Genomic DNA, 144,179 nt, shown 5'->3' with positions numbered 1-144,179 from the left:
TCAGTTCAAAGTGCATAAAGAAGAGAGAAGACTTTCATGTAGCCCACCAGAGAGGGATTTTCAGAGCATGAAACAGAGTACGTGTTGCATATCTGCCAGAGGGAAGGAGGAGGGCTAAGCATACTATCTCAGCAGGATTTGCATTATAAGCCTATACCTGATTGACTTTTCTTGCAGTCTTTTTTCCACCCGGCCCTCAGGAGCACCGTTGGAAGAGCAATACTGAAGCATTGCTCTGGAGAAAGCTAGTCAGAGCAGTGCAAAACACGGGAAGTGAGCTAAGCATTTATGGCTAACCCACAAGAGTACCCAAGACCAGGTGGTCAGCACTCAGATCCAACCCCAAACCTTGTCTGTAGCACTGGAGATGCATGAAGTAGCTCCAGAAGACCTCTTCCACCTTAGTGTGGTGGTACATGCACAATTACCATCAGCTTCATCTAATAAGCTACATTGCAGTGATGAAAGTGTCATCATTCCCATGATTACCTAATGGAGCACACAGTAAGATTGTACTGTCTCTGAACAAGCCAGTCAGGAAAATGCAAGGATAAAAAGTTCAATTTACACAAAAGCTTGTGATGATTAGCAAAAGGAGAAAGGAAAAATGACAGTTTAATGAGATTTTAGCAGCAATTCTGTGTGTCTCTGCATCTACCAGAATTTTTTTAAGCAGAAGATTTATATGTGTATATATATATACACATATATATATACACACACACACTTGTCTGGTCTGTCAACTGTGCTATCAAGATTAATAAGAAATTGCTAGAGTTTAAATGATCTGTGAATTACAAAATAGGTTGTTTATTCATCACAGTAGACACTTTGTGTTACAAAGTTGTGATTTTTTTAATGAGGTGAAGACTAAGGTAATGGGGGGGAAGGACAGTAGTTAGACCAACTCCTGGAAATCAATTCTGCACTCCAAGCTGTTACTAGTTAGCTCATTTTCTATGCCACATGCTCCACATCTTCTGCAGTCAGAGTTAACAAAAAGAAAAAAAAATTCTCGCATCCTCTTGTACAAAGACTCCTCACAGTACTTCTAGTTCAAACTGGTCAGCTTAGATTTGAATGCCTGGAACATGCTCGGATGACAGAGACCACCCACACTGATTTTAGCTCAGAACTGAGACCTTACAGCAGCATAAACATTCAACCAAAATCAATATTCTTTTTCAGTGCTTTATACTTAATCAATGGGTTAACACTTGTTTCCTCACCCTATAAATAAAGAGCAGTCATACTAAGTTGTACCATTATGGTCACAGCACTATATGTAAAACCAGTGGTTCAAAGCAGACTTCAGATTTGGCAGGAGCAGACTTCAAATTTGGACCTATATTGGGAATACACATTACAAAAAATAATATGGAATGGTCTCCAGCTTTGAGAGTTAACATTAGAGGTTTTATAATAAATTGGTGAAGTGAACAATGACAAAGTACTAGGGTTTTAAGAAGTCAAAAATATCAAACTGATGAATTATGTGGTTGCTACTGCATATCATCTTTCACTCAATGCTACAGAAAACTAGAAAATGTTTTTTAGAAAAAGCTCTGAGCGAACTCAGGCTATGCCAAAACTCATGCAAGTTTAATTTCTCTATCACACCAATTGTTAAGTTACAAGTAAGAAACAGAATTAGTAGGCAGAGATAAGTATTGGTCACTGGAAAAGAGTCACTATTTCTCTGCAAAAGCTGAACTCTCGTGCTGACTTTCCCTCACTCATGCAGGGAGAAGGAAAATTTTCCAAGACTCTGGTTCTCTCTTTTGTGCTTCTCTGCCCTGCCATTCCTGAGCTCAGGACAGGTTGAGATGCAGCACAGGATGAAGAAACTCCTGTTTTTTCTGTGCCTGTGGCTTCTGCTGCTTTGGTGTCACACACAGATGTTCAGCAGGAGCTGGAGTGGGTACAGAAAGATGAGGGGGGACTTAAGGAAGCATGGGGACTGTATGGCCTCTTACCAGTCCTAACCAAGGTTTCTTCCCCACATGAGCCATTGCAGGCCAAAAGGCAGCTCCCAACCCCATTTCCACACGTGGCAGACAGCACTCGTGGCATGAAGCCTGAGGCAGCCCAGCCTCCTTGGTTCCTGCAAACCACACCTGATTCAGAAGAGTCACCCTGCTGATAGGCCCACCAAATTTCACAGAGGGCCCTTTAAATAACACTTACAGAAGGTCAATCTATGCCTACTACAAAGACAACGGCAAGATCCAAAGCAGCACTCAAACACATTTCCCATGAAACCATCCTTGCTTTTCATTCCTTTTGTCCATTTGGTAAATGGGAATCAAAGCAGAAGCTGAAATTAATAGTGAGTGTCACCTCACCCATAAAGGGTAGATCCACGGCACACAGACTTCAAGACAAAGATTCAGCTTCTTCATAGTATATATAACCTATGCCATCAACACCTGAAATGGAAATTTCCCACAACCAATTATAATTTTAATAACTGTGTTTTAGACCCAATTACTTGTTTTGCACATACACACTCTGTAATTTCTGTGGAGACAAACACACAGAAGTAGCAATCATCTGCATACACTGCAACTGTGTGCTAATGAGCTGCTTCATATTTACAGGCTTTCACTACCCAATCCAAAATGGCAAATATTTAAGAACCTACTTCACCAGAAAGTCAGTACTTCAAAAAGACTGTAATTTTTATCCTGGAGTACCACATATGGACACATTAACAATATCAAGTGAGTGGAAGAAAAACTGATCAATACTTTACCAGCTGAACTTCCACAGATACAGACATCACAAGTATAACCTGTCAAATGCAAGAAGCCTTACCGTAAGGATATTTTGTGTCTAGCCTATTTGCTCCTGTTCTTGTCCAGGGCAGTACATCATCACTGCAACCATTAGGCATCCCATTGTAGCCAATTCCAACGATCTTGTTTTCTGAATTTACAATGCAGGCACCAACCTAAATAAAATCACACTTATATAGTATCAACAGCATACAAAACCATGTGTCAACAATAAAGATGAGACATGATTAGTCAGTCCTACAATTTTCATTTAACACATACAAGTTTCACTTAATATATAAGTTACACCATCTAATGAGCAGGGTTACAACTGTACCTAGATGTAACTCTGCTACCCCTTTGGTCATGCTGCTTCCATCCCAGCCTGCCAGCACTGTTCCTTGTCTGCTTATGAAATGAGCCTAGTTCAGGGATGTCCTGGGATGACTTTATGATGCTCATATCCCCAGTTGTCTGTGCTGGATATTGAGTTCTGAAGCTTTAAGAGTGGTTCCAGCAGTGAAGGGGGAGAGAAGAGGTGCAGAGTTTGTCATCAGAGACTACACTTGCTCCCTCACATCCTCCACACAGACTGTGCTGTCTGCAGTGGAAAGCAGGAGAGAGCTCTCCTTTGCTTTTGGTTGGTTTTCTGGCTAGCTGAGGCAGAGAAGCTCCCTGGACTGTGGTTTTTCTCCTTTGTCTTGGAATTGTTTGAACCTGCTCTGGACTGAAAACCCGGAGGAGCACCAGGAGCTCACACCTGTGTCCCAGCAGGTCTGGGCTGGGCCATGGCATTTCTCAGCTCTGGAGGGACTGAGAACAGCCTGAGTGAGCCAGGCTGCAACCCACAGAAGGGATTCTGCTGGATTTGTCATCTCTTCTGAGCAGCAAGAAGTTTTGCTGTTTAGTATTGTTCATTTTTGTGCTGAAAAGTGCTTTGCCTGTTAAATAAACAGCTTTTTTTCCACTTCTCTCCGAGGAAATATTTTCCTGAACCAGTTAGGGAAGGGACTGCTTGAATCTGTTTCCTAGAGTGACCTCCATTCAGAGGTTTCCTCCCAAATCTGCCCTAAACCAGGACAAGGGAGCAGAAACAGCGCTGAATGAACCCTAGTAAACCTGTAAGTTCAGCTCCCAAAACTAGCTTTCCCAGCAGCAGTATGAGCAACATGAACAAAAGAAAAGTTCTGGAAGATGTAACAGGAGTGCGAGTGTTGGCTTATGCAGGCCTCACAAGCCTTTGTGGCTTGTTGCAAACATGCTCTAAAATTCCAAATCTTTTAACTCCTGCCCTTCATTGCTTCAACTCAAGTCTACAAAGGGACTCTTATTAAAGAATGATGATGTGTCCCATTTTTTATGTTTTCTGCCCATATTATTTGTTGAAATTGCAATAGTACTAATTTCAATTCACACACGGTGTTTATCAATCAGCCCTTGGGTAACAAAACTTTAGCTCCAAGTGAATAACCTTCAGAGAGCTAAGTGCCCTGATGTACAGAAGGAAGTGAACAGACTGTTTTTCTGGAATTTCCTTCCCGATTTTTCTCACACAAAGGAAGTCTAACAGGATGATTGGGTTCTGCAGAATAGCATGTTTCAGGAGCTGTATCAATCGCCTGAAATCAATATTGAACACTACTGAACAGAGGCACATGAAACATGTGAAAAATGGGAACAGACAGTGAAGCATAGGGAACAGAGGATCCTGAGGGAGGAACAAACTAGAAGAAAGCTCCAGTCAACCCAATAACAAACACTCTTACAGGTGAGGAAAAGAAACTTGTAACTTTTTAAGACACAACACTTTACAACCTAAAACTTCCAGCAGTTTTATCCTCCTCTAAAAGTGACCATATTTACAGGAAAAAGGAGACAAAACGCATGTGTTATTTTAACTTCCAGATGAAAAGAAGATTTGTAAAACTCCAAGCTACAAAGGTACACAGAATTATACATATGAGGTCAAGCCCAGTAAGAGAATTTTTGTAACAGAAGGTGCTGACTACGTTAAAAACTGAATACCTATACAGTGAAATAACTTTTATTAAGAAATCCCTGAAACTGTTATGAGTACATCTGATACGATAAGCAATACAGATTAGGTTATTTTATTATTTTATGTTGCCTTCTTACCTGAGAGCTTGGATCTTTGCTTCTTTGTGCTGACAGAAAAGCTACTGCCATAAAATATTCAGGCCACTCCAAATAATCCTCTCTTTTTTTGCAGGATGCTTCACTGCTGAAACTATATTGTATAGAAAAAAACAGCTATCAGCAAATCACAGACCTAGAGTTACTATAAATTGTATTATTTTAATGTGCACTTTTTAAAGTTTAAAGTAACCAGAATCAGAATGTGGTAAAGACCACACATTCACTAATATTTTGATAGTAAAACCATCAGTGTTAAGTGCTTTCCAGGAACTTATACATGCAACATTTCCTTTCAAGGAAAAGGCATCCAAGCAAGGTTGCATATTTCATTTTTAGATAAGAAGGCTGAGATATTCAGAGCACTGAGCAATTCAAAGACAGAGCAATTTATCCTTTATAGATAACACCTTGTATATTTCTAAGGTTCAGGCGTATCATGTACTGCCATTCTTCTCACCCAAACAACATAATCTTTTTTATGATGACTGTGATAACTGCCAGCCTCTAATCTAAGTTATTTTGTACTTCTGCCTACGACAAGTGCTCTGTAGCTTCCTATTTGGTAACTTCCTCTGCAGGCATTAATTTCTGACCATACAGTTATCACCATAAGTTTACCTCTTGTTACAACATTTACCACCAAAGATCTGAGGCCATTCCAAGAGTTTCCTGCTAATTTTCTCTTGAGATTATGTCTTATGAAAGCCTTCTGCAAACTGACAGGAGATGGGCTCAAGAACTTTTCCTTTAAATAGAATATATGAAAGTGCCACAAAAGGTTGCTTTTTTCCCTGCCCTGAAGGGTATTTTTGGGGGAAGGAGGAAGGAAAACAGGGTGATCATTTTTTCTTCCCCGCTTATGGGTGAAAGCCTGCTCTAACCGTGTAAGGCACAACAGGGGAATTTCTGTGCTTTTCAGCTCAAAGAAAAGAAAGGCAGACATCTCTCTCTCCACACATATATTTAAGCTTTGAAAATTTCAAACAAAAGATCAAATTGAAAGAAACTTCCCCAAACTCTCTCACCTATCATTGCTACAACTTGAAAACCAAATCAATGGAACATCTCAAACATAATGATTAGTCTATCAAAATGCAAGGGGCACAGTACTTTTCTGCTTGGGCTCCTCTTACCAAAGACAACAGCTTAAGACCAAGACACCCTTCTTGTGATGTACAGCCATGCAGCAAAATATATCACAGGTAACTGCAGGCAGCAAGACATCTCCTAGCAACACTAGCACCAGCACTTTCAGAAGACAAACATTAGAAGGCAAGTGTTTAGTTAATAATTTTTTTTTATAACTAAAACAATGTATTAGAGGCTTGCAGTTAGCTTGTCATAAAGAGGTTACACTGTTCAAGTGAAAACAATGCCAGCACATGATAAAACTGTGCTTTAGAAACCTACAAGGTGCTATTTACCAAAGATAAATTGCTGGTTTTGAATAGAGTGTATGTGGCTCATTACACGTAAGCAATTTTGGCGTGTTCCTCAAAAGAATGAGGATCATCTTTAAGGCTACCTTCTCAAAGTAAGGAGGGAGGAACACACGGTGTTGATGTGAACCCACACACCTCTCTCACACTTTGACAAATAGTGCCCAGAACTGCCAATTGTCAAAGCAAACACACAAATCAAGTATGTGATTGTAAGAATGCCCAAACTGACTTGAATCACTGTAAATAAAGGGTTCGGGCTGTATCCTTCCGAGAAGGAAAAGTGCTCAGAGAAAGGAGAGATTAAAGACATGCCCTCATACCACTCTGCCAAACTGAACTTTTGACAGGTTAACTGAAACATCAAGAAAACGTTTCAGCTATATGATTATTTAAAATATCTTGAAAAAAAGGGATTTGCAGAATATAAAACACAATTGGACTTTAAATGATCATTCCTGGCTAAGTGACATTCACAGAGATGCCTTTGGAGAGGGACGAAACACAATGAAGAACTACACTGAATAAAACATTCTGGGAAAAGGTCTCCAGAAAGACAGTATTACTCTGAACTAAGAGGTTGTGAGACCTCCTTTTGTTAAATTATTCCCTAGCAACTCTACTTATTCAAAACATAACAAAAGCTAGTATTTACTTTCCTAATAAATACAGAACTGTATGTAAGTGGAGGTCCCTCAGAGTACCAACTTCATAGGGAAAGGAGCACATCTAAAAAATAAGCAGGCTTACATCAAAGAGAACATAAAAACCCCCCAAAGCCCTTGCTCAATTACTTCTACTTAACATCACCGTGTTTGGCAAGATAATTCCCTCAACTCAGTGCACAAGAACTCAAGAGTGTGAAATGGGTATAAACCACTTAATTTCTGATTGAGCAGAAGCCAAGGCCTTGGCTAGCAGTCAAGCACACACATGAAAATTAGTTTATGGATTTGGGGCAGCTGATAATCGTCTTTATGCTCATTTGCAAGTTCTAGAATTGCATGAATGAAAGCTACTCTAGAAAATACTATAGTTGGCTGTAAAACAGGCAATCAAGGCTTACCCTTAGGATAACCCGTAAGAACTTCTGAACAAACGTAAAAGAAATTGAAAGCCATGAAGAATACTGCTAAGAACAATGGAGGAAAGAAAAACCTAAATTTTAGAATAATTAGTAGTCTACAGAAAATTTTGTAAAGGTTATTTCAAGGGAAAATAGAGAAAAAGATTCTATAACTAGAGAACACTGCCTCCCTTTTCACTTCTTTTTCATCCATCTAGGCTTCAAGTAAGCTGTAACACCATCTGGAAAAGGAACAAATGTAATTCATCTACTTTAAAAAATGATCCACCATAACAAAAATTCCCTTTGAGAATCCTAAAACAGAATTTATCACCTCAAATTTTTTTATATGACAATTGTGAGTCAGCTTTACAACAATATAGTATAATTGGAGGACTGGATCGACCTCCCTCTTTAAATTTTTCCTCTACTTCCTCATCTTTGATGTCATGTGCATTACGTTACAACTCTATTTGAGTAGTATTATGCCCCAGTATCATGTATACTACTGAAGACCAACTATCAATACCTTGGCATTGAAATTACAGGTTAAAAAATGAAGTGTGTATTAAAAATAACAAATAAACATCTTCAGCTAAACTCTTGTTCCTCAAAAGCCATACAGGATACGGGGCTCTTAGTGACCTTCAACACAAGCTTTGTCTTTAAATCTCGTATGTTATGATCACTATTAGATTAACTTAATGTGGGATTTCCTTTACTTGAGGCTTCTCATCCTTCCCCTCATACAGGGACTAAGACAGTACCTATTCCGGGAGGTAGCAAGAGAGGGAAGGTTTTGAAAGAGAAAAACTTAATCTTTCTTATAGAAAAACAATACTCGGTGCATTGCAAATTAATTATATTCACAATTTTCTTGGGAGATAACCCATCAAACCTGTAAAGATAAACACTGCGTATCAATAGCGAGACTCAATTAAGCAGTACAAGAACACTGAAAGTACTCCATTTTTACAGTCACTTCTGACTAATTAATTGCATATTACTCACGCCGGTCCTCATTTCCGGGAATAATGAACACAAGACACCCTGCCTACTCTTTTTCCCTATCCCAGCGATTAAGAAACCCAAGTAAAAGAGGCCATGCCCTCACCACAGGGCCTTTAGGGGCTTCAGGAAACACCTTCCTAGCGGGACCGGTTTCTCCCGGCACGGCGCTGCCCGGGGGAGCCCCCGGCTGCGCGCACCTTCCTCCCCTCCCTGTCCCTCCGTCCTGCCCCGGAGCATTCCACCTTTCCTTTCCCTCCCTCCCGTCCCGGAGGATTCCAGCTTCCCGCCCTCCCGTCCCGGAGGATTCCAGCTTCCCGCCCTCAGAGGCCGGCGCGGCCGCACCACCCAGGGCTTCAGCCGCGGGCGGGAGCGGCCCGGCCCGGCCCGGCCGCAGAAAGTTGAGTCAGCCGGCATGTGAGGGGAGCACAGTGGCGGTGGGAGAGGGAGCCGCGGGATGAGGGGCAGGAAGAGCTTGGGGAGGCTCCCGCTCGGGGAGCCCAGCATTCGCGTACCCGTTCGGCCGGTGGCCGGGCTGGGGGCCGCTCATCCCGTCCGCGGCCGCGCTGCTCCCGCCGCTCGGCGCCCGCTCTCACGGCGCGGGCGGGCGGGGCCGGGGCCGGGGGCGGGCCGGGGCTGCCGAGCCTGGCTTCGGATGCTCCCGCTGCACCCCGGGCCGCTGCGAGCCTCCGCGGCGCTAGTAGCCAGTCTCTTGAACGTCTGTTCAATTTTCTGACAGATGTTGCTTCTAATGTTACGCTTTGACACAAGCATGCGGGTTTTCGCCCTGCCCACGCTCTCGAGGTAAATGCTGTTTATGAAAGCTTGACATTAACATATTAAAACGTCGAAAAATCGGAGGTTTTTTATTTGTTCTCTGGATATAAAATTGATGTGCACATTGAGTTATGGTTTATTAATACCTCCAGCTGCTGATAGGTCATCTCCCAGGGCGCACAGGTTGCTGAAGATATATATAAAACCCATTACAGTGGAAAACAAGAGGTGTGATAATAAATATGAAATGTTGGTACGGTGTGTTTGTGTTCCTTGTGAGAGAAGCTGCCTACCTTGGCTGGCTGGCTGCCACTAGGGCATGCCTTTGCAGAAGCATTCTAATGGGAGCAAGGTACACATGTTCGCTCCACGGGGCTGCGAGGCATCAAGTGAAGGCTGCCCAAACCCAGCCGAACGTGACCAATTCGGTTCCCACTGGAGGCAGTGACAGGGGCAGCGAACTCGGCGATGGACAAAAGGAACACTCATGCCTTTGGGAGCATCCCCAAGGGGGCACAAGCCGTGGGTTCGCACAGCCTGTGAGCTGCACCACTGATCTGAGTATGGTCTACTGACATGGCTGAGAGAATGGTTTCCTGCAGCCTGGTCAAAAATCTTCCTCTTCATCCAGGAAGATGCTTCAGGTTGGAAAACAAGACATTTTTGGGAAACTGGGTACACAGCAGTCCTATTTCAGGAGCTGTCTTTTTATCTCCCCCTTACTGACTATAAGCATAGCAAATTGCACAAGTGGGTACCTTACTATACCAACATGAGTCCAAGGTGGTTGAGCAAAGGAACCTGCCATGCTCATAGTTATTCTTGAAGCTATGCCAAATCAGAGAGATCCTGCAGTGATCAACACAGAGGAGCATACTGCTAATATGTTTTCGTTTTAAGATTGCTATATCAGTTACCATTTTTTTTAGACAACTGACAAACTATCAAATATTAAAATGTTACTTAATTTCACAGATATTCACATTCAGTTGTAACCAGAAAACTTGGCAAAAGCAACCTGTTATACTTCAACTGACAAGTTTTCCAGCCCTCGGAGTGGGAAAACATATAGCTATTTCAGTTTGCAAGACTTCTATTGGCATAATCTCATATGGACAACAAATGTTCATGTACGGTTTGTTAATGAATGAAAAGGAACTATTTAAGTGCAAGAAAAAAATTTAATGAAAGTAGCATCACTCAGGAAAGCGTGAGCCTGAAGATGAAATGCCTGACTATGGTTGATCATGAAGAGCGTTAAAGAGCACTCAATTAATATGGAAGAAAAAAATATCATAATTCAGTATACAAAAAGTTCTCTACTGTATATCTGTTCCTGCACTCTTGAGTATGAATTAAAATTGTAGCTCTATAATTATCAATGCCAAATTTGTTATTTTTCATAATTAGGATTCTGAGGATAAACCGTAACATCAACTAACTACTACTACTACTACTTACAATACAGCAGTGATATATGGCCTGAGGAGGAAGACTTCTGGTGGAATTTTAGTTAGTAGACTCCTATAATGTTGCTAAGTGACACATCTTCTGGAAACTTGGCTACATTTTTATTACCCCTAGGTTTTTTCAAGGAGTTATATTGAAAAACTCTCATGTGGCCAAGTCATGACTGTTCTTCTGTCAATGTACTATTGTACCTGACATAACAGCCTCTTTCTTTAAGCACACATGGGAAGAAGGGTACACCTGGACCAGGTATGATTTAGGCCAGGATCCTGTGTTCTAAACACGGGGCTGTGCTGAGGATAGGTAACCTGACTTACTACAGGTGTGGGGCAAAGTCATGCTGCCTGGCAGGTTCCATAAGACTTTTCTGGCAGTTGCCTGCTTTGCAAAAGCAGCAGCCCTGGATCAGCTGTCTGAATCCTCCTCTCCATTAACTCTGAGATCCAGAAGCTTATTTGCACCTTTTATCTGCCTCAAAACTGTTCAGATCTCTGTGACAGAACTAGAGGGCTCTAACTCAAAGCCCCTGTTAAGACAGACATGCATTCCAATAGGTCAAATTTCTTTTAAATTTATGTCTGAACTCTAGTCCCATCCTTGCATGTCCCTCTCTTGTTCCATAGAAGGAGGATGTATGTCAAAAAGCTCCAAGTATCTCAGGTAATCTTTCATGAGTTATTTTTGTTTGTGTGTCATTTCCTAACAAGGTCTCGAGTGTGGATTATCATGACTTTGCAGGATAGATGTCAATAAACAATCTAAACTGATTACAAATACTTTAGATGCTCTTATTAACGAAAAGTGATACAAGTTTGAAAGACATGTTAAATATATAACCATCTGTCAAGTTGCTTATATTTTTAGCTTACTTCTTATGTAACATTCACATCTACCTTTTGTCAATTTTGATAAAAGCAAACTAAGTCGAGTTTGGGGAACCCGCAGTTTACAGACCTCCCTCCCCACTTTCTTGCTGCTTGCCAACAGACTCTTCTAACTTTTCTGGCAAGCAAGATCTCTCCCCAAATTACCATATGTATAAGTTGTTGCTCAGGGAGTAATGTTTGCTATTTGGCAGAATATGGAGCATGCAATTTGGTAGTCCACCCTGAAATCAACCACAAAACTTACGGGAAAAATAAAAATAAATTGCTAACGAGCTGTTCTCTTTTTTTCTAATAGAATGATTTTTTCAAGAACTAATTACTAGTTTGAGGAGAAAGACAAACAAATATTACAGTATGTCTTTATATCTTCTCTGTCTTAGAAGTAATTGCTCATGGAGAGAATAATTTTCATGGCTAGTGAACATTATTTTTTAGGCAAGACTCATCTTCTAAATATTTTTCCAAATAGGAATTTCTACCTGAGTTAAACTTTTCAATCCATACTCACTTACTGTCTGAAGAACACATTAAACACAAATGCAGCTGCTGGTATATGCTGCAGTTCTGAATTTCTACAGATAATCTAATAAAGAATATGAAGTTCTGGCTTCCTCACTGCTCAAACAACATTTGTTGCAATGCCAGGCTTTGGACTGTGAACAAAGTCCTATTTTGGAACCCCCTTGCTGGAAGACCTAAACAGGGTTAGCTGCAGAAGCTTGTTAGTAAACCAGTCCATTAACAGACAGCAATAAACTGTTAGATTTTTATATTGTAGCATTTTCTCTAAGGAGCATAAGTATGTCAGAATTACTATAGGATATTTTACCTTTAGCATGTAACTCTTTATACTATGCAATTTTGGAAGTACTTATTAATAAAGATTGTAAGACAGGCAACTTATTACCAGCCTTTGATTAAAACCAAATAGGATGGTATCATGGTAATTATGGTGCAGATGGAAGTTGCAAGTTTAGTATTTTCAAACTCAGGTGCCAAAATTCAGGACATTGAAATCTGTGTTTAGATACTTACCTTTTTACAGATTTATAAGCATTGAATGCCAGAGATGCTTGTGCATGGTGAGTATCTGTCAGAATCAGTCAAGCCAGTATTAAGGTATTTCTATGCATTTCATATCCTAATAGGAAATCCTTACTCTTGTCTATTCATAGATTTTGATGGCTTGTTTATTAGGCTAACTTTCTATAGCATCTGTTCCTTGAAAACTGGAGTCTGGTGCTAGATTTAAGTTTTCTTCCTGTCCAAGTGAGATACTCTTTTGAGTATCACATTCTTAGTCTTCCAGAGAAAATTCTGCAAAATTTTCTAAATCTGGAATTCTTGCACTTTATGCTGTCTGGTGTCAGAAATAAGTATACAAATTATACTCTTTAAACAGTCTTCTGATCAATTTTTAAAAGTACACAACTTTTCATGTCACATTTTATGGACGTATGGCGATCTCCTAATTTTAATTGTTTTCCTGTTTTATTCACACTTTTGGTTCTATTTATAGGTAAATATTGTCTTTACAGTACTTTGATCACCTTATCTTTTCTTTGGTGTCTGAATATTCTCCAGATAGATTTGCTTTCTGTATGCTGTGTATTATTTGCTGTTATTTTCTCTGTTTTTTTCCTTAGGTTTGTATCTGTCTCTGACCAGTCCTCTATTTTTGAAACTCCTTCTCCATTCATACCCACCCTTGCATCCAAATTCTGCTTTTTATGCCATCTCATATGGAATTTCATACCGAATCCAAAACACAGCACTGTACCAGCTACTAAGAAAAAATGTAATTTTATACCAGCTACTAAGAAAAAATGTAACTTTATACCAGCTAAAACCAGGACAGCAGGACAAAGATGGGTGCTAGAAAAATGGAAGATCTTGAATGTGATCTTTTTTCCTATCTCCATCCACAACTGGAAATCACAGATAATCTTGCTAAGTTGTCCTTTGGAAAGTAAAATGAGACACAAAGTCTCAGACTGTAAGTCTTCTGACAATCCTAGTGATTCCTTCCAAAACATGAATTACCTTATTTGCCCACTCATACTAGTCACAATCACAGATATTCTCTAGTTAGAAGTGAGAAATTAAGTATAAAATTTCACTTTCTTGGCATGCTGCTTCTGGACTCAGCAGCTGCCTACATATTTCACAGCTTTCTATTTCTTCTGTTACCTTCCAATTATTTTTCAAGGCTATTTTTAATATCTAAGAAGATTATTTTCTATTTCCATCCCTTCCGATTTGGCAAGATTTTCCTTTGATGATGTAGTAGCTTTTCACACTACATCCATGAATTTTCCCCAAGTCCCCAGATCTCTTGCAGTGCATCAGCTTGCAAAAACTCCCACTGGAAAATAACATTATCTGTAATCATTACATCAGACACATTCTAAGACAGAAATTTTTACCCTTCCATACAAATGATACTGAATACATGTATCCCTTCATATTTGGGCAAACTAGTTTGCTGTTAGTAATCTTTTCTTCTCTTGATACAAATTCCACTTATCTTTTTTCCTCAGTGGAACTTCTGTCCAACCTTCTTAGTTCTGTTTTTTGTTTATGATAAGCTTTAGATTTCAGCTATAGAGAATTTTCCTATTTGTATGTATAATTTCCTGTCATTTACCTTAACTGTAACATTAGATTTCATTTTTACAGTGTGTTAATCTTCATATAAGAGCTGCTATACAGAATCATTTTCTTGCATCTTTATATGGGATTTATCATGGAAGGTTTTAAACATGGGAGGTTTTAAGTAAATGTGCTAAATCCATTCTGTGATAAGAGATGAATTATCCTTTCAGCTAACCTGTGGATTGGGGCGGGGGAAGACAGCATCTCAGGATTCTCAAGTACACTGGCTAATTAAACTAAGTTAAAAAAATAAAATGAACCGTTGCACTCCTTCTGGGTTTGTCCTGTGTCTCACCTCAGCATGATGAAATCCCTTCAACCTACTTGCCTTTCAAATTGCCAATACACACAATTTCCCCAAATGAGCATCAAAGGCATTTTCCTTCCTCAGTGGGAGGACAACTGCTCTGTCCCTGGGACATAACACCGAGAGAACTGTGAGACACAAGGCACGACACCTTCATTTTGTAACATCCTGAGTGTTAGCTTGGCATCAGGGCAGAGGGAGCTCAGGTGCCGCTATCATTACATGTGACTACTTCTCTTCTCTTCTACATTCTGAATGTTTTCTAACCTCATTGAACTAATTACACAAGAGCAGCTAACAGCCACACTGCTCTAACTTATCAATAATGAAAAGGGAGCTGGATCTGTCAGGAAATATGTTTGACATGCTAACTTGGAAGAACAGGAACTCGGTGCTCCCTCTGTAGACATGAGGGGAAATAGAACCATTAGTAAACCTAATTTATTTCATAAGCAGAGTTGACAGCATGATTCCTTTTCAATATTTCCTGGCACTTTCCTATTATGAGATTCTGCTTTTAGTTGTCCACATCAGACAAACATGATTTGTTCAGACTGAAATAGCCCAAGCTGAGCATTTGCTACTACTAAGATTATTTTTTTATCTTTCAGTTTGTATCCATACTTTTTATGCTATTGCAACTTTAAAACCATTATAAATAAAAACATATTCACATTAGGAAGACATTGACTCAGATGGCAAAGACAGTATATAGTAAATGAGGAGTTTTAGCGTGGAGCCACAGCAGCTCTGCGCAATACAAAAGAGATGATTAGGTAAAGAAGGCAAAGAGCAGGATGTGATTTTTGAAGTAGGGATCATTAAGGAATTCAAAAGTGGATGGGCTATGGACTGTGAAAAGGAAAGACAGACATTAGTTAAGATTTATCCAATTCTTATTTCTCAGAAAACAACAGAATGTTTTTAGGGTTCAAAGTACGGAAGAAAAACTGTCTTTTGAAGCCAGCCTTCACAGCAGCCTAGGGAGATAAAAAAATTAGATAACAGATGTGCTTCAGTTTTTCAAAACTGAGGAAGCAAAAGGGAACTGATATGCATTATTCCTCCTTTATAGGAAAGTAAACTAAAAAACTCCCTGTTATTTCAACAAAAACTTCAATAGGTTCTATAGGGATACTAAGAAGGAGAACTCCAAATCACTCTGCTGGTAGGTATGTCCTCCGGGGTGAGCATTTTTCTGCAGAAGATGAATGTCCTTAACAGACAAAAATAAGAAACAGGCCAAAAATCCAAATAATTTTATGAACTTTGTGAAAACTGGCTATTTTTGTTAGGACAAAAAAAAAGTTATTTTAGAATAAAAATATTTTTTATGCCAAGTCTGTTAAATTGATTTCAGCGGTCTTTTAAAGGATTAGGGAACAGAGGATTCTTGTTGGAAGGTATTACATGGGTCCATTTCTTTGTGCATTTTCTGTTAGAAAATTCTTCAGTGTTTTGAACAGTGCTTCAGCTGATCTGCAATACAAGAACCTGAAATCAGCTAGCACACTGGGATCAATATTGAGCAATATTTTGTCTCTGAAAGAAATTCACTGTGACAGAGAAGAGTAAGAGCAGTATGAGGAAACAGAGACTCTGACTAAAAAGCCGGATACAGAAATTTCCTACAAAGCAGTACAAATTAGTTGATGTCACCAGAGCAAGAAAACCATAGTGACAGAATAAAATGTTATCCAGGTTCCAGAATACTTCATTATCACCACTCTAGGTCAATAAGCTTCATAAGCTATATCCATCAAATTTGATAGCAGTATATATACTCACAGCTGAAGCTAGAAGGTGCAGGGCTTTAATGGACTAACGATGTACATTAAGACACCTGAGTTCAAAGTCAGTTTATGACAGGAACAAAATGAGTTTGTTGGTGTCAGCCTGCACTCTAGTGGACAATTGCACATAAACCCACTCCTGAGAAGAATACCAAGAATTAGATTTGCTGGCCAACACATGTGGTGAAATTCATATTCCCTGTACATTATTAAAAACATTTTTTGTGCTATTCTGAAACACTGCAAGATGAGACATTTCCATCAGCGTCTCTTTAATACTGTGTTCAGTATTCTTGGTACCAGGATTTGAAAGAATACAACAGAAGGTGAAACACTACAATGGAAGGCAGCAAAGGCAATAAGATGCTTCCATGTTAAGGGGAAAATGCAGATATGAGGACATACTGCCATAGCAGACATATATAATGTTTATGAAGAGGTAAAATATTTATCTTTATTTATATATTTTATAATAAAATACACAGAGCAACAAAACAATTGACACGTGCAATAATTATAAAAATATTTTATTGATACATAATTATATAATTATAATTATAATACAGGTAATAAAAACATGTAAATTCAGGTCTGAAAGACATCTTAGAGGCAAGACCTAAACAGAACTGAAAAAAAAAGTTATGCTGTTACATGAATAATAAGAATAGCAAGGTAAGAGAATATTAAGGGGACTTAATACTAGTATGAGGGACTCAAACTCCCATGATTCAAGATACAAAACAAATTGCCTTAAGCATGGGCAGAAACTATACCCACAGATGTTTCATTTCATTAGTGTATTCCATACAATGTTTACACATACTTCAGTGGGCAGGCAGTAGAATGCTGGAGCCTCAGATTTGTGTAGTCTGTGGTATTTCCTATTTGAAGAAATTAGCTGCAAAATGTTGTCTGGAACTCTAACCCCATTTCAGGTCATTGCACTTCATATTGTTTAACTTCTTACCAGTCAAGCGAACAATACTGATACTCAAGCATTTACAATTACAGTCATATGCCAACTACAGAGCCAAAGTAAAAAAAATAAATATTGAATTATCCTGTCTTTTCAAAATTTTATCTAAATATAGAATTGTTTGTTATCACTAGCTTAAAATTTACCATTACATATTATATATATATATATATATATATATATATATATAATATTAACATAAATATATATTAAGACAGTTTTTTACAGTCTTGTGATCTGTCCTAGTCCAAGCTGACCTTTTCCTTATTTTTCATTATGTCATCTATTTCATTCATTTTCTGGAATGTTTGAACACTTCCACAGTTTACAAGCCTACATTTCAAGACCAAGATAAATTGAAAATTATTTTTTTTTTTAATCCAAATAAAGTTCACCTTATGATGTGGTTACTGTTTAGCCTGATTAGAATGTTATATTTCTAGATTCTTCAAAATTAGAAAGCAGTCTTTGTTGCTCTTGTAATGAGAGAGCAGTCTCTCTGACTGTATTCTAATTCCAAATTTAGGAAATAATCAATTCTGTAAAAAAATAACATTGCCCTCAATTTTGTGAAGAAATGTACCTCCAGAAAAACTTTAAATTGCATTTTATCAAACATAATTTCCTGTGTCCCCTCAGTTACTATTATACTATTTGTTTATCAAAACCCTTACTTCCAGGTGCTTTCATAATTACTACTTCTGATGATTTTATTCCCAGTCTTCTGATAGTTCATGGGTTTCAAAAGGTTGAGCCAATAAATGTTAGTATGAAAATATGAGTTATCATTTACAAAACCACCACCTTTTTACTAGCTTTTGTAGATAAAAAAGTGAATTTTAACTATTTAAAAGTGAACAAAGTGAACATGAAAGTCTCTAAAATCACAAAGCAAACAAAATCAAATTGTAATCTCTTGGGGAAAGGAGATGAACTCATAAATCCTGTTTATGCAAAGACAACAGTATGCTTCTATGAGTAAAATCTTACTCCAAAACTATGTTTTAATGGAATAGCTTGACAAGAATAATTTCATTGGAAAAAAAATTAGAAATGTTAAATAGGATCCAAATTTGTCAAGCATAACACAGAGGAATGAAACAGCGAATGCCCATATACCTTTCAAAGAATTTGAATTATGCACTTAAATTCAGACTTGTGTCATGAACTAAGTTAATTACCACAAAAAAATAGTAGCTTTTGCAGCCAATAAGACATTGGATTGAGTTTGTCAATTTTTCTCAGCTGACAAATGAAAGGTGATAGCTACTGAAATGAGCTGTGAATTATGTGAGGAGTACTACAGTCTCTATGAGCTACTGTTTTTATTCTCAAAGCATGAAGCTAAAAAAAAATATTAATAAAACCATTTATATCTAGCTAGTTTTGGTGCATCAGGTAGCCAGAAAATAAAGGTTTCTTGAGAGAAGTTGTCTTTGTTTACACTTGGCATCAAACACAGCTTTCTAAAGATGTTTTTCTGCTCTATTCTCCTGGTAATTCAACAGCAGTAGGACCAAGAAAACCTTGTCAGAAGTACCAGCTGCTTGCACAGAATTTCTGTTGCACTCATGACCACACACTGGCAAATACTAATGCACAGAACAAAAATAAGAAGATAGCTATAGCTCAAAATGGATAGTGCAGGAAGTGGGATATAGCAAGTGTACTGATAGAGGAGAAATCCCAACCATACAATAGTGGTGCCTCACTGCTAGAGAATAAATAAATAAAACCCAGTATTTACGCTATGCAAGATCTTAATCTTTGTTTGTGATCTTACAGAAGAGCTTAAAATCCTTTCCTTTCTGCAGAGAAGAGATCTGTGCATACTAAAGGAGGAACATACTGTAACCATGACTATATATTCCAAGGATATAAACCACTGAATGACAGCTCAGGATCAGCCAAAGCTGATCAAAGCCTCAGGAGTTTTATCTCCCCAAATTCTCTGGGAGCCCACTGTGACAAGCTTATCTCTTTGATCCAAAATTTAGAATATGTCAAAACAGGTTAATCCTACATGTTTATTTTCACATTTGACACTATTTTTAAAAATTAAAATGGTAGGCAGGACCCAAGCTTTCAACTTTCAATTTTCTCTCTGGTTTCTCACTTTCAGTTGGAAAGTGCCATGGCACAGAGCAAAATTCTGAGTTTTGGATTTCACCTTTTGGCTGAAGTATTATCATCTTTTCCTAGGGTCTTTTAAAGGTTTCTGAATTGGTTTGCAGAGAAATATGAGTGTTTAAAAACCCTTAAAACAAGTCTTAAAACCTGCCATGGAAAGGAAGTGAGAAGGACCCTTGCCTGTTATTGTTTTTGCACCTCATTATTTTGAAAAGTTGTTGTTTTTTTAATGCTGTAATTGAACTGCCTTTGCCATGGTACAGATATGATACAGATTTCCCAGGCCAGGCAATCAGTGCCCTGTACCCAAAGGTATGGTGCATCCAGACAAGCAGGTCATCACCCCCAGCAATGGATCTTCTTATGAGCCTGCCTGGCAGCTGAGTTACCCAAGATTGTTACTCCCTTACATGAGGCTGCTGAGAGGGGAGCCCTGCACTTTCCTTCTGCTCAGTCTCGTAATCATGCACTGCAATCTCACAGTCACTCCTGCACAGAGGCCTCAATACTGCGCCGTTCCCTTTGGTTCTGCTGGCCCTGTGTGTGCCTGACTTGTGACACATCTGGGTCACTGAACGCGTACCATGAAGAGTTGTCCCTGGTGCTTTAGCAGAGAAGCTCAAGGCATATCTATAACCCGACTGTGCACAGGACCACTTTCATTACAACTGTCATTCCAGATGTGATGCCAGTAGAGTGCCACAAAAATACAGATGTTCACAAAAATTGATAGTGCTATGAGGGAGGGAAGAACAGGGAGGCTGCATTTAGTAAATATCCATAGGGCTAGGGGAAAAAAAGCAAGGGCAAGTAAGCACACAGAAAGTCCTAGAACAGCACATATTCCCCTGTATCTCCCCACATTTTTATTTCTTTGTTCTTTACAGACCCAGCTCTGAGGAAAGGAGCCCTGCCAGGAATCTCTTTCAAAAACCTCTAGACAAGATTATGGTCAAGGAACAGCTATGGACTTACATCCAGGCACTTCTTCCCTACAGCTCTGTTGTAATTCAAAAAAAGAGAAATGAAGTAAGAAAGAGGAAGTTTGTCAAAATGAAGAGAAGTCTCATAGTCTCAACCCTGTACAGGCACCAAGAAACCCATTTAAAGATACTGTAGTTGAAGTACATACCTTCTCTTAAGAAAGACTTCAGAAAAGGCAAAGGAAGCTGGTGTAACTAATCAGCTGGTAAGGCTGTTTCAAAGATAGAAAAATCTATCTTTGAAAATGCTGAAGTCATGTTCAAATGACACAAGAAGAAAGAGTTACAAACTCTGCAAGGTTAAATGTGAAAACATAATATGACAGACCAAAAAGCATCTGAAGAATATCTAGCAAAGGAATCAAAACTAATAATCTTTTTCATTACAAAACACATCAGGAGCAAGAGGTTTGCCAGAATCTGTAATGCTAGTTTGTTTTCAGGGCATAAAAGAGTACTCAGAGAAGTCAAGGTCATTGCAGAGAAGCTAAGTGAAACCTTTGCATTGGTGATTGCTGTGGAAGGAACTGGCAAGACTCCAAAATCAGTACCCTTCTTGGCGAGGAACTCATCTGAAGAGCAGTCTGAAATTGAAGAGATTATGGAATAAATAGATAAAGTGAAAATCACCAGGAATATATAGTATACACTCCAAGTTTCTAAAGGAACTCAAGGACAAAAGAGCTGAATTACTCACTGCAGGGTTCAACCTATTGCTTAAAATTGCTTTGCTTCTGGAAGGCAGAAGATGTGAAATCAATTTTTTAAAGAAGTTCTAGGGAAAATCTGGAAATAGCAGGAATCTAAGTCTGATGTCTACAGGACAAATAACTAGAAACTTTGATAAGAAACAGAATCAGGAGACACCTGGATAGATCTGATTTATTTGGGAAGAGTTAACATTCTGTTGAGGAAGACACTGCTTTACAATTCTGATAGATTTTCAAGGGAGCCAAAATGATGTGGATTATATAGGCATGATGATATGGATACAGCCTACTTCAATTTCCAGAAGACATGAGTTCAGGTTAGAATTAGGGTTTTCTAAAGCCAAATGTCTAGAAGGGTGGTAAGATTGAAGGTAGAAAAAGAAGACCACCATGACAGGAATTGGGAGGTGCTGGTTTATAGGGAGCATATCATGTGAGGGAATCCTAAGCAAGTTCAGCCTGGTTTGACATAGGCCTTGGGGGAAGACTAAGGAAAAATTGTTCCAAAGAGCATGATTCTTGTTCTCAAATAAAGGAAAAGACCCAGAAAAGCAAAGGCCTCTTACTGATAAAATAAGAAACTATTCAGTGTGTTGTTATTTTCAGTGCTTTCAGATGTAGCTCAGTAAATACGATCTTGTCAATACACATAAAAGGCCATACACTCCACAGTGACCTGATAGTGTTGGGTTTCAGGAGATGTCTGGGCTTGTCTTGACACAGGCCAATTTTAATTTGGGGTTTTCTTTTGTGTGTGTGTGTGTGTGTGTGTGTGTGTGTGTGTGAGAGAGAGAGAGAGAGAGAGAATCATCTAGTGGTCAAGAGGGTGTTGTTTACCTGGGTTGATCACAATCTGTGTATAGTTTATATGGTAAAAGCATAACTATCCCATTGTAACAGTGGCTTTTTACATTAAAAGGAGATATGGGGAAAATTTCACACTTGAGAATCACCCAATCATCCAATGAGAAGGATGCAGACTACTGTTAAGAAAACCCAAGCAGATCCCAAATCAGAGGGGAAAGAGACTGCTACAGTGAATATTGAAGTCTTTCCATCAAAGGACTCAGGAGGCCAATGACACATCCATTTCTGAAGCAATCTTTAAATGAAGATGGAAGCTGTTAACTTTAGGACCCATTGGGACATCCAGAAGGTGAGTACAGCTCCACATAAAGCAGGAAAAACAAAGTTTATAGGAACAATTTTAGCTGTATTGTTAATGTATCTTTTTTTGCATTAATGGGGTAAATTGTACCATTCGATTATTAAAACATTAACAGGATTAACACTACATTTGTACCTCCTCTTTTAAAGCACGATCCCTTTAGCCCATAGGACTTGAAAGTAACATGAATCCAGCATCAGATTAGGGCAAGTCATAAGGTCTAGGGTTAAGGTTTGAAAATCTAGAAAACTTACAGAGGGTGATGAAGTTGGGGGTAGAAAAGGGACTCCAAGGAAATGCAGGACAGGTGTCCAGGAGATTACCCAGGAGAACATTATTCAAGGGACCTTAAGCATGCTAGGAGGCTTCAGCCTAAGCTCAGTATTAGCCTTTGACAAAATTCAGAAAAGGTGGTTGAGAAGAGTGTGCTTCTTGATTCAATATGGAAGAAAATGTCTGGGAAAAAGAAGACCTATCACAAGTTATGCTATATATGTATGCATCTCAGAAGCAATATCTGCTGTATTTCTCTTTGTAGATTAATGGATTGTATAATCATTTAGGTAAGAAAAGACCTTTAAGATCATCAAGCCCAGCGATTAACCACTTCCAGGTCCAATTTCTGAACCTGGCTAGGCTATGATTAAAGTTTGTTTTAATACAATCCTGACAGGGATGGGGGTACAGTAAGAACTAGAACCCCTGGGAGCAGAGGGCAGGCCTTAAGAAGTTCCTTAGGGACAACATTAGGCTAAAGGACCCTGCATCTATCTAAACAACAACAGTTTAAAAAAGGAGGCTCCCTGCATGGATAAGTAGTGGGTTAAAATACAAAAGTGAAAGCATCAGAGTAAATGGTCAGTATTATTAGTAAAAGAGGTCAAAAGTGGAGTTTCACAGTGGTTTGTCTGAGATATATTTTCCAGTGTAATAATAAATTATTTTGAAATGAGAGCCAATAATGAGATGCCAGTGTGTGTGCTTGTGATACCATAAAATTTATACTTAGTGGGATAAAGGTTTGCTGTGAAGAACTGCTGCAGTCTCAGAGACCAGTGAAGTCCCTAAAAATACAATACAAGCTATGTCTCCTCTTTGAAGGGAGTGAAAGAGAATATGCCAGGAGGGATATCTGCTGGTCCAAGATTACACAGAGGGAGATGCCAGCTGCATCACTTCACTACTTGGCCCCCACTAACAACTCCATCTGGTAATGGCTCAAGGGGCTTTGGGCTTGCATAGTCCAAGAGATCAGTTGTCATGATGGACAGTACCCAGGGGCCAGAAACCCTCCAGAAGCAATGTTAGGATGTGTCAGTCAGTGTAGTAACAGCATTAAGTCACATGAATGGCTGCAGAAGCAGACCTCTAAGACTCTACCAACTTGTGCAGCTGGCTGTAGTGCTCACATTTGTGGGAGTCACATTTATGAGTCACAAACTCAGGCTTTGGTTTTCAGATTTCAGGATGCCAACAATGAAGATGCTTACATTTTCCTCTTTGTTTTTGTCATTATTTAGAATCTGTATCCACTAACAAGTCACAAAGAATAGAATTGCAAAGTGTGCAAGGAAAATTTTTTGTTGCTAACAAAGTTCTATATTACCTTTAACATGCCCACATCTTCAGTGAAGTCAAAAAGAACATATGGCAAAAGTTTCAAATCAGACTTCTTTTCACTATGAATCCCTGTGGAATTCACTGGGGTTTCAGTGCCAAGATCTTTTAAAGGAATTCCAGTTTTAAATATATAACAGACTAATAGGTTATTAGTAATTCTTCCATCAAATTTAATGGGTGCCTTTTAGATTTCATGTGTTTGTGACATTTTTGCAGACTCATATTTCTTTTGCTGTTTTTACATTGCAACAGAGGCATACCCCAGGGTACTCTTTGAAACAGTCAACGATGTTATAACTTGACTGGCAGATTTTTGTGCACAAAATACATGATTCAGGACATTTTAAAGTATTTCTTGATAGCATCTACTTTGTTCTCTATTAGGCTGTAGCTCATTTCTGTTATGTGAAAACATATTTTTGCACTGGGTACAGTACCAAACACTTTGCTTTATGTACTGTCTGTAAAATGTCAAATATTGCTTATGGCAGGCAATATGACAGGTATCGAAAAATACAAGAGGAACATTTCTATTTTGGTAAATTGCCCAGATCTTCCATACAAATAGAATATTAAGTATTTTGGTGTGAAGATTACCAAAATAGAAATCATGCATAACAAACTACCTTAGTTTCTTTGGGAAAATGGCAACAAAAGTAGACAAAAGTAAAGAAGCATATATTATTCACTTGGATTCCAAGGAGGCTTTTAATCCAGTACCAAATATATTGTTAATGAATAGTGTAAGAAGGTAAGGAAGTAATTCTCAACTGGACAACAAACTGGCTTGCTTTCAAAGTCAAGGAATGGCCATAAATGTGAAAAGAAGATGACAAATGCAGAGAGCTTAGCATCAGATCCACATCTTCATCACACTAAAGAACTTGACAACTGACAGAGCTTCAAGGTGCTCAATTTGATGTGTGAGGAATACAGGTAACTGCTGATCATGAACAGAAACAGGGACAATATAGTTCAAATTCAGTGGGGGAACAAAGGTGTATATGCTATAAAAGTGAAAATTTATGATGTATAAAAGTAAGTATGTTAAAAACAAGAATACTTTTAAAATAACTGAGATTATACCCTAAATTAGGGCTGTACTGAGCATGTTGAAGGCCTTGTGGTATTCAATAAAAAGCTTACAACATCAGGTAACTAGATAAATTATTATATTAAATTCTGTTCAAACTATTTGGTAAAAATGTAAAATACCATTAGTCATTGAATATCTGGCAGCAGCTAGAAAGGACAAAAACTATGTACAGAAGATGGAGAATGTTAAATACAGACTGACAGGACAAAGGAGCATGGCAAGAATTGAAAGCTACAGTATCAGTTTGAATCTGTTTCAGGAAGACAAAGATTAATACTTCTTTCCATCAGTTTACTTGTTTGTCTATGCAGTGAACTGGTAATTATGCCAGCAGACACATCAGTGACTGATAGAATTGCAAAATGAATTTTACTCTAGACAATTTTCCAGCTACTGCCAAAAAATCAGAAAGAGTAACAGAGGTAGACCCCTTGTTGGAACACTGCTTTGTTATTTCTGAGAATAAAGAGTAATTTAGTGCACTGTATTCCTAAAGCGTATGTATTAAGCACTAAGTGATGTTCTTTGTTGCTATACTCTCTAGCCAGTCCACTATATGCTAAACTTATTACTGGTATATATGACCTTGCACTTTGAGTGCTGCAGTGTGAATTCTCCCCTCACCCCCAAAGTGTATACTCAAGAACAGTGAGTGGAAGCAGAGCTATTGCTACCAAATCCTTGATTTACATAAATCACATGGGGATTTTGTCTCCCAAAACCTGCCTTCTCAGTTTCCAAATGCAGAAGGAATCAGAGAAGATGGTCATAAACTAAACCACATGGAGTTCCACCTCAACATGGGGAAGAACTTCATTACATTGAGAGTAGCAGAGCACTGCCCATGGGGTTGTGGAGTCTCCTTCTCTGGACAGGTTCAACCCACCTGGTTACATTCCTGTATAACCTTCTCTAGGTGACCCTGCCTTGGCAGTGGGCTCAGACCAGATGATCTCCAGAGGTCACTTCCAACCCAAACGATTCTGTGATTCTGTAAAGATAAGGCAACAGCAAGTGCAAAGTACGCTTCACATATAACCATACTCACTAGAATCAAGATAACTTATTCTTTTGACAACAACTCCTAAATAAACATTTGACTGAAGCTGATACAAAGAAATAAATTATGCTACTTGAAGAGCTCACTAAGAGCACTAAGTCTAGTCTGAACAGAAAAAGCAGTAAGTGGCCAACTCAGTCCATAATTATGGATAGTTTGGGATCCTTACATCTTTTCATCTAGAACTAATGCTTGCTCTCAGGTAGATCTCTTTGTCGAACTGCACTAGATAATGATCTTGCTTTGTTATTCTAACTTCAGTTATCTAGATTACAGCAAAGCAGAGTGAAACCTGCTCCTTTCCACATGCCCTAGCCTGTTTCTCATCTTCTGAAACTCAGAGTCAGTTCCAATCACATAAAACTCATTCTGCACTCTTCATACTGCTTTTTCATTGATTTGTAATCTGAAGATCTTAGATCCCTGTATTCTGCAGGCTCAGGCAAAGCTAACTGAAAACTAGAGGATGAAGAATGTCAGGTTATGGCTTGAAAGAGATGCTTCATTGCCAGCCTCTATCAAAATAACATCTGCCTGTATGACAGACAAAATTCTGGAGGGAGAGGTGTAGGAGGAAGAAACAAAAATAGAACCAATTCTTGCAGAAAGAAAAGACAATCACACCTGGTCACCACCTTCTGCTTCATCTGCAAGACCAGCTACACCACAAAACAGACCCTTCCTCAATGATGCAAACCAAGACGATGCATGTGTATTTTCCCAGTATTTTTAGGGCAGAGGTTAAATATACCATACCTCATTATTGAAAGAATTCAAATACCAAGATAATAAATGTGGCATAAGAAAGTGAATAGAATAGAATAGAATAGAATAGAATAGAATAGAATAGAATAGAATAGAATAGAATAGAATAGAATAGATCTTTTTTTCACAGTAAGTTCTAACCTTCACCACATACAGCAATGTCTTGCTACTGATGTCAGATACCTATGGAGAAAATTGGATTGAAAGCAGTGATTGTGGGGGATCCTGCCTGACAGGTTTTTTGGCTGGAGATCAAGGTACTGAGAAGAAAATAAACATTCTCCTTGTCCCATCTGAATCCTTTGCACAGCAAGGGCATGAACTAATCTCTGCCATGCTGACCCATTCTGTGTTGGCCTTTTTTAGCTCCTCTATGTTGTTAAACCTATCTAAGTGGATATGGACAGCACTCATGGTTTTCTTTTATGATTCTTTTGAGTTAGCCTGTGGCTGTTCTTGCTTAATTCCTAACACATCTTAGATATTTTCATCATCTTACTAGGTGATGGTAATATAAAGGCGCTGTCAAATGTTCTGATGAATCTTAGATCTATACTTAATATCTAATATTTTTGTAAGGAATTTTTCCTCAAAGACTTTCAGATATCCACCTCTGGTAGGCTTCCAGACTTTGTATCCTCACATTAAGATGCAAACTATCCCTACTATCCCTCCTTAAAGCAATCTCCTAACACTTCTTTCCATAATATTGTCAGCTTCTAACTTTTGAATGCTCATTTTGTAATACTAATAACCTTTTTGTAGAATATGCAAAATAGAGCAATCAGCAGTTAGCACTGCAGATGCATCAATGGTATTATTCCCACTCTTGGTGAGTACAATGATGAATACAAATAGGCCCAATGCATTTGAGAATAGTTTCTTGGGATTCTGTTCTGGAAAAGTTTCCATTTAATTGTTTGTTTTACAAAGCTTTCAAGACATCCAGAGATTTTCTGTAAGTCTTTCTAATAAGTTAGAAGAAATATAATAATATATTTAATGGGCATGTACTGAATGAAGTTATGAAAATGAAATTAGGGTGGAAGCAGATATGGAAGCAATCTCACCACTGTACTATAGAAAAAAAGGACTTACTGTGAGTTCTTTGCTTTATGTTATTATATTGAAAAGAATTAATATATTATGTGTTCTTACTGGTAGCTCATTTTTAAGTAAATGGTCATCAGCTATGGTCTATGTGGTGGTCTTACATTATTTATTAGCTCCTGCTGTATGTCATCCCAATATAAGCCTTAATCAATAAATCACCAATATCTCACTTCTTTATTCTACAGGATCTAAATAATGTAGTTTTAAAAAGAAATTATGGTATGATATGATATGATATGATATGATATGATATTAATGTGCAGCCTTTCCAAACCCATAATAAGTAAAACTATTTCTAATCAGTAAAGATGTGCATATCACTGGGGAGCTGTGACTAGTTCCATATACAGAATAAGGAATTTAAACAGCATAAGATAAAATGGCAGAAGTGGTTTATGCATTCAAACTTTGCAGCCTTAGAGCTTCAAAGATGAATAGAACTAGGTTCCATTTGTAGGCAAAGGTTTTGTTTTATTTTATTGGGAATTATGCCTATGGGTCATGAGAATAGAGAATGTTCAAGATCTCAAATTTTAGAAGAGAAGAGAAATGGTGTAAGTTAAGTCTCTCTGAGGTGTAAGTTGATTCTCTTTGAATTCCTGCAGTAATTTTAAAAGCATAGAATTATGGAATGTGTTACTATCACAAAGTATCTTCTGCTTCTTGAATTTGTAAGATTTGAAGTGACTGAAATGAATGGTAAAACTTAATAAAAACAGTATTTTTTTCAACGAACTGCTTCCTTCAGGAAAGTGAGATGGTTAATGGCACAACAATAAATGCTGAAGATACAGCTTGACATACTTTCTCTAGTGGGAGTCATGTTGGGCTTGTAGTAGGCCTTAGGCTGAATATTTAAGTACAGCCATACTTCAGCCACAGGCTTGAATGGAAGTTCAGTTCACGTAGGAATTTAACTTTATTTCAAACCATGAGGAAAAAAAAACCCAACCTTTTTAAACCTTCTTACTATTACACCTAAACTTATTTAAAGGTGTCTTTTGAGAAGAAAAACTAACCCATTAATCTGAATGACAATTATTACTGTACTCAAAATGAAACCACTTAAAGTATCTGGGTGTTCTTATGGAAAAGTTTAAAACTATTATACTTCAAATTAAATTTGAAGGTATTGCATATCGAGTTGCCTTCTTTTCTCCCATTGATTTTAATTACTAGTACATTTGCATGAAAATAGGATCTTTATTTCTTGAAAGCTCATCAGCTCCTGCTGCTCATTCTTCATTGTAGATATCACATGCTAAGGGTTAGATCTTCAGGTGAAGTAGAAGCAAGAGCAGATGTGCTTAGAAGAAAGGAAGTTTTTTATGCAAATACTATTTTTAATAAAACAGAAGAGGATAAAAAGTGAAAATATATGCTGTGAAGCAAAATTCCACTATCACTTCCAAGATATACAGATATCCCTCCAAACAGAAGTAATTTTAAATTTTAAAGCTGAAAATAAAACATGAAAATACAATATGAAACCCTAACAATCACTTCACCATTGCTTACTTGAATTTCCCTTCTTTACGTTCATGCCCTTATTGTACAACAAGGAAACATGAGACCCAGGAAGTCAAGTTCATTTAAACCCTCAAAGTAAGATTTTTTTTCTATAAAAAGCTTCTAGTTTTTCATGGTCCTTTCTGAAACAAATGGCTGGTTTCTACCTTCATATTGTAAAAACCAACAGTCAAATGCTAATCTGAAGAAACTGTGAGCAGCCAATACTGAATGAACACAAACTATGAAGTACTTATTGGCTTCTCCATGTGCAGATCCAGTTGTAGCACAGTGGTGAAACTCTGTGGGAGGGAGTTTGCACCACCACACACCTGTGCTTTCAAAGAAAACTAAAGGTATTTAACACCATATTTAATATAAGACCCCTGCTTCTACATCTTGATAATGTAGCTTGATTCCAGATACCAACAAAACTGAGTATGTGTAAAGAGTAATAAGACTCAGAGCTGTATTTGCACTACAGGAAAAGCCATCAAAGGCTCACACACTGGTCTGCTTTAAAAGTGTTATTGTGCTCTACTAAATTTTATTGAATATTAACTGGTCTTCAGATAGCTCTGGCTATTGAGATAATAAATGTGGTAGTTATGTTTGACAACGATTACAACTGCCTGCAGCCTATCAGGGAAGTGCCCTGAAGTTCATCACAGTCCAGGCATCAGACTAATGATAACAGTAAATGAGCTGTTACTCATCAGGTATTCCAAAGCTGTGCACAAAAATTTGGCTGTGCAAATATTTTGGAATGACACAAGGGCACTAATGATTGTTACAGTCAGATCCCCAGTCTGCGTAGGGTAAATTATGGGCAGTAAATTATATGCTTCTCTGATAAGAGAAGGAAGGGGAAAGGGAAAGGGAAAGGGAAAGGGAAAGGGAAAGGGAAAGGGAAAGGGGAAGGGGAAGGGGAAGGGGAAGGGGAAGGGGAAGGGGAAGGGAAAGGGAAAGGGAAAGGGAAAGGGAAAGGGAAAGGGAAAGGGAAAGGGAAAGGGAAAGGGAAAGGGAAAGGGAAAGGGAAAGGGAGAGAGGGAAAGGGAGAGAGGGAAAGGGAGAGAGGGAAAGGGGAAGGGAGAAAGAGGAAGGGGTTGGGTTTATAACATGAGCTCTGCTAAGAAAAACACAGCTCTGTCAAAGCTCTGGAAGTGGTATTTGGCCTCATTTCTTCTGGCACACAGGCAGAGGTAAGGCCTAGAGAGTATTTTACCTGCAGCCAGGAAATACTGACAGTGCACTCAGATACTTGGATTCAACTCTGCGAAACAAATGAACTGCTACTAATAAAAACAAAGCACAGAGTCCCTTTTACATTGTTTTATCCTGTTTAAAAGACAAACATTTGCACGCTGCAAGCCTCAAATGGATAAATGCTACCATGAGAACTTATAAGCCATCTGCTAGCTTCCTAATGAAGCCAGTAACTATTATTGTTTACAGTTGAACACCGGGGGTCATGTGTATTTGCTGTAATGAAAGAATCAATGCATCACTGCAGATGCTAAAAGAGAACTTTTTTTTTCCAGACGGCTAATTATAAATACAATAAAGTAGCAAATTAAAAAAAAATCTGTTCATTTCCATAGAGAAATAGTGCTTGGCACACCAATTACAAAACACAGCACTGCTCTGTTTTCTCGTAGTCTCCATTTGACAGGCTCAGCATACAGAAACAGAATCACAAAAAGTTACTCTTCAATACTTAACAAATAGCCAATCGCCAAGGGGTTCTTAGCCCTTAATTCTCTAATCTTTACAAACGTCCTACATTGTTTAATTGTATTGTTTATCTGAATGTAATGATGAAGTGAATTATATCTGCATTCGCAGATATCTCTCTGTTGCTGTTTCAGTGTTTTTCTTGCTCAAAGAAGACACATGATATATGAAAACTTGGCTGAGCTATTAAAAACATCCTGAAGTTTCTTGGATTTTTAAAATGCTTGTTGAAGAGAAATTTATGCACGGCAGTAATACAATTAATTACTGGCTTATGATTTCATTGCCAAAAATAATACACTTATAAAATATGACAAACTAATATTAATTCCAAACATTTAGCAAAACCAAAAAATGACAAACCACTGGACCTCTGTACATGACAGAATTCTACATTTCACTGAGAAGAAGCCATTAATTTTGAAATTGTATTAGTGGCCTTTATTTTCTTTAAAAATATTATCTTAATTTCAGGAAATTTCCTAAAGCCTGTGAATCCAGAGACCTTACTTGCCTTGCTGAGTCAAAAACTGCAAGTGACTCCTCATTACCCTCTGATACCATCTGGGCCATGACACAGCCTTCTTGCAGCTGGAACTCTCCTCATACCACTTGCAACTTACAAGGAGCTATGTATCTATCATAGGGGTAAAATGCAGTATAACCTATTGGCTAGATGGGATACAATAAACAGGAAACCTGCATTACAAATCAGTAAACCCGTAGGAAGGAAAGGGAACAAACAATATTCCACTTTTACAATAATAAATACTTGTAGCAGGTGGTACTCAAGGCAGAAATAAAGCAAGCTGTCAGCAGGAGAATACTGCTTCTTTTAAAATTTTGTCTTCATCTTGTGGCAATGGCCTGGGAAAGCTAACACCAGTAGAGCAGAGTGGGAAGAGTTCATTAGTGAGGTCAGAGAGTGCAGAGGAGCACTGCTATATAGGAAGATCTATTAAGTCTGACACTTGGGTACACTGCTGCATCCTGAAAATCCTGCATATCACCTGCTCCCCGCTCCCATCCTCACATGCCTGCTTGGTTGGATGTCCCTGACTGTGAGGTGCAGGGGCTGGGAACCCCAAGGAGAGAGCCCAGTACAACCCCTTGTGAGGTTCCCTCCTTGTCCAATGGTCACACCCTGTGCCCAGCAAATGTGGGCAAACCTGTTGTGCGAACTGCCACGTGTTTTCCTGAGGCATGCATATACCACCAGCAAGCAGCCTGAGATGCTGGGTTAAGAAAAGGTGGAGGGGGCCTCCTTAGCATCCAAAGCTTTGCTTTGCTTTGCATCACCTTATTTTGCCTTGCCTTACTTTGCCTTGCTTTGCCAAGATTTGCTTTGCTTTGGCAGACCTCGCTGAACCCTCTCAGACAAAACCAGAAAAAAGAGCCGAGTGACTGGAGCAGAGAAGAGGATGAAGAGTAATTGTCAGCTGGGATCAGTCAATTTTCTCCCTAGTAGCTGGTACAGTGTTGTGTTTTGGTTTAGGATGAGAATAATGTTGGTAACACACTGCTGTTTTAGTTGTTGCTGAGCAGTGTTTACAGTAAGCCATGGAATTTTCAGCTTCTCACCACACCCCACCTGAGTAGGCTGGGGACAAGAAGCCAGGAGGGGACACAGCTGGGACAGCTGACCCTAACTGGCCAAAGGAATATTTCATACCATGTGGCATCATGCTTAGTATATAAACTAGGTGAAAGCTGGACAGGGGCCACTGCTCAGAGCTGTCTGCATATTGATCAAGATGAGGTGAACAATTGTACTGTTAATAATTTGGTTTTTATATTATTATTATTATTATTATTATTATTATTATTATTATCCCTCCTTTTTGTGTCCTATTGAACTGTCCTCATCTCAACCCATTAATTTTATTTCCCCCCTCCACCCCCATTTCTCTCTCCCATCTCCATAGCAGGAGGCTGGTGAGAAAGTGTCTGTATGGTGTTTGGTTGCCTGCTTGGTTAAACCACAATGCCCCACCCAACATGGGGCACAAAGGGTTGATGTAACAGGAGATCAGACCAAAATCTGTTAAAACAAATTTGCTATAAGCATTTATGAAATTGTTTAACAGTTGCTGAAATAGTTGTTATTTCCTATCAGAGCTGTTGCACTTGTTCTCAGGGTTGTGTTATGTAACACTTTATTTGCTGTGTATGTTCTCTGTTGTGCTGTTTATCCAGGCCCTCTGGGGCCTGGATTAAGGGTATAATTTTGTCCTACTTTGTAACACTGTCTCATGATAGGATAAAATTACTGGCCATGAAACTAACATGGTATTTGAATTCAGTATTACTGTCAGCTCAGTACTTTGGGAGCCATCTCAGAACTATTAATTATTAATAATTACACTCTTTACCGCTTCAGCTCAGAGAGCTAATCTGTGGGGAACATAAGGGAGGACACTTTCCCCTGCTCTTCCACCTTCCCTTTCTCCTTCACCTTCTCCTTCTCTAGGCTAGTTAAAACAGCTCTTGAAAATTTTTTGTATCTTCAGGAAGTTCAAACCAGCACGTTCCTGTTGATATGTCTCCTACTCTTGAATATGTTTCAGGTCATGTTTAAATAACTATTTAAGAATACCACCCAGAGATCTCCCCCAAGGCTGAAGTGGCAGGGTATGGGGGATAGTAAGAGCAAGTACCTCAGACAGTGTAAACCTGCAATGTTTCACAACTTCACTTCTGAACAAGCGGAGAATACTGAATAATTAGTAAAATATTTGGAACAATTACACCATCACCCTGACCATTCTAGAGAGACAAAAATCACTGCAACATGCTGGGGACTGGCCCAGGCCAACCAAGCCCTACTCAACACTACTCAGCATCCACAAGGGGAAAAGAAAGTGTCTGGATCTGATGAGAAAAAAACAGGTATTGCAGCTACTCCAAAACCTGCAACATGCACTACAGCTACTCCAAGCTCCCCAACAGGCACATGGCTACTCCAACCCCAGTGACTGGGACAGCTACTCCAACCTCCATGACAAGCACTCCAGCTGAACTAGAGAAGTATACTTGCCAGTATCAGTGGCCCAATACACAAGAATAAATGTTGGAAGCAGAAGTCAACTCATCTAAAAAGGGAAGAAACTCTTCCCGTACTAAGGGAAGAAGTGACAAGGCAGACTACTCCAGAGCAGGGCCATCAGGAGAATATGAGAAAGAAGATGCAGGATTCATATAGGAGAGGGTAGCCTATCCGGAGTGAGATGCAAGATATGTGTAAAGATTTCAGCCATCATCCAGCTGAGCACATTGTCACCCAGCTTTGTTGCTGGGATAATCCTGTAGCTAGAGGGTAGGAAATCCAAACAGCTGGGATCCTTTTCTAGGGAAAAGGGCATTGACAATGCAGTAGGAAAATAGACACACATACTCAGCTTCAGGAGCTGACACTTTTCAGGCCCTAGGGAAATGCATCCCTTCAAGAAAGCTGTTATATATCACCCAGGCAAATGGAGAAAGGCATGTGTGGAAGTTTATATGGAGCTCAACACCACTGTATGCCAACTCATTGTCTGTAATGACAGAGAGGAACAGGCTGTCCTGCTCTGGCAATGAAGAAAGTATCTCTACCTCATTACGAACCTATGCCTCAGCTGTGGAGAAACTGCCCAAAAAACTGTCCTGTGAGTTCCAGCAATTCATATATTCTACTCCCTTATGAACCAGTATCTCAGCTATGAGGACTCTGCTCAAGAGAGAGGACAGAGTGACTACACACCACGGGTCACCCTGTGGTTTTATCTGCATGAATTCAGAAAGGACAGAAGGAAAACCAACCTCAACCCTAGAGGGACAGGTATGTGAGTTGCAAGATGCTCAGTGTATAAACTAGGGGAAAAGCTGGCCAGGGGCTGCTGCTTGGGCACTGGCCAGAATTCTGTCAGTGGGTGGTGAGCAATTGCATTCTGCACCACTTGTTTTGTATATTCCAATTCTATTATTATTATTATTACTATTATCACCATCATAATCATCATTACCATCGTCACAACCATCACCATCATCATTATCCCTTTCTTTTCTGTTCCAGTAAATTGTTTTTACCTCAGTCCATGAATTTCACCTTTTTTTCCCCCAGTTCTCTTCCTCATTCCAGTGGCAGGGGAACAGTGAGCAAACAGCTGTGTAGTGCTCAGCAGCCTGCCAGATTAAACCACAATAATAATTTCATTTCAGTTTCTACTCTGACAACGTTTCCATCTTTGTGAACTTCAGTGAATAATTTATATGTCTTAAGTCTCTATTTCATAACATGTAGATAATACTTCTGTGCACCATAGGCAAATGTCTACGAACATACTTGCTTCCCAAATTACAGGAGAGTTAGTTGCAAGAATTAATTTGTTAATGTTTGCAAAGCTCTCTGAAGTCAGAAAGTATTCTATAAATGCTAATTATTAAATCAAAGGTTTCTCTGACTTTATTACCAAACTACCAATAAAATAAGTTACATAGCTGTTGCAGGTTGGAAAAGGCACTTTTACTGTCTAAAAGATATAAAGGTTTTAATTAGCAAATATTTTGAAAGCACTTTGCTGAGGAAAAAAATGCTAACTTAATACAGATTTTCTCTAATGTAAATAGCTACAAAACATGAACTCCTGGATGCTACTGTAACTTCTGCATATATTATCTCAAGTTTTGTCCCATGGCAATGATATTTTTATTTGAGGCACAATTTTTGTAATATTTATGAAAAAAATCGTGCTTATGTTTGTCAAATAAATGTTTGGATGCAGCAAGAGATTAAAGGTATCATTCTTAGATGAGAACAGCAAAACCTAATGCATTGTCAAATTATACATATAGACACCATTATTTTTGCTATTTAACTTAAAATTGTATTTTGCTAAGTTTCCAAGCTTCTGCTGATTTACAAAGCTCAACTCTTCCAAACAATGTACTGTACCTGCTTGTATGCGACCTGTTATCTACACGTGATCTTAAAATCTAAGCAGGCAAACAGGTTTTAAACTTTTCTGTGTAGCAGTTAGAAAGACTGAATTCTTAAAGTGCCTCAAGCCTTCTGAAACAGTGTATATCTCTAGCTCTGTTTGATGCTGCCAGGAGAAACCTTTTGCTTACCTATTGTGATGCTTGTTTCCCCTCTGGATGTAATAATATAAACTTGGGAATAATAGTAGTAGTAATAGTAATAATAATAATAATAGTAATAATAATAATAATAATAATAATAATAATAATAATAATAATAATAATAATAATAATAATAATAATAATAATAATTTTGTTTACTGAGTTTAATAATTAATGCATTAACAAAATTGGTTCTGACTCATCCCCTTCCTATATACATTTTTGGCATGCACTTTCTTCCAAACTATATTACTGTTACTGTTACTATTACTATTTCAAAATTATCAGATAGTGATCAGTATTTTCTCAAGTACCTGGACTAGTGGCTTGAAAAGAAATTTGAAAGTAGATCACAATATGCTTATTCCCTATTGTAATATCTGCCTGTGCTTTGCTGAAAGAGAAGTGTGACAAAATTCTCCCTGCTTGGAGCTCTGCTGATTGTGGGAGGATAAGGATGCCACTGAGTGAAGCAATGCAGCCTGACTGCTGGAGCCTGTTTCTACAGTCCAGGAGACAAAAATCCTCCTGCGCTTCCCAGTGCTCTCGGCAGGAAGGAGAGGTCCAGGTGTTGCTACTACTGAAATCAAGCGTCTGCAGCTTTCCAATGCCACAGACTGGTGGCTCCAAAACACCCAAATACCCCTGGGGAAAGTGTTCATTAATTTGAGCCATAAATCACAACTTCATATGGCAGAAAAACATCCAGAAAATTATATGCTACAGTAAAGGGTTATGTCCATTTCTGTGCTCTTACTATACCTCTTCCAGGCAGATAGGGAGTCAGAGCAGGAATGTCAAACCATTATCTTGCATCGATTTGTCAAGCTGTCCCTGAAGGAAAGGTGACTGAAATTTTCTGGAAAGGAGGCAGGGTTCAGGGCTGGGGACAGAAAGGGCAGTCTAGGAATAGATGGGAAATGAAAAGTGCTCAGGAGATTTGTCAAAATGTTAAAGGAGCCCTCAGCAAAAGAAACTCAAGATTACTGAATTTCTCTAAACCCAGGGTTTTTTGATTGTGCTTTTTTGGGTTGCAAATTTACTTTATAAACCAAAAACTATTATATCTTTACAAAACAATTCTGGACTACCTAATAAAAAGTCCAAATTATTCTGCAGTTAGTCAAAAATTACACATTGTGAAATAAATTGTCAATGACATCAAGCAAGACCACTAGGGCTGAAGTAAGGTCTTAATAGAAGTTTTGTTGTTATCACTATAACTACTAGCCCTTTAAAAGATAGAAAGTTGTGGGGCTCTCCTGGAGAATGCTTATGGATTTTAAGATTAATGGATTATACTAAAGATTAATTAAATTATACTAAAAATTGTGAGAAAAGATAAATAATCCCTTTAAAAATTATTTTAATGCTACATTAATTAAATCAAAATGGACACAAGTAAAATAAAGGTATATACAAACCCTTGCTTGGAAAACCTTAAAATGTGTATCAGCTTCCTCGGAATAATTCCAACAGCATCAGAGCTCAAAAATACAGGTCTACTTTGAGTCCTGCATTTAGACTTTGTGTTGCTTAGTTTTTCACATTCTGGTATCACAAGAGGTATTGTTCCATTCATGGATAGCAACAAGAGAATTAGACATAATGCTGAGAAAAAAAAGGCAGACATGGTCAAGAAATACTTTTGTCTTGTAGCTGGTCAAAAAGCACATTAAATATTAATAAATGATGCTAATAAAATACTTCCTGATCTGACAAAAATTATGAAAAAGCAGGAGATGGCAGTGGAATGGGCCAAAAAATTAGGGATTCACAAGGGGAAAAAAAAAAGTGTTATCTAGGGATGAAGTATGCAGGTTATCAGTAGAGGAGGGTGCCCTTAGTCCTGGGAATATGTCTCAGAAGAAGAGCTTCAGTCACAGCAGCAATTCTTGGACACAAGTTGATCCGAGTGAGGTGGTGTAACAGAAAGAGTTAGGGCAGAATAAAATGGAAAGTGTAGCAGAGGTGGATAGATGCTTCCTATCTCTATATCTGGTATTAGTGTGCCTACTGATGGGGAGGTAGTTCTGACATTTCAAAGAGAAAAGAGCTCCTTGAACTGGAGTGGAGTCAGAAGAGAAAAACTGAAATTGTTACGTGACTGGGAAGTTTGCTTTACAGGGAAAAATTACCAAAGAAGAGATTAAGAAGATATTTGATCATATTATGTACACTTGTAAAATAGAAATATTCATTTCCACTTTTTCAGGATGAGATTTAAACATATTTGATTAAATACAAGAGTGAAGAATTCTGTGATGGAAAAGGTAAAACTGTGCTTAATTCTGGTATATGTAAATTAAAATCTATGGAGGTTTTAGGATGTAAAAGTCCCCTGCTTGACTTGTTTCAATTAAAAATTCAACAGTTACTAACATTCAGCTCTTTGGGTTTCCTGAAATCATTTGAAGGGAACCTTCCTACTTGGTTTGGTACTCCATGACCCTGGCTTAGTTTAGCAATGTAGTTTTCTTCCTACTGGCTACATGTTTGCTTTCAACAAAGTCTGCTCCCAGGACTTGTCCCAGAGCAATTTGCTTATATATGTACACATTAAAAATATGAATAAGCCTAACTACACATTGAGATAATCTCAGATTTCAGAAATAATGTGTAACAATCCAAATAGATTATATCCCAGTGTAGGTCATGAAAAGCAAGGCTTTCCAGAGGTAAAGATTCCTGTTGTACCCTGGAATTGACATTGTTCGCCCTGTGCCCAGGCTGGATGTCATTTGTAATACGGGATAAGGTGAAGAACTGAAACCACTGGACAAGCAGGACTTCACTTGGTGCTGCAGAAATATCAACTGTCAGGTACAGCAGCAGAGAAAACAAAGTTTTGATGTGTTTATTATCCTTTGTCTCTCATCCATCATTCCTTGGTTTTGGTTTTATTTTCTTTTGCTATTTCTTAGCTTTCTGCAGGTCCTTCAGTTCAGTATCTGACATGGTTTCCAAAAATATGGCACGACAAAACATCATAATTATTATGCCATGATGGTTTTGTCTATTTAAACATACTAAACCTCTGTTAATAAGTAAAAGGTTACAAAAAAGAATTTTAGCTCTGCAGTCTGCTTTTTAAAATTTTACTTTGATTTGGAAAAGTCATGGTTCACTGCAAGCTCATGAGAGTGAGTTTAATGGATCAGAATATATTATTTAAAATAAGACTGCTAGAGAAGTACATTGCACAGATGTGGAATACTGTGAATGTGTTAGTGTAAACTCTGCTGCAATAAAATGCAGATTTTAAAAAAAAATTACTATCTTTTCTTTCTTGCCTTACAGGATTATAAGCAGGAGCAGCACTGCAAGTTCACTACAGTGGAAAGGTTTTATCTGTTTTCAGTTTTTCTTCATTTATATTGATATATCAAAAAAGAACTCTTAAAGATAAATACATAAAAGCATTACACTTTCACGTGGTATTATGGACACAAAATGTGCATATATGTGCTTTTGAGATTTTTATGCTATTTTTGGAAGGTTTTTTTTGTTTTGTTTTTGGAAACATGATTTAAGGATTTACTTCATTCAAGAAAATATCTTTTCATAAACAGCTATCTAGCTTCTCCTCCCTTGCCTCCTCTTCGCAAAATGAAACAAAAGCTTGTTAGATTGTCCGTGATCTATGAAAACCACTTAAAATTTTAAAAATCTGGTTTTAACTGGACAGATCTTTGTTTTCTCTTAACAGCATCTTGACACCTGTGATTAGTGATGTTACATGCAGCCTGAGAACAGCTCATTCCCTGAAAACAGTGTAGAAGGCAAACCAGTTGGAAGGGTGTCAACAGCCCTCAGTCTCCAGTTGTTGAGTCACAGAATAAGCTGAGTTGGAAGGGACTCACAAGGATCATTGACTCCAGCTGCTGGCCCTGCACAGGACAACCCCAAGAATCACACCATGCATCTGGGTGTGTTGTACAAATGCTTCTTGAACTCTGTGGAACCACAGAGCCTTCTTCCAGCTCTCACTGATAGAGTGGCTATTGGTGAAGTTCTGAGGCCACTGCGTGCAGTGATTCCCCTTCACTCAGAGCCCTTCCTGAGCAGAACCCAGGCTAAGCACTCCTGTTGGGCTTTATTTTTCTGACAGAGTGGAATGGTTTAAATGGCAACTCCGGCCACTGACTCGAACAGCAGGTGTCACTGTTGGCAGCATGGTCCTTTGCCACCTGTGCACAGCACCAGATAGAGACTGCAGTCACTTAGGAGACCCTTCCAAGAAGTGGGGGTGTGGAGATCCTCCAGGGAAAGGAGCATCAAGGTTGGTTTAGGTATGGCAGCACACATTGGGGGGCACAGTGACCATCAGTGATATATCAAAAATCACCATGAATCCTGGTTTAATATAGGGGGTGAAACTAGATGGAAGCTGTACCTTGTTCTGTATATTGAAGATATGCTCCACTTTGTTTCCTAGGGGTGGAACACCTATTTCTGAAATCTAAAAGAAATGCCCAAACTTACTGTTTCTGTGTTCCTGGAGTGGGAAACATGCTGCTGCATGAGAGTATTGTGCTTCTTTCACATTTATGTTTGGGAAAAAAGGTGTCCATGTTAAGTGATCAGAGAGTTTCTGAATCAGTATTTGAAAACACCATTTTTCTTCTTTGTATTAACCCCCTCACACTTCAATTTGTTTCAATTACTGAACATGGCATATTGAGTTGTACAATCATGCATTAATGCTTCTGCAGAAGAACCAAGGTCTTTTATGAGTGATGATGTCCACAACACCACTGACAGCTGCAGAGACCACAATCTTGAGACAGTTTATCACTTGTTTTGATTGTCTAGTGAGACTAAAGGCAAAGTACCACTCATTCCAAACATCTAGTCACTTGTCAGGGCACCTCTGGCCTACAGTTCAAGAAGCCAGTTTGCAGTTCAGCAGTTTCTTTGGTTTGGTATGTTTGATTTATAAGGCATTTTTTGTACCCTTTAAAGATGTGGAGAAATGAGCAAATGTGAATCTCATGAAATTCAGAAAAAAAAAATGCAAGGTCCTGTAGCAGAGGAAGAATAACCTCATGCACTAGTCCACACTCCAGGCCAAGGTGATCCTTGTCCTCTACTCAGCACCGGTCACATCTGGCATGCTGGGTACAATTATGGACTTCCCTGTGCAAGAGTCCAGCAAAGCACCACACAAGGATGATTAAGGGACTGGAGTACCTCACTCATGAGTAAAGACTGAGCAAGTGGGACTCTTGAGCCTGGTGAAGAGAAGGCTCAGTTGTATCTATGAACGTACAGAAATGCCTGAAAAGAGGATGTAAAGAAGATTGGAGCCAGGCTCTTTTCAGTGGTGCTCAGTGACAGGATTAGAGAAAATGGGCACAAACTGAGACAACGAGTTTCCCTCTGAACAACATAAAACACCTTTTTCCTGAGAGGGTGACCAAGCAGTGGAGCAGGTTGACCTGAGAGGCTGGGGAATCTCCATCCTTGGAGATACTAAAAAGAATATCTGGACATGATCCTGGGCAACTGTCTCTAGATGGCCCTTTGTAATCCTGAACAGGATGACCTACAGCTGACACCCTTCCAACCTCCACCATCCCGTAATCCTGTGATTCTTTTGGTACAAGTATCAACTGCATATCCTTTTGCTTTCACCTTTACAGAACAGCTCTGACATTTCATACTCTAAGGTTTATGTGTTATTTAATACTTAAATTTTGCAGACTTTGCCAAGATTCAATTTTTTTAAATTCTTGCTCAGTGTAATCTTTTTATGGTGGTGGAACTATTTCTTTATCAGTGTGTTTCATTTATGAACACAGAAGTACTACAATTTATGCTTTTGTTATGTTTTTTCAAAAAGAAATTCAAAGGAGAGAACTGTTGAAATATTGTCATGTGTCTTATATGGGGACACAAGCATTTCATAATACATACTTGACCATAAGGAATTGATAACTTTTATACATATTTTACTCGGGAATAAGATACCAAAAAAAGGGATTTTTGCATTAATTATGTTTCCTTGTGATAATAAATCTTATCCCAAGCATTTCTGAGACCATATATTGAAATAAGAAAAGTGACACAATTCAGTTCGCTAAGTCCAGTTCAAGAGCTGAAAGCACCCAACATTCCCATCTATTCTATTTCATATAGGTATTTTTTACTCCATCACATCACTTAACATGGTTATTTTTTTTATATTCACTGAAAAGTGGACGTAATAATAACATGCTGTGTTCTTCAAATTGTTTCAATCCTCCAAAAAGTGCAAACATTGGGATTCTGGGCTTTGGATAACCAGACTAATGGAAATTGCCATATTATGATTCATATAACTCAGCAACATCTCTAGCAGTCTAGAAGTGCTAAATCTATTGATGGATCAGTTCCATCTTTGCTATAAATTTGAACAGATTGATTTTATTTTTGCAGCATGGTTTTTTTAGTCTCACTTAGCACTAAGATAGGATTGAGGTTCCTTTGTTGTTGGCTAAGCCAGACATCAAAATACTTTGGATTCATGCAAAGAAACTGTATTTTTGAAGGGAAAGAAGAGAGGAAAAGTGGGTAAAGGGGAAAAGAAGTATCTTTTTAATATTAGAGTTTGGCAAGTCCGTACTTCTTTGCATTTAAAATACAATTTTTCATTTGTTAGAAGAAAGGTTCCTTAAGCCTCTTCATCAGTCAGAGAACCATTTTTTTCTCTTGTAATGTAAATGCTAAATACTCAATCTAGTCTACTTCACTCACTACACAGTGTTCCTAAAGGTACATGGAGAATACAGACAAGAAACTTACTTCAGGATGCTATTGCCAAAACATAACTTTTCCTGTTTCATCTGTTTCCCTCCTTAGATACAACACAACAAACATACACTAAGTACTTTCTTCTGGCTGAGGGGGAAACACTTAACTCCTTGCAACAGTAGACAGGGACTGTTAAAAGCATTAGCTCTGTAAACCTACAAACTTGAATAGTAGTTCATAAAACATCTTAAATACTTCAAGAAATTAACTGCTGCTCACCACCAAAGGAGCTGTTATTGAGAAATTCCTCCATTCTTCCCTTCATGCCAATGAGCAGTAACCCTCTGCTGCTGGCCAGCTTCTTTCTTACATGCAGCCAAAAGAGAAGACCAGCCTCTTGGGAACCTTATTGGCTACATGCTTTGTGGTTTTCCAAAGCCATTAGGCAGCAGCAAATAGACAGTGTAATTCCATAGATATGACAAAATGTAGGAGTCCTAAATGTGAGTACAAGTATCAGAAACACACAAAAGATACAGTGAGACTGTTACTATGGGAGATTTAATATCAAGACTGCATTAAGAATTTTTTGGGAATATGCAACAGACACTAATTTGGACCTCATCAGTCTGAGGGGTTTTGGAACAACCAAAATTCTCCATCTTCTTTTTCCTTTGTCCACAGAAATTTCAGCAGTATGAATCAGACTTAACAGAATTGAATGCTAAGTCAGTTAAATGAGTGGCTTGGGGTGAGTTTAAGAAGATTTTACCATGAAAACATTGCTCACATTTCCATAGCTGACTTTGGGGCAAAGCTCATATCACATCATTTCCATTCTAAACTTTTCATTTTCTAAACTCTAAACTTTTAATCAGAGTAACACTAATTTAAAATCATTCTCTGTGCTTACTTTCAGATTTATAGTATGTCTTGACTCAAAACATGTAATTGCTCAGTACTTTTTCCTATGCATGCCTGAAAGCAAAAAAAGAGGCTAAAATTCTGGGGGAAAAAAAAACAAAACAGCAAAAGCTAGTATATATTAATTTGAAGCAGAACCTGGTATAGTCTTTTTTCCACTGATACTCTGGGAAGTCTTTGTAGAACTGTCTAAGCAGCAAGCTGTTCAATTGGAAATAAGTGGAGAGAGCAGGCTTTGGAATAACAAGAAAAGCTGGATGAGCATAAATATTATCTGGCTCCATCTATTCTGCAGAGCTTAATCATAAATTCAACCACAAACAGTATTATTCAAAGATCTTTTACTCTCAGATGTATACATGCATCAGAAGCTGACAACAGTAAAAGCAGCACTCCTCCTCCTTTTCTCCCTCATGCATGTACCCAGTTTTTCTTTGCAGGACTTTTAAAATTATTTTTAAAACTAAAAATCTCACTGCATATGGGAGAATTTTTTGGTGTGCACTTTTTCATATGAAAACATAGCTGTCAGATAAAATTTACTGTTGCTAAATAAACAAATATTTATAATGCTGAAAATACTGATTACTTTTTAGAGTTCTACAGTAGCTACATGTGACAGAAGTCAAACTCATTGTACATATTTGATGGTTTAAGGTTTTTTTTTTTTAAAAAAACCCAATGTAACCAATGTATATTGTCAAATATTTTTTGTCAGATGCTTCTAGAAATTAATTATTTTACTATACTTCATAGTTCATTCTGTACTCAAATTCTGTGTGCAAGCAGTGAAACCTGAGCTATGGAAATTTGCAGGGAGACTGCTGCAGCTCCTACTTCAGAGTCATTTGTGGACAGTACAAGTTAGAGATGTAACAGCAGCACATTTCACCAGGGATGACACTCCAGTGGATCATCAAATTAAGTGAGTCTCCTATTAGGTAAGGACAAGGTACAAACACAGGTTTTTTGATCACAGTCAGTCCCAGGAACAGACTTACTATGAAAGAAGATGTAAGCAGAGAGTATCAGGAGATTAACTACATTAGCAAAGACAGGAGTGTGTATGTTTCTTGCTATGTGATAGGATACAAGCATTGGCCTTTGAAGGCCTCCTTGCTGGATGCAGCCATTTCCATACTTGTGTTCTGAATTTTCACATAGACTTTTTTTCTTCAAGCTGACACAAAACAGTTGTGGTTCTAATTCCCTTTAGCTCAGTTCTTTAACTGTGCATTACTTACCATGGGAATTTCTTCAGGCCAGTTAAACATGCATATTCAAAGCAAAAGATAGGAATGATTAGCTCCTTTGCATTGATTACCTCTTGTTATTTATCATACTTTCTGACAGATACTTAAATCATGCCCTAGCTACATTGTTCCATGCTTTTGGACACCTCCCTCATATGAAGCTTCCTGTGTTTTGAATAAAGCATGCTTACATCTTCTGAACTATGCTGTCTTATGCAATTAAGCCAAACAATCTGTGGTATGCTGTCAGCTGACAATGTCAGCACAACATGCTAGGCAGGTTATCAGTTGAAATGTAGGAGATAAACTGGAAAAAATACCTTCAAAAAGCTGTATGTTCTCACTGGCAATATTAAAGGTCTGTTTACAGAAATATCACCTACTTTTTGTCCATCTGACTTCAAATACTGTCATGCCTACATAGTCCTAAACTGGCATTCTGGACTGTAGACTCTAAGAAATGATGGAAACACAGTGAAGTACTCAAACAATGGAAAATATAGGGAGGAAGGGGAGAGCCTAACACCATGCAGAAGTTTATATTTCAGCATAAGCATATTGGTATATAGACATACAAGCATATATATAAAAACTAAACTATTAAGCAATTACTTCCGTGCACTTATTTCCAAAATTTAAGAACTACAATTTCCATTTATTCACGCAAATTAAAATTTTTATGTCTTCTGATGAGAATTATTACATTGGTAAAGATGGTTATAACTCAGATCCACATCCATGTGGATCTCATCTGACCAATAATCAAAGATGTGGGTCTGGCTGCCTTGGTGGTGACAGAGAGTAGCAACTGCATCTTCCCTCAGATGCCATGACTACCTTCAGAGGAAGTATTGACACAAATGATGTTCCAGTTTTGTCTTGGTATTACAGATTTTCTAATTTTATTCTTTGTTCTGTATGAATTATTTAGGGACTAGGAGTACAGGAGTGCTGCTGTATAACAGGCCTGCTTTTTCAAGATGAAAAAGGCTATATTTTTATAAAAGCTCCTGGTTAATGCCGAAGATAAGTAACTGGCAGCTGGTTTCAGAAAGAAAGGTATATCCTCTACTTTTAAATTATTATCAACTTATATAACAAAATGCCTTATTGATAATGCAAACTGAACTTAAACTGAAAAGAAAAAAATCAGTATATTCTGTCCCACAACTGCCATATGTAATTTCTCATTGTAGGGCAACACCTATAAACAAATTATAAAATTGAGAAGACTGCCTAAAAGGATATAAACTAAATGCTTAGTAAACGTGGGGGATTAATTTACTGATGGACAAGAAAGCTGGCCCTTACAAACCAATCAGTGCATTGAAACAATATTCTCAATAAAAATAAATGCATCTGTCTCTTTAATTGGCAAAGATCCTGCTGCATTCTCTATGTGGCTCGACCCTTATGGATATCCAGAAGTTAGGACTGCTCAGGTTTTCTCCATTGTTAACTACCAGGACCTTACTTCATGTAGGCAGTTTCACTGCATATTACCTTAATACAACAGATATCAAAATCTTTGAGAGTCTGGAGGAGGGAGGCATATGGGTCATTTGGAGACAAGGCTGCAGAATAAAATAAGTAGAATGACTAAAATAATACAGATCTTATCTGTACCAGACTGTCAATTAGCTAAATTAAAATAACATCTTGCTGGTACACTTCTCTATTTAGAAGCAGACCCAACAGTAGGATTTAGATAGCTGTAAATTAGTTACTTCAAAGCTTGTCAGATATGTGGTCTCTGAAGTGGAATCCAAAAACTTGTTATGCTCAGAACAAGTCCAGCATTTAATAAATGTAAATTTCCCCAGAAGAACTGAATACTAGAAAGTTAGAATGGAGAAGATAAGCAGACATTAAAAAAAAAAACACAACCCACCCAAAAAAAAACCCCAAACAAAAAAAAAAAATCCAAAACAAACAAAAAGACCCCAAAACAAACAAACAAAAAACCCCACCAAAACCAGCTCTGGGTTCAAGAATTCCTCTCCCAGGAAAAACTTTTTACTTAAAGCCAGTAACTTTAAATGAAAAGAAATAAAACATTCCAGGAAACAGGGACTTGAGTTACCTAGGAATCCTAGCTGCTAAACTAGAGAGTCATATTCCCCCATTGACGCTCTACTTCTGGTGCCAGATCTTGGGAATCAGATACACATGAAAATTAATAGAGCTCATTAAGTTACCTTCTATCAGCTGAACCATGGTAACCAGCCTGGGGTACTCTTCTCCTATGGCAAATGAAAGATAAACAGTAAGTAACTCACACCTGGTGTCTATACCTAATGCGACTTAGCTGCTTGCTTTAAAGGCCACAACAGTCTAGGGCATGCATGGCACATGCATATTCTTCACTGGTGGATCTGTTAAGAAATCCCCAAACCAACAAACACACAAAAAACAAAACTAAAGACACTAAGTTTAGATACTTCCATGGTTAAAGAGGGGTTCCCATTTGTATTTAAATTTTGAACTCAAGTATTTTAAATATCAAGGTCTTTTTTAGAAACCCTTGAACCTTACTGAACTTTATCCAGAGTTCACAAAGCTGTGAAGGGAAGTTAGCGGGACCCGAACGGCTGGGAAAGGAACTCGACATCGCCTCGACTCAGGGCGTGGAGGCAGTGGCAAAGCTGCATTTTCCCAGAGCACGTTCTCCGCGCTCCCAGGGCCGGGACATGCCCCGCGACACCCGATGCAGGGCCGCGCCAAGTTCGCAGACAAAGAACGGGACGCGCCGGTGTCCGTCGTGCCGGGTCGCTGCTGTCCCCCGCGGGGCTCCGGGCCCCGCCGGGCTGCGGGGACGCGGGCGGAGCGTCCGTCCCCCGTGGGGGGGTGTCTCCTGCCCCCCACGCCGGCCGAGCCCCCGGGCAAAGCTCGGTGGAAGCAGGCAGGCCCCTCTGGCAGCCTTTCCCCCGCTCCTGCCCGCCGTCCTGCCCCACGCGCTGCCCCGCCGGACGCTTCCCTGCTGGATCCGCGGCCGGGGCCTGCCCGGCCCAGCCCGGCGGGCAGCGCGGCCAGGGTTAACCCTGAGGAATGCGGCGGGAGGAATGTGCATGCAGATGAGATGGATGCTAATCTCATGCTAATGAGCGGCGGCCGCGGCCGCCCGGGGCTCAGCCGGGCTCCCCGCGCCCAGACGGCAGCTGGGCTCCGCCGGCAGCCCTGACCCGCCGCGGTGCGGGCGAGGCGACCGCCCGGGCATGGTGGACTGAGACCCGGCCGCGGCAGAGGGCTTCCCTGGGCTCCCGCGAGCCCCCTTCCCCGGCCCGGGTCGGGGCTTTTCCCGCTTCCCGTCTTTCTTTCTGTCCCTATGGAGCAGCTACCCCCGCCGCCTGACCATGCCTAGGAAAGCGGGGAATGGGCAGCTTCCCTTACCCGATGGCTGGGAGGAGGCGAGGGATTACGACGGCAAAGTCTTCTACATCGATCACAACACCAAGCAAACCAGCTGGATCGACCCCCGGGACAGGTGGTGCGCGGGCAGGGAGGCTGCGAGGCCCGGGCGGGCGGGGGGCTCGGGGCAGCCCCGGCGCGGAGGGACGGGCGGGGGCTGTGCCGGAGGATCCCCTCTCGGGACGGGGAGCGGGGCACAGGAGAAGCCCCTGCTTGCAGCCGGGCACGCCGGCACGGGTACAGGCTTGTTTCTAAGCCTGTGGCGTGAGTTGGTGTTGGGGCGGGGAGGTAGGGAGAGCCTGTAGAGTTCCTCCCGCAGCTGCCGGGAGTTGCTGGCGTTTGGGGAGTTCCCGACAGGTACCAAAGTTTGCGAGTCCCTCCCGAACCGGGGGCGCTGGCTCCTCGCCCTCCCTCTCTCCTGGGCGCTGCGGAGTGGGGCCACCTCCCCCTTCCAGGCTGGCGGAGCATCCCGGGCCCCCCGTGAGGCCCCGCTCCCCCCGGAGCGGTGCGCGGCTGCCGGGGAAGGGAGCCGGGGCTGCCGGAGGCCTCGTGTGCTCGCTAGGCCTCAGCGAGCCCAAATCCGCTCAGCCCCCGCCACCCGCAGCCCGGCGTGCTTGCTGCCCCTCCCGGGCTGAGCTGTGTCAAAGTCCCTGGAAGTGCTTCAGCCAGTGGAGCACCCTGCGCCAAGGCTGCCCGTCCCGCAGTCCCCAGGGCAGCTCTGCCGGCTGGATGGGGGTGTGCTGGTGGCTCCCTGCGTCGGCTTCAAGGACTCTCTTAAGAGCTGGGCAAGATACCTCGTGCAAAACGTATCTATTGTCCGAAGTGGTGCTGAAAAGTAATTAAACCCCGAAACCTCGTGCATATTATGAGATACGATATTGAAATTGAAAACAGTGTAGTCTTATTAGTAAACAAAAAGCAAACCCAAAGTTTTAAAAGACATTATAAATTTATGAAACAAGCAGCCCTGAATTATAAATGAAGGCCTTGGTTTATATTTCTCAGGTGAACTTAGAAAAGGTGGTCGTGTTGAAGCTTGCTGGCTGCAAGTTGCAGAGGGAAGTTTTGGGTAGTATGGTGTGCTGTAAGGCCTACTGCTCAGTCTTACTTGCTATAACAGCAAATTCCAGTAGTGGCAAACTTCATGCTTAAATTCCTCTGCACTTCACAACATGTTAATTGCCTTGTAAATATTAGTGAGGTGATAAGGTATACAGGACAATGTTATTCATTATACCTGGCATTCTTGGGTGATTTTAATGCAGGCATTATAAAACTTCTTTCTCTGGAAATAGTGGATATGAAGTTTTGTTTAGTTTTAGCCCTTAAATGTGTGTTTTTAAGGCAGAATGGAAGACAGTATGATTGAAGTAAAGCAAAATGTGATATGGAATGTATGTGTAATAATGCCTCAATGAGTGCACTACCAGTTTAATTTACTACAGTCTGTAGTCCTGAAAAGTTCAAGACTATTCATATTTGATGGTAAAATTTGAGTCTTCACTCTCATTAACAGGGTAGACAGTGACATAACACTTGTGTGTTTGCCATCCTATAAGGATAGGATAAGTATTGTTTCATTAATACCTTACAGGTGAAAGGGCAACCAAGTCCTGAGACTTTACTTCCTTAGTTCTCATTGCAGATTATAAAGACCTTTTTCAGAAGAGTAGTGTTTGAAATAATTGTTAACCTGTGTCAGTCATGCAAAACAAACAAAAAGGGATTTTGCCCTAGGTACTTAAGAGAATCCATGCTTTAGTGTACATGGCACAGCTGTGAAGCTGATTTGCCTGCACAGAAGAGAGACTGACAAGCCCATTTGATGTGCAACTCATGGTATTTGTATTTACTATATATGTTTGCAGTCTGTATTTATATTGGTGACCTATTTTGGAAAAACTAATAAGAAATTTATTAAAGCCTTGTGATGATTTTGCTTTAGATTTAGTTTTATCTTCCATGTGTTTAGAGAATATATGTTTGGAAACCATACAGGCCGTTATTTGGGCTTGCTGTCAGAGAAGTTGAAAACTGATTTTCCAAGTTTGTCAATATGATACAATCTGGATTAATGTTAAATTATTGAAATGAAGGTAATGGATTCTAAAGAATGACTGAAAACTTTCTGCGTTTTTTTTTTTCCCCAGCTAATTTCTCTCATAGAGATCATAACGTTTCCATTATGTACCTGTGGAATATTATAGTACACAGGCTTCTAAAATGTTTCATTGGTAAAGCAAGTGTAAAATAGATAAGTTTTTACTGACAATATTCCTTCTGCTGTTTTTACACTGCATTCCCTGGATGGTTACACAGAAAAGTTATGCTTGATATTCTAAAATATTTTTTATCCTCTTTGATTTAGCAGGTACAGATACTGAAGACTAGTGCCATCAGACATTAGCCATATGTTTGGAAATTGCTAAGCGTATTTGAGCACAGTTGGGAACTTCTGTGTTACTGGTTTAAAATATTCACATCTAGAAATAAGAGGGCAGTTGAAAATGTTGTATTTGAAAGCTTCTTGGAAAATTTTGTTTGTGGTTTTTGTGTTTTTTGAGATTTTTTTTCTCATGTTCTTTTCAAGAATATGTATTTGTTACTGCTTAGGTGATGCAGGTCTGTTAATACAATTGTAGCCTTGTGTACAGCTGTGGAAAAAAAATTTACATCAGCTTCAAGCTTGGGACTCAGTTTTCTGTTTTGCTCACTTTATGAATCTGAAAATAATCCCACTGATGTTAGAGAATCTCACACTTTTAAGGGCAATAGTGACTTAGCTTGTGTTTCAGGAGTGTTGTGGAAGCTCAGAGATTTTTAATATTTTCCACTGTTCACCAGTGATTTTTCTCTCCAAATACTTACTATCCTGTGCTGATTTGTTTTGAAGGCTGATTGCCCAAAAGAGAGGGCACTTTAAGATCTATAATTCAGATAGACAGAGAGACTTAAAGGGAAAAATGTGAGAGTTGCAGCAACATTTTCACTCACTAAATATATAGATGTGATTTCTTTGTTCATGACTCCCTCAAGCTACAGCAAGCTGAGAACTTGCTGGTCATGACAGTTCTTCTGGAACTGGCTTATTGTAAGAAGGGAAATAGCCCAAAGTTTCAAATTTATCCTACTGCTACTTGATGAAAATATTAAAAGACAACTATTGGTTGAAGAGGATGAAGCAGAGGAAAAGGGGAGAAGGGGTTAGAGGAATACATAGTTTTTGTGTTGTTGTTGTTGTTTTTGTTTTTGTGTATGTGTGTGGGTGGGGGTTTATTGGTTTTATTTGTTTGGGTTTTTTTTTAAGTTCCCTTGAAGCTCTTTCAAGTTCTTGGAATACTGAGTTGTTGTAAAGTATTGCTTTGGGGCTTTTTCTCCTGATAATTAATAGAGGCTTGGGGTGGGACAGGAATTTGAAAAGGAAAATTTTTCTTTTTCTTTCTGTCGTTCAACACATTTTAAGTAAGCCTCATGTTTGTTATATTCCTTAGTAGAACCAACCCAGTAATGCACCAAGGAGGAGTGAAATGGGAGTTGGGAATCTCAGTAACCTGAATTTTTCAGCAGTTGGATGATGCTTGGTTTTCTTACCATGAATTCAGAGCTTATCATATCTTGGTTTCTACATAATAAATAGTCTAATACACACTGATGATCACCATTGACTCAAAACAGATGGGTTTTTTTATAGCTTACCTAAAATGAGTTCTGCATCACAAATTCTGAAGCTGTAAGTGATCTTCATTTAAATCTTTATCTGCTCTCCTGTCCCAGTCCTGTCAGTGGTAAGGAATGAGATGCTATGAAAACAAAACTATCCTTTCTGCTCCAACTTTGCTTTTCACTGAGGACTAAAATCTTCTAAAATACATTTTTAATTTGAAATAGTTTATACTATACTTCTGCTAAATTGTTTCAAGAGTACTTGTTAACTTTATAACTAAGAAAGTGCTTGGGAAGCATTGGATGTGCCAAAAACCAGAGAACTTTACAAGTTAAGAGATTGTGAAAGAGTTTGCTTTGTGAATAAGGAATGCAGTTTTCCTTGCTGCTTTCATCTTTTGGGGAGGTGAAGAACTACAGTTTTTAGCATGGGATTCTGTAACTTGTACTAGATTTGTCTGATTGAGAAGATTTCCTAGGTTTCAACAATTAAATGTTGTTTGCCCTTTTTCCGTAGAAAAGAAGGGCAGTTTATTCCTTACCTTCTCACTGGAACTTGCCTTCTCTTGTCTTGTGAGCAGCAGATTCTGTGAGAACTGAAGATACTGAAGTTGTTTAAGCTGGGGAACTTTCATCCTGTCTCTTTCCTGGACATTGCTGTAGCTCAGGGGTGCATGGTAAAAGACTTTCAGTCACAGCAGAAATAGTAGTCATATAAGACACTGGGCTCATTAAAGGTAGCAAATAAGAGGCAAGCAGAAATGAAATAGCCTGGTGAGAGCATCATCAGAGACTCAAAAATACATCTGGATTGATTCTTTCATGTGTGTAAGAAAGCTGTGCTGTGACAGATGAATAAAACAGTGTTAGTTATTACAGTTTGAAAGGGATTGATCTTAATTCTGTTTTAAGTGCTAACCTCAACACTGATGATTTACCACTACAGCAACTACATGATAAAGGCCTTTCTTTAGGCTGCTGCTTGCTAAGAATAAATTTAATGGCAAACCATCACTGGTTTCTCACATCATTTCTCATTCCCTTTCTATCTTTCCTTCCCTTGTATGATAGTAACTGGGGAAGGCTTTTATGTTTTTGATGGTGTGGAGCTGCAAAATAATTGTTCCAATATACTTTATGACATTTGAGTCTTAATAAGGAAGAGTCAACTTGCTCTTTTGAAAAATCAGTAGAGAATCCTTTGATGGCACTCCAAGGTGTACAGCTTGCAATAATCCTGTATTGAGATAGGGCAACCATTTTTTCCCCCAAATATCTTTTTCTTCCCTGTTTCATCCTATAGTATCATTTGCTGGTTTTTATCCCAGTTCCACCTAATTTATTCCTGCCTCCTTGTCTGCTCAGGAATGTGCTCCCTGTGAAACTATCTCATTCTGGTTTCAGTGACAGGTTGAGGACTGTTTTTACTTAATTAATATATATTTATTCAAAATAAAACCCATGATGCAGGTACTGAACATGCAATGAGAGACTAGTTGTGTCTGAAGTTCTGACATCTTCATTTGTTTATCCAGTGTAAAGTAGAATTCTAGTATTTCAGTGCTACTATAGCTGTGATAGCATCAGACAGTGTTAAAATACAAAGTGATTGTGTATGTGAGTTTTTTAACCAGTCTGTCATTTGCATGGGGCTGTGTGTTGTTGATTTTAGCATTAGTGAAAATGGCTGTGGTAACTCTGAGATAAAGCTTTTATTCTTTATTTCTCTGGAAGTGATAGAGCTGCACTGTGTCTTTCATCTCAGAGCATGTGAAGTTAACGAGTCAGGAAATGCTGCAGAGTATTTGCTTATGTGTGCAAAGTATGTACTGCTGGTCACAGCCAGGAACTGTGACCTGGTATGCGAAGTGGGACAAGTGCTATAGCCTGTGATTTATGCAGACCTGTGTCTGTAGTACCTGCCTACTAGAGCTGTTTTGATCAAAACCTATCTTAACTTACCAAATAGTGTTATAGTAGTTGTCATGCACAACGGTAGAATTAATGAGAAGTTGTACACGTGAAGGAAAATGGTGAGAGTCAATATATAGATCAAATATGAAAAATTATTTATCACATTGGAGAACTGTACAGATTGCATTAGGAGTTCTTGATTTTTTTTCTAGTTAAATAACCAGTCTTTTCCTGTTTGGTTAAAATATTGTGGTTTGAACATGATACTAAGGCTATTCTAATAAGATTAGAGGATTTATCTACTTCCACATACTAATGTTTGTAACATCAAGAGATAAGTTGAATTTTGTGAAAAGGGTTTTGGTTTGGTTTCTTGCTACCTTCTTCTTTTATGCTATAAAAGTGTTATAGTTATCTGTGATTTAACAATTTATATACTACACAGGTGATGGAAAACTGGACTAGTATTCCTGGAAGTAATGGAAAAGATTGAAAATGGACAAATATTTACATACAGTAATATTTCCATGGTGATACACCTTCAGAAAGGCATGAATAGAAATGATGCTGAGATTCCACAGCTGTTATGCTGTTGTGTTTAAGTTCTTATGAATTTAAGCAACCTGGAAGGGAAGTAGAAAAGTATTCCAGAAGGATAATGCAGCCTACTGCCAGTCCAGACTGCATAGTTCTGCTTGCATGTCCTCCTTCTGCCACCAATACTGAGCCCGGGAGATGATTTGGCTAAAATGAACCTCATTGTTTTTAGGGCTGTTTTCCAGCAGAATCAGCGTGTTGTGTTGCTGACTGGGTACTAATACTAGTGAGAGCCAGGAGGCAAGTCCAGAGCTGGGAGCAGAAGGGGAGAATGGTGCTGTAGAAATCAAGATGAAGATCAGTCCTAGTTGTTATGGAACTATTATCTTGCGTGTCCATTTCTGTTGTTGGGTGTCTCCATTGTTTTCTTGTGCGTGTCTTTTTGTTCATTTTTGTTGGGTGAGCCATTAGTAAAACTGTCACAGATGTCCTGATTGTAAATATGTTTTCTGTCACTGAGAAACCTTTATGATGCAGAATTTTTTACTGACTTTTTAAATGTTTGTTGCTGTGAAGCTTGTGTTGAAGAGAAATGTTGTCATTGCATGCTTGCAGAATGAGAAGCTGTTTTCTGGGAATGTGCTGCTGTTGGCCGTATGCTTATCAATAGCTAATTTCTACTACTTATGAAAGTAGATAAGAAATTCTTTGACTTTGTTGCATTTTGTTCCTAATTATTCATAAAATGTGTTTTATGCTCAGGTGTAAAGTGTCTCACCAGAACGATAGTGTAATTCAAGATTTTTAACGTCTTGTTGTGTGAAGCCAACTCAAGCGATTTGTCTTCATGCATTTGAGGTTGTCATCTGTATGGACAGCTGGACTTGTGTTTCATTTGGAAGGAGCAGCTAGTGGCTGAAAAGGGGAGTTATACAGTAGTTACAGTTTTCCTTTTGTGTTTCTTCAGTAATTTGAAGGTATTTGCATTGTGGATGTAGGTTTTGGGCCTTTTAAATAGCACACGTGGGGTATTGATGAGTACTATTGCTCTTCCCAGTGACTTTTTCCGTGCAAAACTGTTAATGATGCTGTAGTTCCTACCTGATGAAGTCAATCTGACTCTTGTTTATAAAAGAGCTTCTTGAGGGAGAGATTCATTTCTGCCTTTGTTTAAGCATACTTTTTAAAAGCTAATTTGCCTTTGGAATTGTTTTGTTGGTTAGGACTTGTGGCCTAGAAGCAGTCTGTCTGTGGACTGAAATAATCAGTTGCATCTTACAGAACAAGATCAGATACTGTCCTTTGAACTTGGATACTGTTTGTACTTGAAGAAAGAGCAACTTTGTCTCATCAATTCTGAATACGTATTGTATTCAAAGTAATTGTGTGGGTATGTAAAGACATCTTATCTTGTGACAGCAAACTTTAACTTCTGTATACTCTTGTTGTGTGCAATACAGTATTTCAAGTTGGACCTGCTTTGATATGTGCTATTTTTCTCAATTAGTGAAATAAAACTTCAATATTTATTTGAAAAATAAAAAGAACAACCTACTGCAATGCCTTCCATAATATGCTGATTGATCTGGTAATTATGCTTTAAGTGTCTAGAAATACCAGTATTTTTTGACTTTTGGTACAGGGGGAAAGATTTAGGAGAATCTGTATTTTAACTAAACCCTGTGAGGACACGTTTTTTATATTAGCAACTTTGTCCTGTTGTTAATGAAGGAATAGTACTTTGCACACCTGTTGTTTCTTTTAAAAGTACTTTCAAGTGCTAAACCGTAGTCTTGTCCAGATAAGCTTATTTTAAGGTTTACGGATCTGACCAGTGAAGAATTCTTACCATGATTCAATGCCTGGCCCATCACTTGTAAGAGCTTACCTCCCTCAGAGATAGGAATGTCTGCTTGGGAATGGGGCTGTTTTTAATCATATGGCAGATGAACTTTTGATAGTCTGCAAATTGTGTACAAGCACATCCTGCCATATGGCAGAAAATATGCCCAATGCATGATGAATGTCACCTGCCTTTTAGCTAAGTGGCAGGCTTATGTCTTAGTAGCATCTTGTCAAGATGGGTTTGACCAAAGCACAGGTGTCCCCTGTCGTGTAGCTGGATGGCAGTGTTTTTATTGGGATCACACTATGGAGGAACAATTCTGGTCTCTTCTGCCTGTCACTCACTAGGACACTTCTGGGAAGCATATTTGCTACGTTGTTCTCTTAGTGCTCCAAAAGAGGACGTATGACCCACTTTAGCTAAAAACGTGGGCATTTTAACTTTACTTGTTGTCCATGATGGACTGCAGAAAATTGTCAGGGAAAGACATTTATTTATTCTTGATGGAGAAACAATGGGATGGGATTTTTTTCCTTTGTCTAGTACTGTCAATGATTAAACTGCAGTGTAGCCCAGAAATGTCTGTCTCCTGATCTATAGGGAGTATTCAAAGCCTAGTCCCTTCATTCTTTAACGTACATTTTCTTGATTATGCAAAAAATGTCTATATAGATTGAAACTTTTTGCATCTTCACCAATGTTAACAAAATATCTCTGTGAAAACTCTTAATTCCTCTTAGAAGTAACCCTGAACAAACCAGTTAAAAACCAGTTTGTGTCAGAGATGTGATTCAGATTTCTGTGGTAGATTTTTGAAAGGCTGTTATTAGCCAAATAACTGTATTTTTAAAATGCTGTTATTTAGCAAGTGATTACAGTGTCATCACGTGGTTTGATTCATGTTCCTGAAGCATTCTGACTGTAGCCTGACTCTTGTACAGCCTGAGCAAGGGGTTGCTGGTTTTGGCTTCTGTTCTGCGAAGTATACAGTGGAGACCGGTTGTCAGAGGAGAAAGATTTGTAGTGCAGGAAGGCTGAAACAGCTGCAAGATGAACTAGAGAAGGAATCTTTGGATGTTCTTAGTTTTAGGAAAGCAGTGGGAAAAGTAGGACATGAAGAGATGTGTAATGGACTTTGCTTATGTGAAATAGTCTGTGGTCACTACTGCTTATGAAGCTTCTTTGACTTAGATTTAGTTTTTGGTGGGTTTGTAAGAGATGCTAGTGATACAAAATTTCCTTGTGAGCTAAGTGACATTTTTGTTTCATAGATTGTCTACCAGTCAAGTGTACTTCTGTTGTCATATGTGTATTGTTACTTGGGATGTGATTTAAATTTTAAGACATTTTGTCTGTCCTGGGTTGCACCATGAATACCAGTTTGAGGTATTTCTGTATATATTGTTTCTTGTAGCGTACGAAATAATCTACTTTTATTTTTCAATTATTTTTGATGGGAGAGAGCGAAAATACTCTTTTCTGAGAAACTCAGGAGACTTCAGAAGTTTGGGAGCTCAAATTTCATATAGGAAGCATTTTCTCAGTAGAAATGTATTAATACGTTACTTGTGTTCTTAATTTGTTGTTAATACTGTTACAAAGTCAGGGTCTGCCTAAGGGCTCTATGAGTGGCTCTAAGCCCACTGTCCATCCTAATCTGTTCCCCCTATTCCCAAAACCTATACAATATATATTCAGTGTAGTTACATGTTACAGAGAAGAAAAATCAGGTCTTTTTCAGTTCATTCTGTTAGTGCTGTCTTAATGTGTCCTCATCTTGTACAGTAATTTGCAATAAATTCTAAGTTATGACCTTGAACATGTTATTTGTGACTGTATTTTTTCTGAGGTTTGTTTTAGTTACATTCCCAGTAATGGAAAATTTTTATTGTGTGCAGGATCTGACCCAAATGGTATTTCGGGTCTTCTGTTGCTTGAGACTTCTAGTATGATGTGCAAAGACTTGCATGTAGCCCAACCCCCCCCCCCCCCCCCCCCCATTTAGTTTGGATGGAAGTGTACAGTGGAAATGAGTTCTAGTTTGGAATAGTATGGACTTCTCTCAGAAAGACTTACAAAATAAGTTATTCTATGAGTTTAAAGCACAAAACTATTTAGTATTACATTCCAGAATTAATGGTGACAAACTGACAAAACTGGCATTGGAATGTCCATACAGTTGGAATAAGATGAAGAATGTGGGCTAGTCCTCAGATGATGGGACCTCTGAGCATCTGACTTGCATTTCACCAATTTCACCCTTCTCAAGTAAATTACAGTGTTCCCTTTAATTTATGGACTAATTAATTAATTTGTTTGAAATGTAGACATGTGCAGAAACTCCAGAAATCAGTGTCTTTTCTTCTGAGTTTTCAAGTCTTAGTGTTGCTGGTCAGTAGGAGTTTTGTCAAAGTTTTTCATATTTCCCACATTTTTTTCCAGTTTGCAGCTATGTTTTATGTAGAAGTGGCAGCATAAAAGTGGTTTTAGTGGGCTACAGCATGAGGAAGGATCATTTGGAATGGCAGTATAAAATATTTAAAATATATTTGGCTTAAGCATTGAGGAGTAAATGGGCATACATAAAAGAATGCAATTCAAGGCAGCAATCTGACAAGGAATTGAGACATGACCTCTTTCTGTCATGTTGTGAGTATTGCAGTGTTTGAAATGAACTGCTAACACATTTACGGTCATTCTAATGAGTAGTAGAATGCTCTGGGTGTGAATAATCATGTGAAGCCTCTACAGGACATTCCTGAAATAGTGTTTAAATGACTAGAGATATTATGGGATGCAGGAAAGTACACAAATACCATAAGCCTTTTAGTCAGGCTAGCCTGGTCAGTAGTTTACTACTGCAGCAAATAAGGCTGACTATGCAGGATTATTTAGTACACAGTAAACAATGTTCTGTTCAAGTTCCTGAAGTCTGCATATTCTTTTCTGTTTCTTTTTTGGTTTTGTTTTTTTGTCTCTGTTATCGATAATCCCTAGGCTCACATTTTATATCTACTCTTGGAGAGAAAGTTAGTGAACTGAAGTTTGAAGTTTGCTAAGGGGTTGTTAGTAAAGCAGCTGTAAACTAAATTAATGATGCTGTGGTTGAGAAGGTGAATGAATTGCTGATAGTAAAAGAAATTATTATGGTGTTATGGATTTTGGTTTTTCATGCTTACTTTTGTTCTTGTTTGCTTATGTGGTTGTTGTTCTGGCTTGCTTGCTAGCATGACTTACAATGATGCAAAATGAGCCACAGGCTTCTGTGCTGTAGCAGGTTGCTGATTTGTATTCAGGACCTAGCTGGCCTGTTGGCTCATACATAAAAGACATCAAAACTTTATTTTTCTAGGCAAAATTTTGGCAAGAAAATGTACAAATGTAGAACAGTTAGAGATTTTTAATGCAATCTTTTGAGAATAAACTCTCATAAATAGCCATTTTGTAATACTGTATTTGAAGTTTTTAAAAATGGCTGGTATTAGAACTTTGGATGCCCTCTTTTAACCACACCCATCTGAGATTTGCAGAAATGTTTAAAACCGATGTTGCACTGATGACAAACACAGTAACATTCAGATACCATGAAAGGTTCCATGTGGCCTTTATGATGGTGATGTCCTGGTGGGTATTTTGATCATGTAATTACTTAGTACTTAACTTTACAAGTATCCAATCATCTCATATTTAAAAAATTTTGATGGGAAAGAAGCTTAAAGTGTCCTGACTAAAGAATGGCTGTATCTAAACAGAAGTATGAGCACATACCCTGGAAATCTAGTCCCATGGTCACCTGAACTGTAGTCCTGACCTTAAGAGGTCATAGGTCTCTTTTGGACCAGCTGACCCAGAAGTCAACATTAAGAGATGGGAGCTGTACTTCAGCAAGTTTCTCTTTGTTACAGTGTCCAGCGGCCCAGGAGGTTGGAAATACTCTGAAACCACACTTTTCCCAGTTGAGATGTACCCAAATAGCATGAAGTCTTTATTTCTCCTTGGAATATCTCCTTTGGCTGTGAATCAGCCTGACATCACTTGATGATGAAGGATAAAAGGAGTATTGGGATGTTAAAATCTTTCAAGTGCCCATTCCTATACTGTGTGATGTTTTGTCTTTTCTAGAATGTTTACACTGAAGTCATAGAATTCTAAGCTAATCAAGGAGCATAAATAAGCTTCCTGCTGCTGTGTACAAATTCATCAAGGTCCAGGTGAGGCCATTTAGGGACAAATTTTCTCCTCTAGTCTTGAGACCTTTAGATCTGCTGTAGAAATATCCTAAGAACATACCAAGTAATAGAAATCAGATATTAAGTTGGAAGGCAGGAGAGTGGGCAGGGAGTCTATATGATGAAAAACAGTCTTTATTTTTAATTATTTTTTAAATAAATAGCAAGCACAAAATTTTACAAAATCCATGTTTACTGTTGTATTTCAGAGAAACATTAGTGCATTACTATATTTCAGTTCTACCTTTTTGCTTGAGATGTTTGATTTTCATGTGGAAACATTTATACATTTCTTTCAGAAATAAAATGGTTCATGGGGCAGTATTTGGCTGATACTTGTCAGTTTGTGTGGTCTGATGAATTTGTGTGAGAGAACTGAGACTAGCAGACTCTGAAGTTTTGAGTTTGTGAATAAAATTTCGTGCTTGTAAAGGCTGAAGGTATTTCCCTTTCCATGTGTTGCTTCTGTTTGACACCCCCCTTCAGTCATACTGCAGATCTGTGCAAATTTGTTGTGCATCAGAGTAGAAGGGTTTAAAAGTGGAAAGAGCAGAGATGAAAAAGATTCCATTAAAAATCAAAGCACAGCAACAAAAAAGTTGCTAGTACTTCTGCCTCAATGAAAATTAACCTTTTTTTGTAAAAGTTGTTATTATTTTGAAAAGTTTGATCATCTGAACACAATCCCTGTAAATTATGGAGACTAAGGATAAATTGAATGTATACCACGTGAGTACTGACTTTGGTCTTCCCTACAAATGTTAAAGTAACAGCAGGCAACTGATGATTTTTTTTTTATAGGAACCATAGTTTTGAACATGGAAATAGAATTAATACTGTTCATTATATTGAAACTGATGGGCCAATATATAATCTGCATCCCAGAAGAGCTTTAAAAATTTTTGCAAATGGAATTGCAATTATTTACTGCATCAGGAAAAAAATGGCAGTGTAGCCTGGGATTTGTGGGCAAACACTAGAATAAATTGCCCTGAATGCTTGTGGACATGACTCAGAGCACTCTGGTCTGGTTTTATAATTTTCCTGCATTGGGCAGTATGTTGGACCAGACAACCTCCAGATGTTCCTTTCTTTCATTTTTTACTAGGCCTATGTGGGTAAATGCAGCTTTATTAGTGTTAGCTCATCTAATTAACTAGACATCATATTTTGGAAAAAGATACTGGTTTTGGCAAGGTGAAGTGTTGTTGTAATCTGTTTAAATGCAAGCAAAGTACTTTTTACTCTACCCAACATGAAGTCCTTAATCCCAAACATCAGTGCCTTTAAATGACAAATTACATGATCAAACAGCTGTGGGACAAGGAGACTAAAATGTGCTGTGTTGGAATGGGAATTATGGAGGTGGTTGGAGGTTTTAAGTGCTGTTTAGCAGAGTAATGGAAGTAACTCAACCACTGTTCACTTCAGTAGTGTCTAAAAAGATTTAAAACTTCAATTTACTGTAGCTATGAATTCTGCAACCAAAAAATAGAGAAATTAAATTTCTTTGTCACTTTAAAAACCAACATCTGCTCTGTTTGATATCAGTGTAGGTCTTAACACCCTGGACTTACCATGTACTTATAATAATTTGAATTTTGGAATTTGGTGAGGACAATATGTGTTACATCTAATGATTGGCTTATTAAAGATGCCTTTGTGTGGGGTACATAATTTGCAGCATAATGTTAAAGTTACTACTAAATGTACTAGAAACATCTTGTTACAATTTTTTTCCTCCTTCCTTCAAATTTGACTTTGGAAGAGACAGCATTTTAAAGTTTGTTCCAGAAGGAACTTTGAGGGTTGGATGATTGAAAACAACTCTCCTGAATGGCACCTTGCTGTACTTCATAACAGCTTTTATTCACCAGTGTGATTGTTTTTTAAATTACTACCTGTGGATGAATACTTGAAAGAATTGGTCTTCTGGCTACATATTTGGTTTGATTGAGGGCTATCTTGAAGTTGCCTTTAAATTACCTGGGGTTCTTGATGATCCTAGCATTTTCTAATCCTTTTTGTACTACATGGTTTGTTTTGTTTCTTAAATTCTTGCAATTTTAGGAAGAATAGTAATTCTATCTTTAATTTACTTTTTGTTTTTAAGAAAAATGCCATTTCAAGCTAAGATGCACAGAAATGCTTCTTTAGCAAATGATAGTTGCTACTTATTTTGCATCATTCTTTCAATGGAAGTTGTAAATTATGTAATGAATAATTATTATACTAATAGCTTCTGATGGACTGGAAACTGTTTAATTTGTAGGAGATACATTTGTTTTAGGGATAGCTGCAAGTGATATCCATAACAGTGGTGTACAAAAGCAAAACCGATTTAATAATATATTGGCAATGTCAATAATGTGGTAGTGTGCTATAGGGACATTTAACTGAACTGTCAGTAATAAGTCAGGCCGAAGAATAATAAGTTACAGTTTTGATAGGTCTATACAGAAATTTCCTTCTTCTGTTTTGGTGAAAAATTTGTGTCAGAGGCTCTTTTGGGAGTGTAAAAACAGGGAATATTTCATTGCTTGTTAGCCTGTGTAATGGTCAGGAATGTAAAAAAGTCAGATTCCAATCCCTTTGCTGACTTGGAATGGCTTGGTGCTATTGAAAAGCCACCTTCCCTGAATGAATGAAGTGGAAGAGGTACCTGAGCATCCCAGTTCTGTTTCCTGAGCTGCCATAACCCAAGGCAACAGGAAAATCCAGTTCTCAGTTTTGAAAATGGATCCATTTGAAAAACTTGAGGGTCGAAAAGCAGACAAATAAATAAAAAGAAACTATGCTGTCGAAATTCCTGTGGAATGTAATCATTGTCCTCTAGATAGCATTGGGAGGTGTGTCTCTCACTAGAAACATTTAACCAATCAAGGACTGTCTCTGATCTATGCAAATTCCTCTCAGATTTTTATCAACTGCAGTTCCCAGCTTCAGCTGCCACATTCTGAGTGCCCTCTGTTCCTAGTATTTGATCTTTTCTCTTTACATTCAGAAAACAGCTTGAGTGAATAAGCAGAAGATAGGAGTGTGATAAAAAGAGTGGGTCTTAGCCTGTTTGAATAAAACAGGAGTGGTCTCCATCTGGGTGAATAGTATGGAATAAATAAAAGGTAGGTAAGGGTGATGGTAGCGGGAGAATTCAGCATTTTTCAATGCTCTGAAATCCACAATACATTTTTGCTTGTTGGCAGCTTAAGAACACTGCTAAGGTTGGTAGTGACTGGCAGAAGGAGCATGATTTACACTGTATGGTTCTTGTTAGTTCTGCTTTTTGGGCCACAACAGCAAAACAGAAGGAAACAAAGACATAAAGGTCAGGGCTGAGGTATTTAAGTCTTTGTATTGTCTTAGTGGGGAGCTTGCAGGCTACAAACATCTCCCCTAACCTCAGCTGAGGGATTTCTCTGACCCCTCTCTACCTCATTCTGCACCTAGTGACTGCAAATCATACTCTGCAAAAAGTACTCTGTCCCACTTTGCTCCTCTGACAGATGGACTCTGCAGCCTTTCTGCCTAATGTGTGTATCACAGGAGCAGTATGCCACATGAATCTTCTTGCCTGTCCCTCTTGTCCCTGTGGTTACCCATTCTACAACACGCTCTCAGTTACAGCCATTCTTAAGTATTTGGGCCATTTATAAAGGACTTTGGTTATACCTTAAGCATAGGAAATATCAGTGCAGTAAAGGCCCTTTGGACATCAATTAAGCTTCCTAGTCAGGTTTGTGAAAGGAAGAGCTTTTGTCTTCCCAAAGCCCAGTGAAAGCATCAAAAAATGCCGTAGCCTGCTTTTTTCAGCTGGCACAGTGGATTGCCTTGCTCCATCAACCAGACTAATTCTTTGGCTGCCAGTGAGGGTCACCAAGCACCGCTGCTTCCTTGTGTATCTCCCAGCAGCTGGCTTTAGAGGGACAACAGGAAGAATAATCCAGGCATGGAAAAACAAGGAGATAAGGCTAGTTACTTTGCAAACTCTATTTGTGTCTATTGCACAAGGCCATGCATTTCTTCTGCAGATTCTTGTCCAAGAATATTGGCTTCATTATCAGAAGTTACATATGGTGGTGGTTGAGTTTGGGTGGGCTTTTGTTGTATTTATGAGGATTCCAAAGAAAAGATGTCTGCTGGTATGAATGGATTATTGACAGCAGCAATCACTCCGACACAATGTCTTGTACGTGCAGATGCAGAAATGCTAATAATTACTGATATACTGTAATGTTAAAAAATGATCAGTTCTGTTTCTCCCCTGGTACCTGGAGACTGCTCTACAGTTTGCTCTACATTTGGTAGAGGTCTCTAGTTTTTGCTGTTTATGTAAACCAGACCACAGACCTTGTTACAATCGGTTTATTGCAAATGCAAATGGTAGAAGTACAATGACTTTAATACAGAGAAAGCAGTATGGTGAAGGAGAGAAAATATCATGGGCAAAATGAAATCTTTTTCTGTATCTGTGGCATGAAACAGTGAAGCCAGCAAAAAATACAGGACTTGAACTCTTTCACCTTGTATCTTCAGGGGGAAAAAAACTGATGTAACACTGGAATTAGGTTGGGAGAGAATGAATTACCATGTACTGAAAAAGTCAATGAAGACCTATGCAGATTGTGTTTAAGAAGGAATGCAAATGCTTTATTTTATTACAAGCCCTGCTTTGCTTCCTTACTGTTTTTACCTACAAAAGTTCGGTTCTTCATAGCATGGCACAGAAAGAGATGCTTGTTATACTGACAGCTCAAAGCCTGATTTGATCAACTCGTAAGTGGGTTAAAAGTATTTTGAACCAAATTTAAAAGAATGGGGTTTTCTTTAAGCAAGCATGTAGTGCTGATAATTAACTTCTACCTTTTCAAGAACTTGACAGAAGATTGGATCTCTTTTTGTGGCTGATTTAAATCCATCATTATTCTGTCCAGCAAAATTCCAAGCCCACCTTTGAAAGCTCTTTTGGGAATTATACTTCCCTACCCTAGGTAATATCTGCCAGATCAGGAAATTCCAACTTCTTCTCTTAAATTTACTAGGCAATTCCTGGAGTCTAAAACTCAGAAAACAGATTTTTGCTGGACTGTGAATAATCATAGTCCTCTCCTTCTCCCCTAACCTTCCCTAACCACCTACTTTCTAAATTAGAACTTTAGCCATGATGAGTGCCTGCAGATAAGCTAAAAAAGAATTGCCTGGATTGTCATGAACTTGGAAATCTGTCATCTTGTTAGTCAAACTCCATGCTTGTACACATTCTGACTCAATGTTTATTTTCCTTGTATTTGTTTTCTGTACAAAGCATATTGAAAAGCATTGAAATGCATGCAGACACCCAATGGTATTTTCAACAGATTAGAAGTTTGACTCCTATTTAATTACAGTGTGCCTACTTTTAAACTTTGCAGTACTCTGGAAATTGTTTTAAATGACGGATGTTTATAGGATGAGAGTCAGAAGCCTAGCTTCCAAGAAGATACATTTTATTTTAAAAGCTTGAATGATACATGAAGTAATTTTCTAAAGGAACCTAAGGATATTATGTAGAATTGCAGGAAAAATAGTAGCTCAAAGCATTAATATTTATGTTAAAGATTTTTCACAAAAGCAACGGATGTAGGTTGATTTATGATAGTAAGAGCCTTCCATTGAGAAATTGAAAGAGAGTACATAAGTAATTGGATAGTAGAGATTTGTATCTGGACTATCTCTTAAGAGCAATCTTCTCTATTCAGTTTAAAAGAATAATAAATGGCAAATGGAGATGTAATGGTTATCTTGGCAAGGAGTGACTGTATTTCCAGTGTATGAGCTAATGCTGAGGTTTTTTCATTACTCAAACTGTATAAAAACTTTACGTCTAACAAAATACTGAAAGTGATTTTTATGAAGTATTCATTTGAAAATACTGTGTCTAAGAAATTCCAGAAGTCTGTAAAATTGCAGCTTCCTAGTTCAGCTGAATTTATTGAAGCATTGCTTATATGGCAGCTTGCCTCTTACAGTACAAAAGATGTGTAGAGTGTGGGAGATTACCATTAAATCAATTGTTTATGCTTAGCTGTTGTTTTTCTATGAAAGTGCCTCTGCTCAGTATTTGAGACAGCATTGCAGTTTTTTGTGTCATTAACAACTATTTTTAAACTCTCTCCTTATGAGTGCCTCATTAAGGAACTAGTTTGGAGTTAAAAAAAAAGTCAAAATGCCTAAGGTAAAGGCTCTCAGAGATTTCGTCCAAGTCAAGGCTGCCTTTGACTTTGCTGTAGACATTTCCTTGGTTTGTTCTGTGAAATTTTGTATCCTTCTCAGGATTGGGCAATTGACTGATTTGCATTATTCTGACTTAAAATTCAAGTAGACAGTAGATCATGGTATTAGAATAAAGAGAAATTTTCCTAACTGCCCAAGCATTTGCATTTCATAATCCAACAGCAGCCAGTGAACATTCATCATTAGTCCAAAAAGCCCTCAACCTACCAAAATCAGCCTCCTAACTTTTACCACATGAAAACTTTATCAAGCGAGTAAGCATTTCTCCAATTTTCCTTGCTTAGTCCTATCTGTCTTGTTCTAATAGCTGAATCATGAGGTGGAGGTAGAATCATATATGTTGCAGCACTTCCTGCCATCTCTATCAAGAACCAAGGTTTCAGTGTCTTTTCATGACCAGTTCACACTGATCTGAATTTGGACTGCAAATGGTTCCACCCTTTCTCTTGTACTGGCATTTTTACTGGTAGTGAACTGGTAGGCAGCTAAACTGGTTTAAAAAATTTAAAAATCAAATTTCTCCTCCTAGTTTTTTTCTTTGAACTGACTTACTGTGGAGTCATATGAATGCCAGAGAAGAGGTATGAACATGTAGCGCGGAGGAAAAGCAGAACTGTGGCAGCCAGGTTAGATCAACTTAAATTGTTATGGAACTGCATATTTGGTGTGGCATTAGGATCGTGCAAAAATTATTTTTCTCAAGTTACAGAAAGAAACAAATGCAAGGTGGGAGTGAGTACACAACTATTTATATGTATGCATATGGTTTGAAAGCATGGCAGTAGCGAAGATTTAAAAATTATATGCAAAATACATGGTCAACCGTGAGATCAGAGTTACTCTCATACAACCACTCCATTTAGTTTGTCCACCACATGCCTATCCTCATGGTGAATTTTTTTTTTTTCATTATATTCAACTTAAATTTGTTTTAACTCATGTCTGTTTTCTCTTATCCTTCCACCACAATAACCCTTGCAAAGAGGCTGACAGTCATCTCAGAAACTTCCTTGTAGGCAGAGGCAGGCTGCTGCTGCATCCCTCTGAAGCTGCCTCTTCTCCTGGCTGAGCATTCCTCAGTCCCTCAGTCTCTTTACTTCAGCTTGGTGCTTGGGTGCTTCATCTCCCAAGCATCCTGGTGGCTTTCCCTTTGGACTTGCACCAGTGAGGATTGTTGTTTTTCTTGCTGTAGAAGATCAGAACTGGGTGTGGTAATTACCATACAGTCTAGTGAGTGCAGAATAGAGGAGGTAGTCACTTTCCTTGATCTCTTGGCCACACTCTTGCTGATAGGGTAGGCTGTTGGCCTCCTCTGCAGCCAGGGCACTGGTTCACTGACAGCTCTCTGTCCACCAGGGCCCCAGAGCTGCTCCCCAGTCAGTCCCAACCTCTATTGCTATAAGGGGGGCCTTTGCCTCCTGGATGCAGGACTTTGCGTTTGTTGATACTGAGTCTCTGAAGATTCCTGTTGGGCCATTCCTGTAGCCCAAGTCCATAAGAATGATGTTCATGTCTTGACTATATTGATTATTCCCACCCAGCATAGTGTCCTATGCAAGTTGGATGCCTTTTTCAAATCATTAATACAGCTGTTAAACAGGACAGGTCCCTCCAATAGTCCACATTTACTGCCTTCCAGGTAGAATACAATCTGTTGACCACCAGTCTGAAGAAAGTCAACCATGATGTGCAGGCTGCTGTTGCAAACTAGGAAGATTAAGAGAACTGGGACTGTGTTTTTAATCAAAAGTTGAGACCAGCTATGACTTCTTTCTTACTCAAGATGGAACTCAAAGTTGTTAGTCTCTCGACTAAGTTAGCTTTCAATTTTTAGTAAAATTCAATTTTGACCATATATTGTTTGCCAGAAATGGGATCCATATAAGTCTAAGAAATGCCAACATAAACAAATACTTAAAAAAAATCCTTTGTGACCATAACTCAACACAAGCAAAAAAAAAAAAAAAAGTTAGGCAAAACCCTAGTGATTCATTATAAAAGGATTCAATAATTAAATGGTTATTAAATAAGAATACATTGAAAGGACTTAAAGGATATTTTTGCTTATCTGTTATGATGCTCACAGTATTCTCTGTAGGAAGATACTTTTAATAATGCTTTCTAATAAGGACCAGTTTGAAGTATGAGCACTAAACTCCAGTAGGAAAATGGTTGTATCTGGAATGTCATATTTACTGTCACTGTGAATCTGTTCTTTGTAATTTTTGTCAAATCTGGTTTTGAAAGCAGTTATGATTTTGACCTCAAAATGCAGTGGCAGTGAGGTGCAGCTATGATTGTGCATTGTGCAGAACTTTGTATTGAGCCTGCTCTTCTGTACTTTCTGCATGTGTTTCTTGTAGCATGAGAAACAGAGTAAATGCTGCCTGTGCCTTTCCCGTGTTTGTTATTTGCACTCTGTTAGCAACTACCAAGATGAATGACATTAATCTGTTCAGTTATGTTACATTCTATACCCTGATTGCCACTGCCCACTTTCCTTAGTATGTTGATCTGTAGTTTTACTTTGAACATGTTGTTGTGGTGCAGAAGTGCAGGGGCTACTAGAGCTGAATGCGGTATTTAAAGGTAATCACACAACAGTTTTATAAAAATCGTGTGATGGTGTTTTCTGGTTTGTTTTATATTTGTTTCCTCGTAACTTCTAAGTAAGCTGTTCAGTATTTTGACTTCTGCTAAATGTTCAGCTGATTCAAAGAGTCATCCATGAGGAGCTGAGTGACTTCTTCAGTGATGTTGGCAAAAATAATGCATGTCTCTTAGCCTAGTACAGTGGTACAAAATCTCCTCACAGATTTCTGTAAAAAATCTGCCTCCTTTGTAAATTTTAAGTATTAGCTTAAGAAATTGCATTTGAAAATGTTCAGAGTAGCCTCATTGTGGTATTCTCATCTTCTTTCCCCTTCTCAAAATATGTTTTCACCTTGGAAGAGAGGACTCAGAAAACATGGCTGTTACCTACTTACAGACATTGTTTGAATATTGTTTTGATGCTTGTATGCTTATTTGAAGAAATGATAATTTAGCAACCACAAATAGGGATGAGGTTTTAATATGTGCTGCATTCTCTGAAGTAATTATTTAACCTGGTTTAGAATAATCTTTTCAAAATCAGTGATACAAACTGCTAATAAAGCTGAAGGGAGTGCAATATCACGTTTGGGAAGGGTAGGCAGCTCTGTTCAAGTCAGTAAGTAGAGTATTAGCTCATCTGGAAACTCCAGGTTCCCTTTTACAGTGTCTCAGATAATTCCTCAGCAATCTTTGTAAATTACTGCCTTGGAAGTATTTCCCATGCTCTAAACGACTTTGTGCCAACCGCACGTGGTAAAGAGGGTTGTGTGACAAACAATTATATGCTGGGGGTAGAGGAAAGGCTTGTAAGGGTTCAGGGAGAGGGAACCAAAAAAGGATAGCTGACCTGAAAGGGGTTTTGTCAGTTTGATGTGAGAAGCAGAAGCTGATTTTTTTTTCCTTCCAATAGAAGACGATGCTTTAGTAAAACGTGTTTGTGCTGTATTTCTGCTAGGAACTGCTAGAAAATGTGTTGCCTCCATTACAGGTTTTGGGGTGTTTTTTTTCAGGCAGTTTCTGGGAGTGGGTGTGTGCAAAGGAAGTCACAGCAAACTTAGGAGTTTCCTGTTGGATAATTGTTACATATTTCCCATTCCTCAAACCTTTCTGCCACTGGGAATAAATTTGGTCTAAAACTTGAAGTCAGTTAATATTATGAATAAAGAAATGTGATAAAAGTAGAAAAGCTGAAGGAACTCTGCATTGATTTTTTTTTAATATAACACTATTTTCTGAGTATCTTGGAGTATACAAAGAAAGGCAGTTTAAAAAAAGCATTATGAACTAGAGTTCTTCATATTAAAATTACTAGTGGGGGGGATTAAATGTAGGCCAGAACGTATATCTGAAATCTTCTTATAATTACAATTTTACACTGCTAAAATCTTAGAGTACCTCGACTTCATTATCTTGCACTTTAAATTTCAATGTTAGATTTGTATGAAGCAAAAGTTTGCTACAGCTGTTACTCATTGGTTCAGTTTTGTGCAGTTTTATTAAGACATGTTAGCCGCTGGCTTCCATCACTCTGCTCTCAAGAATGATTTTTCTAGAGTCTCTTACCTGTGAAAATAGCTGAGATTGAGGGATCTTTTTGAACCATTTGCACCAAGGGTTGGCTGACTTGTGATTGCTTACTAATATTAAAATACAAATATATTGTCCTTTTCCTCATCAGTATTGCATTGCTTGCTGTTTTATACAATCAGTTCTGTGTTTATTCATTTTCCATGTAAAAAATCATTGACGCATTTTTAAAGATTTCTCCTATAGCATCTGGAAACAGTTTACCAGAGATCGGCCAAGCGATTGTGTGCCATTTGAGCTCTGATCTAGCTCAGTCTTTTTGCAACAGGAGCTGCATTGTACTGCAAAACAGAATGTTTAATGAAGTATGAATTAAAAATTGTTACAACTGATTGGATCAGAAGCTGGAATGAAGACATGAAGAACTCAGTATTGAGAGTAACAGAGAGGGTGCTCTCTCCTGTTGGGTGCAGTTTTTAGCTCTGTAACTGAATTGCAGAGACATTGGACATATTAACTCAAGTTCCCTTTTCCCTGCCTCTGGAATGATTGGTATACTTGGCTGAAGGGCTTCACGGTGCTGAAGTCGAATGTTTGTGAGGTTATCTGAGATGGATAGTACTTTTTGAAAGTACTTTTTGAAAGCTTGCCACAGATTTAGGTTTCCTGCTACTGAAATTGGTAACACTCCTGCTGACTTCAGTGGGAGCAGTTAGGTGAAGAGAGTCTTTAAATATCCTCTCTATAAATCCAAAGATCACTTATAATGAATTCAAGGGTTTGTTTGCACGAGAAGTGGAGTTCACAGAACAAAGTTTTCAAAATCATTTTCTGTGGCTGATGAGGTGAGTAGTAGAGTGATTTGGACTAGTGTGTGTATGAAACCACAGAAAGGAGGAAGGGGAAAAGTTAGAGATCAGGAAGATCTTTTAATGCTGATGTTAAATACCATCATTTTCTGTGTTTTCACTATGCTTTTTGTTTGAAATACATTTCTCTTTCTCATATTTAATTATCACAATACAAAAATGTCCTAAATTTAACCCTAACAATATGCCATAAAAAACTGCATTTGGTACTTTGTGCCTGTCAGCAAGGATGACAAATCATTGCATTTAACAGAATAAATGCTTAAATCCTCTTATCATAGGTATATCTGTTTTGATTCATTCCTAATAAAGTATTCCAATTTATAGACATTTTCCACCTGTAGTTTGTTGTATCATACTTCTGTCTAAACAGTAAGCTGTTGGATACAGATTGGTTGCTCCTATTTGCATGTGGAAATTACTGCAGAGTTCATGCCATTTTTTGAATCTCATGAACTAATGCTTGACTGGATTTGTTGTGGTTTGTTTGTTTCTGGTTTGGCTTTTTTTTCCTTTTTTCTTACCTTGAGTATTCTTAAGAGTACATCTTCCTATTGTAGAAGAATATTTACTGGTAAATATATAAAATGAAGAGCAGACTGGTACAAGATAGGTAAAGGAAAACATTTCAAAATTGAGTTTGCACCCAGAGATTAGAGGATTGGAAACATTTAAAATTGTTGGGAAAACAGCATAGTGTTTATGTAATTAAAGTAAAACTAAAAGCTAAGTTTCTTAACAGTGCTGTCAATTGATGATAACATTTTCCCTCTAACAACAGTGTACAGTCATGTATATATAAATGACCTATAGCAACATTGCATATAATAGCCTATTCATAATGTCACTGCATTTGAGCTTTCCGGGGGAAGGCGTAAAGGTCGTGTCATTGGTTTATGGCTGTAGAATTATCCCTGTGCTAGGGTATGGTTATCAGACATTCCTCACATTCCAGGTGTCTAATATTATAGTGCTTACATGCCAGTGCAGGACCAACTGCTGTGTCAAAGAAAAACACTGGAGAAAACATTCATGGTATTACCCATTTCCACTTTTCCATGGTCCCCTTCCCCCCTAACCTTTAAAATGTCAAGTTTGTATTGAACTTGGCAATGTTAAACAGATAAATGAATTACAAATAGTGATTTGGTTGGAGGCTTTTACCTACAGAAACAAATAGCTGGTATGCTGAGCTGAAAAATATTGGTTCTCCTTTTCACTTCTGTTACCTTCAATGATGAAATGATGTGGCAAAGTGTATAGCTGACTTCAGCATGGGTTTTTTTTCTTCATTGATGGCAATTGTGAAGTGGAAAACGAAAACAGTTTATCATAATCAAAAGGAAACAAAAAGCCAAGCCAGCAGGCAGTTTGACCTGGTCCTGCAACCAGTGGCTGTGGGTCCCTTCCTTCCCAAATGCATTCTTCCCTTTCTGGGTCTCAGCTATTCAGTTTATGTGCCTTTTCACAGAAGCACCTGTGAGGGGACAGAGTGAGCTGACACTGAGCTAATGTCACCGCTTTGTAACTGGGAGGAGGCAGTTATGCTTGGCTTCCTTGCTGGTAGCACATTTTTATGGCAGTCATTAACATGCACACAGCATCTCATGGCGAGCTGGGAGGCAGCACACTCCCTCTGCACTCACCTCCCCCTGTGTGCTCTCTTCTGGACTGAAAGCTTAACTTGTGTGTTCTCTAATTCCTTCCTTTTGAGAATGTGTCTGCGAGAAGGACATCAGTTGCCCATTTTGTGTGGGTTTTTTCCTCTCTTCAGCCTGGACTTGAGCACTTCTAGGCATGAAGCATCCACCATCTCTGAGCAACGCATTCCAGTGCTTCACTACCCTCACAGTGAAGAATTTTTTCCTAATGTCTAACCAAAAGCTACTTCCTTTCACTTTGAATACATCCTTTACTTGTCTATAAAAGCTGTAGTATTCATTCTGTAAGGGTTTTGTTGTTCAGCTATTTTTGCTATCGGGTTTTACTTCTGAATACTTGTGCTGATGTTAAAATCAGTGGACTCAAAAACTTTGCAGTTATATTTTAGTTTCAAAGAACTTGATCTTTATGTACAAACAACTTCTGCAGGAAAAATTCATAGTTGTAGTGCCTTAAACTGGCTATGTTTGTAATAGATATTGTGGACTAAGAACTTTTGTCAAGATTCCTGGGTTTTCCAAATTTAGTAAGTTATGTATAAATATAGTAAATATAAGAATTTTTTGTTGTAGTGTGGTAGCAGTAAGGTTTGTTGGTTTGTTTTCATCCTCGCCCTGGCAGTCTAATGATTAACTAAATCAAGAAGAGCTAGAAAACATTTGAGGAATGGAGTACAGTTTGCTACTGTAGTGCTTGTCTCCAAACCCCATCATTGGTGAGGTGCCAGCTTGTTATTTCTAAGCAGGACTTGCTGAATATGTTGAACATTTTGTGCTGTGATACAGTGTAGGAGACTCTGAGTTGGGGTGCAGGAAGGCAGCAATCAGAACTGATGATGGGCTGATACTGCCACTTCACATGGTCATAGTAGTGCAGCTGTCTCTCTGGAAGGCTGACTGGAAACTGAGACACTGCTCAGCACACTGCCCTTTTCAGCAAAGCATTTCAAAAACAGGTTGAGTACTTTGCCTAAATTACAGAGAAGAAACCACTTATTCAGTACTCTAAAGAGGTTTTCTAAAATCCCAAACCCTACAAGGACAGAAAAAGATTAGATTTTAGTTTCTGCTTCATCCTTGTGTGCTTCCTGAATACAATATTGTGTTTACCTGGGTTGCTGGTTAGCTAGACAAGAGTGTCTTAGTGGAAAGTGCATTTTTAAAAGTCTCAGATATTCTCTGAAACATCATTGAAGGTGATATATCTGCGTGAACTCACAGCTCACTTATAAATGGGAGTTATAGTAAATCACTGTCAGTATGAGTTCAGTACTGGTAACGAAGTTTTTGAGCTTGTTAAATAGTTGCAAGAGCCTGTTATCCTAGTAGTGCATACTCAAATAATGTCACTCCATTCTATGTTGTTGTGAGGTAGAGAAATAATGTATATCTCTTACTATAATTCTCCATCTGCACGTTTATACATTTTTCCTTACCAAGGAAACACTATAAAACCAATAAATATATTTCTTCAAGGCCTGCTGTCTGTTGTAAATATTCCAGGACTTGAAAGAATCACAAGATAGAAAATGCAACCTATTGAAAGTGGTACTATTTTGTACCTGTATATGTTTTTAGAAAACTAGAGTCAGTGCTTATTTCAAGTTTCTATTCTTATACAGATTTGAGTGTTTTTACCTGTCTTTGTATTACCAGAAGCAAAATTATCTGAAACCAGGAAAACAAGTGAAAATTAATGAAACGTATCCAGGAAATAATTGCTGCTGTAGTTAATAAATCTTTGTCTCCAGAAAGTGTGTAACTGCTGTGAGTTCAGTCTCTGCAATTAGCTTTTGAATATCCACTGGTGCAAAAAGGTGAAGATGCAGTACTGTTGGCTGCTACGTGTCCATTCTAGCCAGGAGTGGGGCTATGAACATTTGACTGTAAACCTATATATACCCTATGTTGTGTGCAAGTGTGTGCAATACAAAGTAAACACATTTGTGGTGCATATGCTAGTGTCTACAGGCATACATTTAGTACTATTAAGAAGCTTAATTTAATGTTATTGAGAACATTTCATCATTAAGGAATGGGGTACATTTAGTTTGAGCTATTAGTGATTCTGTTTTGGCATAGAAAATGTAACATGCATGTTTGCTGTCTTTTGAGCACAGGCATTTGTTGACATTTGGTTGCATGCATCCTGTGAGCAAGGTAAACATGCATGACCTTACCATATTTGTTTATTTTACAGCACTATTTCAAGCTGGGATTGCGACCATGCTGCTCCTTGTTTGATCTGTTCTACTCTGGTATTGATGTCCACTTAGTTACTCTTTGAAAATAATACCTGCAATAAAGTGGTAATATGTCTTAATAATACCCTTATTAGAAAAGAATGTCCCTAAGCAATTCAAAGTTTGTACTTAATGTCTTGACCTGATACATGAATGGGAGGCACCGCTGTGTTAAGAACATGGTGTTTAGCAGCAGAAATCCAGTCAAAAGACTCATGAATGTGCTTTTTCAAGAGAGAGATTTTGTGTTGGATTTGCTAGTTCATAATTTATGGAATTGAATGAACAAAGAATACAGCTAAGGGGTGTTTTGTGGGTCAATTCTGCCCCTTTTGACAGGTAGACAGCCTGGTTACCACTTCTTAAAGTTAGGAAAGAGACGGCAATAGAATTAATGCAAAGCAAATGCGTTTTGTTATAGCTTCATCCATTGTAATTTGTGGAAGAGAAAATTGTGTTCCCTAAGCAATATAATTTTCATGCTGTTAGTGACCTTGGCCATGGGGAGCAGCAATGTCTCTCTAATTCTGACCTGAAACGTGCAGCAGCATCTGGGTCTCTGTCATTCTGTGTGCACTCTGCTGCCTGCTATAGAATTCATCCCACTTAAATTTAGTTACTTTTGCACACACTAAGGATTCTTGTATTCAGTATCCTGTACTCGCCGGGGAAAAAGGGGAACCTTCAGGTTTGCAATAGATGTGCTGAGTCTGCCTCTCTAGGGAACCTAAAGGAGTAATTCAAGTTAGGTAACTGACTTTTTGAAGCTGATGAGATTAATTGCACCTGAGTTTGATATAAGAAATTTGTCCTGAGTGCCTGAAGTAAAATCCAGTTTGTAAGCATATTTAGTATGGGATTAGAATGCATGTTTATATGCCCTTCAAAGTAATAATGCCTATAGCATTAGAAAGTTGTGTAAGACCTGAATTTATTTTGAGATCCAACTTGAGCACTAAATTCAGGAGGTTTGGTGAAGAATTGAGAACGCTTTTCTTCTTCTGTTTGTACATTCATTGCATTGATTAAATTTTTACACCTGCTTTTCTCAAGCTATGGATCAAAATAAAAATTAAATACTTTCACTCATCTTTGTGCAAAATAAAAAGGTGATGCAGATTTTATGTTACTGCTCTGTGTAATTGTGCTAACTGAATATCCTTGAAGTAAACTTTTTGTAAACTGTTGTATTGATGGGTATTACTGTGGGTAAAACACCTGTACACCCTTCTGTAATGGTGTAAGGATTCCAGATGAATGTGCTTGCAGTTCTTCCATTGCTGGATCACTTCTCTTATGTTTTAATAGATGCTCATTCCTGCACATTTGAATAGCAGCTTATGTTCTTTCTTCACATTTGCTTGGAATTTGGAGAAAAGTATATTTTTCAGATCAATTTCTGTCAAGAAAAAGTGCTAGCAAGGACGGCATTGTAAAATAAAATAATTAATGTGTAATATGCATCATTATATGTGAGAAATGAATGGATGTGAAATTTAATCTGTACAGCATTTCATATGACTGTCATACAGGATCTTGCTACACAACAAAGCACATGTGTTCATTTTGGGTATTTGGAGAAAGTTCTCAAATGCACATTGAAGTTGCTATAGAAGTAGAACATTGACCCTAGTTACAACTGAATTCCAAATTACAAATCTTGACTGTAGGTGAAGTACCACACAGCAAAGGAGATGTTCTTGGAAGTAATTTTGAAAGGCATTAAGATGAACCTATTAATAATTCTCAGGTATTAGTGTACTTCTTAGAAACCTCTGTTTTCTTCCTTTCTAACTGAGGAAAAGTAATTTCAAGTTTATGGGGGGTGGGGTCATTTTTCATATCTGTGTCTCTTTCTCCCTGCCCCCCGCTGCCATTTTCTGAGATCTGCCTACTGTAACCTTATTTTTTTCTATTGATAAAGTAGAATACTAATCATGATATGTATAACTTATGTTTCAATATTACAAAGTTTATTTAATCCTGAATGGATTTTGGAGAAAAAGGGAGTCAGAGAAGGAATGCATCAGAATCCAGCATTTCTCTTGCATAGAACAGTTTGTTCAAAGTAGTGTGTGTGTGTATACATATATATGCATACACATTTTTAAGAACACGCTTCTTTATATTCTCAGGTCACAGAAATGGGAAATATCATGTGCTGTCTGTATCTTGTCACAAAGATAGTTTTACTGGTATATGTAATAAATGTCTCATTTTTTGTGGACCCCAGTCTTGGAAAGAACCCTAACTTCTACATATTTCTGTGATCTGGGGACCTCAGAATGGGATTTACATCAAATAAGAAAGTTATCCAAATGAAGCAGTAATTCTGCACTGACAGTCCATCAGCCTGTAGCTATGGTTCCATTTTCCAGTATCTTCAGTCTCATTTTTTTTAGAGCGAGGTGCTTGTAACACCAAGGTTGTGGGTTCCATCCCCTGTGGGCCATTCCCTTAAGAGTTGAATCTATGATCTTTGTTGGGTCCCTTCCAACTGAGAATGTGCTGTGGTTCTGTGATTCATTATTAGCTTTAACTGCATATACAGACTAATTCTTCCAGGTGTGGCTGTAGATGAAAGAACAACTAGTAATGATAACACATGTATCGTTGCAGAATCTGCATTTTAAGAGCTTAGCTACCTAACTCTGTATTTTGAAAACTTTAAAGAAAAATGTGTATTTGATATGATAATAGAGGTTTTAAATTTGTAAACTGTATTTGTCTCCTAAGTCTCCCCAAGTATCTGTGAAGTGATTGACATAATCATGCATTGCTTACATAATGGAATTGCAGAACGCTTCCTGGTTTTCTTTAAAATAGCCACTTCTCCTCTTGTTCACTATTGTTAAAAAAAAGGTGCCCCTATGTGAGAATAGTTGAGCTTAACGATATGCATTAATGAAATCTAAGCCTTTTTTTAACTAATTGAACTTCATTGGATAATAAATGGGGACTTTGGAGTTATATTTTTTCAAGTATTGGCATTCTTTTAAGAGCATGTAAATGTATGGCTACAAACTGAAACAGTATTATGAACTACCTCAGAATATCAGTGTCCAAGACATGCAGCATTTAATCCTCTATTATGGTGCAATAAACCTCATTTTTCTTGGTTCACATTTAATGAATGTAATGGCAGTCCATCTATCATAGGTTCCTATGTCACAGATAATGATCTTCACACAGACATGAGTCCTTCAGTCCTTGTTCCTAGATATTATTTCCTGTCCAATTACATCTCCTAACTCTCTGCTTCCAACTTCTGTCTTGCAAATTTTCTCTTGCTTCATATTGTGTTAATTGCATCTATTTGTTATACTTATTTTGAAAGTAAATGGGAGTTATGTTGAGACAGTTCTGAGGCCATAAGCAATCAGGTATCAATCACCTTGTGCTCATTGCTGTTCAGTTGTAAAATGATGCGTCAGACTTGTGCTATTGTGTGCTATTAAAAGACTTTGGAACAAAGAAGAGAGCCATGGGAATGTTACCCTCTTAAGTAATTGTGATCTTTTTATGTACAAGCCTTCTCATGTTTTAAAAATTTACTCTGGAACAGTTCTGACACAGTTCAGATCTTAAGGATGCGATGTCCAAGCATGATCCAGCAGAGCAGGATTCATAAAACAAATTGCCTGCCTTTTTGGACCTCTGTCTCCCTCTTCATTTTGTTTAAGGTCCAGTGTGGATCACACAAATACTTTTCCACAGTTTTTTAGTATCTCTCTAATTTATGGGTTGTCTGGGATGAGAGAAGGGCTGTTATTCATTCCTGTGGTATCTGGTTTTGGATGGGTGAGAACACCTGGATCTGATCTAGATCTGGATTTGCATTATCAGAGTCAACTGCAGTCTAACTTAGAGAAAGTGATATTTATAATAAGAAGTGAGTATTTGATTAAAAATAAAATTGGTGTAGAGTACGGATGAAAAGTCAGGGCTTATATCCCTCTTGTAGAGGTGATCTAAAAATCGCATTATGACTTGCTAGCTCTGGTGTGTAACTTTGGTGGAAGTACTGAATGTTTATTAAAAACCATCTGGCTGTGTTCATATGAGTTTGAGTTCATATTATAATTTCTCTGTTGCTATATGGCATTTAAAATATTTTTTCTGCTTGAACTACATGAATTGAGTTTTGAGTTAATATTACAATGGTAAGGCTGACACTGAACTTTAATTTTTATTCAGTTTGTTTCACGAATATCTATATTTGTAATCAAATTTGAGACAGGACTTTCTTCACGGGTAGGTGTGCCCTTGTAGTTGGTACATCTTGTTCACATGACTAACCAGACTCACCAGAGTCACTGCTGCTTTTACATGATTGATGCTTCCTCTGAGTATTGGTGGCCTGGGAACTCTTTGACATGGGTACCCTGTGTTCAGTCTGCTGCATCCTGCCTGCCTGGATTTGAAAGGCTCCTCCTGCTTCCCTAAGAACCATCCCTTTCTCTCTAGCAATTACTCTTTACAGCAAAACAGTAGTCTTTGAAGTGGTGCTGGTAATTATAAATAGGCAGCATTTGGGCAGGTGTGCTTGGTATGGCAGCACTAGGCAGCTGTGTCTGGCGAGCCAGCTGTTGGCCTGCTGAGCTGCACAGCTGGATCCTGGCCATGGCAGCACTGCTTCTGCTGCCCACAAAGGAGGAGCAAGGTGGCTGGGGTTTCTGGAGTGTCCTTTGAGCAGCCCCACTCTGAGCTGTGCCAGTGTCTGGATTTAAAAATACAGGTCAGCAGCATGAGAGGGTACAGTGCATAGGCTTGGCTTGCTATAGACCGCCTCTGTCCCTGGAAATCCCTGGCAAGTTGACAGCCTACTTGTGCTCCTTATAATCCATATTTTTGTATTCTAGTGATCCAAATGTAATTCCACATTGGTAATTTCATCTGTATTTTAAAATAGTTTTTGGTGGGTTTAGTAGTTTAACACAGCAGTTTATAAGTGGCAATAAATTAGCAAATTTGTTATACTTGAAAATCTGTTCAGAACCTCAAATGAAGTGTTAATAACCTTCATAGGATTATGATGTAAACTTTGGAGTAATATGAGGACGTGGATTCATGCTTGCAATTTAAAAAACATAAATTGAAAAAGAATCAATAGTCAAAATGTTTTGAATCCTCAGAGCCTTATTCTTTGTGATTTCTGCAACCCTAGCTTGGAAGAATACTGTTCAACTTAAAGAACTGGTAGATCATATCCATTGATAATGATGATAATGATAAAGATAATAGTGGGGCAATGACTTCTAAATCAAATCGGTGCTGAATATTTTTTTTCAGCTGCATAAAGAGTTCAATATTTTTGTAAAGTACTTTCTGTCTGGTGTTCTGTACACAAAATACAATTCAGTTTGCAAAAGGTAAAATGTACTATTCTTTTTTCTTTCTTTCTTTCTTTCCTCACAAAAAATGTCAATAAACCTGTTTCTTTTGTTCAGGAATTAATAAAGAAAAAATCCTGAGACATGTGAATTAGCTTTTTATTTTTATGGGATTTTAATGGTGAGATGAAAAAAAAGTCTTAGGTGTTAAAATTTAGCCAGCAGTGAGCAAAGGAGTCCTGCTTGTGTGTCCCACAAACTGCCCTTTATCATGTCACTCTGAGGATTTTTTTTTTTTAATTCTAGATATCTACTTAATCTGATTGTCACTATGGTGACAATAAAACCTTAAATCTCTTGTTCTTCCTATTAAATATATCACTATGTTAGAGATGGCATTTATCTGTGGATTTAACAGGAAATTCAATACTAATTTCTTTTTTTAAAAAAGGACCAAAAGATGATCAGGTAAAGCTTTGTTCAGCCTCAGTTGGAAGAGGGCCCATGTATTGTATTTGTCACTCTAGTTCTTATAACAAATAGGTGCTCTATTATTTAAGTGAAAAACTTTAATAGACTGTCTTCCTACAAAAGCACAATGTGAACATCTAAGGCCCATTAAATGTTACTTGTAAAATGTCTATTCTGTGTGCACTGCTGCTTGTTTTATTCAAGTGCAGGGATTGGTAATTGCTGCTGACTGCATTTTAGGTGGTTGTATTCTTTTCTGACTTTCCTGTGTGTGCTCATTAGAAACAGTGATCTTGAAATCTTGTGCTCTTGTCACTGACTCAAAGTTGAAGGGTCCAGTTTTCCTGGGGACAAATAGGAATATAGATTTTTTTTTTTTTAAAGCTGTTGGTTGTTTAATTTTAGACTGTCAGATGTGAAGGGTGTTGCAGTGGATTTCTCACTTGAGTTCCTGTCCTGAAAAATGTTTGCAATAATATGTTCTACTTTAAGAGGCAAAAAGCAACTTGTTCTTCTTTTTCCCTGCTATGTTTCTTTAGCTTCTGTCATAATAGGAATTAGTACGAATAACAAGCACGTATGGAAGAGAGAAAAGCTCTGTCGTTGAATTGTTTCCTTGTTACAGGTTAACAAAGCCCTTGTCGTTTGCGGATTGCGTTGGGGATGAATTGCCATGGGGATGGGAAGCTGCGTATGATCCTCAGATTGGTGTGTACTACATCGATCACATAAACCGTAAGTATGCTTTGGTTTGCCGTGTTGGTTATAAAAGATGACTCATCTTGATTAGACTCAGAATTCTTGATTAGAATCAAAATGCTGGGGAAAATTTGCCCTTTGGTGTAACATTATTGGCTTTAAAATGCTTACAAGAAAATCTGCTGGTACAAAATAGCTGCATCTGTTTCTACGTGTATTTCTAATTGCCTGGTAATTATGTCTAAACCATGTAAAACTAGCACAGTGTGACATACAGTGCTATTTACACCCACTGAAATGAATATATTCCTGAAAGCATTTCTATTTTCTCTTTATACATTTATTACTCTATATTGATATGTTTTTCTGTTTTCCCAGAAATAGTCTTTAACAGCGCAATAGCAAAAATTCTATTTGAATCAACACCTGAATCTGGGTACCTGCATCTGTGCTAGCAGTACCTGTACTTACCTAAGCCATTTCAGATGCTTAAGGTTAGCAACTGCACAAGGTCAATAGATGTGGCATGGACTGTAAGAGACCAGTGGCCTTCTGAGTGGCACCTCAAATGTATGGGCAAGTGACTCTACCCTGCCTTGTCCAAGCCACTTTTGCAGTCAATAGCTCTCTAGTCAGCAGTCAGTGTAATGTAAAATGTCATGTAGCTGACTGGTTGGGTGTCTGCTTTGTAGATGAGATGATTTAACCTCCTTTGGTTGGGTTGCACTAGAACTCTGGTAATTAGAATGGGACATTAGATATCAGCTGTGCTTGCTGAGCACCTGCAGATAGGCACCTAATATTGAACTGAATCCCACCCAATAACCTCATTTGTGCTCTTACAGCCTTGCTTTGCAATGAGAGTCCTCTAATCTTACATACAGGGTTAGACACTCATGAGCTTTTAAACATACAGGCATCCTTGACTGAATCAAAAGATGAAGAAAGGCTTTTCTTCTGAATCTGTGTGATTATTAGCTTAAACCTGTCCCTAACTTCTGCAAAATGATAGGCCATACACCTGTAAAATTTTGAGAGGCCAGTTGCATTTCTGGGTGTTTTGAGAGTTCTTTCAGATCAGTGTGCTCTGATAATTATGCTATTTTTATTTAATGCATGTACAAAATTTTTAATCAGTTCTAAAATCCACTTGTAGCTTTGTTGCCTGTTTTTTGTTTGTTTTTTTATTTCCCCTGTGCATTTAAGGTGAATTTCTGGATATTAGGAGCTGTTCATGGTTTGAAATTATGGTATACCTAAAGGCATTTTCCATCCCTTGCTTGTTCAGTAGTGCACTTGATTTCATCTTATATTGATATATGTATTCCTTTGTAGCAATTTCAGTGAAACTTATTTTGTAAAGTGGTATATTTTAGTTTTGTACACTGTATTTTGTACAGTTTCTTGGTGAGAGTACTCTTCAGTTGCTGGGTGGTACACTGCCTAAGAATCTTACAAGTAGGTAATTTGTTTGATGTGCCATATATGGAGATTATAAATTTCACTTCATCTGACTCTAGGGTGCATGCGATGTTTTGATCTATTGAAATCTCTGGTTTGGAGATTGAAATTAGTGGGGAAGAATCTTTCCAGAAAACAGCTTTTGTGTCTGCTTAGTGCTTTATTAGTTTTGTAATAAGTCAGATGTGCAGAGTATGCTTTTTGGATTTGAACTGCTAAAATTCCCTGTCAGGACAGTGGCTGTGTTAGAACAAGGAAGACTTTTGAAAGTAGTTCTGTTAAATCTCTCTGCTAATGGACAAAGACACCAAAGGAGGGAGAAAAACTGTACCTACTGCTAGGAGGAAGAACAAATAGATAGATGCCTGAAAAACAGGTTGGATAAAGTAGAATTTCAGGACTCATAAATAGCAGCTTGAGGGATAGCACCTTGGGAAGAAATCTGCTCCCATGTGTTAGGTAGGGAGAGGTGACTAACGATGCTTCATGTTCACTGCCGTCTGGCTGGATTTATTTCAGCAAAATGTTTGAGGGAAGGCCCACTGTTTCTCTCCTTTTCTATCCCATAATTAATTATTCTGAACAGCTTCTCTCTTATCTGTCCTTTTACTCGTTTGTTTTTCTAGTGTTGTTCCTACTGCGTGCTTCTCTATGAAGCTACATTTGATCCAACTGTGAAGTTTAAGGTTGTCCACAGGACTTGGACCAGTTTTTCTGTGATGGCTCCAATTTTGTTACATTGCTCAAACCAGCCCAGTGAGCTGTGAGGAGCAGGTTGCTACTCATGGCTTTTCCCTCATTTTCTGTAAAACTTTGAGGTTGAAAATGTTAAGGGTTGAGTTTCCATTAATTATCAGATAGGTACTTACTGCTGTGGATAATGACAAAACTCCCAATAATTTAGAGAAAGCAAGATTAGACTGCACCTTGCAAAGTTCTAAAACTTCTACTGAATTTCTAGAAAGTATTTTTTTTTTCAAAATATTTTCCTCAACTGCAATTATTTGTCTGGATCTTTTTCCTTCTCTCACATAAACCTGAGAAAAGCCCACTCTTCTCTTCTGCAGAGGGTTAAGAGTTGTCTGTGAGCAGTCTGCAAATGTAAAACAATCCCTCAGATTCTTTTGGTGTCAATATGTGTAAGGATAATTTAGTTTTATTATCATCTCACATTTTCTAAGTTTTTTTTTCACCCCCAAATACAGTTTGGGTTTTTCAACAGCCTTAGAGCTTTCTCGTGATCCTTTTGGATGATGTAACCCACTTTGAGAAGCACTGACTGAGGTCATTACTTTATGAATATATTACCCCAATTAGGAGTTTTAATGTGATGCTTTCAGCTTCAAGGGAGACCAAATTACAGGCCATCTGGCAAGGTAGAACATGCATATGATGTGGGTAGCTAATACTGTAAGAACTTAAATGCTTATCCTGTTCTTCAGTAGTGCCCTTTGTTAGAGGATGACTGAAAGGATATTATTTGGTGGGCAGGGCCTGAGGAGTTTGTTTTGTGCAGGATCCTTATTACTGTGGTTTGGGAGAGTCCAAAGATTTTATAACTTATGCTGTTGACTCCTATATTCATTATTGCATACCTGTTCTCATGCGTTCATCTACTTCAGCTAATTTGCTAACATTTACTAATTTTGGTAAATAACATGGTTAGGAACTCACGGCAATACTGAAAACAACATATAACCATTATTCCACTATATTTCATATATCTACAGGCAAAGTAATCACTTTGAAATTTTTTAAAATTCTTCTGTAGGGTTTTCTACATTAAGTGTCTGAGATGCAAACATTTATGTTCTTAGAGTTTGGATTTGCATACTGCCGTGAACATTTGCATGGCCAGACAGTGAATCAGATCAGGGAGCTGATTCAAGTTGAAACTAATCTAGTATAAGGGGAAAAAAAGTTGCTATTTGTTCTCCTTTCCACACCTCTATTTATGCAAGCAAGAAAAGGAAGGTGACCTGGGGATATGAATGAACAAATCAGGTGGAAGCTAATTTTCATAGTAGCAGTGGTTAAAGGCATTTTGAAATTACACCCTTGAATTTTCATCTGTTCCATGTGTGGGCTTGCCAGGAAACAGTTTTCACTCTGAGGCTGTGATTTCCAGGTGCAGTTTTCAGGTGGTGGTGGCAGCTGAAGTAGCAGTCATTGCTTCTTCTGGTTCCTGTCCCCAAGTTGTGTCCACATGAGGATATACAGTAAGCATGGACAACAGGGAAGCACTCTGTTTCCTGAGGTGTGAGATGTTTTCCACCTCCTCTCCCTTCCCCCAGTAGCTAAGGTTTTTCTGATCTGGATCAATATATGGCATGTTTAGATGAACAGTTGTGAAGGTAATGGCAGAAAGCAAAGAAAACTTCTGGTTTGACACGCATCGTCTCAGGGAATCAATCCCATACTGCAACAAGGTCTGCCTTGACTTCAGCACCCTCTCTGTTCCTAAATAACTTGCCCCCTTTACTTAAATTCTTATCTTCTCAGATAAGGCTCCGGAACAGCAGGCAAATGGTTGTTTTCTTCATTGCGTTGATGTAGTTAACTCATAAAACAAATACTCTGCTCTTAAGAATATTTAGTGGCAAAGGTAGCAGAACAGAAATGAGTAACAGCGTTTAAAATATAATGATAGGAAGTAATAGTTTTTCCCAGCCCAGTACAATTTCAGACCACCACATCACTTTCTTTTTGCCATTCTCTACTTTGTATCCAATATGATGATTCTTCTCCCTGAACTCCACCTGGCACTTTTCTTCAAAATGAAGTTGGACAGTTACCTTCTCTGCTTCTGCAGTTCCTCCTTACTTAGTTTTAATTCTCCCTTTTGGAAGCATGAATGTGTCTTTCCCAGAAACATCCTTCTACCACTGTTTTGTCCACAAAGAATAGCAAAATTGAGTCAGTGATGCTAAAAAAAAAAAGTGAAAAGGCTAGAGCTCTTTACATACACTGTTTCACACTTACAGCACCATGTTTTAACTACACGAGTTCTATTTCTTGTTGTAATCTTAAAGGCTTTCATGCTAGATCATGCTTGTGCAACTGGTTGATCTAATACAGGGCCTTGTGTGGAAAGACTGCTCCAGCCTGGGAGTCTAGTACATCTGCATCTGTGAAAGTAGACCAGATTGATTTTCAGAAAAGGAAGAATCTGAAAATTCCACCACTAGTCTGCAATTACCAATAGCTTGAGGGAGTCAAATGGCGTATCATCACAAATGTGCCCTGTTTGTTCCCATGACCTACCACCATTATCTAAGCAAGTGGTGGCATGCAATCAATTGTGAAGACTCTTTACTGTCAGCAAATGCACGTGGCAGAAACCCAAGTGTGATATGTCTTACCTTGAATTTTTTTGTAGGTATTTTCTCTGCATTCTGGCTGTAGGAAGGGATTAGAGTAATCTGGTGCATGCTGGCTATAGAAGGAGGGCTCAAGTAGTGTAGGCTCTGGATTAAAGATGGTTTTACCTGCTGGCATTCATGTAAAGACCGTACTTGTATCTTTTTCTGATGTCTGTTCTGTTAGCCTTAGCAGTAGAGCACTAACTAGTTGCTTTATAATGTAGAACAAAATCCTCAGAGTTTCTACTGCATTTCACTCTGAAATATATAAGCATATGCTGCCTTGTATCCAGAGAAAACAAATAGTAAAAATCTTTGAATTAATCTTTTTTGGAAATCTGCACATGCTTGGAGAGTATAGCTGGAAAAAAATCTCATTTTCTCTCATTGCTCAAATTCAAGCACAAAATTATTTTATGGAAGAATGAAGAAAGTGTCTGTAAGGGAGGGGGCACTTTTTGTGTGAAAGTTTGATGGCAGGAAACAAACTGTAGAGAGGTCAGTTTTGAACATACTCTAAATAACCTAGTTTTTATCCATGTCTCTCTTAAAAACCCATATTCTATTTAATTATGTGATAGGATGTGATTTTCTTTGAGTATTCAGCAATGTGTTAGATCATTTTTAATACGTCATCTTTTTGGCTTGCATAGTCTTACTGAAACTGCTGTCTCTGTAACATGCAATTCTTTATTTTTATGTACCTATTCAACAAAAATGTCACCGTGAAATGATGCAATATTTACTTGTGAAACCTTCCACCACAAATTTTTGAGTACAAATTGGTTTTATTGTTGTTTGATTTTGAATTGCAAGTATTTTAAAAAGCAGGGGGGAAAAAAGGAATAAGGAAAAAGAAAATTCAGAAAGCATTTGCTATGTAAACCATAAAGTACATTCCTTTAGACAGGCTAGTAATACTTGGTTATTCTCCCTGAATCTAGTGCTAGTGCGTTTGCTCCTTTGCTAAACATTTAGACTTGAATCTCAGTTGCCTGCAAGATTTGTTATGCCTTTTGAAGTACAATGAAGTAATATTTGCGCTTTCTTTTCCTAAGTGTGTTTTTGTTTGATATCAGGCAAAAGTACTGGTGGATTGAAAGCCAGTTTGTTTATCAAGTAATGTGGGATATACTTGTAGAATAAATATATCCATGGTGATTACGTAATGTTGCTGATAAAACTGCTTTCATCAACCACCACTTAGCTAACTCATACTATCCTGTGGTAGCTGGTATCCAACAATATTTTTCCTCTTCTGATATTATATGTCAGAGGCTTGTTCTTGGTTTTGTTTGTGTCATATTGAGACATTTTTGTGCAAGTTACCATTAAAATCTTGATTCTCCTTTGCTGCGCCTGGCCCTGGTTTGGTTTGCCTGTGGCCCTTAACCAGGAGCTTGCCCTCAGCATGCAGTAAGATGCTTTCAAGGTATTTCCTCCTTCTCAAACCACCTCCGTGGAATAGGATGCAATCCTGCCAAAGCAGAGGTATTGAGGACTGTTGAAAAACCAATCTGTGTTTAGCTTGCACACTTTCTTCAGCAGCTAGATTCAGGAGAAGTTCCAGTGATGAGGGATCCTGAATGTAGTCAGCTGTTGGCTTTAGGGGTTTGAGATCAGCACAACTCTCTTGAAGGTGGGGTTCATTTGTCTGCAAGGGGTAGTCCTGCAATTATTATGTGAGATAACAAGAGATGTCAGGTGTAGTGGACTTATCTTTTCATCACTTTCTGTTTCAGGAAGAGAAATTGCCACCTTGACACAGAGTATCAAGCTCAGCCATGACACCTAGCAGTAGTTCCACACCAGTCATGGCTACCCTTTTCAGGGCTCAGCCACTGCAGTTTTGTTGCCTCCTGTCTGGTAGTCCAGGTTTCCAGGTTTGGGAATACTCCTGTAAGTTACTATATAAGGGAGAAGGTACACAGTATTGATGAGTCGATCTATATTAAAGAATGCAATGGATTGTTAGATCTGTAAGTAGGCTTACTGTTGCCAGAAAAAAGATCTTTTGCCAGCTAGTTTGTTCATACTTTGTACTGGCTCATTGGACCTTTGATAACGTCACAACTCACCTAACCTGCTAGAACATGATGTGTCTGCCTTCATGTCATCTTCTGGAGACAGGTAGTGTTTGGATGGGCTTAGAACATCATCAGGTAGACTGTGCTGGATTAAGTACCAAACTGTAAAGAGAACATGTGAATGTCTAATGGTGGTGACTGTGGGTATGAGGTAGTATGGTAGAAACCATCACTGACAAAACAGAGAGCTATTAACAGCTCCAGCTGTGGCATACAACTCTTCCCTATTCTCTTTCCTACAGATCTTAGGTCTCTGGTCCTCATTTCTTGCCAGGTCAGCTAGTTTCCCTTGGCATAGCCTCTCTTCTGAGATGGTGATTCTGCAACAGTTATAAATTGAAATTATATATATATATATATATATATATAAACAGATGAAGAGTTATCTCTTCAGAATGAAAAGTACGTCATGATTTTGTGTCCTCTTGGTGTGTATGTGTCCTCCTCAAGCAGCAATCTAGCATATCTGACTTGTTTTTCTCACGGGACCTCTTGAGAGTATTTGTTCTCTGAGATGCAACTGTCTCTGACTGAACACAATTTACATGTGGGTTGTTCTAGAGCCAGTCGATGCTATTACTTTGTTTGGCAAGGGGAGATACTGGAAAAATATTGCTTCCACATATTGTTAATCCTGTAGTAAAACGTCCACTTCTGTTATGTCTAGCAGTGGGATGTCAGGGAGCCATTCCCTTCCCAGTGGGATTTTCTAGTGGAATTGTAATTCCATGTACTTTAGGGAAATGAGATCTACTGCTGATAAAGTAATAGTTTCCTTCTGTTTAAGTAGACTGTAAAAATTTGGCAGAACTTCTTGATAGCAAACAGGAATGTAATATGTGAAAATCCCTAATTTTAAAAAAATTGTCATGCCTATCACCTGTATCCCATTTACAGTATATATCCTATGTATCATTACAAAGACATGCATAACATTGCTGCCCTTGAAGCATGTTCTTGCCAGAAGAACAAACAAAACTTCCAAGGCATAAAGTCAGTCCTGACTTTTTTTTTCCTTTTTGCTGAGTTTAAGTGCATCAAACTTGGCTGGCAATGAGCCAGGAATAGTGCATTTCATGAATAGCAGTGTGATTAAAGCCAGCACAGCTTCCTCTTCTGTGTTACAGGACTGTGATCATTTCAGTGACAGGAATGTCCTTGGGTGGAACATGCCATTCTGCCATTTGTGTGGTTCCGTTGAGTGAGACCACAGAATTTCCCCCCAGTTTGGATAGTCACTCAGATCTTTAAAAACAGGAGGAAATAAACTGCTTGTTTACTGGGGTTTATTAATAAATTTATTAACTATGCACTTGCAGTAATTTGTTTCAAGTTTAATTAATTGGCTCTAAATGAAGCTATCTTAATAGAATTGAGTAATTTTTCTTTGCAAGAATCTTTGCTCACATGATTCTAAATCCAAGTCAAATTAGGAATAAGTAAGCTGAGTATTAGCCACACTGCCACCCTCTTAATTCTGTTACTATGGGTCATTATTTTTGCATTGTGATTGGACAGAGGAAGTTGATATACACAATTTTAAAAAATTGAAGTTATGGTCTTCATAGAGCCTGATGTACAGCTCCTAGTTTAAAGATCCATTTGAAGTAGATTCCTTTAGTTCATACCTAAGTTTATGCAGAAAATGTTGGCACGGCCCTGACAAGACGAGATGGTTTGTTCATTTTCCACTGTTGATGATTGAAGTCTCCAGTTTGCATTTTTTAGAACAGATCCACCTCTACAGCTCTGTCTAGTGTTCATTACCACTGCTTACTCCTCACCTGAGGAGCAGAAATAACATCTCCCCATCTGGCTAGCTGGCAATCTGCTGCATTATTCCTATCTGCTGCAAACAGGGTTATAAGGCATCCTGTTGCAGTCACCAGTGGGAACATCTGCCTCAAAAAAGAAATGAGATCTCCCTACTTTTTACATTTGCTGTTGAATAATAAGGGAAGGAAAAAGTTTGGATGTTCTTTGTGGTTTAAATCTCACTCTGGTTTAAGCATGAAAGGCTTCACAACTCATTTTCAAATGTTCAGGAAACTTTTTCCTCAATTACTTGCATGTAACTATCCCAATAATATTCTTGTGTGTACAAGTTTGACCTTAACAGCAGGTCCTTGAAACATTCTTGTTCAAGGGAAAAAATCTTTATCTTTCCTGAGGCTTTACTCTGAGAAGTATAAATATTTGTTTTTGAAAGAACGCTGCTTTAAAAAAAATTATCAGCTCTTGAAAAGTATATGTGCTCAAATGAACATACTTTTCAGTGCTACATTTCAAAATGTGGTGCCACAGAACCAGAAATATCCATAGTTCTGTCTTTGGGTTTTTTTTCCTCCCTCTATGGAGTAAGCCTACTGATGAAAATAGAGATAACTGAAAAGTATGGATGAACAAACATATGGTGCAGCTCTACAGGCACATGTTTTTAGAAATATGTATACATACATACATATATATATGAGCAACTTGCCCAACAAGATATGCTTTTTTAGGTTTCTTAAATTCATAATATATAAGAAGAGTACAGAGTAAAATTCTTCAGAGTCTTCTCTGTTTGGTAAAAGTTGAGTAACAATTCTAGGATAGTCAGTCCATACTGCTTTGCTTTTTCCATGGTGATGAATTTTCATAACTGAGCATTTGTTCCAGAATAAATACGTGCAGTTAGAATTGACTGAGAGTAATTTGACCAGCCAATGTACCTACACATGCAAATATCCAAACACTGGTGTGCTGAAGCTAGCGTGCAGTCTTTTTAAATGCAGGGTCACCTTTAACTCATTTATGACTATCAGTATAAAAGATTCTAGCTCATATAATCATGGTATTGTTTTGTACTTGCAGCTTGGAGAGACAAAAAGGAAATGTTTGATAGTATTTGTCAGCAATACAAAATAATCTGCTGTTGATCAGCTTTGTCCTTCTCTTGCAGTCACAAGGACAGGGCATCTGTAGGCCACGTTTTAGAACTCTGCAGGCTACGTTTGGTCTTTGGGCTGCATGTTGAGCAATCCTCACTTAAAACCTACAAAGCAATTACCTACAACATGCTCGAAGATGAGACCTTCCAATCTTGTAAGATTATTTGGTGTCTGCTGGCTGCACTCTTAAAACACAATCGCATCATTACATTCATCTAAAAAACCACCATAACTGCATTTATCGTATTTGATCATTGACCCATGAGAATTCTGCTTCATGCTCTTCAACCTGCTTCACAAAAAAGGACAACTCTGGAAAGGAGCACTTCTTATCTTGTGTAAATAACTGTGAATGTGCAGTGTGTTAAAGCACAACAACAATAAGTGGGCACAGATAGGAACACGTGTTGACCATTTAGGAGAGAAAAGGTATTGATTTGCTTCTTTGTGTGCCCAATATCTTTGTGTAAAAGAGCAGGTGGCTATACACACAGATACGTGTGTATGTGTGTCTGTACCTATAGTTAGTTTTTTTTGAGAGAGTGTTCCTGTTGGGGTTATTGGGAAACCAACTGTGTATAAAGCTTTTCTGCTTTAATCTTTTATGCACCACACTTGGGTTTATGTCGGTTATACTCTCTGTGCATTCACTGTGCACATCCAAGAAATGCCTTTCACAAGTAGAAATGTCACATTTGTAAATGGTGGAGGGAGGGTGTTTATGTTTTTAATTGTTTTTAAATGCATCAGTAGTTCCATAGAGATTGTCAGTTTCGGATTCTATGGGTTTGTTTTATGGGATTCTGCTTTTTCTTTGTGTGTCTTTTCTTATTGTGATTATTAACAAGATATTGTGATATTAACAAGAGAAAATACTTTTGAAAAACTGTTAGCTAGTCAACTGTTAGAAATTCTTATTAACCAGATCCTGTCCTTATCAGCTTTTGTGTTACAAAATCTGTTTTCTTACATGGAGTTGAAAGAGTGCCTTCTCCCAAGAGTGCACTTCAGCTACAGTTTAGAGCAATCACATTCATTTGGCTGCAGTTCTTTTTTCACTCCACATCTTCAGCCACTTTTCCCCCTGCACTGGTTCCCACAGTAAAGCAATTCAGAGGACTGAATTTCAGGCAGAAATCTAACCCAGAGAATAAAGGTGCCTCCTACTTTTGCAGAAAAATTCTGAAGTGAATACTTTGCACTTAAATATTTTGGTACTGAATGTTGCTTTTTATCTCTGTAGATCTATGCAGATTTACAGTATGTAACTTAGGAAGAGTGGTGCACGTTTGCATTTAGATTTCAGACTTTCATAACTATGTCTTATGAGAATATTTTCATACTTAGTACAGCTTTAAAATAAGAATATTAATTGTACGGTGTCAAAAAGTGCTGAACTAAGTCAGGAAATATTGATAAGTTTGAACATTCAACCATATATGGTGGTTCTTTGTATCTTTGCATTAGAAACAAAATCTTAACATTTTCAGTTAGGCTGATCTTATATACCACTCGCTTATGTCTGATCCTCTTGTCTCTGTATCCTATACAAGTCTGTGTTGTGTGTGGCTGCTGGACTTAAAATGTTACCTGAAGCCCTTTGTAAATTAGAGGCCTGTTCCAGCCTACTCACTTTTATTACCTGAGTAGTGGTGAAAAGAAGGAGATACCTCAGAAAAGCAGTTTGGTCCCACATATCCTGGACACCTGTCTTCAACAGATGGAAGTGCCCTCTGAGGGCAGCCCTCTCTGTCTGTTGGCCATAAAAGACAGTTGTGTGTTGGCTCAGAGGTCTAGCAGGCATAGGGATAGAGTTAGGGGAGGTGAGCTGGAGAGTTAATGATCTATTAGTTCAGTTACAGGGGGAAAGATAAAATTGTTTTTATAGAGTGAAAGGAGAGTGATAACCACTACAAACATGAATAACATATGGCTGTAAAAAATAATCAATTGGGGAGGAAGGGAGTTGAAAAAAATGTAATAGCTAAGATTGCTTTTAGTTTTTGTTCAGAAATGAATGTTTTAAGATGCCATTAAAAGACTTTGTTGATCCTATTATTTCCAAATACTTTGTTGTTTTCGAGTTTTAGGATGTTGCTAATTCAAGGTTGACAACATCGGAATGATCTGCATAAGTATTTGCCTATTTTTCTCTAATTTCTAATTTTGCAACTGATCTCTTGAATTCTGATTCTTACACACATTGTGGGGGCAGAGGAAGTGAAGCATCTGCTTAGTAACCAAAAGCAATCTATGGTTTAGACAACTCTAACCGTGAATTGCAGGCAAAGAAGCAATTTTAGTTGTCAATGGATTTCAGCAGAGGTCTCTTTAAATAATTTCTTTTTCTCCTATAAAGAAACAACACAAATAGAGGATCCCAGGAAACAATGGCGGCAAGAACAAGAGAGAATGTTAAAAGATTATCTTACAATAGCCCAGGATGCTCTCAGTACCCAGAAGGAACTGTACCAGGTGAAAGAACAGAGACTAGCACTTGCACTGGATGAGTATGTACGGTTGAATGGTGCCTACAAAGAAAAATCAAGCTCTCGTACAAGCTGTAAGTACAGTAGAGAATACAATGTAACTTCTTTGATCTCTGCCTTGCAGGGGATCCTGTTTCTCTATAGGAAAGATTTTCAAGGTTTGCTAGGAACACCTTGTACTCTGGCTTTTTAGAGTTAACATCCCTATATTATTTATTTATTTAAGATAAAGATATTCTGCTGGAGAGAATCCTCTTCTCTCTGATAAAACTGAACTCCTTTTAGCCATGATTTAGAGCAGTTGCTCCGAAATCTATTTTGTCATGAAATTTGTTGAGACAAAATTATGCCAAATCTCCATTCAAGGTGAATAGGATCTCTTCCCTTCCTGGCTGCCTGCTGAAATGACCCTTTAGTGTTGACAGGTGTCTGCAATAGACCAAAAGGGGAATATGTTGCTTATTTATGGGAAGAGCAGACAGTAATTTTGTAGCCTGTGTGCTGTGACCAGGGGTGGAGTAGAGATACAGGTTGTTGTCCTGGGCAGGGCATCAGCATCTGGAAAAGCACTGCCAGAGGCCTGTTAATGGCCAAACACCTCTCTTAGAAGTAGATAGTGTATGAAAAGAGCATGTACATCTATGGAAGAACTGACTGCCACATCTCTGAGACTTCTGAATAAATCATGCTTTCCTGAGATCTCCTTAGAAATTACAACTTTCAGGAAGAAAGTGTTTACAAGATGGCTCAGCTAGAAGAATAGGAACAGAGAGAAAGGAATAGAAATCAGGGAGAATGAGGTTCTACTTAAGGATCCTGGGATAAGTAAATGAGGAGACATACTATATAGTGGTAGGGAGGAAAGGGGAAAAGGAAAATTTTGATTATTCAGTAATTATTGCCATTCTGCAATGATGACTACACTGTAAAAGGTTACGTTTAAAAATATTATATGTTTTTGAGCACATTCTAGGGTTTTGATCAATGTGGATTCATCAAGGAAGGTACTAATCAGTGATTTTAAAGTACTTAAATATTTGTCTTTTTATCTTTTTTTTAAAAAGTGTTTTCAGGCTCTTCATCAAGCACAAAGTATGACCCTGACATTCTGAAGGCTGAAATCTCCACTACAAGATTAAGGGTGAGAGTCGTTAACTCGTGTTCATTTGGATTCTGTCTACCAAGTTTATGATTATAGAATAAACATAGCTCTAACTAGCAGATGTATCTTGTACCCTGGCACTGAAACCTCCTAATATTCTCATTAGATACTATTCAGAGGTTTGAAATTAATTTTTAAAGCTGTCTCTGGTGCTTTCAGATAACACCATTTTGGGAAACTTTGACAGATATTCTAATTAGATGTAGGTTTAAATAAATATGATAAATATTTTCAGTTGTATGCCTTTGTTTTCTAAATGAAGAGTAAAAAGAGAAGAGTAGTAGGCTAAGGTGATCTGCAGCTAGATGTGTGCTTTTACACAACCTTTGTTCCGTGAGAAATGCATCATTAGCTGCTTGAACTGTCTCAGAAGTTTCTGTTGGTTTGAAAAATATTTTCCAATAATGGTGCAAAACCCCTCTGTTATGCCAAAATGGAACAGTTCAGATCAAGGATGAAAGCTTGTGTTTGGATTTTGAAATTGCTAATGAACACAAATCCATGATTTGTAGCTGTGTTCAGTATGGTCAGTAATAAACTCCATATAAATAACTTTCATTCACAGGTTAGTCCCTAATGAATTTATCTTGAATAAGGAAGAAATGGTATGAAAGACATTTAAAATATCTGTAGGGATTTCATTTCAGCTGTGGCATATAATGCTTTATGGATACATAAACACTACACTTCCTGTAGTTAGTAATGAGAAAAATTACATCAAAGCCTGCAGGTTAAAAAGACAGCACCTCACAGCACAGTTCTTCCATGCGGGCTGGAATACAGACTCCAAGAGAGCAGAAGCAGCACAAGAGACAGCATTTACTCAGCTCTTCCATTGCCCTCTCCTGGTTTGTGCACAGAGCAGCATTCTTAGAAGTCTCAGAGAGAAACATCCTCCTTCACACGGAGTAAGAGTTGTGATTAGGAATCTAAACAATTTATGTCTGAAAGGAACTGTGGAACAGCTCATTAAACTTTCAAAACCCAGTATAAATCAGGGATGGAATGCACTCTAAAATTTGTGTCTGGATGTTGCCCTCCTGACTATTTGTGCTCCTGTTCATCCTTACCAATCTCAATTTGTAGTCCCTTATCCATTAAGCCAAAGGGATGGTGATTAGTGAGGGAACTTATTCAAATGCTGGAGGTGGAAAGAAAAATTCTGTAAGTTTAGTAGGGGGAATCAAAGGCAGTAAGGACCCTATCAGGAGCAAGAAAGAAGAAACAAAGCAATAGCTACCTTCTAAAATAAGTGGAGCAGTAACAGATGTTTCCTTTGGCAAGGCAATCACCAGTATATTTAGGACACTTGACAGTGCTGTTGAAGAATAAAACACATGATGAAATTTAAATATAGTCATCTACTTGTCAAGAGGGGAAAATTCATGCAAGGCCCTGTGCTCACTTTTTCCAATTACCATGGACTGCAGATCTACAAATTGCTCACTAAGGTGAGATTCAGATATGTTTATCACAGTAATTCACCTTTTGGAGGTGCTTTCCTCTCTTCCTTGTTTCTTGGAGTCAAGGAGCCTAATATCCTGCTGGTTCCCAACATCTGATTTATTGGCATTGTAAAGTCCTGCGTATGTGCCTAAAATAGGTGACCTGAATCTTGTCTTCAGAGTTTAGAAGGGTGCAGTCCAAGAGTATCTGTATCAGCATAAAGTGTGTGGTCATCCAAAGCCACTGGATACGAAAATTGAGATAAGAAAAAGTGGAACCCTGTGATGCTAGGGCTGAAAAGTGGTTGTCATGGAAGATAGCAAGAGAGGTATGGCTGTTACCACAGTTTGCCCTTATCTGAATGTTTGAAGATGCTTGCTAATATGCCACCTTTGGGCATTTTGCAGTATATGCATGCATGGACTTAATGAGAAACAAAGTCATTAGTAAGCTGCCAGCCAGCTACTTAGATTTTGCACTTTGTTAGACCAGTTGCACTAAACCTGTTTCTCTGTCTCACAGTATCTGAGGCTTACTGGTATCAGGGTAACAGTGGATGGAGGGGGGAAACAGCACTGAAGGAAGTTCTGAACTGGCCTTTGGCCTTTTCCTTGTTAGCTGTGTGTAATACATGTATGTGGAGCCTTCTGGACACATGAACTGTCTGTTGTGCAGTAGGTCATGGAGAAAATATGACAGAAATCAGATACCTGTTAAATGAAAAAAGAAGGAAAATAAATATTTTTCTCACCACACTAAAACTGAGGGATCACATCCTGCAGTAGACTTTGAGTGGGGCCACTTGGAGTCTTAATTAGCAGTCAGCAAGATAATTCAAACAGCACAAAGCATATGTGATCACAGAAAGTTTTATGCACATGTAGCAAGTGGGTAGGAAATGCACCTTTATATAATAACAAGGGGTGGAGGGGCTGGGGAGGGTGGCCCTGTTGTTCCACTAGGATTCAAGTGCTGGGAATAGAAAGGGGTTAGCACAGGAGTCTGCTTGAAGATGTGGTTAGAAGTAGGAAACAGAGTTCTGTCAGGTGACTGCAGATGATGTGCAGGAGCAGTAAGGAAAAGGGTGAATGTTAGAACAAGTGAAGAGTTGTGAGAAAGCAGGAATTATATGAAAGTTTTGAAGGAGAAGACAAGGAGCCTAAGAATAGTTTAATGCAGGGATGATGCAGTAAACAGAGCCTATATTACGATGTAGGTCACATCCTTCTTGGATAATGCACCCAACTCACATTTCTTGATAATGAAATGATGATGAAGTACAGCAAACAACTCTCAGAAGATGATCTTGAGGAAAAATGTAAGAGTTTCTGAGAGATCCAATCGTCTAAGTTGAAATCAAGTGTGGCTTCTGCTATTAATATAAATACATGTTTCTGATTTTGAAAGGGAAAGGTTTAGCCATTCTGTATTTTTCAGAAAAATTCAGACTTGTTTCATATTTTACACATCACTTCAGCTGGAACACAGAGGTGATATCTGTTCATTTTCCTTAACCTTGATCAGAACACTTGAGAAATTATTCTTGGAGTTTTCATACTAGTCAAGGAGAAAATAGCTGAGGAGCACTGAATATATGCTTAGAGAAATTGTGTATTTGTCATGCTAACTATTCAGTATGGTCAAAATAAAAAACAGTTTTCTGTCAAGTAAAGCAACTAGTGATGATAGTATGATAGTTTCCAAAAGCCTGAACATAACCCCTCATCCAGAGAACAGATATTGCTTTGAAGAAAATGGAGATTAAAAGCATTTTATTTCTGTCACAGAAAATGTATTAGCCAGAAACTGCAAGCTGAAATCTCTAAGTATCATTCACAACCCCCTACAAAGACTGTATAAATCACTAGTTATTTTAGAAATGCAAAGCATTTTAAGTCTCTTGGAGAGCTGCAGCAGCTGCTGATGCTGAGTGCTTTTAGTTACCTGACATGCTGGGAATCATACTTCTTTGTTTTTATTCTTTAAATTATTTTTATTTGAAGAATATCAGCAAGTAGGAAGTCTAAAGGGATTTGGATGCAAAATATCTTGGAGACATATTTTGAAATTAATTTCAGTTAAAGTGGTTTAAGTTCTTGATATTAATATAATAAATTTTTCAAGAGTTTGAATATCTGAGAAGCTTATAAAAACAAGCGAGAATTTTAGAGGTAGGTGACAGCAGTGGACTTTTAGCTTTTCCTTTTTTCACCTTAATGATTGGAAAATTAGAAAGCTTAACAATATCTGGCTAGTACATAGAGTGCAAACGGGCCAGCTGCAGGGGTATAAATACCTAAATCTTGGACTCCACACTTCAAGAAGGCATTTGTCTCTGATCAATTTGTATTTCAGTACTTTCATTTTTAGGTGGTTTGTAAAACTTTGTTTCATGCATTTGGGAAATAATTAATCATTAAATGGGAGATTTTTAAATTTAATCTTGATTCATAAATATTTTGTAGTGTACATTGTAGTGCATTTTGTACCTGCTGACATCTCAAATAGCAATATTAAGAAGCAATTGACCATGCAAATTTAGGGAGAGTAGGGAATATTTTTTCCAAAGACATTTTTATTAAATGGACATAGATATTTGTGATTCACATGTCTTTAGTGATTGTTATCTTTGGATTAAATGAGGGTGAATTATATATTTAGGGATCCAGTGTCTGTAAAGCTTTATAAAAATGGATGGTTCCTGGGGAAAAAAAAAAGAGTCCATTTTGTCTTTTACAGTGCAAATGACTGAACAGCTTCCAGGAATTAAAAAGTGAAAATATAATAAAACTAAAAGTAAACAGCCATGTCCCTGTAGGACAGTTGGAATGCATGCTTAACAAGTGAGAAGTAAATTACTTGTTAAAGTTCTCACAGGTTTAATAACACAGTGTGGTATCAATACAAATAAGGAATGTGATTTAATCTGCTTGTGCCCCTTTATTACTAAAGCATGTTGCCCATAGACATCAGGACAAGATAAGATCTTTTTTTTTTTTATGTGTGTCAGTAGAGCAATTTACTCTTTTTCTCTCATCTGATGTAGTGCATACTTTAATTGTTCAAAGCCATGTGTTACATCGTTTAATAAGAGGAATTTTCTAACTCTTGCTTTGATTTAACACACAAGGTTAAGAAGCTGAAGAGAGAACTCTCTCAGATGAAGCAAGAGCTGCTGTACAAGGAGCAGGGCTTTGAAACACTGCAACAGTGAGTAAATGAAAATAGTAGAAACTGACTTAATTCAATCACCTGATTTCTTTTCTTTGGCATGGAATTCAATCTGTTTTATCTGAGAGAATTATTGTGGAGGAAAAGGACAATCTAATAACTCTGTTGTAGTTAGGAAGTGGGAAATCTGTGGAAATGGCAACACTTTTATGCAAGTGTTAACTTAAAAAAATTGTCTCCCCTCTTATTTTTTTTTTTAATGGGGTAGCTTGTGTTGCCAAGAGGCAGAAAGAAGGGCAGTGGTCAGGGGTCCCAAGAACAAAATTAGCTGCTTTGTATGTCCAATTTAATTTTTTTTTTTAATTTTTGAAAAGGTACTTAGGTCTTTTGTTCCTCCTTCCCTACCTATGAGCTCAAAAGAAAGAGAAAGGTGCTGTTCTTGGAGGTATGAATGGTACACAACTCTGCAGGGTTGGAAATTAGTCACAATTTGAGGATTAGACACCTGCCTTTCTTTGTTCCAGTTGCTGGGATGCATGGTGTCCAAAGGGCTGATACTCAACCGGGTGAGCTTTCTGGGTATTTAACCAGTTAGATTACTAGTGAATGAGTTTTTTTCAGTCTAAGAACTCCCTGCTGCTCCTGCCTTACAAAATTAGGCCCTAAAATATTAAACATTACTGGAACTGTCGCCATAAAGAACTTGCTGCACAGGAAACCTTGCTAACAAGTGTGTTTTCTTGACTAATGTGATGAGAAATTTATTAATGCTAGCTGTTTTCTACATTGTGGTATGTACTCATACATTAAGGATGCATTTCCACAGTAAAATGCTGAGCTGTTTGCTCTCAGGACGCTAGTTCCAGTAGCAGAAGCAATCCTCAGCACATTAGGAAGATTCCAGTTAAGTCTCTGTTCTCCTTCATTTTGACTAAAACAGAAATGTAAGATTTGTCTCTTATTTAAATATATAAAGACCAGCAAGGATAGTTGATTGAATTTAACCATAAATCAGATCTCATTGGTAGAAAAATTTAGAAGAAGGGAGACATATTGATTCTAAAGCATAAGGTAATAAAAACTCATGCTGCTGTCCCAGGATTAAAGGTTAGCTAATCATGCTGGTTTTATTATATTAATTCAACAATGAAGTATTGTTTTAAAGCAGCTTGCTCACAAGCCGTTTTGATAGGAATCCAAAGCATGATTCAGAAACTGTCAACAGCATTCCACAGAAATACAATGGACATTTGTTTTTAAAATTCAGTCAGCCACTTTCAAACAGTACTAATCCCATTAATTTAAAACAGGATGATGGAATATCTTATATATCAGAGATCCTTCTTGTCTATCTCAATTATATACAGAATAAAGCAGTTGCAATTTGAATGTGGCATGTCATATTACTAGACAGCATGTGGTGTATTACCCAGCCGTTCATTCATGATCCCAATTGTTGGCGTATCCTCTATCTATTTGACCTTAGCAACCTGGTAAGTTACCAAAAATTGAGAGCTGTCAGACAGTAAGTGCCTGCCTATGAAAGAATTTGATGAACTTTCAAGCTGAAATAAATATGTCCTTGAATAGAAATTATTGCCATGCCACAGAGGTAATTTCCTTACACAAATGCAGTTTAGTTTGTACAAAAACTGGAATGTGCAGAAAGGAGAACAGACATGCTCACAGCTTTACAGACTGCTTTAGAAGTTTGATAGTTTTGCGGCCAAAACTTGAAGAAAATAGAAGACAGTTACGGGTGTATTGTGCAAGTTGATGTTCTTGCTGGGGATGCTTCCAGCTGTTGCTGGAAGATGCTTCAAGATGGCTGTTGCTCTGGTTAAATTTTTGAAGCACAGCTGCAGTCATTTCCATGGTGCTATGAAATACTCTGTTAAACTAGAGACCAGAAAAATGTGTTTACAAACTGTAGTTCTGGAAGGAAATACGGAAACAGTAAAACAAATAATCTTTTTATCTCTAAGTTTAGAGTAGCCTTGTTTTATTGCTTTGAGGTTACAGTTTCTAAAATCATTGGTAGTTCAGGAATTTAATGAATTGTCCAATCTATGACATATGGCATTAATTATCCAGAGATTTTGTGAATAAAGAGAGCCTGGTGACAGGCTAAGCAGAACAGCTGTTCCAGACAGTTAATGCCCAGGATTAGGGTGAACTAGAGGGAAACTGAGACAAGAATGGTTCTGGTTATGTTTCTGCTCAGAAAGGCTGATTAGTACCAAGAAGCCTGCCTGTCTGCCCATGTCCCAGTGTGGGTTTCAGTGGAAGGATACTACTTAAAATAAATTCTGCTTCTGTAAGGACCACAAATAGTTATTAGTATGAAAGGTGTACCCAAAAGCTGCTTTATGCTGCAGAGAGTTGTGGTGGGAATGGGAATTTTGACAGTATTGTCAACAATAACTCTGCTCCTTGACATTTTTGCCAAGGATTAAGTTGTATTTGAACAGAGATTTCAACATCATTTTTCCTTTCTGTGTCTATTGCAAAAAAAACAGTATCTCGCCTTCTTCCTTTCTGTTCTCTAACTCTGCTTCTGCCTGAAGTAGTAGAACAGCAGAGATATAAGTATGATTTTCTCTATCTGCTATTAATATTCTCTCTTTCAACAGAATTGACCAAAAAATGTCTGGAGGTCAGAGTGGGTATGAGCTGTGTGAGGCCAAAGCCATCCTGAAGGAACTGAAGTCCATCAGAAAGGCGATCAGTTCAGGCGAGAGAGAAAAACAGGACTTAATGAAGGTATTTTGATTGGTTAATGGAAGTTTTGCATGGATTTGTTTTAACATGACTCACTTCCCTGACGATAAATACTTCACACTTTATATTTTTAAGGGATTCTCAAAACTCTTTGAGCCAAACTAGCATTAAAATTAATTTTCGGAGGCAGAAACTGAAGGCTGTGACATTCCTAATTCAAAAAGCTGCTCTGTGGCAGAGAATACAGATTTTTTTGGAACTGGAATGTAAGGTACAATTCCTATGTTACCACTAAAGCACAATTTAGAATATTAAGTGGACAAAATTGATATATTCTGAGATGCCTGACCATTTTGCAAATGAATGGAAATTTTTCTAATCTAAATTTCTATTTCTAACCCTAATCCTGTTTCCATTTCTTAAATCAGATTTCTCTTTTGTTGGTTTTTTTTTCAGCAAAATTAATAATTGGTTGACAAATTAAAAAACAAACAAAGTCCCCAACCAGAGACAAACCCAAATGAGGAGCTTTTACATTTTCACAGGCATTGGTCACCCTTAGTGTTACCTACCACTTAATTAAAAGGATGGGTTGCTTAATATGAAATAAACCCAGAATTGTTATCGTGGAGTCTTTTATGTAAATATCTTTTGGAGATAAACTGGTGTAAACATGGTAAAGTACAAAGGAACTTTAATGCCTCTTCCTTCTCTAATTCCTGGACAGAGTCTTGCAAAGCTGAGGGATAAATTCAGTGTTGACCAAACCACTGAAACATGTGAACCAGACTTGAGTTCCAGTTCTGTAAACTCCCAGCTGTGTTTTCCTAGACAAACTCTGGATACAGGGTCTCAGACTGACATTTCTGGTGAGGTGAGCTTTCCATTTTGTCCAATGTAAAGAGAAATTGAAGAAGAATGCTACTGTTAGTGGAATTGGAATCAAATGGCAGATCACTGTTGCAGATGGTGTATATATATATATATATGTATACTTGTTTCACAGAATTACTTAGAATCACTCACACTAGAATTACTTTTCTGGTTTTTTGCCTTGAATTTTAAATCAAGATTGAGATGAACTTTATACATTTGCACGATAGCATTTATGACAATCTTATTTAGTGAAATGGTTCCAGTATAGTGAAGGTGAGGATAAGTGGATAGTATTTTTAAAAATCTGTATATAGTATATGTTTCACCTTACAGACCTAATTAAATATGAAGATGACTTTTTTTATTTTCAGGAAAAGAGGTCTCAGAATTTAAATTCACAGTGTCATTTCACACAGCTGAAAAACTGTTCATGGAACTACTTGTTCAGTGATTTAGTAAAACCTTGTTTCACTGATGTTATATTTTACATACACAGAAGGCTGTTTAATTTTGATACCTTCTTTGAAGTTTTGCAAGCTAAGTTTGTAAGAGAGAGAGTGCAAAAGGTTTGCCAGGCAAAGAGCTTGTCTGTGTTTTGTAACAAATTTATTAAAGTCTGACTTTGAAATGCACTGACACAGTTCTAAATTCTGCGTTCAACAGAATTCATAGTGGGAGATCAGAATTTTTGGCATAGTTGCTGCAAGAGATCCTTGAAAATGCTCTGGCTTTACTGTGATAGAATATCAGCATTTGGTAGTACAGTAGCTAAAAGTGTGTCTCAGAAGAAAACAGCACTGTTACGTTCAGCTGAGTAGATGAGATCTTGACTAGGATTTAACAGCAACTGTGGGTCTGGCTGCAAGGGCAGGGTGGTAGTTTTATTTTTCTTTAAGTTGTAATTTTTGTAGCCTCTGCCTAGATTTTGTTGGCTCGTTTAAAATATTTGCACAATAATGGGACTACATTTTGTTTCGTTGTTTGTTTTTTTTCCCCCTCAACAGATTGGAGCAAGAAGTAGATCAAATTTAGCAGAGAAGGTCAGACTCAGTCTGCAGTATGAAGAGGCCAAACGAAGGTAAGGGGGTCGGTGGGAGCGCGGGGCCCGGGAAGTTCCCGGTGCCCCCGGGGTGGGGAAGTTCCCGGTGCCCCCGGGGTGGGGAAGTTCCCGGTGCCCCCGGGGTGGGGAAGTTCCCGGTGCCCCCGGGGTGGGGAAGTTCCCGGTGCCCCCGGGGTGGGGAAGCTGCCGGTGCCCGGGAAGTTCCCGGTGCCTGCAGCTCCAAGGCCGGGCTCGCAGCGACATCCAGCGGGCGGCACCGCCGCGCGCCCTTCCGGGGCTGCAGCGCTCGGGAACGCCGCGGCTGTTCCTTAGTGCTGAGCTTGGATGTGTTGGGAAACAAAATTAAAACGCTGACAAATTACTGGCAGTTCCAGGATTAAGGGAATACAGCGAGCTGGCTTTCTGAGGAAAGAAGTCGCCAGGTTATTTATGTCTATTATATCCTTCTTTGGGATCGTAATTTCACTTTACTATACCACTGAAGGCTTGTCAGTTTTAGGGTTGCTTCAGACTTCCAGTGCAGATTTAGTAGGCTTAATTATTTCTTTTTTTCCCTTGGGACTTTAGATAATTTAAAAACTTGTTACCACTATGGGTTGGCTTTTTATTTTTTTTTTCATTAGTTTAATGTGAGAGAAAAGAAGTCAGGACCTGCTCCACTGATGAACGTGGAATGCCTTTCAAATAAAGTTCTGTGGTGCTTACCCATGAAAGTGGTGCCATCTTGATGAATTGCCACGGCACTGAAAAATGGGCACCAGAAAGCAGAACATTCAGTGTTTGAATGACATCTTCTGGTGCACCAGAGGTGCTGCACAGTACCGGGGCAAGATTTACTATTGGGATAGTATTCTTTTGTGGCACGATTTTCTAATATTTGTCAGCAAATTATTTGTCAGCTATTTAGAAACCTTACTGTTTTTGTTGTGGAGGTTCTTTGTCATTTAAGGGACATATAAATCTACACTATTCCATGCCAAAAGTTTTAGGTTTTTATATATATATATATATATATATATATATATATATATATATACTGTGAAGAGCTGAACAAGGCAAGAAAATTTTTTTAAAAAAGCGTTTTTCCCCAGATGAAAACTGTGCCTAGAATGCCATTTTATCTCAGATTTAAGTATTTTTTCAGATGGAAAACTGTGGCATGATCATTTAAAAACTACAAAAATAAATTTCCAATTTAGAAGTACCAAGTAATGGCTTAGTTGTTTTTAGGTTTTAAAGGCAGGAGTCTGCATAACTGATTTTTTGCCTAATTTCAGATGTATACTTCCTCCTACAGAGTAGTAGCTACCATCCTTACCAGTAACAACAGTAATCCTTTATATGCTCATCGTGGATCATAAAACCTCATTGTATAATCAATGCGTTCATCAAAGAACACCAAAGTTATTGTACTTGTTCAATACTGAACATGTATGATTTCAGCTCAGAATCATCACATACATAATGTTAATTGTCAGGTGGTCACTTAGATGCAAGTAGGTGGCATTGTTTCTCAGGCACCATTGATCCAAAACCTGATCACCCTCTATTTTGGCTGTGTGTAGATACCAAGAAGTCCCAGCACTGCATTTTATCTTTGTTTTGTAGGAACAAAAAACTTCCTTGAAGTCAGTCAGTTTGCTACTTCTATCTTATTCTGGCATGGGAGGAAAAGAGAAAGCAGGAGAAGCTATACAGTGCTCAAGAGTACAGAGTACTGCAGCACAAGATCTTTATTTATCACAAATTACTTAGCCAAGAACATGGGTCAAAATTTCATGTAACTTGGAATAACAAACATACATACCAGTTTGCACATAAAGTTCAGTACCTAATTGTACCCATTCCCCCGAGTATTGTGGCCACTGCAACCATCGCTGAAATTTAGTAAGTGTTGACCATCATTTCTGAAACACTAAATGGGCAAATTCTCAATTATTTTGTGGTAAAATAGCTAAGATGAAGAGAGGATCTTGTAAGTGAACATCTCTACTTGAAAATCATCAGATAATTTTGTAGCCAGCAGAATGTCTTGAAGAGGTGGTATGTTCATAACTATGCTGAATTCAGTTGCAGTTGTTATTCAAAAGGATCTGATACAGTATGCTGACAATCCTATCCTGATGTGATGAAGATCTGGCTAATATTCCTTTTTGGCCTGTTGTGGCATCCCACCCTTAAGGGGAAAGGGGCATCCAAGATTTATAGATGCCTGTGGTCAAAAAGGAATGACAAAAGTCAAAGAGTCACCAAAAACTTACAAACTTGTATTAGTAAATTATACACACAGCATGGAAATTGTGATGTCAGTCCCTGACCTCCGAGTATAAACAAGTGGTGATGGATTTTGAATAGGGGGTAGAATGAAATTGGAAAGGGAGAGAAAAGAAGAAGGAGAGCAAGGAAACAAACATCAGCAGTCCTGGCTCCAGCATGGATCCATCTGATGGGGTGTCCAGGGTCCTGGAGCACCTGTGTGGGTACCTGTTCAGAGACAAGCTTTCCTTGCTCGGGAGTTCTGTTTCTCACTTTCTATGCAAATTAGCTATCATGAGCAGTCTGTTCTTCCACACCTTTCTGGAAATGGGTTGAGGGCTTCAGGAGCTTTGGTGCTCTTGATCCACCCCATACTACAATGGGAACAGCAGTTGCACAAACTCAAACTGTTGAGTTCATCTCTTTTGTCTTTAGGTACCTGCTGTTGTACTGCCTTTTTATTTAATTGTATAGAAGAGCAATGCTTTCGTCTTAAGATTTGCTGAAGTGGGCACCTTGCTGTGGTGCACATTCTCTCACCGCGGCCGTGTCTGTTTCCGAGGAGCCGTCAGCCTCCCACAGCACAGGAGAAATCCATCATACTCATGAATGAGTAAAGCATGGTGCCACTGCTATGTTACCAGACAGATTGCTCTCAATAAAGCTTTTAATAACATTGTGACTTCTACTTGAACTGGAATAGGAGCAACTAATTTTTAATGTGTATGCATATTGCTGCAGGCCTTGATATGTGGCCCGATTCTCTAGCGTAGTCTGCGTTCTTGTGAAACAAAACTAGAAGTAGGGCCTTGATTATAAAATGTTATTATATCCTGACACGTTTCAAAATATTGCATTGCTTCTCTCTTTCCTGGGCTTTGTGTACTGTGCTGTACTCAGGTAAATCTGCTTTGTTTTATTTTAGCATGGCTAATTTGAAGATTGAACTCTCTAAGCTAGATGGTGAAGTCTGGCCTGGAGCACTGGATGTGGAAAAGGAAAAACTGATGTTAATCAATGAAAAAGAAGAACTTTTAAAGGAGCTTCAGTTTATTACACCACGCAAACGTACTCAAGATGAGCTAGAGCACCTAGAAGCAGAAAGGAAGAGGCTTGAGGAAGAGCTGGTGTCTGTGAAAAGCATACCCAGTCAAGCACTTGCTGAAAGGTAAGGGGTTGCTTTTTGCTAATATTAAATTCTGCTTTCTGCAATCTAACCTTTGTACTCATTGCAGACGCTGAACTATGCTTTGATGGGCTGCTTTCCTTCAGTGACTGTTCAATGTAGATCTTAATTAAATTTGTTATTAGCCCAATGGATAGAAAACCAAAGAAGTCTTCAGTACTGTGAGAGAATGTGAACACCCTGTATCTGCTCTGCAGTATCAGTTGCTCTGCATTTGTTACCAGCATGAAAATGCCTGTGACAGATGTTAAATAACTAAGGAATGTCAACACACCAGCAGGAAGGCAATACATCAGTCACTCGTTTCTGATAATAGCTGTAAACTGTTTGAACTCAGGTTACAAAGATTATCTTGATTGTTGCAACATCTGAAGCCTTTCATTTATGAGTTTTATTACACACAAAAATGCAACCATAAGGGGGAAAACCCCAAAAAGTTCAGATGAGAAGGACAATTGCTGCAAAACTTCCCTATCTTGCTGCTACCTAACAAGAAAGTGAAGCTACTCTCACAATAAATCGTTTTTAGCCATATTCAGAGTCTGAGAAAATCAAAGCTGACTGTCACAGATAGACTTTTCATCAGCTCTAAGTGGAAATAAATTTAGGGGCACCTTGATCCCCCATAAAATGCAGTAAACACACAATGTCATTGTGTCTATCAATGTAGCATGCCTTACAGAAGTAATGCAATCAGCACTGTGTGACTTTCTTACTTCCCTCTACTAGGAAACATCTGCTGTTGTTCCTGTGTGCAGTATGGCATCCTGTATGTAAATATGGCGTCCTATATAAATTCCTGTTACAGGAGTAGAAACTGAGTCCTAAATTTTAGCTGAGTAACAAGGAAGTTTTTCTGTTCACAAAGTACAACTGTGTGTATTACACAAGATTTTTTAACACTTGTATGCTTTATAATAGTTTAAACTGCATTATATTAATAATCCAAATATGTTTTAGAAGAAAGGAACTATATTTTTACAGGAGAAGCTGTCTGTCTGTGCTAGTAGTACCTAAAGTACCATGGATCTGTTGTTCTTTGCCATTAATAAATGGAGAATAAGGGGTCAATAATAAAATCACATTCACAAATAAGTAATTTGAATCCAAGATTTTGATAATATGCTGTTGTATAGCTAAATCTTGGTTCAAGCTACAAATAGGTAGCTGGTGACTGAATCTTGTGGTTTGGATTTGCTTTAGTGCCAGAGTAAGTCCTGCACCTGACTTTTCCCATACATGTCAGATGACAAACTTGAAACACCAAGGGCAAGTAAAATTCTGCCCCATTTTCAAGAAGAAATGAATTTTCCATGTGAAGTGACAAAATGAGTTGTTAGAGATTCCTGCCCTCCTCTCCCCCCACCCTCCCCCTTTTTTCCTCAGACTTTTTTCCTTCGATTTTTAATCCTGAAAATATGGAGTGTTTGGGCTTTTTTTCCTGAGGTTAATGTAAGGTATGTTGTGCACTGCTGGTTGAGGTAGCACTTATGGTGGCTTCTGGGTTGCTTTTTTGTTATTCCAGTGAATCTCCAGTGAATTTCTAGTTTCAACTGTTTATATTAAAACTGTCTCCTTTGGTGACTTCAGAGTTCATAAATCCTTTCACACAAGGCTATTTTGAGGACTATTTCAGATTACTGTGAAATAAATCTTCTTTTTCAGAAGGATTCAGATGATGAAACTTTTTTGAAATGTCAATTTAAAAATACATTTAATTGTAGCAGATCAATCAGCAGGATTTTTTTTCTTGGAGATGAAGGAGATTCTCATCTCCATTATCAGTGGGGGAGCCATGCCATCTTCAAAATACTGTACTATTGTTGCATTATCATTTTCTTTGATACAATTTCATCAATGCCTTCAGTTTGCAGTGTTTTCGTAGGTACTGATAATGAAGCAGCAGCATAAGAAGCTGTGGACTGTGCCAGAGCTTAATGCAATGAGGGTTCTTTCATTTGGTTTAGTGGTTTTTGTTTTGGTTTTTTTTTTCTTTCATTTCTAAAGGGAAAAGAAGCAGGAGACGTGCTCTGACTTAAAACAAAAACATTATAGCATAGCCCTGGGTTATTTTGGAGCAGGATGCTGAAATTGCTACTAGTAGATGTACGTGGATTCAATTTACAGAAGGAGGGTGTAGATCATAACATATCAACTTCAAAAAGGCAGAGACAGGGCATATTCTGACTGCTTTAAGAAGCCTTAAAGCAACTGTGTAGAAATAAGTGGATTGTGGAACTGTTGAGAACCACTTTCTTGCCTCTGAGTTGCATTATTGTTTTAATCCTTGGCAGTGTCTTCCAAGTAAACACAGTCAGGTGTTTGAACAGGTCCATGATTTAAGTATGTGATTGTGCTGTTGCCTGAAAAACTGGCACCTGCTCTTGTGCCTGTCTCAAACATGTCCACCTAAGTTTGCACTGAAAGGTTAGGTATGTGCAATTTAACTTTTTAATGAATTTTCTTGAAAGAGTCTCTGCCCCTCTCAGCGATGTTACAATTTAAGATCAAAAGAGAAAGATGTCTCACTAACACTGAAGTACCTCTTGCAAGGAGTAATAGGTTAATTTAAATAGAAGTGGTGCAGACAGGAGAGACCAAGAGAGGTCTGTGTCAGAATAGGTAACACAATGGTTTTAGGTGTTTACACGGGGTTTTTTTGGATGTTATAGTTCCTGCTTGTGCTATAGAGCGAAGGTTTATTGCCTGAAAGTTTTGGAGGTGGGGTTGTTGGGGTTTTTTTTCCATTTGGCCTGATGTAGAATGAAAAAGCTTTCCCTGAATCTCAGTTCATTTTGAGATAAATTACTTCCTGCATTTCCTCAAACTTTCACAAGTGATCAATCACTTGGCTTGTGTTTGTGATTTGTGATTAGCATTTTTCTGACATTAAGCTGTAGGTATTAACAATTGTATTTAATTACTATTTAATTACTAATAGATCAAATTACTTCCAGGAAATAATTTTTTTTCAGGTGCTAAATTATAAGGGATAAAATATGTTTATCAACTTCCTTAAGACAGTAAAAGAGAACAAACTGTTAATTGTGCTTTTGAGATAAAAACCAATGAAACCTTTTAGTTCAGTAGTACAAATTCAGTTGCTATAGTGTCTCTCTTGAGGTGGCTGTAGGTGTGTCTTTTGAGGGGTTAATCAGTCAGAGAAATTCCTAAGCTTTTATTTTCTTTCTTGCCTTCTACCATTAGTAGTTGAACACAGAACAGTTTCTATGCCTCCTCCTTGAGAATAAAAAGTCATAGCTCACTACTGAAAAGCCACTAAAAAGCTAATTGAAGAGCACTCTTGCTTGGGAAAAGCAGGATAGATTAATATTTTAAAATAAGACAGAAGACATGGATAAATAGTAAAATTATAAGAAAGGGTGTCTGATACTATAGATTAACATAATTTTTGGTGTGGAAATCTGTGTGTATGTCTTCCTGAGTGAAGAAAGAAATACTGCATATGCTTTTAACAGCCTTAGCAGGTACTGGCAGATAAACACATCACTGCAATGTGAGAGCACATGCAGCATGGGCAGTGGAGTGGAAGTCACACCCTGCCTCACCTTGGGGTAACTTATTCACCTTTGTATAACTCAGACTTGCTCACTGAATAAGCATGGGTGTAAGCAAGTGCTTTTAATGCTTTGCTGAATCAGGCACTTAATGTCTTTTTGCTGGTATCTGACATTCAAAGGGAGTGAATTCTGGGCACTCTTGAGTATTTAATTCAGTTCATTTCGCTTTGCGTAAGAAAGCAATGGTTGATGTTGCTTGTTTCTCAGATTAGTTGCTTGAGAACTTGTGACTGTATCAGTTGGCTGAGCAAGGCCTTGAGGAGAATATAGTCATCCACAACTACAAGAGGATTTTAGCTGAATCCACTGAGAGAGGGCAATTTGTTTAATGTAAATGGAGTGATAAAAGGGACTAAAAAGAGTGAAAAAATCACTCTAAAGGTTAGTGAATAATTTCTCCTAGCCAAGAGGAATAAGAGAATTCCCCATTTTGTGGCTTTAGAGCTGTTCTAGATAACAAAGCAGGAGGCAATAAATCCTGTTTTCTTACAAAGGTGAACTTGATGATGAGCATTACAAAGCTGTGTGGCTCTGAGGTGCTGACAAAGCTGTTGGGAATGTAGAAATCTTTACCAAGGACTTCTAAATATGGTGTATAATCTCAGAATCTTTCACTGAATGCTGCTTTCATTTGCTGTGTTTTATCTCTATATAAAGATTCTAAAATTAAAGGGAGTGCTTTGATTTTAAACTTTAAAATATCAAAACTAATACTGATATTACTGGTATTGGTGTTCTTTTGGTTTGTTTGTTTGTTTTGGTGGTTTTTTCCTGGTTATGTTGGTTGGTTTTTTTTTCCCCCTAGAATTATATTAGGTGAGGAGGGAGCCTGCAGCATGAGTACAGATCTTATTATCCTGAAGTTGCAGCTATTTTCCCAGTGCTCATTTGTTACTCTTTTATTGGGTGCATATTCTCCTTGGTACAGTGTGAATGTCCCAACCCTGTGCTTGCTAATATACTCAGCAGGTTTGTTACAGTGCTTGGTATTCTGCAGGTAAAGTTACTCTGCTGAAGCAGTTGGGGTTTTACGATCAGGCTGAGAGCTAGCACAGTATTTTGGATTTTAGTCACTGGCAACCTGATAAAAAACTAAGGGATCTTCACTTTGTTTCTTTTTTATCTATAAAATGTTCTAGCCTATTCTGTAATGCTTTCCTGAACTAATACGTACATATTTTTTGCAGATTAAAATTGGAGGAGAGAAGAAAAGAGTTGGTACTGAAACTTGAAGAAACTACAAAGCTAACTACCTATTTGCATTCACAGCTTAGGAGGTGAGATTGTACTGCATGATGCAAAACCTGTTTTGTAGTGGACCTGGATGTCTCAACTCCATTCTTAGGTTTTTCTCTTAGCTGGAAGCTCAGCAAAATTTATTTAAGTAAGAAAATGCAAGCATAATAGCTTCAAGCATTTTGTCACCATGTAAACCTGGTGTACTTTTATAATTTCAGCAGAAGTTTTCCAAGTTGACAGTTCTGTTATTGTTCAGTAAATATATTTTAAGTGTTTAGAAGGACCTGCTTAAATTATTTTTTATGACATTTTTTCCCAGCAGTCCTCCAGAACTGAGGCAGTGACACTCAGTTTCTCTGGCCTGGCAGGACTCCCTATCTCCTGTTATTTACAGGACAATATTGCATGTTACAGCCTTAGCCATAATTTATATAGTTGGATTTACTGTGCATGTGGAGTGTGTGTTGTCACACAGATGGGAAGCAGTTCTGCTATCAGTCGTCCATCTGGCATCTTTCCCAGGTGCTTGGGCATAGGGTAGGCTGCATGAATTGCTCTAGAGGTGGCAACACTCCTCTGCTGTCGTAGGCTCCATTTTGGGGATCCATGTGCTGTCACATTGACCACACGAGCACCCTCATCGGAGTGGAGCAGGTTTCCGATGGGCTATCACAGCTGAGAAGGCTGCTGTTACTGCCAGACCAGTCTGTCAAATCTGCAGCTTTTCCAGAAGAAAAGGGGTTTAGGCAGGTGGCCGTAAGTTTGATAAATTGTTCTGGTGGTGTGCAGGTTGGGCACACTGAGCTAAGCTAGGTATGGGTACTTAAAAAGTATAATGCCCCAAGCAGGTTTTGGTTGTAATCTGTTACAAGGCAGTTTCAGTCAAGCTTCCTTCTCTTTGTTCTGTTTTGTGCTGGTTTAGTTTAGTAACATCAGTATGTTTGTACTTCTCTTTGCAGCCTCTCAGCTAGTACATTATCTGTGTCTTCAGGGAGCAGTTTGGGATCTCTGGCATCCAGCCGGGGGTCTCTGAACACATCAAGCAGAGGGTCGCTAAACTCACTCAGCTCCACGGATCTCTACTATAACCAAGGCGATCAAATTACAGATTTGGACTATCAGTACAAACTTGATTTCATACTGCAAGAAAAAACTGGTTACATTCCTTCGGGGCCTATCACTACTATTCATGAAAATGAAGTGGTCAGTTCCCATGGGAGACTTGGTTACAGTGACTCTCCTTCAGCTGCAGACCATCCCAAATTGACTGAACCTCCCAAATCTGTGACATCATTGTCTTCCAGATCCTCACTCTCCTCCTTATCCCCCCCAGGCTCCCCTTTGGTTTTAGAAGCTGCATTTTCAGTGTCAGCTCAAAATTCCCCTCTGCATCACCTCACTACAGACTTTGAAGACTCTGACATTTCAGGTGATTTTGCAGGCATTAGCTTCTGCGAGAACCAAATATTATTGGACTCTGAAGCCAGAGCAGGATCTCAGATTCCTACAGATGATAAAGATCTAAATGTTAGGCAGCCTCTGCCTTCTCTACATGAAGGAAGTTCAGGTAATTAAAATCTAATGTTAAACGTATATGCAACATAAAAATTAACAGCTGGCTCTTGAAATGAGGACATACCTTGTGTAACTGAAGAGTATCTTGATCATTATGCACTTGCATGTTCTGAGGGATGTTACCTAACTTCTAGTTTTGGCTACAGAGAGCAGCAATCAACCTGATTCAGTCCACATGTTTTAATAGCTATTTTAGAAAGTAAGTTCATGTATTGCAATCTGTCACGAAAACAGTAACACAAAAACCTGAAGCTGGATTTTGAAAGCATGGAGGATGCATGGTGTTCTTGGGTTTTATCAGGATGTGTGGATACAGACCAAATACCCTCTGCTGTTTTTTTAATAACTTGAGATCAAATACTTTGTTTCTCATTGAAGAGTAAGTGAACTGACATCCTCAGTAAAAAAAACTTCTGGACTGAGAATTATGTGTTATATGTATCTAATTATCTGGGCCCGCTGTCACTGAAAGATCTGCAGTTCATTTTGAATTGAGAAGGACAGGTGACTACATGCCGTGTAAGTTACAGTGAGAGTTTCCCCATTTTTAACATGGATTTCACAGCTTTTAGCTTTTTATCCAAGTTAGAGCCCCGAAGTGAGTCTAGGCTCCCCTGCAGCTTGTGGGTAACTTCCATGAGAATGAGACATCTTGTCCTAAAGCACACTTCCCCTTAAGGAAGAAGGGATGGATGACTGTGAGCTATCAAGGTATCCTTAGTTACTAGTTAACTTCGAGGTGGCTGAATTGGGTGTGATGAATTCCACTTCTGGTCTGTAGCAAAAGCCATGCAACATAGTTGTCATTTTATATTGTCAAAACTTTTGGCAGAGTCTGGAATGTCAAAAATCCCTGCTGTCAAGAATTGATGGCTTGTGCTCAGTCTTAAGAGTGCTTGCTTTGCTGCCTTTTGCTAGGGCTGACAGTATGTTGTGCTCTCTCTGCACATTCATTCTTTTCTAGTGTCACTCTGTGTCATTGTCTTCAAGTATGTTGCAAACCATTCATGTTTATTCTACACTCTGTTTTCTCAAGGAAGAACTGAGTGAGACAGATTTCCAGTAGTGCTGAGCACTGGCAGCCCTATTTGAAACCTGGTCAGTACCTGGCATTTCCAACTGTATTTCTGAGCTGGTAGGGAAGCAGCTAACTAAGGAGTTTGGTGTTTAGAATAAATATGGCCTAGCTCTTGAGCATTGTCCAGATTTGCTACCAAGTTTGAACTCTTATGCTTGGAGTTTTCCAATTTTTAATGAAAGTATCTTGTCATATTCATACAGTTATATATTTTAATGAGAAATTTGCTTTTATTTTTTTTTCATTCTCTCAAGGACTTGTAACATCTGTTGTCTAATTAGATTAGCTTACTGCAGTATTGTGGTAATTTCAATGTTGGCCAGAGCAATGTGGCACCAGAAGAGAAAGGTATGGTGTGCTTAGTGCAAGCTGGGAGGCCCTACTCTGTTTCACTGAGCAGAAAGTAAACAAGAAATGGACTGAAGCCCTAATGATCTGAACATGTGAAATGCGAAGTTGAAAAAACATGGAAAGGAAATCTGGGGGGAGGGAGGATTTTTTGTCCTTTGTCTTTTCAGGACAGTGTAGCACAGTAGTTATTTTACTTTAGTCATATTATAAAAGACTGAAACAATAATTAATTTTCCTGCCTGATTTCAGCAGCATATCCCTTCCAAATTAACAACAATTTTCAGTCTGCCTTTGCAATCTGGCTGCAGCTCACATAGTTGGAGAACTGAATTCAAAATGGCTTGGAATTTGGGAATACTTTGGGCTATGTGGAATCAAAAAAATTTTTTTTAAAAAAAAATTATATCTACAGATCATTATTTTCAAAGGCATTGCGTGGTTCTCTAACATTTTTAAACTTTTTGAGGACCTCTTATTCTGGATATTGCCAGGTTGCCTTTTAAGTCTATATAAGTAGTTATGGTTTTAAAATGTAAGTTCATTCTGTGATTCTTCACACTACTACTTCCTCATGTAGCACCATATGTATAATACAATTTGTCTTTAAACTTGTATTAAGGCAGCCAAAACAAATATTTGAATTTTGAATAGTCAGCTATTAACTTCAATACCTCTGGTTTCCACAGTAAAATGGGCCTCACAGTGAGATTTCAATAATTAACAGTGAGACACAGACCTGGGCTCTACCAGTGTGTCTACTCCAATTTCATTCTTGAAACTGCTGTGACACTGAGTGGGAAGGTTTGAACAAACTCAGCCAGAGGCACTACACCTGCATAGAAAAATTCAGCCTACATGCTTACATGTTTTTACAGGTCTTCAGATCTGAATACTGCTGAATCTTAGCTTGGGCATAGACAAAGACTTGAAGGTAGTACAGCTCCTGTCATCATGTAATCTGCACTGGCTCTCTAGATGCAGTGTTCACCTGCTTCTCTGGCTGTCCCTGACTTTTCTGTACAGGTGAACCATAGAGGTATTTGCTCCTCTGCACATGTCCCTGCTGTCAGAAACTAAGTTGGAATGCCTTGTAGTTCTTCCACAGTCAGTCTCTGTCATTGTCAAAGTCAATTCAGGCTGCCGTGGTAATTCCTAAGGGTAATCAATAAATCATGTCATCACCTTCACCCCTCACATGGTGAGGGGGAAGGGAAAAAGCACTTCATCATCAAGGAAAAAGCATTCCTACTGCCATAAATAAAAGTACAAATGCAGCAATCAATCATCCAATCTCGAGCCCTAAATTTTAACATCTTAACAGGATGTAAAGTCATGATTCAGATGGGGATGATAATGCATACCAATATCCTCACCCCTTGGCAGATAAAAGGACTGCACAGGCCCTCAGCTTACTGTGCTGCAGAACGTGGCTTCACGGCATGACACTCACATGAATGCAAGCTGAAGATTAAAGCTAAGTAGTCATTGAGAGCCTGTAGCATAGAAAGTTTTTGATGATAGTAAACCAGAGAGGATTTTATTTCTAGCAGTTATATCACTGGGGAGAAGGTGTCTGTCTGACTTCTGAATATTTAATAAACAGTAGGCAAGCACTTGGCATGTAGCTACAGTGTTACCACAGTGCTGAATGTGAACATGGCAAATACTGGTTTAAAGATCAGGAAAATGAGAGTTGCTAATGAAGGATAATAACTAGCTCAGTGCACAGATTCATAGGAGTCTATGTCTCTGGGAAAATAGTACATTTTCAAGTTCATCAGTCTGGTTGTGTCTGTAGCCAGAATATGTGGTAACAGCAGTACAATCTCAGAATGTTTAATGATATGGAACAAAACTATTCTGTGATACACAGCTAAGGGTCACCACTTTCAACCTGACAACCTTCTAAGCTATGCTCATCTCTCTTTCTGTCTGTTAATCTCTTGGACTAATCTTCACTATTTTTCCTTTTTGTAGGAGGTGATTTGCCAAGAAGAACAGCTGGTCATCTACTTGAGGAGAAAACAGCTTATGTATCTGCTGCTGTGTCTGATGAGTCTGTAGCTGGAGATAGTGGTGTATATGAAGCTTCTGTGAAACAGTAGGTTTGAGAAATCATGCAAGTCTTTCCACCAGAAATTTAAATATATCTGTGATCAGTTACACAGTACCATCAGAAGTTGTTAATCAGCCCTGCCTTTTTAAGAAATAATTTGTACTTTCAGACAGAAAGGAAGGTATATTTGCCAAACAATGAAGTTTGATTTGGATTATTTTTTGTGCTTGCATAACTTGGTTGAATAGCATTAATATACTTCTTTACAGTCTTGGGTTTTTTTTCTTGCTAGAAGTGTTCCTAAGAAAAAAGCTTGATTTAAACTGTGCAGGTTTGCTGTGTGACTCTATTGACAATATTCAGAGTTAGAGTTTTTACTTCTTGTTTTGTTAAGGATTTTTAAGACTGCATAGAAATTTTTTTGATTTTTTTTTCAAAAGAGGTTATAGAAAAGACAAAAAAAACCCTGTTGTAATATTGGTATTAAAATAATCCAGGTTGAGGCTTGAAGTTCACTGCAGTGATCAGGATATAAAAAACGTATTTGCTGTTAGGTTTTGACCAGACAACATCTACAGGATTCTTCATACTAGTTTATATACTATTGCCTGTAATCTTCAGTAATCAATTCTGGCCTTTCTGAATCATTGCTGCAGTTGTCAAACTATTCCAGCAGGAACTGTCCCTAAAACAAGCACTGCTGTTGTGCAGTCTCTGAAATTCTTATTTGGAGTGCATGCTGTAATTAAATCATCATGTTTAGGAGAATGGACATATGTTCTGTGTATGCATATCGTAATAATTGCTGAAAGCTAACTACAATTTTCCAAAGTTTGAGCATTTGCCTGATTTTCCTAGACCAAATGAAACTGAGGATATTGTATATAGTGAAGATGATGCAACAACTCTGGAGGCTGCTCAGGTACAACTAGGACTCAGGTGAGTGACTAGCAAAGGGAGTATTGCTGTTGACCCATAAATGTGAACAGTAAACTTCCCTTGTGTTGTCCTTTCTTTAACAGATATGACCACAGCAATTCAAGTTTCGTGATAATCATAGTACGGCTTAGAAACCTCCCAGCGTTTTCTGTCCCCCTTGGCTCTAAGGTGTAAGTCAAACAATCACTGAGAAGTAGTGTTGAAATATAAGAATATAATAATAAATTCTAAAAATTCCCTAAAGGAATCGGTTGATTTATGGCCTAAGAGCACTGAAATATGTCCAAAACTTTTCAAACTGTTGTAGTATTTAGCTTTTGCATATTCTAGCAATGCTGCAAGAGTAAGATGTTATCAGGAAATTTGCACATTCCACTAAACTGGAATAAATAGGATTTTAAAATTATGTTTTTTCTATTACTTCTAAACATTCTAGCTTTGTGAGTGCAAAACAGCTATGCCATAATTACTAAAAACATTCTTTTGATACTTTGGTATCCTTTCAGCTCACAATATTGTCTTTTTACATGTATGTGTCTTTTTGATGCAAAATAGTATTTAAAACAGTATTTGTCTTTAAGTGAGCTTTTAAAGGAAAGGGGTAATTTAATAAATTGCAAGTGGACAAGCACAACTACATTGAGATACACCATTCCTAACAACTAGAGCTTGGAGGTCTGTCAAGAATTAGTTATTGAGTCAAGCTGGACCAACAAGCAAAGTCTAAGTGTAAATCATATATTGGAAATGAGCAGAAAAGCCTGAATATGTTACCAGAGTTTCTAATCCAAATTTCTCATCTGTATAAATAAGTATAGGTTGCCCTGGGGATACTTGTACTTGAGCAAGCTTTTTGACAGACTGTAAGAGTACCTTAAACTGTTGAAAAGCTTAATAAGATTGGAGTAGGATATAATCAATCCTTGAAAAATTTGGTTTTCTTGATGGTTCTTTTCCCTTTGTATCTCATTGCCTTAAATTTGATTGGCATATAAATAGGAAGCCACTGGGTATGGAATGGATGCATTAAGGATAGGGGCTGGGTGCTCGCTGGACTTTTCTGTTTGTTAATAACAAATGGCTGTTCTACTACTATCCTTCCTTCTCTGAACTTTTCTTCCTTCTCTGAACTGCTCAGCACTCTTTTCTCTGCTGACCTTCCAAGTCCACTAACATTTAGTGCAAGAAAACAGAAAAACTATAGAAGAATAAATTGACACAGGTGAGAGGAAAAGTAGATAATGTAGAATGGCAAAAAGGTGTTCAGTAACATAAAGCTAGGTTAGAGCAGGCATCTTTTTAGGAATTAAAGTGTGAAGTTGTAATTAATATTCAAGAAGTCTAGACCTGCTGCCTAAAAGAGATTTGTTGAAATTAAAGCTACACAAAACAAGGAGGAAGAAGGAGCAGGGTAAAGGGAGGACCTTGCAAATAGCATTTTTTTATGTCACTTGCACTTGTGTGCATATCTGTATACTCTGTACAGATACATACAATAATAAAAATTTGGTCTGGAAAAGGATGCTACGTTATAGCTGCATTTCTTAGAACATCAGTTGGATAAATTAGTACTTTACTGAAGTTTTACACGTGGAGGAATAGTGAGGTGTTACTGTAAAAACTGTTCACTTTTAGCCTCTGTAGAACATAGTTGAACAGTTACTGTGTCAAGGTCATTTCTTCATCAGTTAAGAAGTCATTGGTTTGTCACAGTAAAATCTGATTCATTAATTGACTTTTTAAGTTTTTTAGTTAATGAAAGTGACCACTCCTGTACAACAAAGAGAGAGAATAATTTCTTTCAGTTTTGCTTACCCTTCATTTGGCCTGAAGCCAACAAATTGGCAAACAGTTATTAAAAGAAACGTCCGATGAACCACCTTTTAAGCATACTTTTGATACACTTTATCTCCTATTCCTACATCTTTTAGAAATGTTTTAATTGCTTAGTCTATTAAAATGGCTATTTTCAGTAGACCATGCAAATTGCTCACCCACATTTATGGGAATACAGCAGCAGCATTACTGGAGTTACAACATGCTATCACTTCACCTCAGGACTGGCATGTCAAAATGCTGGATACCTGCTATCCAGGCTATATATGTGAAACAAACAACCTAGATTCTGCTCTTTGTTTCAAGAAGTTTGGCATAATTGAGAAATAAAGACTATCCCCAAATTCAAATTAAAAATTGTATTTCTCACAGGCCTAATTTCTTTTGATTTAAGTAATGTAAAATCAGTTTTTAATAAAATTAACAAAATTAGGCATGAAGTCAGAAAATATACTACTAGTAGTAGTATAAATTCTGAGAGAAAAAGTATTTTCCAGAATTATTTACATTGGCCCATTCTTTCTTCCTGCTTTAGCCAGCTACATTTTGTTCTGTTCTCTAGTGAATGACACTTATATTTAAAGCCAGTACCAGAAATGGACTGATAGGCACAGAAAAGATGCAAAACTATTGCTATGCTCATTTGTATGTATGAGAAACTGTGCAATAGGTAAATAGCACATACAAATTGCATTAAAAATGTCTTTACTCTGTCAAGCTGCTGCTGAAGTGTGACCTGCAAGTTAGCTAGTACAACTTTTATCCACATAATATCCATTCTTACTGGTTGTGTAAAACCAATGCAGCCTTGTATAAAATGGATGCAGCCTTATAACAAATTCAGTTTACTCTGTGCTTCAATTTAGGCTTACAAGATGCATTCTTCCAAGTTTCACTTAATATGTTATGAATTGATCTTAAGCAGCTATGGCCCTAGCTATTGTCTTCCTTGCTTTTCTTAGTTTTCTGCTTTCTTTGGAAATTTTGTTTGATTTGTTTCCTTAAAAGATTAAGACATCACTGCTTTTCAGTGCTTCTTGCATTATTCTAAGAATTTAATTTTTACATCCACTCCAGTTTTTTATAATTTTTTTAAAATTAACATTAAGGATACATTTCCTCCCACCTGTGACATGATCTTCATTGTTTACAGTACTAAACTTGGATAAAGTCAGAAATTGCTGCCTCTCTTGCTACTACTACTTTACCAGGCACAAAAATTCCTTTTTGGGAAATGCTTCTGCAAGGGACAAGAGGAGTTCCTCACTCATCTTTACCACTTCTTTTCCATTCCACTGATAAGTTACTGTTCCATTTTGTTGTTATGCAGTCCTTAAGTTGATGGGGTGAACTTCTCTCATGCATTACCAGCAAGCACCAGTTTAAACAGCAGTAAAGATTTTGTTTTGTTTCTGGCAGGTATATTAGAGTAGCAGTCCTTCCATCCTCCACTGATATCAGCTGTCTGTTCCGCACTAAAGTTCATCCTGCCATGGAAACCATTTTTTTCAGTGAGATATTCAGAGTAGCCATTTCTCAAGCAACACTGCTACAGAAGACACTGAGAGTAGACGTTTGTGCTGTCAGTAGAAGTCGTCAGGAAGAATGCTTGGTATGCAGTTTTATTTCTGCTGCTTTTTTGGCATGCATTTGTTTATTGTGTTCCCTCTTATTTTGATGGTCAAGGCTGCTAAAATTCTACAGCGCTTGGAGACAAAGTCTGAAGCATAACTTAGTTGTTGCTATAGTACCTAGAATACTGCCTTTCTTTGAAACTCCTGGGTACATAATCTAATCCTGGATGGAAGGTGTTTTGATAATTCTAACACTACTTTAACCCTTTAATTATAGACTGATATTCCATCTTCCCTATTTTATACATAAAACCCCTATAAAATTCAGTGTAACATTACTCTAACTCTAGGTTTTAAAGTAAAAACTGAAGAAGAGCCACAGTAAAAAAGAAGAGAGCAAACCCTTATTATCACCACTTGTCACAAGGAACAAACTAAATTACATTTTGGATGTTATTTTAGATTATATGATGGACACCTTTTTGGTCTTTATGATCTGTTGAAATAAAAAAGCATGACATTTACAGATCAGTCCATTGGAAGCTGTCACTTTAAATTTTGTTGTTAATCATAGTCATCACCAAATCAGTGATGCTTCATTTACTTTCAAATTGCTTTTTCATGGTCTGGTACAACTCAAGTCTAGATTTTCGCCATGAGAGAGATTTTAGTAGCACAGTGAGATTTTTTTCAGTTATAACACACTGAAGAGATGCTGGAATCTGCTGGGGTTCACCAGCTCCAACTACTGTGAAACAGCCTCACTTTCAGAATGTAGAAATTAACTTAATTCCTGGGGAATGTGTTGGCCTGTATGTAAGAGTTTTCCCCTAGGGAAGGGAAGGGTAACAGAACAAAAATGCAACCTCAGGCAGGATGCAAAGGTGAAAAAAGGACTCAACAGTAACAACAAATCCCAACGAAGACAAGGGTTATTTGCAAGATGGCATGAAAGAGTTGGGAGTACCATCCCAACAGAAAGCCCTGGACAACACGACCAGAGTCTTGGCAAGAGCTGTGTGTGCAGCCCAGTAGCTCTGGAGATAATATGCTTTGCCAAAGAACAGAGGGTTTTAATCTCCAAGGTAGTGCCCAAACATAAGTAGTTCAGAAATTTTCCCAGCGTACCAACTCACTGGATGTCAGTGCTTTTCCAAATGAAAGGATTTCTTAATCTCTTTTACTGGCTTTTCATCTCCTTCTTCCCTGGTTAGAGCAAGGAAGGTCATCCATTATTTGTCATATGCATGATTTTTGTGGTGGACAAAGTAATGTGACACTTGCTGCCCCACAAGCTGGTGTTGCACAGGTTTTCATTACTGAATGCATTAGAGCAGGTGTGTGCAATACTGTGGTATGGAGCAGGGTGTAGTGGGGAAAAACTTCTGCACACTGAAATAAGCTGTGGCAGAATGGACAATATGAAGGACATTTCCACATACTTCAATTTATCTATTTTAACTGGAAGTGGATGGAAATAGAAAACTGTACAGTTAAAAAGGGAATTAAGGTTCATGTCAAATTTGTGCTGCCTGTTTTGTATGATGAATACAGTAGAATGTTTCATAGGAAACAAGAAATGTAATTTTTTTTTCCCCCTTTTCTTACTTTGTGCAGGCTGGGACTCAGATCAGTCTGGCAGATTTATCACTTTCTGATGAGACATGTACGCTGTGGTACAACCTCTTATCCTGCAAGCAGAGTCCTGGCAAAAAATCCAAGGAACAAAATGACGAATACATGTTTCTGTTAAGCAAGCAATCACAGTCATTGGACTCACTGGACTTGGTGAGTGATGTGTTGGCTATTACTGTGATGGCAAGAAAAATGCCAGAGACTCCAATTGTGCCATTGCATTATAGTTATTTGAATGTATGAACTGCCCTCCCCTGAAGTTTCAGGGCCCTGTTTTGCAGGGACTTTTGTCTAGAGTGACTTTGTGTGAGTAGAGTCAATACGGGGTCTCAGACAGGAGTGGGGATATGGCAGATGCTTTTTACTGGATACAAGATTGCACTTTCAATTTAAAACCCTTCAGCTGTGTTTCTTTTTTATAAAGAGTGTTATTGAAGAGCTTCCTTAAGTGTGTCATTTATTTTCATATGCACGCATTAAAAATTGCTATTTGTTAACTATTTGAATCTGCATGCTCAAAGCCATTGCATTGAACACGCTGTTTATGCAAAACATACTAACTCTTCTGGTTAATTAAGCTTTTCTGCTTTAATCCCTTCTTAAGAGAACTGCATAGAAAATGTAACTTTGAAGACCACCCTTTTTTTCACCTAAGAGTATTACAAGTATGAGAGGGAAGATGAGAAAATACATTGAAGGACAGGACCATATTTGATTGGATTGTCATTTTAAAACCAATTGTTTTTCATTGAGATTTAATCTGTACAAACGTAATCATTCAATGTGCTGTACACTGACAATTTAAACCCCTTGTCCTTGTGATCTGAGGGTCATTGTTCCTGCTGACATCAGGGAGCAGTAGAGTAATGCAGGTCTTGCAAGAGTTGTCATTTTCCTACCTGTTATGTATCATTCAACTCTAGTTTCATCTTTTTCCTTGTGAGCAGGATGCTGTGTCAGCTCTGCTGGAGAGGACATCTGCTGAGCTGGAAGCAGTAGAACAAGAGCTGGCTGAAGATGAGGAGAAGGAACAAGAGCAAAGGGCCTCTGAGGAAGACTGGTAAAGACACTTTTCCTCCCTCACTGTTCATGCCTGCATGATTCAGCTCATTGTTCCTTTTCTTAGACAATAGAATGGTATGTGTTGGAAGGGATCTTTAAAGATCATCCAGTCTAATACTGCTGCAGGACACCTTCCACTAGACCAGGTTGCTCAACACCCCAACATTTCCAAGGACAGGACATCTATAGCTTCTCTGGACAATCTATTCCAGTGCCTCACCATCACTGGAATTGGAGTGAAGTCTTGTAATCTTATGTGGTCAATTCATTCATGTTCTTTTAGGTTTAGAGTGTCCTGGCTGCTCTATGAACTCCTACTGCCAATGCTCCTCTATTCCATGTACATCTTCCTGTGAAACCACCTGGGCTGTGAAGCCACTGAAGTGTAGCAAAATAGTAAATATTATAGTTGCATTAATTATAAAAGGCAAACAGTAGGATTTGAAAAGAGAGCTGTGTCTGACAAAGTCACTGTGGGTGTGTGTCCATTGATGGACTTGTTTTTGAAGAAATTGTGAACTTTCCCAAGAAACAGATTTCTTGCTAAATTGCTGTTTGAGTTCTGCTATTGTGCAATTTCTTATCTGCAGTGTAGAAGAAAATACATGCTTTATTGGGGGGAAGGGGAGAGTGGCTTTTTGTTTTGTGAACTTTTAATGAAAGTCCTTCAACATCATCAACATTAGAGCTGTTGAATATAGTGCAGTGCTGTGATAACAACCTTGAAGATGAACTGTAGTAGTGCTTGCTGGGTTGGTTTTGCTGGAGGCAGCAATAAAATGGGCCTTCACATGAACTTAATGGAAGCATTTGGATGATAGTTGTTTTCCCTGTCAGGAGAAAGCATGCCTTACACCTAAGTGCAGGTCTGAGCTTTCTGGTATCTTTCTCTGGTGAGCTTTTTCAGTTTCAGAGTAAGCCTGTGCTACTTCTGTTCATACAGGCTAGAGATGCTCGCAGAGACCTCTGATGAAATTGTGGATGAAGAGGAAGATGGCATTAAGCTGGAAGTAGAAGGTGACTGTAATGATGACATGGGGATACTCATGGATGCACCAGAAATGAATGAAGACAAGAACAGAGAGAACAGTGATGAGGCCCAGGAAAGACAGCAAGATGCTGTAATTCTAACACTGGTGAATATCTTGTGTCTAAAAATCTATTTCTGGGCAATTAATAGAGAAGTCTGCTGGATCTAGGCATTTAGAATTTGATGTGGCCTTTGCTATAGCACTTGTCAGTATGTCTGTGTAACAAAATTGGTCACTTCTGAACTATGAAGAGGACATAGGACAAACATGTGAGGCAGGACTTCTAAGTCCAGGACAATTAACCAAGACTATCTTCACTTTCTTTGTTGCATATTTAGAGCACTCAAAATACAAGACTAGTTCAGTAGCTTCAGCTTGTGCATATTTAAAATATTTCTGCATATCTGTTTCATCATTTCCTTTTTTCTGATTCATCTGCTGAACAGGGAAAAACACATGACAAGGGTCAAGATCTTTAAACCAGTGCAGGGATTTCCTTATTTTTCCCCTTATTTTTGGGCATGAAATAAAAGAACTGCCTTAGCAGAAAACAGGGCAAAACATTAATGAACAGAAAATTCCAAAATGTGTAATAAAACTGTGTATATTTTTGAACTATTGAGGGTACTATTGTACCCACACACCGCATAAAGCAAATTGCAATTCCATTTTCTTGGTTACTATTGTCTTTAAAATTATATTCCACTTTCTTGAAAGCACTTTTAGTAGATGTTTAGTAAACATATCCCTGATGTGGTAGCACACTCTCCAAAATAAAAATTTTAGACTCTTCCTGCATCTTAGTAAAAGCATTGTTGCATGTTTCAAACCCACAAGTTCTATAAAATAGCAGAGGTAAAAAGACGAAAAGTGACATCTCGTTCCTTCAACTTTGTGACAACACAGAAGTTTAACATCTCAGTGGACTTGCTGGAAACTGTAATTAACTTCAATTAATGTGGCAAGATGCCAAATGAGCTAAGGCTGTGCTATTAAAAGGACTGACAGTCTGCTGGGTAGCAAGTGAATATAGATCAAAGCCCTAACTCAGCAAGGGGAGATGGCAAGGACGACATGTGAAGGTTAGACATGCACACAAGTGCCTGGGCTGGGTGGACCCAGACAATGAGTGAAAGACAGCAGACCCCACTGCAGAGCCAGCCACAGCATAGATCTCTGCAAGCCACATCTTCTCGGGGTTGCTGTTGTGCTGTTTAGGTCACTGTATTTATCACCTGCACTGTGCAAACCATGAACCTCATTAAATTACCCAAATTGAAGAAAAAGCCCCAGTGCACATCAGTAACATTGGATGTTCCAACTGCTGCACAGCTTGGTCTAGCTTAGCAGCCATGATGATTGTAGCATGGAAGTAAGCACAGGCTGTGCCACCAACAGGGATGGGAGCACTTCAGGCTCCCTCTGGCACACGTGGGACAACTCTAGTAGGCAGCAGGCTGTGGTGAGGGACAGCAACTGGCAGTGTCTTTTCCCTGGGTTCACAAGGCTGGTGAAGGTTTGGAGATTGTCATAAAGCAGCCCTGCTGCTGAGGCTTGGAGATGTATGGCAGTACATTTGGAAGGACCTGGGCAGTGTAACTTTCCCAGCTGCCCCCTTTCACTGTGCACGGGCACCATTTCTGGCATGGTAGAACCTTGCTCTTCTGCAAATACCAAACAAAGTAAATATAAATGTGCAGTAATTGTAATGTCTGCAAATGGCAAAGCAAAACATTTCTTGCACTGTGTTTGCATCAAACCATCTGCTGAGCAGCAAAGGCCTTTCTGCTTTTAGCAAAGCTAAAAGCTTTGGCTTTACTGGCTACAAAGAGTACCTTCAAAGTGTCTCCACACACTCTTAAACCTCTTGGGAATTTTGTATTTCTTTACTTAGAATAGCTTCTCTGTAAAAGTACAGTGCTTTTTGCCGCTGGTCTTTTTCCATCCACTGTAACGTAACGACAATGCTTGTAAAACCCGAAGGCACAAAAACTATGTGGGGGCATGTATTTGGTTATAGCAAGTCTTATACATTAAATTCCTTTTCACAGGTAGATAAAGAGACTAACACTGAGGAATCAGTTAATGAGAACACAGCAGTCCGACCCAAGGACAGAGCCAGCTGGAGCTCCAGACAGCGTCCCTTTGTCAGGAACAGCATGATAGTGCGCTCCCAAACCTTCTCTCCAGGCGAGCGGAACCAATACATCTGCAGGGTAAGAGGAAAAACACTTGGAATGAAGAGCTATTAACCAAAGAGTCATTTAACTTCTTGGGAATGAAGCATTAATGACACTGAGTCATGTACCAATTCTCCCTGCGAGAGGCAGAGCCTGTTCTTTCTCTAGAGTCTTTCCTTATCTGAGATGATGCACAGTAGAACTGACTTTCAGCAGTTGCATACTCTTGTAAAACACTTCTACTAGGGCAAAAATGCATCCTATTGGAGAGAAATAACACAGATGCCTGTGCTGGCTGTCTGCAAAAAGTGTTTCCCTGCACGTCAGCAACTCCAGCACTCTCGCAGCAAAACAATTTGTTACAACATGAAATAGAATTCACTGTAAAATGCCATTGCATTACCATATTTTAATAATGCAACCATTTAAGGGTAACAGTGTGGAAAGAGCTCAGTCATCAATTTTAAATCTCGCTTTGTATCTCAACTGGTTTTAAACCTAGGCAGCCCAAATCCGGCTGTAATTGCATCTCTGAAAGATGTGCAAGCACTGCCTCGGGGCTGGTTTTTAAACATGGCTTTGGCAGCTAAGTTCTCCAGTCTCTCTAGAATTGTGGTATCATGAAAAAAGAAAAAAAATATTTAAAATGTGAGTCTTACAGCTGCTAAACTAGGTATGAAAATCATGTGTTTAAAGACTTAAGTGTGGACTACGAGCTCCACGGATTTTAATCACAGACACCCTAGAAAAGGCAGTTTATTTTGATCTTTAGTTTCTACAGATTACTCATACAAGTATGTCCTTTTTTAAAAAAAGTAGTACTTATGCTTTAATTCCCCAGTTCATTTGGAGGTATTTACCTTAATCATTTGGAAACATTAAAGTTCATCACTTCTCTGTGATTCTCATTAGCCTAAAAAAAAAAGTCAATATCTATGTGCTTAAATAACTATTCTATATACCCTCCAGAATGAAATATAGCAGATGGTTTTCTAACAGTCTTCACATAATTTGGATAGATTATTGGCTGAATTCAGAAGCTAGCCTTCATCTTAATTCCTGTGCTGGAACTTAATTCCTAAATGGAAATTAGCAATATTGGCAAAATATCATCCTAGCCTGCTGCCTATGCAGGTCTTCAACAGGAAGTAAAACTAGTTGCTTTAGTTGTTTAGTTATTGTAAATTTCTGGGGTTTTTGCATCTGGAAAAGTATTGGGCTTTTGTAGCTTTGAACATTGCTACATACTGCTATACCAAGAGCCAGAATCAAAAACAACCCTTAATTTGAATAAACCATTATGTTTCTCATTGTGTATGGTATTTAATGCAAGCAAAGTACCCTGTGAAAAGAACATGTTCACAGATATACATTTTGCAGTGTCAGAAACATTTTTTGCCCTCTGCTGGGGGCTCCAGAGTGGGCAGTATAACTGCATCCAAGTTCACAAAGAGGGCTGAAGAGCTGGGGTCTCCCCAGACCCAGCTTGCATTGGAGGCATATCCAGCCTTCCTTGCATTATGGCACTTTACAAGAGGAAAGCGCCTGTTGGATACACTCTGGTGAAGTGTCAGCTGCTCTCTAATCAGAAGAGATGGCCTGGCTTTAGGAGAGCATCTATGTTACAGAAAACACAGATCTTTGAGGCCTAATGGACAGAACCAAAGTCTGTTGCTGCTTTGGAAAATATCCCTTGAAAAGTGCCTCAAGAACATTATTGATGATAGCCGTCTCTTATCAAGAAGTGATCTCCCAGTAGCGAGTCTTTTCATGGTGAAAAGACAGATTTGTCCCACAAGAGGTGTACTTTGTATTGCAAGTGGTTGTATTTCCAACCCCTAGCACCCAGTCAACCCTGTGTAAGCACACTTTAGGGCCCTGTCTTTGCTCACTGAAATGTTGGCAGAATGATTCCTTTTTTTTGTCTTCCTCAAGAGGTGAAACACATATTCTGCAGAGAGATGCTTCTGACCACCTGTTGATGCTGATGTTGATGCTAACAATCATTCTGCACTGTTCTGTATGAAATAATGCTAAAGTTACGAAGAAGCTACTGCTGAGCTGTGGCACATAATTTTAAGAAGCAGGAACTGCTTCTGAAGGAAGCTGTAGGCACACCTTTGCTTGTTGCAATTAATAACAATACAAAATACTGCTTGTTGGACTGGTGTGTGTCTACAGTAATTTACCTTCCCTGTAGTAAATTTGTTAAAAGCCTGGCCCAGGTAAGTGAAATCCATAGTTTATATCTGCAGTCAGACAATGATTTATCAGTACTTAATAACCATAGTTGCCTTCCTTGCATTCCTAAAGAGTCTTTACTATTCATTTAGTAAGATCAATGGTTGTCTGGGTGTAGGATTATAATTTTAGAGTAGATGCTTATTCTAGTTGCGAACTTGTTAACGTTATACTAAGAATATGACCTACATATATACAAATGCTGAGGCTCCCTGACTGGTTCTACCAGTGCAGGTGTATTTACATATGAAGGTGCTTTATGTCTGTTTGTTATGTACGTTTTGGCAGTTGAATCGCAGCGACAGCGACAGCTCCACACTGGCCAAGAAGTCTCTCTTTGTGAGAAACGCCACAGAACGACGGAGCCTCAGACTTAAACAGGTATGTGCTATGTTACCTGGATGTGGTTTAAAATGAAGTGTGGGGACACTGGGAATACCAAATGACGTAAAAGATATGCTTTATTTCAAGTATTTCAGTAAGAGAAACACAAATATAATTCTGTCCTGTAGTTTCATGTTGAAATATCAACATAGTGATCTCAGTCTAATGTTACCTCCCCTCCAACTAAGTCTGTGTTGTTTTAGTCATGGCTGAAGCCAGCAACAAGACACTGATGGCTCAGCCTCATGGCATTTCTCATTGAACTTGAGCTTATTGTTGAACTTAAGTTACTATCAAAGGAATCTGGTTTAAAAAAGTGAGTATTATAAAGTGACACATGCTGCACAAAGCAACACCAGCCATATACATCTTGAGCAAATTTTGGTGAAGATTTCAAGGATTTAGATGGCCTTTTAAAGCAAATTCACTCTCTACCAAAAGCCTTCAAGTAGCAAAAGGATTGAAGGACAAGAGAGTAAGATTCTCTTGCATTAAATTCATTCTTACATGAATTTAGGGAGTTATATTTTAATCTTAATTGTAACTAGAAAAATAGTCCTTTGGAAGCCTTGTTACCAGGTAGCAGGATACATTTTGCATAAGAAAGGAAAGTCTGGGACACTGAATAGTCTGAGACAGTTTTTCCTGCCTGACTTACTCATGCAAAAAGTCACTGCGAAAGGACAGTAAATAATGTGAAATATGCTGAAGAAGAGCATGTTTACAGAGTTTGTAACGTTATGTCTTTGATTAGGCCTTTAAGAAGCAAATATTTACAAAAATAAATAATGTAGTTGAAATCTGTGGGGAATTCTGTGCAGTGTTGTGTCTCCCAGCAGTGTCATCCCAGGGATGAGAATGGTTTTTTTAATTATTATTTTAACCTGTAAATATATCATTGTGCACTTGGAGCATTTATTTTTATCTACTGACTAAAGAAAAAATCCAGGATAGGTGAAGTTATTGACTTCAGAAGAAATGTCTGGTAAACTCTCCCCCCAGCCCCCACAAATATTTGAGATTTTCTAACAGCAGTATGTCAAACTCTTCACCAGCCTCTCTAGGCATTAGTTTTTACTGTTGTGTCTCCCAAACAACTCAGCCCGTTTGCCAGCCCATCATGCGAAGAGCTGCGCAAGACTGCCCCGTACGCACTTCCCTGGACTTGGAGCTGGACCTCCAGGCGTCACGCACAAGACAGAACCGTCTGAATGATGAGCTCCAGGCCTTGCGGGACCTCAAACAAAAGCTTGAGGAAATGAAAGGTAGAGGAGAGGCAGACCTTCCTCTCTGTGTGCTAGAGGATGAACGTTTCCAGAAACTCTTGAAACAAGCTGAAAAACAGGTATGAGCAGCATTCACATAAGTGCAAGTAAATATGCCCCTACCTTTGCTATAAGTTTGTTAAAGAATTTAGTCAATTATGTTAAAAGATTTTCACAGAAGCTCACATTTGTCTAATTACATCTGTAGTGTAAACTGTTTCTTTACTGATCAATACTGTAACATTAAATGTAGAATTTGAGGTAACGTTTTCCTAGTGCCCTCTAAATACTTCAGTAAGTCACATTAGAAACTATTTGGAGTAATAGTTATGGTTGCTATAGTAAAATAGCATTTACTTAATAGGTAATTTAGAATTCTCACATCCCAGCCATGCTTTTACAGACTTGCATGTGCTTTCTGTCCCTCAGCATTGGTTGCTTTGCAGTCTGCACAGAACTTGCAACTGAAAGATGCTTGTAAAAGGTAGAAGGAGCAATTACCACTACTTAGAGTGGTAGAGGCATGGGAAAAAGGCAGTGGCTTATTTCTTCATGCAGGACATACTTGTTCTAGTGTTGGCAAAGGAAAGCCAAATTCTGTTCTCTGTGTGATGGTCTCTGGAAAACTACAAGTATATATGTACTGCCATAAGGTAGTGGGATGCCCCCACATGATTAAAAGACAAGAAACCGAATTGAAGAATGAAATGCAACAGCAAGCAGTCAGAATATAGAAAATTCTAGCAAGATACATTATTAGGTAAGATGTTGTGAGGGGGTTGTGTTTTCTGGGAGGTTGTTTGGTTATTTAAATCGTTAGGGAGGTCATCGACTGGAATAGGGCCCTGAAGAGGTTGTTGGGGGAGTTAAAAACCCAACCAAGTGAAAAGCAAAACAAACCCACCCAACCTGCACAGTTGGAAGTATTCTAAACCTAACTGGTCAAGACCCTGACTACTCAACTCTGGTATCACCTACTGTGAACAGAAGGTTGGAGTAAACACCTTCTGGAGCCCCTTTCCCATCCAAGCCAGTCAATGTACAGTTTTCAATGAGGGGGGCTTGTGAGTGACAGCCAGGAGCAATCTGTGCTCCTTAGCTCTTCATGGTTGACAGAGACTAGTGTTTTGATACACCAGGTTATTCAGAGTAGTAAAAATGGGACGCTCTAACAAGGTGCAGAGGCCCTCCTCATATGTAAGCAGTAGTTGTTGCTTTTGTTGTTTTATTTTTTTAAAGATAAATGTCAGTAAATAGCCATGTGTAGAAGAGGAAAGGATGATCCTAATATTTAAATTTACAAAGCTGAGCTCTGAATTTAATGTTAGGAATGAGATACTCTGTATAAGAGACAAAAACATAAACAAGAACATCACACAATCAGCTGATGTCAAGCAAACAAGACAGGAATTGCTAAGAAAAATACTTGGAACAAAGCATATAATTGCTTTAAGATCTAAATATTATTATGCCTGTACCATAAACAAAGTTCATTTTTCATTTCCCTTTTCAAAGTGGATGATAAAACTACAGAGGGTCAACAAGGATGGTTAAGGGAGGAAACAACTTCTTTGTTAGGAACAGCTAATTAGCTACAACTGAAGTCCATACAACCATGAGTGAGATAGAAGAGAGCAATTAATCATGGTGTTGTACTCACCAAGAAGTAGAAAATTGAACAGATGGCAGGTTAAATGCAAGCAAACATAGCATGATGTTCAGAAACTTTACAAATGTTTTCAATAAAACATTTGAGTGCTGCAAGTTTGCATAGTTTAAGAAATTATGAATTTATTAACTTGCTAAATTCATTATAGAATAATGCATATAATGACATCATGTATTTCAATAAGTCCTTGACTGATACCTTAGGAAATAAAACTTTTCCCCAGCATGTTCTCCCAGTTCTGCATTTATGTCCTGTCTTCTGGTCCCTCTTTTGGTATCTGTTGTTGGTTATAGTTACTAGAGTACTAAAATGACTATAAAACACTAGCAGAGTTTAGGGTGAATATTGATGAGTGTTCTGAAAAACCTTGGGCAAAATGGGGGAAGATAGTGCAGTGTTTAAACTTAGTGTAACTCTATTGGTTTTCACCATGTGAATTCATTATATTAATTTGATCTAAGTTTTAACCCATAAAAAACAGTAACTTACAGAAAAGAAGCATAGCTAAATTTATGTGGAATTTCATAGTTTATATCTAATACTGGATGCAGGATAGCAATTATATTTTCTGAGTGTTAAATTTAAAACTACTCTCATTCTAAAGCTATTCCCTTTAGAACAGAGTATGCCTTTGCAACATTTCATATTATGAATCCTTTGGATTTGTGGTTTGTTTCAGCTGGCTCTTCCAAGGCAGGAGGTAGGTTTGTCACATTTTGTATGGCTGGTGTCAGTGATCAACACCATTACACACACTGGTGAGGAATAAGTGTAATAACAGACATTCCTAAAATATATGCAGGCAGTAGCACAGCATTTAAGTCCTCCTTCCCAAGGTAAAAGTCAGAACAATAATCACAGTCACTCCACCTCTTTGAAGAGTGCTTACAAAGTTTCTAGAAATATTTCTACCCTTAAAATCATTTCAGCCTTCCCCTGTGGAGCAAAACAACTGAGAGCGCTGTATTGTGTTGTCACTGTTTCCCCTTGGGTTAGCAAAACACAGCAGCCCAGAGAACATTGTCATAGATTATTTCTTAGATCCTGCAGGCATTATAATGGCACAGACTAATGCAGCAGCTGGAAACGCCAGAGAAACTGAGAGAATCTCAAGTGAAAAATGAAACCGCTGATGTGGGGGATGTTGAAAATCAGTGGCTGCTTTGCTAGCACGCAGTTACTCTGCTTGAAGCCTAATCCACAGACTCCATACCTTCCCTCCCATTCTTTCCACACCTTCCTAAGTGCAGCAAGTATGTAATGCCATCTAATACTTGCAGATCAGAAAACAGAGATAATTCTGTGCACCAGAAGCATTTTCTCTTGTTTAGATTAGATGTTTGTGAGAAATCATGCAGTATTTCAAAGTTTGAGTCTTAAATCCTCACACAAGTAAGTTTTCAGACACCTACATGTCCTCACGAGTACTACTATTGTTTACATCCAAAAAAGATTCCTGTGAATATCTTCTGTATTTCTTTTCAGTACTTCATTTATGTTGGGGTAATATGTAATTATGTCATTAATACCAATAAGTATGTCTTTGTCCCAGTGATGTGGTGTTCAGCACAAAATTGTTTTTCTTTGGATTCAGTTTTTCTATATAAAACCCAAAGAAGAACAAGACAGGAAATAGTGTTTCAGCTCTAATTTTGTCTCTTCTTTGTCATCTTAAACTAATTTAAGCTTAAGCTAAGCTCAGATAGAGAGTTCCTATCTGACACTTATATTTGGTAGACAAATATCATAAATGAGTGTTTTAAGGTCCCTTAAAGAATCTGAGATAATAGTGTTGCCGGGGTGGGGGGGAGCGTACATTACCACAAAATGTGCCAGATTTTTGGGACTTATTGAATGTCTGGCCATTGTATTAGTGTGATTTTCTGTATTTTATATAAAGCACTCAATAAACATGATGAAAATGTAAACCTGGTCATGTACATACCTTCTCATATGCATATTCCTAGAGACATTGGGCTGAAATCCAGGTTTCTCTTAGAACGTCCTGAAAAATGGATTCAAAAATGAAAAAGGGATACATGGTAATAGAGAGTATGAAAACAAGTCATCTATGCTCTTAAACCTGAAATTCAGTAATCACAAGAATCTCATGTATAGTTAGGGAAAGGAGAAAATTAGAAAATTTTGAAATATTGTATGTTTAGTGCTTTGATGATAAATATTTATTAGGGGAGCTGGTAAAACATATGGCCAGTGACATACATAAAATTAATTAAGACATTACCAGTTGTAGATTGCAAATTTATGTTCACTAACTAATAAAGAAAACAATATTTATAGATTAATTTAATTTTAAAATCCCAGCTATTTTGGAGTTGGGGACTGAAGAAGTTAAGAGCAGTACAAGCTGACTGGCTTTTGAGTGAGTTTTTGAAAGGGTGGTGCTCTTTCATGTAAAACACTTTCATATAGAAACCAGAGTGTGTTTCAACAGACAGAGAGGGTATCACTGTCCTGCTGTGAGCAGCTTTCTTATAACTACCCAGTATGAAACTGATAGTATGGACTAGCTCTTTTGAATTAGTTCGTTTTGTTGTTTAGGAGTCTATTGGGTTGAATTCAGAACTGGGATGGGAACTTCTAAGTCACAAACTAGCTTGAAGATTGCTGTTTCAGGCTTGCAAATGTATTTCAATTTGAGCTAATGAAAAGCATTTTCAAGTCTCTAACGAATCAAAAATTAAACTCTCTACAACTTTATAGTTAAGAATGTGAACTGTTTCCGTTGAATTTTGATGGCTGACAAAATTCAAAATACAGTAAATAACATTTGTCTGACAGCCTCTGCAGTCTAGAAATAAAAGCACTGCCCACACCATGCACCCCACATGTGACGTGAGCATCAATGCATTTGTTACAGAATTCACCTGTGTGTGAACAGGGGTCATTTATCTAAGAATTTCAGGTGACTGCCCACCTAAAAAGAGTTACTGTTCAAATTATTGGATATTCAGAAACCCTTGATAAAGTTTTTTAAGCCAAAGCACAGCTATTAATAGCAGTCTTGTTGCTGAAATGGTGGCTGGCATAGCTGCAGCTGTGCTGTTGATGCTTAGTAAAGACACAAGTAATAGAGCCATCAATACTGAGGTACAGAAATTCAGTAAATTATTGTGGGGTAGCTGCTCAGCACTGTTCAAGAAGGACCTTTGATCTCTTATTACCACTGGTGTTCTGTTCACTTGCCTTGGCTTTTATGCCTCTACAATGCAAATGAAAGATGTGAGTCTCATGTGCAAAATAGGATATCATGAATAAAGGCACAAAAGTTCGTGTTTCTTGCTAACATGGCCAACAAAATCTGAAAGTGTATTTTGAGAGGAGCACCTTCTCTGATTTTTTCTGTCAGTCACTTTAGAGTAGGTATAGGCAACTTTCCTGAGAGGTTTTGCCAGGAAATTAAAGTATTTTATATGGGAAGAGATTCAGTGCCTCACAGTTCTAAAAAGATACTTGTATAGACCACATGTGTTCATACAAATTTAGATATTGTCTAAGTACAGCCCTAAGAAATATCAGAATTTACAAAACCTAGTAGCTACCTGTGATGGCATGGAATTTGCTCTATTTTTTTTAGGAAAAGCCCCATTATTTTATTTTGTGGCTATGGCTTAGGCTTGTGATGTCAGTCTTATCTTGCTGACCTTTTATATAGAGATTATCATAGATTCATTTAGGCTGGAAAAGACCTTTAATTCATTGAGCCCAACAGTAAACCTGACACCGCTAAGTGTTTTGCTTGACAAAGAAGCATCTCTCACTTCTTTGAAATGAGTAGTTGTTTATTATCAGCAAAATATGGTTGTTTTTCTTGATATAGGCTGAACAGTCAAAAGAAGAGCAGAAACAAGTTTTAAGTGCTGAGAAATTGATGAGGAAAGCATCTAAGGATGTGTGCCGGCTACGGGAGCAGAGCCAGAAAGTTCCACTGCAGGTGCAGTCATTCAGGTATGGCCTGTCATGTTCTTTTTAATGTAGTAAAGTAGCATGAACTATTTCTAGGTATAATCAGACATGCTCTGTAGTATTAGTAAAAAGTCCACGTGCCTTTGAGTTGCCAGGAACATCACTGATTTCTAATGTGACTCTAAGTTGGAGTTTCAGAGGGATAGGCTTCAGTGACTTGCTCATGTTCAGAGGGTAGTGAGGAAGCAGAGTGGAGTCAGACCCCCGTGTGACATCTGCTGTAGGCAGGCATGTGTGTGACTCTTGCTGTAGCTCACCTCAACCCACAGCAGGTTTACAGTGGGCTTTAAGTCATGGGAGCTCTTCCAGTAATGGTAAGTGCCTGAATCGCCACTCATGGAGAAGTAGGACAGGATACAACTCATCAGAAAACTCAACCACTACTTGTGCCTTGCTCAATACTTGGTATTAAAGAAAGACCTTGAATCCCTCCTCTGTTTTGTTTCCCTTCTCCTTTAGGTTGTGAAGCAACTGATTTCTTAAAGCAATTAATGAAGTGTTCTTGCTTAGCATAAGCCAGAATGAACACTATTTATCTTAAACCTTAATTCTCACTGGCCAGTAAGTGGCAGGGCTTACAGCCTGGAGACCACACTTCTACATAAAAAATAAATATGCATCTATTGATTGAAAAATACAGTGCTTGCTCTTGCACATAGAAACAGTACTGCAAGTTAATTTGGTTTGTTTTCTCAGTTAATACACATTTTTAAAGTTTGAATTTTGGATTCCTTTATACAAAATTTAAGTCAGCTACTTATAAACATGAGACTTCTTTTTTTCTTTAGCCATCTTTTGTGAGCAGCTGGAGAAATCCATAAGCAAGTAGAGGCCTGTGAGGCAGCATGTATTGCAAACCACAGCTGTAAGTGATGCAGAATCAAAGCAAGAGAGAAAGGAAAGGGGTTCCTCAGCTAAGACATGTTACAGCTGAGTTATTTATCTTCAGTTTGAAATTCATAGCATCCTGAAGATTTCATTTTTTGTGCATGTCTTGAGAAAGGGTTTTGGTCAGTGCTAGTCATTTAACAATCGTCACAGACAAACTGCTGCCTAAATCTACAGGAACGTGTATTATGTTTCCATTCCCCTGCAAGAAAGGTATCTAAAGGCTCAATTTTCCTTTGTTTTCTAGTTACCACACAACTAGGAAGAGAAAGCCAGTTTAGGTTGATTTTGCTCTGAGCTACTGTTTTTCATGGGAGCTCAAGCTTTACCAGTGGAAAACATGGTTTAGTCTTCTGGATAAATACTTACCTCTGGAGGCTGAATTGTACATGCCCTGCTAGTTGGACTTGTTACACTGCTATAGCCTCAGACTAGTCACAGAGAGACATTTTTAAAACTCTCAAGAAGAATGACTCTTCTGAGCTTTAATTTTTAAGACCCCAGTACTTCTCTTCTGCTTTCTAGTTTGCTGCTAGACAAACCTGTGTAAGGTTGTTATGCTTCAGTAATGTCTTGGTTTATAGGTGACAGAAAGGGTAACAGCACAGGGGAAGCAGCTGGAGAATGGATTGACAATTCTGCTTTTCTGAGTCTTGCCCAGACACAACTATTCCCCCCTTACCTTTTTCCCATGTCAGTATAAAGTTATTTTGCCTTCTCATCCCCGTACTGAAAATATCATCATTGGAAATTCAGTGACTGGAACAATATTTCAGTTTTATCTTGCAGTTATTAATGAAATAATGGTGTTTTTTCTTTCAAATTGAATCTGCTTTTTACATAAATATGCATAAGAAAGTAATTGTGTCAGAATGCCACATTTATTGTAAATACATTTTTCTGTATATTTTCCAAACCTGTGTTTTAAAGAACTATGCTCTAATATTAGCAACTGTACAGGAGACGACATTGGAGTCATGCCACAAATGGTAAAAAAACTCCTTGTTTTCTTTTCTAATTTCAGGGAGAAGATAGCATACTTCACAAGAGCAAAGATCAGTATACCAGCCCTTCCAGCTGATGATGTATAATTATGCATTTTTGTTGAAGTGTCTTTCCACTTGTTCATCTCTTTTCAGATGAGCTTTGTAGTTCCAGTCATGTGCTTTCAAGATCTTCTATTTTACATTCACTATTGATATGTTTATTTGTAAAATAAAGAGAACTGAATTGTTGTAAGCTTAAAAAAAATCACAAAAAACCCAACAAACAGAAAACCAAAGTAGATTAATTTTGGTATACCGACGCTGATTTTGTACAGTTTGTGTATATCGCATCTGTGTTTTTATTTTGTAAAGATGGAACAAAGGAACAAAGGCAGTACTAAGCATTTATCCTGTTGAACTGCACTGTGTTGAGAAAAAATTATGTTCAACAGACCATTGCTTATCTTTTCACTATTTTCATGTGAGCAGACTGTGAAAATGGCATTTTTGCCATGCAATACTTTTGTACAAGAGTGTAACTTGTATAGTTTAAAGTTAACTACAAGTGTAAGCTCCTTTCCAAAACATCCAGGCTGCCTCACAACAGCTGCTGATTAGATTCATCACCCATGATGTAATTTTGTTTCTGAAAATAAATTTCTTCTGGTTTTGTTTTTTAATACTTTGTAGGAAGACACGGAGTTCAGAGTTTAGTTTTGTGAATGTACAGTACTTTAACCTGCACTAAAAGGTTTCTTGCATCTGCGGGAGAGTGAGAAAGGCAAGGCAGACAAGTAACCCTAAAAAACTTACTTTGAGACTACCAAAAGGGGCAGCTGCTTCCTGAACAGGATGAATCAAATTAATAATACCAACATTGAAACTGAAATAGCCATACCCACTGTGCTCTTAAAACAGAGAGTTTTTCTCTATTAATCATTTGTCCTAGGGGGCTGTCTGATTGCCAGCTAGGAATGCATGAAGGAGGCACTAGGTTTACAGATCTGAAGATGCTTCATTGAAGTATTTATACCAGAAAAAAAACATCTCACAAGTCAACTTGGATATCAGAAGTCCTGTTGGTAAGGTAAACCCTTTCTGAAAAAGAAAAGCTCCTTATTAGAAGTGTGCACAAACTTCAGTACAATAAATAACAATTTTTAACATATACAATTGGCCCTGTATGCAGTTGGGGATGCACCGGTTTAATGAATAGATGTTAACGGCTTGTTTCAAATGTATCTTACACGCTTCTTCCTAGCAGGCTGCTTCATCAGAAGGCAGCTTGGTTGCCTTCTGTTAGAAGTTCAGAATATTGGATGTAGGTGTTCAAGCAGTCCTGTCTTGGTAAAGCAGTTGGAGTCATCTTCTGTGGGTACTGTGTAAATAGATGGAAATTGCAGAGAACAGAAATATTTCATTTTCTACTTAGTGTGTTGCACTCAGATGTGTTTCATTCACTGGCTACAGTTTTCTTCCCCAAGCAACAAGCTACATTGCATGGACTTCATCTTTCAGAAATGCTATAATTACTTGGGAGCAAATGGAAACAATATAACCACAATATGGTAGCAGCTGTCTTAGATTCAAAGTGACAATTCTGTAATGACAGGTCTGTGTAACACCCAAGGGTTTTCTTATGCACAAATACATCAGTTCACTGAAATATGAAGCCAAACATGCTATTTTGAACAAGATGACTGATTGAACATCCTTTATGAATGCCCCATTTGTTTTTTGTGTCTTGGGTTTGAGATAACATTCATGTTTGAAAGGTCAATTTTTAAAAATCTGCAATTATTTAATGTAGAGGTGAAATGAAGGTTGACAGTTTCAACTTCTCAATTTGATTATATAAGGTGTTTGTAGAATGATGTTTAGAGGTCTATTTTATGATTTTTCTTTTATTTATTTACAGTCTTATTTATGTTCTGTTTAATATAGTTCAGTTCTGGCCATAAAAATATTTGTTGTTAAGGATGCTATTGTGTGAAATACTTAGAGATGTCTAAATTCTTGCCCGGTTAGCTGGGTTTTCTCAAATGTTGAATAATTTTCAAAAAAAAAGTATTATTGTCTGGTTTGTAAGTATAAGGTGAAGTCGAAACTTAAGTATTACTGGCTTCAGCTTGCAAAATTCCTTTTAAAATGAGAGACTTAGACATATTCATGCTCATTTTCCAGATTGGTAAAGTTGAACATATTTATAGGCAGCTTTTAACAATTCTGGGTTTGGAGTTTGGGGTTTGTTTTTTTTTTTACTAATTCAGCATGTCACATTTGAAACACTCAATGGAATAAGCTAAAATAATACATGCAAATAAACTCCCATATAAAGTGATAAATATTACTCTTGAAGTGAAATTTACCCTGCACAGCAGGGTATAACGAATGTAATTAGTTCTATTGCCAGGTACCAATGTCACTGCAGTTGCATATATCAAATGTAGATATTACTGGTACAAGAATATTTAGCCAAATGAGCAAAGTTTAGCAGAAATTCTAATAGAACACAGATCAAATAATTTTAAGATTATTTTTCTTTTTTCTATTCCTATGTTTATACTGTATTAAATATCAAATGCTCAGGACTGAACTGAATATTTAATCAGGTTATATTCTGAATGTGTTTCTGTTCTAATTTTGTCTGTAAGAGTATGCAAGTACATTACATAGATTAACTTGTCTCTGCACTTTTCATGTGTTTCAGTGATTGGAAAATACATTTTTTTTTTAACAAAGCTGTTTTCCAGACCAGTGTTTTATTTATTTTTTTATTGCTCGTCTATCTCTTTATATGGTTGATGCAGAAACAGATGGCTGCTACAGCTTTGTCAGTGTAAAATCATGGTAATTTATAGAAAGTTCACATCAATCACTGACAGCTCTAAGGATAAGTTATGTGGAAACTAATTCACGTACTTGAAGTTAGTTCTTTACATTTATTATGTGAAAACTGCACCAGCAATGAACACAGTTGAGTTTCCTCCAGACAACAGCTCATTATTGCCCAGAAATACTGGCTTTCCTTAGGGAGAGAGATTGGGCAGGGATAGAGGTGGTCATATTCTCTCTCTCATGATGGAGAATCTTGCATTATGTTACATAATGTCTCAGAACATTTAGTTTACTGTAAATGATACAAGCCCAGCAAACTTCATTCAAAGTTGAACTGCATTAGGTTTTTGTAGTGCATGGTGAACTGGTGCTCCAAACTCTTTCACACTTCACCTAGTATTCTTTTGTAAAAAATACATTGTCTAAAGCAGCCCCAGTGGGAGTTCTGCCATTTAAAATATGGTCAAGTCTCCATGCAGGCCTAGAGATTGAAAATTTTGTACTCACTCCCCCAAGTCATACCACAAAAACAAAACCTGCCATTGATGAGACTTGGGGGAAATACAGTGATGGCTAAGATTACCATATTTCATCAATTCATGCAATTAGAAGTGGAAGTAAGCAGTGATTAAAGGAACTATTTGGTAAGAAAGAATCCTACCCCCACCCTTGTAAACAGTAATCTGTCTATTCAGCAGGTCTTTATCTTACTGTAATGCAAGCAAGAAGTCAGAAAACCTGATACCTGCCCTTTTTAAAGTCTTCCATTTCCAATTTCCAGATGTTGATGGGCATCTTGTATATTTGCCATTGCATACTGCTCCCATAAGTGACAGTCAGATGATAAACAGATTGTGGAGAGGAGTAGAGATCCACCTAGAATTAGAAAAAATTCACCAAACCAAGCACTGAACGGTGCATCCCCTACTTCCTCTCTGGACAGAATCTCTGGTATGTTGTCATTACAAATCTCCTGGATTACAGTGTGAGACAGGGTCTCTAGACATCACCTGGAGTATTCCTCCAAGTAGTAACGGCTTTTTCTTATATTCTGCACTGAATCCTCCATCTTTAGG

The 144,179-nt window shown here is 38.2% G+C and overlaps 2 protein-coding genes across 2 annotated transcripts in view; one reads left to right on the top strand and one right to left on the bottom strand.

Annotated features, from left to right (window-relative positions):
• DCTD (dCMP deaminase) overlaps positions 1-9,024 on the bottom strand; it is an 18,846-nt gene extending 9,822 nt beyond the window's left edge. Inside the window, exons 1-3 of the mRNA XM_062493594.1 lie at positions 8,963-9,024; positions 4,914-5,025; positions 2,818-2,953 (exon numbers count right to left, since the gene is read on the bottom strand). Coding sequence (XP_062349578.1) covers positions 2,818-2,953; positions 4,914-5,025; positions 8,963-8,997 — 283 coding nt within the window. The 5' untranslated portion in view covers positions 8,998-9,024. The remainder of the gene's footprint in view (positions 1-2,817; positions 2,954-4,913; positions 5,026-8,962) is intronic.
• A 39,562-nt stretch (positions 9,025-48,586) lies between these two features.
• Positions 48,587-140,437, top strand: WWC2 (WW and C2 domain containing 2). Its single transcript, XM_062493593.1, has 23 exons — positions 48,587-48,717; positions 82,425-82,534; positions 94,701-94,904; positions 95,895-95,971; positions 100,569-100,648; positions 103,243-103,372; positions 104,058-104,204; positions 105,211-105,284; positions 108,448-108,690; positions 113,477-113,566; positions 114,488-115,095; positions 118,510-118,633; positions 119,447-119,527; positions 119,611-119,697; positions 122,783-122,975; positions 124,555-124,725; positions 125,520-125,632; positions 126,578-126,770; positions 128,717-128,881; positions 131,375-131,467; positions 132,573-132,815; positions 138,246-138,373; positions 140,304-140,437. Exons 1-23 carry the CDS (start codon positions 48,587-48,589, stop codon positions 140,368-140,370), a joined length of 3,552 nt encoding a protein of 1,183 aa, XP_062349577.1. The 3' UTR covers positions 140,371-140,437.
• The last annotated feature ends 3,742 nt before the right edge of the window (positions 140,438-144,179 follow it).

This window comes from Cinclus cinclus, chromosome 5, assembly GCF_963662255.1.
Source record: "Cinclus cinclus chromosome 5, bCinCin1.1, whole genome shotgun sequence".
NCBI lineage: Eukaryota > Metazoa > Chordata > Aves > Passeriformes > Cinclidae > Cinclus > Cinclus cinclus.
This window is presented reverse-complemented; position numbering and strand designations above follow the sequence as displayed.

Excerpts from the sequence above, each read along its gene's own strand:
- WWC2 (XM_062493593.1), top strand. The coding sequence starts at position 48,587 with ATGCCTAGGAAAGCGGGGAATGGGCAGCTTCCCTTACCCGATGGCTGG. Across the intron at positions 105,285-108,447 it reads TATGAAGAGGCCAAACGAAG|CATGGCTAATTTGAAGATTG; the intron begins GTAAGGGGGTCG and ends GTTTTATTTTAG. Across the intron at positions 108,691-113,476 it reads AGTCAAGCACTTGCTGAAAG|ATTAAAATTGGAGGAGAGAA; the intron begins GTAAGGGGTTGC and ends TATTTTTTGCAG.